Source organism: Bufo gargarizans, chromosome 2, assembly GCF_014858855.1.
Source record: "Bufo gargarizans isolate SCDJY-AF-19 chromosome 2, ASM1485885v1, whole genome shotgun sequence".
Taxonomy (NCBI): domain Eukaryota; kingdom Metazoa; phylum Chordata; class Amphibia; order Anura; family Bufonidae; genus Bufo; species Bufo gargarizans.
Window position 1 is genome coordinate 200,642,098 of NC_058081.1, and position 144,179 is coordinate 200,786,276.

General features: G+C 43.9%; 2 protein-coding genes across 2 annotated transcripts; one reads left to right on the forward strand and one right to left on the reverse strand.

Moving 5' to 3' along the window:
• The first annotated feature begins 36,327 nt into the window (after positions 1 to 36,327).
• Positions 36,328 to 59,864, forward strand: NRG4 (neuregulin 4). The gene is made up of 6 exons (XM_044283399.1): positions 36,328 to 36,629; positions 36,927 to 36,996; positions 52,380 to 52,470; positions 52,840 to 52,989; positions 53,363 to 53,443; positions 58,687 to 59,864. The coding sequence occupies exons 2-5, from the start codon at positions 36,987 to 36,989 to the stop codon at positions 53,397 to 53,399; spliced, it is 288 nt and encodes a 95-aa protein (XP_044139334.1). The 5' UTR covers positions 36,328 to 36,629; positions 36,927 to 36,986; the 3' UTR covers positions 53,400 to 53,443; positions 58,687 to 59,864.
• Positions 59,865 to 71,562: 11,698 nt separating this feature from the next.
• On the reverse strand, positions 71,563 to 114,414 carry FBXO22 (F-box protein 22). Its single transcript, XM_044279893.1, has 7 exons — positions 114,201 to 114,414; positions 113,636 to 113,774; positions 96,044 to 96,131; positions 90,482 to 90,577; positions 84,747 to 84,908; positions 78,135 to 78,300; positions 71,563 to 74,063 (listed from the first exon to the last, which is right to left on the reverse strand). The coding sequence occupies exons 1-7, from the start codon at positions 114,359 to 114,361 to the stop codon at positions 73,652 to 73,654; spliced, it is 1,224 nt and encodes a 407-aa protein (XP_044135828.1). The 5' UTR covers positions 114,362 to 114,414; the 3' UTR covers positions 71,563 to 73,651.
• Between the last annotated feature and the right edge of the window lie 29,765 nt (positions 114,415 to 144,179).

Sequence of the window (144,179 nt, forward strand, 5' to 3'; positions counted from 1 at the left end):
TTTGAAGATTCCCTCAGCCATTCCTTGGAGAGTCCTAATCCGAGCGGTGTGCGTGGGACCAGGACACGGTGCGGCTGTCCGGGACCACTTCACCGCATATTTTTTGTCACCACATGGGGCGTTACCCTGGCAATTGGAAGCCATCTAAGTTTATGTTAATTTATATTTTTCTTCTGAAAAGAGTGTTTCAAATTTGGTTGTTTATTACTAGGGCTAAATTACAACATTTGAAACTATCTTTTGTGCATTTTGTTTTTTTCACCTATATAGTGCCCCTTGAGGATGCCCCTATAGTGGCCATCAATAGTCGCCCATTAACAATGGTTAAAAATGTGGGCGAAATCATGTGTCCCATTTAAGTGCCCAATACTCGGCCAGTAGAATATAAGCCAAGGTGGGTGAAATAACGGATCCCATCAAGGTGCCCAATACTGGCACGTTAGAAACAGAAGCACATAAAATATGCCAGCCCACCCATAGCCCACAAACAGTCTAATTCGAAAAAGTACACAATATCAATAACAACTTAGGATTCAAATCCCTCAACCCAAAATTAGGCCTACATTTCAAAATGCCACGACATTTGCGGATTGAGAAAGAGCGCAGTCTGGCACAAGACAGTGGAACCACTGCAAATTGAACATACTGGGCCATTGCATTGTACCAGAATGTGGGGAGGGTGAACCAGGACAGTACTAAAAACTAAAGGGGTGAGGGGACACTATACAACATGTAATGTGCACATCATTCTTTGTAAACTAAGGCCACTGAGTGCCCATATACAAGAACAGGGATGGTGATGCTGCGTCCCTCTAGCTGTTGCTAAAATCCAAGTCCATGCATGCCTGCACAGGCTCCAGCAAGTAAAATACAGGCCAGCATTTGTGGAGGTGGCGTTTGACAACAGCTGGAGGGCTGCAGGTAGAGCTGGCCAGGGCTATTACATATAGTTGGTACACCACTGCACACAAGGAGTTTACTTTTCACATTAGAACACACATGGAAATACCTTTTCCCTGTTTCACTGTCTTGGTCAAACTTCTCCAATCTGGCCAGATGCTTTTGCCAATATCCTCCCAGGCCTGCTGCCTGCTCCTCCTGTTTTTGTAGTTGGCATCCTGCGCATCATACAGGCAGCATTTGCCTTGCACCAGCCTGATCAGGGTCTCGGTGTCACACAGAGACTCCTCCATGCTGGATTCTCTCCACAAAACTGTGCTTTGCACCTGGTGTTGTGCCTTTTCCTGCATGTTGCAAAATCCAAAACGCGCGTTCGAACGCGCGTTTTCTGTGTCAAAAACGCGCTAAATACAAGCGTTGTGCATTCCCATTGAAGTCTAAGGGCCAAAACGCACGACAAACGCACCAAAAAAAGCTCAAGAACTTGTTTATGCGTCGGGCGTTTTACAGCGCGTTCAAACGCGCTGTAAAACGCTCAAGTGTGAACCAGGGCCATAGGGAAGCATTGGTTTTCACGTGTTGAGCGTTTTACAGCGTGTTTGAAAGCGCTGTAAAATGCTCAGGTGTGAACTTAGGGTAAAAATCGGACTTTAGTGATATGTAAACTCACAGCCTGAGGTAAGAGTGGTATATATCGAATCTGTAAACATTAGCAAATATATATAAGTCAAAAACTGAAAATTGGTGTTTGGGGGGTGACAGAAGCCCTTTAAGTAATAAATATTTTATGAGGTATCACTTTCTGTTTTAAAAGCAGAGAAAATGCGGTAAAATTGACCGGTTAACTTTATTCTCCAGGCCAGTACGTTTCCAATGATCCCACACTTGTATAATTTTTCTTGCGTTTTAATACTGAAAATAAAAAATTAAAACCTTTGAGGAAATTTTTATTTTTTATCATAACCATATTCTGACCCCTATGAATTTTTGGTAGCTATGTGTACAGGCTGTGTGAGGGCTAATTTTTTGCGGGACGATCTGTTCTTTTCAGTGATACCAATTTTAAGTGTATGCGACTTTTTGATCACTTTTTATTAAAAAATTATTAGGTAGTTGAAGTGGCCAAAAATGGCAAATTGGCAGTTTATTTTTTTCCCCCCGCTACGTCATTTGCCATATGCCATTAATATTGTTATATTTTAATAGTATGGGCATTTTCGCATGCCGTGATGCCCATGATGTTTATTTTTTTTATTGGTTAAGTATTTTTATTTTAAGGAAAGGGGTCGATTTGAACTTTTAGTTATTTTTTTTTTCATATTTGTAAAAACTTTTTTTTAACTTTTTTTTTAAGTCACCTTGGGTGACAATAACTGGCAATCATTCGATTGCCCATAGTATTTGTTGATGGCTAAATAGCCATCATTGAAGACTTCATTTGCACTATATCAATACAAGGCTGCCACCTAGTGGCCTGTATTGATATATACATCTAATTGACTCTGAAGCCTGCTTGAGGCTTCGGTCAATTAGCGCAAGGTAACAGGTTCCCCGATCTCAGCCGGGGAACGCTGTTACCGGACCGGAAGCGCGCGACTTCCGGTTCCAGTCTGCGCAGATGCCGTGGTTACATTTGACCACGGCATCTGAAAGGTAAGATGTATGCGATCAGCCTTATGGCTGATTGCATACATGTGCCGTGGGTCTCTGCTATTCAAAATAGCAGAAACCCCGCGGCCAAGGCGCCCGCTGCACGTGCGAGTGGGCGCCATCTTTAGGGATCGGACCCATGACGTACAGCTATGTCATGGGTCCTTAAAGAGTTAACGGCTGTCCATCTCAAAGGCAAGGAAAACATATTAGCGGACTATCTCAGCAGAGAGAATTTAAAAAGATGGAGAATGGTCACTAGACCCCAGTATGTTCGATCAGATATAAAAAAAAAGAGGTGTACCCCGGTCATAGACCTGTTTGTGAATCAAAAGAACAAACAAGTAAAAAAAATCTGCTCCCTCTCCTTAACAACTACAGGACCGCCATATGCAGGATTGCGTCTTTGCGGCAGCCCTGTTATTCCGATTGGACGCGCCGGGGCATCATCTCGCGAGACGCAGGTAAACTAGCTGATCTACAGCCTGCCAGCAGCGATCGTTCGCTGGCAGGCTGTAGATGCGATTTTTTTAACCCCTAAAAAGTATATTAGACGCTGTTTTGATAACAGCGTCTAATATACCTGCTACCTGGTCCTCTGGTGGTCCCTTTTGCTTGGATCGACCACCAGAGGACACAGGCAGCTCTGTAATAAGTAGCACCAAGCACCACACTACACTACACCCCCCCCTGTCACTTATTAACCCCTTATTAAACCCTGATCACCCCATATAGACTCCCTGATCACCCCCCTGTCATTGATCACCCCCCTGTCATTGATAACCCCCCTGTAAGGCTCCATTCAGATGTCCGTGTGTGTTTTACGGATCCATGGATCGGATCCGCAAAACACATACGGACGTCTGAATGGAGCCTTACAGGGGGGTGATCAATGACAGGGGGGTGATCACCCCATATAGACTGCCTGATCACCCCCTGTCATTGATCACCCCCCTGTTAGGCTCCATTCAGACGTCCGTATGTGTTTTATGGATCGGATCCGCAAAACACATACGGACGTCTGAATGGAGCCTTACAGGGGGTGATCAGGGAGTCTATATGGGATGATCACCCCCCTGTAAGGCTCCATTCAGACGTCCGTATGTGTTTTACGGATCCATGGATCGGATCCGCAAAACACATACTGACGTCTGAATGGAGCCTTGCAGGGGGGTGATCAGGGAGTCTATATGGGATGATCACCCCCCTGTAAGGCTCAATTCAGACATCAGTATGTGTTTTGCGGATCCATGGATCGGATACGCAAAACACATACGGACGTCTGAATGGAGCCTTACAGGGGGGTGATCAATGACAGGGGGGTGATCACCCCATATAGACTCCCTGATCACCCCCCTGTAAGGCTCCATTCAGACGTCCGTATGTGTTTTACGGATCCATGGATCGGATCCGCAAAACACATACGGACGTCTGAATGGAGCCTTGCAGGGGGGTGATCAGGGAGTCTATATGGGATGATCACCCCCCTGTAAGGCTCCCATTCAGATGTCCGTATGTGTTTTGCGGATCCACAAAACACATACGGACGTCTGAATGGAGCCTTACAGGGGGGTGATCAGGGAGTCTATATGGGATGATCACCCCCCTGTAAGGCTCCATTCAGACGTCCGTATGTGTTTTGCGGATCCATGGATCGGATCCGCAAAACACATACGGACGTCTGAATGGAGCCTGACAGGGGGGTGATCAATGACAGGGGGGTGATCACCCCATATAGACTCCCTGATCACCCCCTGTAAGGCTCTATTCAGACGTCCGTATGTGTTTTGCGGATCCGATCCATGGATCCGTGGATCCGCAAAACATATACGGACCTCTGAATGGAGCCTTACAGGGGGGTGATCAATGACAGGGGGGTGATCACCCCCCTGTCATTGATCACCCCCCTGTAAGGCTCCATTCAGACGTCCGTATGTGTTTTGCGGATCCACGGATCGGATCCGCAAAACACATATGGACGTCTGAATGGAGCCTTACAGGGGGGTGATCAATGACAGGGGGGTGATCACCCCATATAGACTCCCTGATCACCCCCTGTAAGGCTCCATTCAGACGTCCGTATGTGTTTTGCGGATCCGATCCGTGGATCCGCAAAACATATACGGACCTCTGAATGGAGCCTTACAGGGGGGTGATCAATGACAGGGGGGTGATCAGGGAGTCTATATGGGGTGATCACCCCCCTGTCATTGATCACCCCCTGTAAGGCTCCATTCAGACGTCCGTATGTGTTTTGCGGATCCGTGGATCCGCAAAACACGAACACCGCGGATCCGCAAAACACATACGGACGTCTGAATAGAGCCTTACAGGGGGGGTGATCAATGACAGGGGGGTGATCACCCCATATAGACTCCCTGATCACCCCCCTGTCATTGATCACCCCCCTGTAAGGCTCCATTCAGACAAGTTAGCGGAAATTGATTTTTTTTTTTCTTACAAAGTCTCATATTCCACTAACTAACTAAAAAAAAAAAAAATCTCACATGAACTCACCATACCCCTCACGGATTTCAAATGCGTAAAATTTTTTAGACATTTATATTCCAGACTTCTTCTCACGCTTTAGGGCCCCTAAAATGCCAGGGCAATATAAATACCCCACATGTGACCCCATTTCGGAAAGAAGACACCCCAAGGTATTCCATGAGGGGCATATTGAGTCCATGAAAGATTGAAATTTTTGTCCCAAGTTAGCGGAAAGGGAGACTTTGTGAGAAAAAAAAAATCTATCTCCGCTAAGGTGCCAAATTATTTTTTTTCTATGAACTCGCCATGCCCCTCATTGAATACCTTGGGGTGTCTTCTTTCCAAAATGGGGTCACATGTGGGGTATTTATACTGCCCTGGCATTTATAGGGCCCTAAAGCGTGAGAAGAAGTCTGGGATCCAAATGTCTAAAAATGCCCTCCTAAAAGGAATTTGGGCCCCTTTGCCCACCTAGGCTGCAAAAAAGTGTCACACATGTGGTATCGCCGTACTCAGGAGAAGTTGGGCAATGTGTTTTGGGGTGTCATTTTACATATACCCATGCTGGGTGAAATAAATATCTTGGTCAAATGCCAACTTTGTATACAAAAAATGGGAAAAGTTGTCTTTTGCCTAGATATTTCTCTCACCCAGCATGGGTATATGTAAAATGACACCCCAAAACACATTGCCCAACTTCTCCTGAGTACGGCGATACCACATGTGTGACACTTTTTTGCAGCCTAGGTGGGCAAAGGTGCCCACATTCCAAAGAGCACCTTTCGGATTTCACAGGGCATTTTTTACACATTTTGATTTCAAACTACTTCTCACGCATTAGGGCCCCTAAAATGCCAGGGCACTATAATTACCCCACAAGTGACCCCATTTTGGAAAGAAGACACCCCAAGGTATTCCGTGAGGGGCATGGCGAGTTCCTAGAATTTTTTTATTTTTTGTCTGGATGTACTAACTTAGGGTCCATTCACATGTCCGTAAGTGTTTTGCGGATCTGCAAATTGCGGATCCGCAAGACACGGACACCGGCAATGTGCATTCCGCAATTTGCAGACCGCACATTGCTGGCACTATAATAAATTGCGGACAAGAATAGGACATGTTCTATTTTTTGGCGGAAACGGAAGCACACATGCGGAAGTGCGGATTCGCAAATGCGGATGCAGATCTGCGGATGCGGACAGCACATTCCGGTCCTATTGAAAATGATTGGGTCTGCACCCGTTTAGCAAAATTGCGGAACGGATGCGGACCCATTTTGCGGACGTGTGAATGGACCCTTAGTCTACTTTCACACTTGCGTTTTGGCTTTCCGTTTAAGAGATCCGTCCAGGGCTCTCACAAGCGGTCCAAAATGGATCAGTTTGCATTTTAATGCATTCTGAATAGAAAAGGATCCGCTCAGAAGGTATTAGTTTGCATCAGTTCAGTCTCCATTCTGCTTTGGAGACGGACACCAAAACCGTCTGATGAAACTGGCACACAATGTAAGTCAATGGGAACGGATCCATTTTCTCTGACACAATCTGGCACAATAGAAAACGTGGCTATGTTAAAGATAATACAAACGGATCCATTCTGAACAGATGCAGACGGTTGTACTATCTGAACGGATCCGTCCATGACGGATCCACACAAAACGCGAGTGTGAAAGTAGCCTTAGGCTACTTTCACACTGGCGTTTCTGGTTCCGCCTGTGAGATCCGTTTCAGGACTCACAAGCGGCCCAAAACGGATCAGTTTAGCCCCAATGCATTCTGAATGGATAAGAATCTGCTCAGAATGCATCAGTTTGCCTTCGTTCAGCCTCCATTCCACTCTGGAGGCGGACACCAAAACGCTGCTTGATGTCTGCCTGGCGGTGTGGAGCCAAACGGATCCGTCCTGATTTACAATGTAAGTCAATGGGGACGGATCCGTTTTCACTGACACAATGTGGTGCAATTGAAAACGGATCCATCCCCCATTGACTTTCAGTGTAAGTCAAAACGGATCTGTTTTCATTATCATGAACAAAAAAATATTATTTTCTTTTTCTACATGTTAATGCAAACGGATCCGTTCTGAACGGAGATAAGCGTTTGCATTATAGGTGCGGATCAGTCTGTGCAGATACCAGACGGATCCGCACCCTAACGCAGGTGTAAAAGTAGCCTATTTGTCACCAAAGAATTCAGAAACTCGGACCATCTCCTTCTGCAGTATCAGGGTCACCATCAAGCAAGACTACCATCGCAAGATGGATAAGAAATACTATTGAAATTGCTACATTCAGAAGGACTTGACTCCCCCTAAAGGGATAAAGGCACACATTCTACTAGGGCAGTTTCTGCATCGGTGGATCAAGTATGCAGGGCGGCCCCTTGGGCAAACCCTAGTACCTTTTTCAGACATTACAAATTGGATATTCTCCATAACTATGATTTATCTTTTGGCAGAAAAGTATTATCTGCGGTAGTTCTACCCTGAAAAATTGTTTTTTTCTCTGTTATTCCTCCTGTGAGTGCCGTTGTGGAGGCGCCGGGGGAAAGAGTTAAAGGGAGTCTGTCACCTCCATTTGGCCATATACAGTGCTTACATGGCTCTGTAGCACACCTACACAGGATTGTAACGGTACCTTTGTCTTTGTCTTTAGACTTGCACCACCAGGAAAAACGAAGTTTAATTCATATGCAAATGAGCACTCGCAAGTGCCCAGGGGAGGCGTTCAGTGTGTAAGGGTGCCCCCCGCTGATTCCCCCAGGTGAATACTAATGAGCGCTTCCATTATGCAGGCGGCATCCGTCCAGGAGCAGGAGAGGTAAGTGTTTTTTTAATTTTATAAAATCTGGGGAATCTGGGGAATGTTTTATGGCATTCTCTGGCCTACTCATTCATGTGGAAGGCACTCTCAACCGATTTGGGTATGAATCCATCTTTGCAGGTCGCTTACACCCATACATGGTGATTGTCTTCCCTGGGGCAGATTGGATGTTCCAACAAGACAATGCGACATGTCATATGGTTAGAAATGTCCGACATTGTTTGGAAGAGCATCACCAAGACTTCCGAGTATCTCCCTGACCTAATTTTCAGGACTTGGACCCAATTGAGCATCTGTGGGACCACCTCGATCATCATGCTTGCTCTATGGATCCTCCCCCATACTCCCTCCATTATCTGTAGGATACCCTGCAGTAATACCTGACAACCTACCAGGACCTTACTGAGTCTGCCCCAGCCCATCTAGCTGCTGTCCGCGCTGTACATGGCGGTTACTCTGGATGTTGGCTGATGGCCATAATAATGTGGCTCCACTGTGTAACTCCAGTTTACCCATTAGATCATGGTCAGTGTCTTTTTCTGTGTTCTATAGTGGAGGGGTACACTTCTTACCTATATTGACTCAGTACATAGTTTAGCAGGGTGTTTGGCTTTATTGCAGCTGCAATGAATGGGAGTTATCTGACAGTTACATCTTCTACCAGGGGTGGGCAACCTGTGGCTCTCCAGCTGTTATTAAACTACAATTCCCAGCATGCTCCATTTATTTCTAGGAGAGTTCTGAGCAGAGCAGAGCAAGTATGCATGCTGTGAGTTGTAGTTTCACAACAGCTGGAGTGCCGCAGGTTGCCCACCCCTGGACAGTCTCTAGGAAGTGATAGCGAATAGCCCCTTCCCTCAGAAAGCAAAAAGCAACATGGCCTATGGATACGGAGCCTTATCCATGTGTGTATGGTGCTACTATTGGCCTTATTGAGATTTGATTATTTTCCATTCCCTGCATGCTCCAGTCTTGGTCTGTAGAATGTGTCAGCCTATTGTGTCTGCTCTAGAGGACTATGTGAAAGCTGAAATATTTCAAGATTTTTTTTATATGAACAGTCACATAAAAAGTAAACAAAAAAAACTACTTGAAATGAATTACAAAAATGTTTGTAATAAAGTAAGATTAAAGTATTATGACCAAATATCCTCTGGCGTCTGATGTTGCAGAAAACAAATATTGGGTATGTTAGAGTCTGATCCTTTGCTTTCCCGGAGTGGCTGTTGCCAGAGTTGTCGGGAAGATTTCCCCTCTCTCTATTGCAGTAAACATGCAGTTTTGGCCAAATAAAGTGCACACTTTTATCGGAAGTCTGAGGTGCAAGATAAATGAGTGCTTAGTCGACCATTACCTTATGTGTTTTTCTAGTATCAATTCAAAGTCCCTAATATTGTCCTGGGAATCCACAAGTGAAATGAAGCTGTTGTTTGTTCCAACACACCACACCAAAGCCGTTTACAACCTTTTCTAAAAGTCTACCTGGCCTTAAAGGGGTTGTCTGTCTTTTTATTTTTTTATTTTTATGATGGCCTATCTCCATGATAGGCCATCAGTACCTGATTGGTGGGGGTTTGACATCACGCAACCCCGCCGATCAGCTATTATGTGTAGCTCCATCGCTGAAAATTGGCTCTGGGACTACACAGCATGTGAACATTGTAGTGGACAGCGCTCATAACTGCAGCACAGGTCCGACTGTAGTGAATGGGAGCAGCACTGCAGTTACAATGTTGACAGTGCTGTGTAGTTCTGTGAAAGGTGGTACTCCCATTTGAAAGAGGCTTAATCTGGAGGAGGTACGCTACCATATCTAACTACTTTCTAGCTGTTTTGTAAAGATTACAACACTTTGAATGATTCGTGTCCTCTTGGGACAGATTAAAGGGAGCAGTGCCACTGATACTTCTTGGGGGGGGGGGGGGGGGGGGGGAGTGCCCGGGCTGCTGCAGAGTTTGTCCAAGCCTTGTTGCTAACCTGGCATGCACAGCATGTGCACTATCCAGCCACTTCCATGCATGCCAGAGAAATCACTAACGTCACTAACAAAATAACTGTTCATTAAATGTAATTGAGGTAAAATGTTCCGATTTAGGTTACTAAGCCCTAACTGCAAGGTATTTTATGGCATTCATACAGATTATTTCAAATGCACCAAATTAGGAAAAGTACACTAAATTATGTACTTTTTAAATTAGACAAAGTAAAACCGAACACAATGCAACAGCACTCTGCAAACAATGAATAAATGAAACATTATATTCACCATATAACTGAAGATGAGGTACTTAGCAAATATAGTATATCCTAATCAAAATCACCTGTGCCAGTATACCATGGCAAGGTGACCTCTTTCAGATGGGACCTAGCTCTATAATGACTTCTCTCATAGTGCAAACTAGCCTCAAATGAATTCAGAGAGCAGGCTCCAGCTGTATATTGCACTAATTAAAATCATCCCGTGGGGGAGATGAGTTTGTTAAGGGTGCAAGACCAAGATGGGGCAGCCACACTTCCATATTAACCCCTTTGCTACCAGTGCCATACATGTACGGCGTTGGAGTGATGGGCAAACATGGTGCCCACTCTCACGTGCAGCGAGTGTCATGGCCGGCGGATCTCCGCTGTTTCAAACAGCAGAGACCCGCGGCAAATGACCGTGACCAGCAATAATGCTGATCACGGTCATTAAAGCCTGGCGGGTGGTGATCGGAAGCCGGTGCCTGCTCAAATCATTGCGGTGGTGGCGGGGGGCGGTGCCATCGGGTCCCCATGCGGCTGTAGGGGGACCTGATGGCATGGAAGGCAGCGCGATGCCTAAGGAAGGCATTGCGCTGCCTTCCAGTGAAGAGCCTGTGAGATCCAGCCCCCTGGATCTCACAGGCCGGAAGCTGTATGAGTAATACACACAGTATTACTCATACAGCCAATGCATTTGAATACCGAAGTATTGAAATGCATTGTAAAGGATCAGACCCCCAAAAGTTCAAGTCCCAAAATGGGACAAAAAATAAAGTGAAAAAAAGTTGAAAAAATAAAGTTTCCCCCCAAAAATTAAAAGTTTCAAGTAAAAATAAACAAAAACTTAATTTTCACCAAATAAAGTTAAAAAATAGGGGAAAAAAATAGACAAATTAGGTATTGCTGCGTGCGTATCGACCGGCTCTATAAACATATCACATGACCTAACTCCTCAGAAGAACACCGTAAAAAATAAAAATAAAAAACTGTGCTAAATAAACCATTTTTTTGTCACCTTACATCACAAAAAGTACAACAGCAAGCGATCAAAAAGGCGTACCCCTACCAAAATAGTACCAATATAACCATCACCTCATCCCGCAAAAAATGAGCCCCTACCTGTTACAATCGCCCAAAAAATAAATAAAAATATGGCTCAGAATATGGAGACACTAAAACATCATTTTTTTTTGTTTTAAAATAGCTGTTGTGTAAAACTTACATAAATAAAAAAAAGTATACATATTAGGTATCGCCGCGTCCGTATCGACCAGCTCTATAAAGATATCACATGACCTAACCCTCAGATGTAAAAAATAAAAACTGTGCTAAATAAACCATTTTTTGTCACCTTACATCATAAAAAGTGTAATAGCAAGCGATCAAAAAGTCATATGCACCCCAAAATAGTGCCAATCAAACCGTCATCTCATCCCGCAAAAAATGAGACCCTACCTAAGATAATCGCCCAAAAACTGAAAAAACTATGGCTCTCAGAATATGGAGCAACTAAAACATGATTTTTTTTTTTTCAAAAATGATATTATTGTGTAAAACTTACATAAATAAATAAAAAAGTATACATATAAGGGTACTTTCACACTTGCGGCAGGACGGATCTGACAGGCTGTTCACCATGTTGGATCCGTCCTTCCGCTATTTCGCCGGACCGCCGCTCCGTCCCCATTGACTATAATGGGGACGGGGGCGGAGCTCCGGCACAGTACGGCGGTGCACGGCGAAAGCAGCCGGACTAAAAAGTCGGACATGCAGGACTTTTTAGTCCGGCGGCTTTCGCCGTGCTGCGCCGGAGCTCCGCCCCCGTCCCCACTATAGTCAATGGACGGAGCGGCGGTCCAGTGGCACGGCGAAATAGCGGCAGGACAGATCCGACATGGTGAACAGCCTGTCGGATCCGTCCTGCCACAAGTGTGAAAGTAGCCTTAGGTATCGCCGCGTCCGTTTCGACCGGCTCTATAAAAATATCACATGACCTAACCCCTCAGATGAACACCATAAAAAATAAAAACTGTGCTAAAAAAAACATTTTTTTGTCACCTTACATCAAAAAAAGTGTAATAGAAAGTGATTTAAAAAGTCATATGCACCCCCAAAATAGTGCCAATCAAACCGTCATCTCATCCCGCAAACATCATACCCTACCCAAGATAATCGGCCAAAAATTGAAAAAACTATGGATCTCAGACTATGGAAACACTAAAACATGATTTTTTTTTGTTTACAAAAATGAAATCATTGTGTAAAACTTACATAAATAAAAAAAATGCATATTAGGTATCGCCGCGTCCGTAATAAGTTAATTTATAAAAATATCACATGACCTAACCCCTCAGGTGAACACCGTAAAAAAATTAATTTAAAAACGGTGTAAAAAAAGCCATTTTTTGTCATCCTACATCACAAAAAGTGTAATAACAAGTGATCAAAAAAGTCACATGCACCCCAGAATATTGCCAATCAAACCGTCATCTCATCTCGCAAAAAATGAGACCCTACCTAAGATAATCACCTAAAAAACTGAAAAAACTATGGCTCTCAGACTATGGAGACACTAAAACATGATTTTTTTTTTGTTTCAAAAATGAAATCATTGTGTAAAACTTACATAAATAAAAAAATTGTATACATATTAGGTATCACCGCGTCCGTGACAACCTGCCACACGATCTAACCTGTCAGATCAATGTTGTAAATAACAAAAAAAAATGTGCCAAAACAGCTATTTCTTGTTACCTTGCCTCACAAAAAGTGTAATATAGAGCAACCAAAAATCATATGTACCCTAAACTAGTACCAACAAAACTTCCACCCTATCCCGTAGTTTCTAAAATGGGGTCACTTTTATGGAGTTTCTACTCTAGGGGTGCATCAGGGGGGGTTCAAATGAGACATGGTGTAAAAAAAAACAGTCTAGCAAAATCTGCCTTCCAAAAACCGTATGACATTCCTTTCCTTCTGTGCCCTTACAGCGGTTTACGACCAGATATAGGGTGTTTTTGTAAATTACAAAATCAGGGCCATAAATATTGAGTTTTGTTTGGCTGTTAACCCTTGCTTTGTAATTGGAAAAAAAATATTAAAATGGAAAATCTGCCAAAAAAGTGACATTTTGAAATTGTATCTCTATTTTCCATTAATTCTTGTGGAACACCTAAAGGGTTAACGACGTTTGTAAAATCAGTTTTGAATACCTTGAGGGGTGTAGTTTCTTAGATGGGTTCACTTTTATGGAGTTTCTACTCTAGGGGTGCATCAGGGGGCTTCAAATGGGACATTGTGTCAAAAAAAACATGTCTAGCAAAATCTACGTAAAAAACCGTATGGCATTCCTTTCCTTCTGCGACCTGCCGTGTGCCCGTACAGTGGTTTACGACCAGATATGGGGTGTTTTTGTAAACTACAGAATCAGGGCCATAAATATTAAGTTTTGTTCGGCTGTTAACCCTTGCTTTGTAACTGGAAAAAAAATATAAAAATGGAAAATCTGCCAAAAAAGTGAAATTTTGAAATTGTATCTCTATTTTCCATTAATTCTTGTGGAACAGGGTTAACAATGTTTGTAAAATCTGTTTTGAATACCTTGAGGGGTGTAGTCTCTAGAATGGGGTCATTTTTGGGTGGTTTCTATTATGTAAGCCTCACAAAGTGACTTCAGACCAGAACTGGTCCTTAAAAAGTTGGTTTTTGAAAATTTCTGAGACATTTCAAGATTTACTTCTAAACTTCTAAGCTTTGTAAGTTCCCCCAAATAAAATGTCATTCCCAAAATGATCCTAACATGAAGTAGACATATGGGGAATGTAAAGTAATAACTATTTTTGTAGGTATTACTATGTATGATAGAAGTAGAGAAATTGAAACTTGGAAATTTGCTAATTTTTCCCATTTTTTTTGGCACATTTGGTATTTTTTTATAAATAAAATGATTTTTTTTTACTCCATTTTACCAGTGTCATGGAGTACAATATGTGACGAAAAAACTATCTCAGAATGGCCTGGATAAGTCAAAGCGTTTTAAAGTTATCACCACTTAAAGGGACACTGGTCAGATTTGCAAAAAATGACCTAGTCCTTAAAGGGTTTCTACCACTTCGCTGCACATATTTAGCTGTCAGACACTAGCGATCCGCTAGTGTCTGCTCTGCCCAACCATCCTAATATAATTGCTTTTGGGCAGCCGTTTTGCTAAAAAAAGAACTTTTATTAATATGCTAATGAGCCTCTAGGTGCTATGGGGGCGTCATTAGCACCTAGAGGCTCCGTCTACCTTCAGAAACTGCCGCCGCCCAGCGCGTCCCTCCAGCCCGCCCATCTCCTCCTGAATGCGATCCTCCTTGTGAGCGCCTGTATTCTGCGCATGCGCAGTGAATGTCTGACAGCTTCCCTGCTCAGACATCTCCACTGCGCCTGTTCCTCGGAGCACTATGGCGTCATCGCGCAGGCGCAGTGGAGATGTCTGAGCAAGGAAGCGGTCAGACATTCACTGCGCATGCGCAGAATACATACGCTCACAAGGAGGATCGCATTCAGGAGGAGATGGGCGGGCTGGAGGGACGTGCTGGGCGGCGGCAGTTTCTGAAGGTAGACGGAGCCTCTAGGTGCTAATGACGCCCCCATAGCACCTAGAGGCTCATTAGCATATTAATAAAAGTTCTTTTTTTAGCAAAACGGCTGCCCCAAAAGCAATTATATTAGGATGGTTGGGCAGAGCAGACACTAGCGGATCGCTAGTGTCTGACAGCTAAATATGTGCAGCGAAGTGATAGAAACCCTTTAAGGTGAAATAAGGCTGTGTCCTTAAGGAGTGGAGGAATTGCGTGTTTTTTTTTCTAACTTCACCCCATTTGGAATTTTTTCCCACTACAGTGTGTGCCATATTAAATAGTGGCATTTGAAAATACAACTTGTCCCCCAAAAAATAAGCCCTCATACAGCTATATGAACGGAAAAATAAAAAAGTTATGGCTCAAGGTACAGAAGAGAAATGAAAACGCAAAAACGAACAAACCTCCAGTATCCTAAGGGTTAAAGGCTAATTTTAATTAGTGCAGTAGATAGCTGGGTCCCATCTTAAAGAGGTCACCTTGTCGTGGTAGATAGGCGCATGTGATTTTGATCAGAATATGAGGTAAGTATCAATTTATATGATAAATATAGCATATAGCAGATATTCAATGTTTTCAGAGTGCTGTTGCATTGTATTTGATTTTGTACTTTCAGCCATGATGACGCGCCCCTGCACACTTATCTCATTTTACCGGATATGATAACTCACTTTGTGTTTTAAATTAGACAGATATCATGTAACACGGTAGCATGTTGCCAAGGTATAGCTACTCTTAATAAAAGATGCCAGTGGCTGACTCCTCATAATCACATGGGGATATTATTAAACACATTCAGCTAGAGGGCCTCGTGTTGGAAAATGCATCAGATCCAGAACTATTCCGAGAAGTGCTGAGTCACATCTGTCTCCTTGAACTTATTTTTCTTATGCACTTTGTAGTGGTAGCAATGCTTAGAACCAGGTTGTAATGGATAAAAAATTAACACCTAAATGTTAAATTGTAATAGAAATGAGAGTGATCCCTGGAGCGAAAATACAAAAGGTCAATTAGAAATTCCTGTGCTTTTCTGAATTTTTTTTACAATATGTCATATGTGCATACCTCTCAACCCTCCCAGATCCGGTGGGACAATCCCATATTTCAGTGGCTCTCTCTCCATCCTAGGATGGCTGAGGTATGTCCAGATGAACTGTATTTGGGGGCACTACGGTGGAATAATTGGGGGGTCACTAAGGGGACTGGGCAGAGTTGAGTGTGTATAGATCGGTATTGGGCAGAGTTAGAGGCATGGCTTAGGGTAAAACATTTCTTTGACAAGGTGCCACTACTTTTGTCCCTACTTTCAAAAGTTGGGAGGTATGTATGTGTGCATTTCCACCAGATTTGTTTGATCTATGTATACTATGTATGACTGGTTTAAGGTGAATTTACAGGGCCTGAATATCAGGGCGATTATAGGTAACAAACGCTCGTTCCCAATAATCTGCCTGTCCTGGCACTCTTCTGCCCAGGAACAATGATTTTGTATGGGGACGAGTGATAGCAATAGCGACAGTTTGTCCTCATGCAGTGTAGGTGATCTCTGCATGTAAAAGTAGTGCTTCACCTCAACTTAACGAGCAGCTGACTGTCGGGAAGAAACACTTCCTTTCCGACAATCGGCTTCTCCTTGGAGCGTGTAAATGCACCTTTACACTGTTTCCCTTTTTTTCTAATCCACTTACAGTCAAATGAAGTCCCACAGTCACGATTACCTAGGAATTAGGGTTGTTGCGGGTATCGAAATTTTGATACCCAATCAATACTTTTGTCCCGGTGTCGATACGATACTGGGATTTCCATTTTTTTGATACTGGGCTGCGCTGCTGTGCAGTCTAGTATCACAAAACATGAGCATGCTGCTGTCAGCGCGCTCACGTTCGTTCCCTCAGCAGCACAGGGAAAAAGGAGTCACTCTCTCCCTCCCCCCTGTGCCGCGCTGCCAATAAAGAGAGAGGTGCAGAGGAGGGGCGAGCGCACTGCGCCACCAATGATAGGAGGACTTTTCATTGGTCCGAACTTTAAGTAGCAGGCTACATAGAGCGGCGCCCAGGGATCTCCCTGCACTTACTATTATTCCTGGGTACCGCTCCGTTCGCCCGCTGTGGCCCAGTTACTGTCTCCTGCGCCGTATGCTAATTACTACTATCGAAGCAATGGGCAGGAGACATCAGCTTCTCTCCTCAGCTTTGTCCAGAAGAGAAGCTGATGTCTCCTCCCCATTGCTCCGATAGTAGTAATTAGTATACAAAGCAGGAGACGGTAATGGGGGCACAGCGGGCGAATGTAGCCTCCTACTTAACAAAGTCAGAACCCATGAAAGGTTGTCTTTAACTTTTAATACAGGAGGCAGGTGCCGGCAGCAGAATCACATAGCCAGCACCCTGCCTCTGACAGGGAGCTGCGATCAGCGGCAGTTAACCCCTCAGGTGTGGCACCTGAGGGGTTAACAGCCGCTGATCTGCTGCCGACACCCGCCTCCTGTATTAAAGTTTAATTATCATTGGTGGCGCAGTGCGCCCGCCCTCCTCAACCCCCAGTATTAAAATCATTGGTGGCAGTGGCCACAGAGTCCCCTCTCCCCTCCTCATTGGTGGTGCAGTGGCAGCTTCTGATCAGAGCCCCAACAGTGTAATCGTGGGGCTCCGATTGGTTACTGTGGCAGCCAGGACGCTACTGAAGCCCTGGCTGCCATGGTAACCTCCCTGCTGCTGTGTGCACTATTCACAGGGCAGCAGGAAGAGTGTGAAGTCCTATTCACCCTAATAGAGCTCTATCAGGGTGAATAGGACAAGGGATTAGAAGATCCCAGGTTCTAGCCCCTAAGGGGGGAAATAGTTATTAAATAAAACGTTTTTTTATAAAAAACACACCGAAATATTAAGTATAAATCACCTGCTTTCCCAATTTTACATATAAAATAAATAAACAATAAATAAATAAACATATCACATATCGCCACATCCGAAAAGTACAAACTATTAAAATAGAAAAAAAATCTATGCGGTGAACGCCGAAACAGGGGATAAAAAAAACAAAAAAAAAAACTGATTCGCCATTTTTTAAAATGTGGAATGCACGTGGATTTTTGGGTGTTTTATTTTTTCACGTGGTATCGAATGGTATCAAGTATCGCAATACCTTTTTATGGTATCGAAATTGAATAAAAAATTTGGTATCGCAACAATTCTACAAATAGTCACATTACCTAAGAATAGTCAAGAGCTAGTAAGCCATAACATGTGATTAGCAGCTTGTAATGGTTCACTGTAATGATACCAGTATACGTCAGTGTTTAGTTTTATTGAGGTACTGCATGGTCACGCCACTAAAGTTGTCTTACACAAACATTGCACTCTTGCATTCCCCAACCCCTGTCTTTCGAAATATTAACCTGTTCCTGACCACCGTACGCATATATACAGTGGATATAAAAAATTGACACACCCCTGTAAAAATGTCAGGTTTCTGGACTCCGGCCCGGCCACCACCAAGCACTCTCCCCATAGAATTGAATGGACGCGCACCGCGCATGACCGGCCACCAGTGCTCGACTATTTTCGGCGGCCCCACAGAAAATGAATGGAGGGCAGCTGCTCTTGCGCAGTGCACCCTCTTTAATTTTCAGGGCTCCGTTCTCGATATAGGTGCGGGTACCACCACTATCAGACAATGGGGACATATCCTAGCAATATGCCCCCATCGTCTGTGATGAGAAAACCCCTTTAATTATAGGATAAGTATAGTACACGTAAATAATTTGATAATAGTGAGAAGTTCAGAGGAAAAACTGTAGAAATATCTGCAGCAATGGTGATTACAGATTTGAAGTTACACAATATCAAAAAACTTTCTAACTAATCCATAAATTGACCTTAATGAAAAAGATTAGATAACACAATCCGAGCTTAGTAGCATTCATAATTAATACAACATGCATTCTTTGATAAGAGAGACAACATAATAGCACTAATAGGAGAGTATATTTCAGGGAGGAATGCTGAGATATGATGCATTGCTAGGACAGAGACAAGGTTCCAGGAAATTCAGATTTAAAGGGGTTTTCCAGAACTTAAAATACTGATGGCCTATCATCATTGCCTGAATATGAGGTTGTATACAGACACTGGCCCTAGTGTGGTATACAAGTGAAACTCGAAAAATTAAAAGATCGTGCAAAGTTCATTTATTTCAGTGATGCAGGGGGAGAGAAAGAAAAGTCCTGGGCGGCACTACTCGGTACTGTTACTGCCGAACAAACGTCCAGCGGACCTTATATATGCAGTGTGTGTGGTGCTCAGCTCAGTGAAACTTAATTGCAGGTGCAAGAAATGACAGGCGGCACTCACCACTGCAGATAAAATGCTTCTTCATTCATCCAACACACATGGACACAAAATAAGTAATGCAACTTAAAGGTGAAACTAACATATGACATAGACCCATTACATGCAAAGCGAGATATTTCAAGCCTTTATTTGTTATAATTTGGCTGATTATGGCTTATAGTTTATGAAAACCCCAAAGTCTCAATCTCAGGTACCCTTTGCTCAGGGGATATGGATTAATTAGCTGACTAGGGTGACACTTTGAGCCTAGAATATTGAACCTTTTCACAAAATTCTAATTTTAAGCTGCATTACTGCAATTCCTTTCAATTTGCATTACTGAAATAAATGGACTTTTGCACGATATTCTAATTTTTGGAGTTTTACTTGTACATCTGTACTGACTGCCAAAGTTTGAACCTGCACTTCCCTGGATTTTGCCCTTTAGATTGTTGTTGTTCCATGTATTTCCTGGCCTGAACGCTGACCCTTCATTTGTTTGCTCCTTCTGAACTGTCGCACTCAGTTCACCTTCTGTTTCTGATCCACAGCTCCATCTGGCTACTGTCTTGTTCTGTCATCTCTGCTGTATTTTGCTGACATCCAGTGACTAGTCTGAGGATCGCATTCGCAACCTAGGGATCCGACTAGTTACGTTCAGACTTCCTTATGGGGTACCTGGAGAAAAACTGGAAGATTTCTCTGACAGGACCCTCCAACTGCTTCTACTTGCAACTTTTAGTGCAACTAACCACTATCTTTTTGTATATCACTTTGTGCCTCCATTTCTTAAGCCAGGTTCACATATGCCCTCACACTCCAGTATTCCAGTTGCACCATAGTTACAGAATCACCGATCTGGAGTATGCTGAAAATTGCCGCTGCCTACTGGATCCCATTGACTATGATGAGATCCGTTGGGTTTCTGTCATGAATACTGGTATTCTGCCAGACATGCAGTGGTATTTTGTCCTTTTTTTCCCCTGAATCTCTATCTCCTAATAGAAACCGCACTACAGATGTGAACCTAGCCTTAGTCAGAAGATAAATATTGTAGAAGCTTAATCCTAAAATAAATCGCTTGCTCCATAGGTTGGACCCCACCAAACTTTTTTTAAATTATTATTATGCTTTTATTAAGTCAGTCAGTTTTATATTAATCTTCTCCATCCCCCCAATAGGGAGGAGATAGTGAACCCCTAATAATCTTAATCTTTTTGAACACCCTAGCAATATGCTATAACATTAGACAATGTTAATACCCCTAGCAATGTTTGGGGGCTATGGTGTTCACTTATGTTGTTTACTGCAGTTTTCCTCAACTCCAGTCCTCAGGGCCCACCTGCTGGTCACTTTTTGAGGATTTCCTGAACAGGTGATATAATTAGTGCATCAGGACTTACCCCAGGTATTTATTCTGTGGGATATTCTCAAATCAAGTCCAACAGGTGGGCCCTGAGATCTGGAGTTGAAGAACACAGGTTTACTGATACTGCCTGATTCATATGGCCAACATACAGGGTTCAGTTTGGGCCAAATAATAATCTTGGAAGTTCCAGTTGGAAGGTTATTCAAACCAGAATATAATGCAGTGCTGATATGCCTAAGGCCTCATCACGTGTGCAGGTCACCATTTTTATTTAAACCCATGTAGAAATGTCCTATCCTTGTCCGCAAAATGGACAAGAATAGGACATTTTTGCGGGGCCTTGGAATGGAAGTTTGGTGTCACGACCATGATCATGGTCGTTACTCCTGTAACCGCATGCGGTTGCCTGCGGTCTAGGTCTGGTTGTCAATCACAGGTGAGGGCTGTAGTATGTTGCCTCACCTGTGGTTGCCCCTGGCAACATTGTTTATGTGGCAGCATAGCACCCCGAGATGTTGCGTGGCAGCTTGCTATGTTGTGCATGCGGTTGCACCTGGCAACCTGTCTATTTAGGTTTGCCTTGTTTCTGTTTCTGTGCACGAGGTTTATTTATGGGTGCACGTCCCCTTTAAGTGGCTTTCTTCCCTTCCCTGGTGTTGGAAGGGTTAACTTCCTTCCTAGTGTGTGTGCACTGGGTGTGTCTAATTGTGGGTGTGGCTACATGGGCTATAAAGCCTCAGTTAAGACCTGATGTCTGGGGGGTACTCCAGCCTTGTAGTAAGCTGGAGGCACTCTCCTGGTCCCATGTACCATCTGCCAGTGAGGGCCACCCTTGTGGTCATAAATTGTTATACAATATGTTTATGTGATGTTAAGTTTATACCTATGTGGTGTCTGTTATTATTGCAGCTATGGTTCTGGGTCCCTGTGTGTTTATGTGTGCTGTGTCCTTTTATGTTTGTGTGTGGACAGTCAGCACTTGTGTCCAGGGATCCAGTCAGTGTGTCTGTGGCAGGTAGAGGTGGAAGTCTTTCACTCTCCTGCCATATCCATAGTCTGTTTATGTTTATATCCCATTGCAGCTCGGCCAGTTTAGACTCCTGTTTTTCCGCATCCAGGAGGAACAGGTGGTCTACCCAGCTCCTAGTTCAGGGATCGGCGGAGGGTGAGTAGGTATCCGAGGTTCCTAAGCATGGGCCCTCCTACCTTCAAGGTCGGCTCATGCAGCTAGGAGTCAGGGTCGGATTAGGGATGCGTTAGGAGGTGACCTGCTCTCTAACTCTGTTGTCCTGGCCAAGCAGCGACTAACATCTCATGGCATCACACGGCTGAGGGTTTTCCCCATCCTCAGCTGTGACATTTGGATGCAGACAGCACACGGTGTGCTGTCTGCATCTTTTGCGGCCCCATTGCAATGAACAGGTCCACATACGGTTGTGTGCGTGAGACCTTAGGAAGTGGTCACACCTTGATGACGAATTATCTTTTAAACGTTTTGCTACTAGGAGTTTTTGGACATTCTTGTAACTAGGACAATTTTCAGTTCTCACATGTACAAATAAAACCTAAATTACAAATAAAAAAAGGATATAGAAATCATGCAGTCCACGCATTGCCACAATGCATATGATTTTGTATCAAATTGTAATTTTTCCTAACAATTGCAAAAAAGTTGTTACTATTGGGTAAAATTGTGACCCAAGCAGAAAGTTATACATACCACCCCTCCTAAAACTAAAAGTGCAACATGTGCAGAATTCATACATACAATTTAGTGCTCGTTCCCATCACCACTATTTTCCATTCTTCTCTGTTATAAGAGAAAACGAACAGAAATAGCATAAGTGCCAGATTCTGCACACAATATGAATGGAACTTAACAGATCCCATTGACTATAATGGGATCCATTTGGTTTCCGTTCTGGAGAACGTTTTTTTTAGCGGACAAAAAAATCCCCTGTGCATTTTTCAATATTTTCAATGGAGCCTGCTTCAAAAAGAGTTGTGATCATACCCTTAGGCCCCTTTCACACGGGCGAGTATTCCGCGCGGATGCGATGCGTGAGTTAAACGCATTGCACCCGCAATGAATACCGACCGATTCATTTCTATGGGGCTGTTCACATGAGCGGTGATTTTCACGCATCACTTATGCGTGAAAATCGCAGCATGCTCTATTTTGTGCGTTTTTCACGTAACGCAGGCCTCATAGAAATGAATGGGGTTGCGTGAAAATCGCAAGCATCCGCAAGCAAGTGCGGATGCGGTGCGATTTTCACTCACAGTTGCTAGGAGACGTCGGGATGGGGATAAGGGAAAATATGGCATTCTGAATATAGAATGCATAGTAAAATAGCGCTGGAGGGGAAAAAAATAAATAAAAAATAATTTAACTCACCTTAGTCCACTTGATCGCGCTGCCCGGCATCTCGTCTGTCTCCTTTGCTGAACAGGACCTGTGGTGACGTCACTCCGGTCATCACATGTTCCATCACATGATCTTTTACCATGGTGATGGATCATGTGATGGATCATGTGATGACCAGAGTGATGTCACCACAGGTCCTGTTCCTGAAATGAATGCTCACTACAGGTCCTGTTCAGCAAAGGAGACAGAAGAGATGCCGGGCTACGCGATCAAGAGGACTAAGGTGAGTTAAATTTATTATTATTTTTTTTAACCCCTCCAGCGCTATTTTACTATGCATTCTGTATTCAGAATGCTATTATTTTCCCTTATAACCATGTTATAAGGGAAAATAATACAATCTATAGGACACCGATCCCAGACCCGAACTTCTGTGAAGAAGTTCGGGTTTGGGTACCAAACATGTGCGATTTTTCTCACGCGAGTGCAAAACGCATTACAATGTTTTGCACTTGCGCGGAAAAATCGCGGGTGTTCCCGCAACGCACCCGCACATTTTCCCTCAACGCCCGTCTGAAATAGGCCTTAGTCACATGCCTATCTTCATAAAATCACCAGAACTGGAAAGACCCCAAATATTTTTTTATTTGAATATTAAAAAAAATAAAAATCTTTAAAATATAGGGATTACACTCCTTGAAAATGTACCGCCAAAACCTATATACACCACTCACACAAAAGTTAGGGATATTAAGGTTTGTGGGTGAATAAACTGCACTCTAACCTTTACAGGTAAACTTAATGTGACCTTCTCTAAACATCAGTACTTTTTGTTCAACTTGCTGTTATCTAACCAGGAGCTGAACGGCAAAATTCACAACAGATGTTTGATCCATGAATCGCCCAATACATTTCCTGGTTCAAATAGAATTGGTATTTAAACAGTCCTCCTCATCATGCTGTTCACATTTTGACATCATAAGACCAAGACGACACCTAACAATTGATCAACAGTATATCGCCATTGTAAGGCTTCAAGCAAGATGTTCTCGAACGGAAGTGGCCACTGAGCTTAGACTGTCAGAGTGTCATCAGCAGGTTGCAACAAAAGGTACAGAGAAACTGGAAGAGTCACAGAGTCCTTTGGCCACATCCCACACTGATGACCGCTTCTTTGTGAACAATGCCCTGCGGATGATGAATGCCACACAACTCCAGGCACATTTAAAGGAGGTGAGATGCACCCAAGAGTCAGACCATTCAAAACCGTTTACATCCGTGTGGTCTGTGTGCTAGACGCTCTGTAAGGGTATCTGACCACAGGCGTCATCATCTTGCATGGGCCAGGGAGCATCTACACTGGACAAGGGACTAGTGGGCCTCAGTGCTATTCACCGATGAAAGTTGATTCACTCTTAGCAGAAATGATGGCCGCCAACGATGTTGGAAACGTCAAGGAGAGCGCTGTGCATCAGCCACTGTTGTCACCAGACGAGCCTTTGGTGGTAGTGGTGTTACAGTGTGGGCACATGTGTCTAGTCAATACAGAACTGCCCTACACTTTGTGAATGGTACAGTGACAAGCCCATACTACTTCAATAACATCATTTATCCAGTCATTGTGCTTCTGCATGAACAACACAGGCATAATTTCATCTACATGGACGACAATGCACAAGCTCATCGAGGTCACATCATTAGGGAACGGCTGCTGGAGACTGGGGTACCTGAAATGGAGTGGCCTGCACTTTCTTCTGACCTAAATCCCATTGAAAGCCTATGGGATCAGCTGAGTCGCCATATAGAGGCTTGTAACTCTGTACCCCAGAACCTAAATTACCTGAGGGCCGCCCTTCAAGAAGAGTGGGATGCCATGCCTGAGCAGACAATAAGTCGACTTGTGAACAGCATTAGACGTCATTGTCAAGCTGTAATTGATGCTCAAGGCCACATGACAAGTAATTGAGACACTGACATTTTTGTGGGGGTATACCCACCACTGGTGTTGGCTTTTGCTTCAATAAATAGTTTGAGATGAGGAAATCACCATTGCATGCTTCTACTTAAATGACCTACTTTCATGATATAATATCACTGTAGCGTCTATAATGGGAAATCAAGCTCCCAAATGGAGCATATTTTCTGCACTAAGCACACTCCATCTGAAAGAAGCCAAAGTCAGCATTTAATCCATATGCAAATGTGGTATTGAGTACACTGAGGAGGGGCACAGCTGCTCCTTTTTTTCATCCCAACCACTCAGACTGCTGTTCCTGAGTAGAGCTTAAAGGGACTCTGTCACCAGTCTCTAACCCCCTCTATTAAAAATATTGTTCTGTCCATGGAGCCCTTGTGATTACTAAGGTGTTGTTATAAGCTAAATCTGCTGGCTCGTTTTGATAAAAAAACGTTTTATCTAACCTGTCAGTCATGTAGTTAAGGTGCCCAGGGCGTTTCTCATGGTCTGAAGATGCCGCCCGCCGCCGTTGGTGCCCAGCTCCTCCTCCGCTCTCGTCAGCGCCGCCTGAAAATCAAGAAATACGCCTCCGGCTCTCCCTCACTCCCCCCTCCTTCTTTTCTAAGATCCCGCGCGTGCGGCAGTGTTCGCGTTATCGGAAGGTTGAGCGAAGTGCTCGCGCATGCGCACTTCGCTCAATGAGGCTGAACCGAAAAGTCCGCACGGGCGCATCAGGCACAGGCCTGTGCGCACGCGCGGGATCTTAGAAAAGAAGGAGGGGGGAGTGAGGGAGAGCCGGAGGCGTATTTCTTGATTTTCAGGCGGCGCTGACGAGAGCGGAGGAGGAGCTGGGCACCAACGGCGGCGGCGGGCGGCATCTTCAGACCATGAGAAACGCCCTGGGCACCTTAACTGTACATGACTGCCTTAACTGTACATGACTGACAGGTTAGATAAAACGTTTTTTTTTTATCAAAACGAGCCAGCAGATTTAGCTTATAACAACACCTTAGTAATCACAAGGGCTCCATGGACAGAACAATATTTTTAATAGAGGGGGTTAGAAACTGGTGACAGAGTCCCTTTAAGTTCTTATTAACCCCTTCGGTACCAAGCACATTTTAGATTTGTTTTCTCTCTACTTTCTAAGAGCCCTAATTTTCTTACTTTTCCTTTTACATTGCAGTAAAAAAACTACTGCCACCGTTTACCATATCTTGTATTGAAAAACGGGGGAAAAAAAAAATAATGCAATTCCAGCATTGTGTCACGAACCAGCGGGTGTGAACCCACTGAGCCATGTGTCCTACCTCCTCTAAGGGCGTTGTCTAAGTGAACCCCTCGATTCTTCACAGTACCCCTGATTGCAGTAAAAAAGTTACTGCCACTGTTTACCATATCTTGTATTGAAAAACGGATAAAAAAAAACCAAAAACCTGCAATTCCAGCATTGTGTCACGAACCAGCGGGTGTGAACCCACTGTGCCACGTGTCCTACCTCCTCTAAGGGCGTTGTCTAAGTGGACCCCTCGACTCTTCACAGAACTAATGATGGTGAGGATAGACTTTCCCGAGGGGAACACCAGGTCGCTACTTCTTGAGTAGCAGTGATGGCCAGTTTGCCATGTTCGCCCGCGAACACATGCAGGCTGCCATCTTAACTCACAAGTCCAGCGATGCACAGGTAAGTCCTTGCCTGTGCGCAAGCCGGTCTGAAACAAATGCGGTCACCGGGAGCAGGCAGTTCCGAGAACAGCCGCCGGGGGCCTTCATCGGGCTGTTCTTGGAACTGCCTGCTCCCGGTGACCGCATTTGTTTCAGACCGGCTCCAGGCATCGCCAGACTTGTGAGTTAAGATGGCAGCCCGCATGTGTTCGCGGGCGAACACGGCGAACTGGCCATTACTGTGGAGGAGGATAGGCACACGAGGCAGCTGGTCCAAGCAGACCAGGAGGTACCAAGGAAAGGTACCAGAAGTACAGGTGGAATCAGGCAGGAGCAACAGTGCAGGACCAAAGAATAAGGCAGAGATGTATTCAGATAAGCAAAAGGTCAGGTCAGGCGACACAGGTACAGGTCAGGCAATCCGGGTTGGCAACAGGAAAGTCAAGGCAAGCAGACAGGGATGAGACAGGTAGCAGAATCCAGGAACACAAGTACAAGTCAGGAATACAGGAACCTTAGCAGAGCACAAGGACCTTGACACTGAGGCATCTGGGAAGGGGGCTGAACCGCTTATATATGTGCAGGAGGGATAGGATTGGTCAGCGAGGTCACATGACCTAACCCATAAAGCCCAGGAAGTGACGCACGCTGGCCCTTAATTCACTAAGGACCGGGCTCATTTTCACCTTAAGGACCAGGCCATTTTTTGCAAATCTGACCAGTGTCACTTTATGTGGTGATAACTTTAAAACGCTTCGACTTATCCAGGCCATTCTGAGATTGTTTTTTCCTCACATATTGTACTTAATGACACTGGTAAAATGGAGTAAAACAAAATCATTTTTATTTATAAAAAAATACAAAATTTGCCAAAAATTTGGGAAAATTAGCAAATTTCCAAGTTTCAATTTCTCTACTTCTATAATACATAGTAATACCTACAAAAATAGTTATGAATTTACATTCCCCATATGTCTACTTCATGTTTGAATCATTTTGGGAATGACATTTTATTTTTGGGGGATGTTACAAGGCTTAGAAGTTTAGAAGCAAATCTTGAAATTTTTCAGAAATTTTCAAAAACCCACTTTTCAAGGACCAGTTCAGGTCTGAAGTCACTTTGTGAGGCTTACATAATAGAAACCACCCAAAAATTACCCCATTCTAGAAACTACACCCCTCAAGGTATTTAAAACTGATTTACAAACTTTGTTAACCCTTTAGGTGTTCCACAAGAATTAATGGAAAATAGAGATCCAATTTCAAAACGTCACTTTTTTGGCAGATTTTCCATTTTAATATTTTTTTTCCAGTTACAAAGTAAGGCTTAGCAGCCAAACCAAACCCCATATGTGGTCGTAAACCGCTGTACGGGCACACGGCAGGGCGCAGAAGGAAAGGAAATGCCATACGGTTTTTGGAAGGTAGATTTTGCTGGACTGGTTTTTTGACACCATGTCCCATTTGAAGCCCCCCTGATGCACCCCTAGAGTAGAAACTCCCAAAAAGTTATCCCATTTTAGAAACTACGGGATAGGGTGGCAGTTTTGTTAGTACTATTTTAGGGTACATTTGATTTTGGGTTGCTCTATATTACACTTTTTGTGAGGCAAGGTAACAAAAAATAGCTGTTTTGGCACCGTTTTTATTTTTTGTTATTTACAACATTCATCTGACAGGTTAGATCATGTGGTATTTTTATAGACCAGGTTGTCACGGACGCGGCGATACCTAATATGTATACTTTTTTATGTAAGTTTTACACAATTATTTCTTTTTTGAAACTAAAAATATCATGTTTTAGTGTTTCCATAGTCTGAGAGACATAATTTTTTTAGTTTTTGGGCTATTATCTTGGGTAGGGTATGATTTTTGCAGGATGAGATGATGGTTTGATTGGCACTATTTTGGGTGCGTGTGGCTTTTTGATCGCTTTCTATTACAAATGGCTTTTTTTACACCATTTTGAGTTTTATTTTTTACGGTATTCACCTGAGGGGTTAGGTCATGTGATATTTTTATAGAGCAAGTTATTACGGACACTGCGATACCTAATATGTATACTTTTTATTTATTTATGAAAGTTTTACACAATGATTTCATTTTTGAAGCAAAAAAAATCATGTTTTAGTGTTTTGATAGTCTGAGAGCCATAATTTTTTCAGTTTTTGTGCGATTATCTTGGGTAGGGTATGATTTTTGCGGGATGAAATAATGGTTTGATTGGCACTATTTTGTGGTGCATATGACTTTTTGATCGCTTGCTATTACACTTTTTGTGATGTAAGGTGACAAAAAATTGTTTATTTAGCACAGTTTTTATTTTTACAGTGTTCATCTGAGGGGTTAGGTCATGTGATATTTTTATAGAGCCGGTCAATACGGACACGGCGATACCTAATATGTATACTTTTTTTATTTATGTAAGTTTTACACAATAACAGCTTTTTTAAAACATAAAAATTATATTTTAGTGCAGTGATGGTGAACCTTTTACAGACCGAGTGCCCAAAGTGCAATCCAAAAAACACTTGTTTATCGCAAGGTGCCAATACTACAATTAAACCTAAATACCAATATAGTATACCCTCCATGTACTTTATCATTTAGCTATAATAACCTCCCTAAATGCAATGCACTTTCTGTGCTGTTCATAGTGTGCTGATGAATGGCAGGAAAAGTCTAAGGCATATTGGTACACCAGGGTGCGGGTGCCCACAGTGAGGGCTCCGAGTGCCGCCTCTGGCACCCATGCCATAGGTTTGCCACCACTGTTTTAGTGTCTCCATATTCTGAGCCATATTTTTTTTATTTTTTGGGAGATTGTCTTAGGTAGGGGCTCATTTTTTGCGGGATGAGGTGATGGTTAGATTGGTACTATTTTGGTGGGCAAACGCCTTTTTGATCGCTTGCTGTTGTACTTTTTGTGATGTAAGATGACAAAAAAATGGTTTATTTAGCAGTTTTATTTTTTTACGGTGTTGATCTGAGGGGTTAGGTCATGTTAGGTCAGGGGGCTGGATCTCACAGGCTCGTCACCGGAAGGCCTCAGGAAGGTATAGCGCTGTCTTCCATGCCATCGGGTCCCCCCTACAGCCTCATGGGGACCCGATGGCACCGCCATCCGCAACCGCCACCGCATGTAAAAGCCGCAAACCGCAGGTCTGAATTGACCTGCGTTTTACGGCGATTGCCGACACGGGGGGGACCCGCACATTTAGCCAAGGTTGCCTGCTCAATGATTTCAGCAGGCACCTTGTTCCAATCACCGCCCGCCGGCCGGCCGGCGGTGATCGTAAATACACATGAGGTACCGGTACGTCATGTGTTCTTAAGTAACGGGACAACATGCCGTACCGGTACGTCATGTGTCCGGAACAGGTTAAATAAGTGCTGCAAGAAACAATCAGCAAGCATGCTGTGGCCAGGGTTGAGAGGAAACAGTGGAGCGGATCCCAGAACAACAGTACCTATACAGACAGAACCCAGGACAGCAGCGGTGAATGGGAAGCACTGGCCACAGGTCACCGCTGAGAACAGCGCCCGGGACCACGGTGGTAAGCAGAGGAACAGAGGCGCACTGCAGCCGCTGTTACACATTGTTCTTTGAGGATTTGTTTTACAAGCTTGTGAGCATGCTGCATACACTCCTCGCACACCTTGGATGTACAGTTACATTCGGGTGTGTGAAAGAGTAAATATTTGCTGTGTGCTACATTTTGGAAACATTAATTTTATTCTCAAAATCAGGCCACAGTTAATATCTCTGCCAATTAAATGTCACATGTTTGGCTGGAGATGAGTAGTCTTAAAAAAAGAATGTTAAAAGAGAACCATTGTGAATTCTGAATATCAGACAGGTGATTACATCTTTTGTTAGCGATATTAAACTACGTCAACCGTCCACAAACTGGAGCCAAAGCTCATTGACCCACACCAAATCATTGTAATTATTAATCGTGCTTCTGTTAAACTTCTTTCAAAGTCTTTTAGAAATAACTATTCTTTTCCACGTATTTTGTTTGTATACTAGCAAAAACAATTTATACTATTAATGTGTGGTTTTACAATGCAGATGCAAAATTCATGCTCAGTACTTAGTTTAAGGGGTCATGCGCACACGTTTTTTTTTTCCCTTGTCCGTTTGCGGCCCGTATGCGGAACCATTCACTTCAATGGGGCCCAAAAAAATGGAAATGACTCCATGAGCATCCCGTTTCCATAAGCTACAGCTAAGGAAAGGACAGCAAGATGCATTAGCTGTTCTTCTTCCTCCTCCTTCATTGCCACCTATTACATGAGGGTCAGTGTCTATTCAAAAATACATATGAGGGGGATGAGGGACAACTGCAGTATGAATGGCATGAGCTGCCGCTACCTGGCCTGGAAACAACACATGCTCCCTGCTGAGGTGGTCTGGTGCATGACCAGATTGTTCACAGCTTTCTGCTGCTTGTACAGACACTTGGGCATGTGCACTGTACAATTCCAGCGAGTTAGAACGTTGTGGCTTAAACAGGTGTAGCTGCAGACCATTCTGATGCTGCAAGTCCAGAGAGAGCGTTCCTCACCACGTGAGAATGGCTGAAAAGAGGGACAGTCTCCTGGACATTGCCTGCACCTTGCGCAAGCCAATGCTTCTTTTTAAAAAGGCCATGCAAGAAGCATGTGTTATTTCCCTTGGGTTCAGGGCGGCCAGGATGTTGTGCCCATTTGTTGCTGACCATCTTGCTCAGTTAGAGTCGGCGGGGTGACAGCCAGTGGGATTTTAGCTGCTTCATGTATTTTAGCAATTGCTTGCTGGTGTGGCTACTGTCGCTCATGCTGATCAGCTCCAACACAACATGGCAATGCGTGACTTGACACATCATAGTAAGGAGGGGTAGTGTGAGCAACGCCATACCCTGCTGCTGTTGGGGACGGGACCATGTCCATGGAGGAGGAGGTGGATAAATGCTTACTGTAGAAGCCAGGCTGATAAAGTCTTGGTGGGTGGGGGTCAAAAGGAACTGGCCATGTTGACCTAGTGGGCCGTGAAAGACATGTACTGTCCCTGACCATAACAACTGCTGCAGGTGGCCTCCATGAAGTGCAACTTGCTGCACAGGAAGAATTGCAAGGAGTGGCCAGCATTCTCTGCCACATGTGTGTAAAGGGCACTTTTACTATACGGGAGTGCATCGCCAGCAACATGGCCAAGTGGGGGTTCAGCTTGTAGACAGGCTAATTGCTGGTGGGGAAAAGTTTTTCATAGCCAAGCATTCCATTATAGATGTCTCACAATGGAGCAGAGGAGAAGGAGGAGTCTTAGCAGGAGAAGAAGAACCTCTGGTACCTATAATTGTGTTTGAACGGCCACGGCTTATTTTAATCCTGCAGATCTTGCACACTGTGCTGTTTTTTTGTGCCCGCCTTGTTGAGAAAAAGCATCACACGGGAGTTGCTCATGCAGAGCTTTAGGCATCCAAGGCTTGGGCTTAGATCTGGCACTAACCCACCCAGTGTCAGCGGCATCACCAGATTCCGAAGCAGACGTGGTTCCGGCCATTCTTTGGGAGGTACATGGCATTTGTTTTTTATTGCTGCCGCCACTGCCCTTCACTAATGTTGCCTGCTCCTCAGCACCCTAATCCGGCTGCCAGGTCCTGTCCAGCACACAATCATCATCCCTCCCTGCCACTTTTATCAGACTGTGAGATATCATGGTAGGCTCCTGCCCCCCTCCCCCCCGCTCCTCATTTTCCCCGACTGCCACTGTCGCTGCCTCCACCCCCAATGGCATGGATACAGGTGCCACTCTTACCACCACCATCAACACAGCTATGCATGGAGTCTCCAGCCTCCTCCCCAACTTCTTCCTCAGGGCAGCCCAAACGGTGACAGTTCTCACACAAGTCGTCTGCTGTAGTTTTTTTCCCCACTTCTTAGGAAAATGAAGGTGCCCCACAATGAAGGGGCAGTGAAGACTGAGAGGGCACCACTGAAAAGACTGAGCCATCCAATCCACAATCTCATCCTCTTTCTCCTCAATGATAATGTTGCGCCTTTCCGAAGCCAGCAGGGACAACTGCGGCCTACTACTACTACTACTTATGGCCATATAGATGGTACTGCTACTACCCATATTCTGGCTCTGGGTCTTTTGTTTGGAACCCTTCTGTAGCACTGACATATTTGGGCCTCTCAGATTATTTTGTGCGATACCCTGTGTATTGGTATAGTAATTATGTATATGCTGGTTTGAATATATTCAACAACCCCCCCCCCCCCCCCCCCCAAAAAAAAAAATGGAAATGTGTGGAGACAGAAATAAACATAGGTGGATTTAGCCCTAAATTCGTTATTGCTCAAAGATAATTTTGTGCGATACCCAGTGTTCTGTTGTAATTATCACCTATGTGCTGGTTTAATTTAATTGAACAACCCCCAAAAAATACAATTCCAACCATGTGGGTATAAAATAAGCGAAAACAGATGATTAAGGGCCAGGCCTGATACTTAATTTCACGTTATCACTCACAGGTAAATTGTTGCCCAACCCTGTGTATTGGTGTACTACTGATCACCTATATGCAGTTTAAATGCAATAATATATACTATGCTAGATTGATGATAGAACACACTTTGAACAGTTTTCACATATTCCACCCCCTACTTCCCCCCCCCAAAAAAATAAAAATAGCAGGCACATCAGGCCTCAGCTCTTTTCTTCTCACTCCCTGGCTGACAGATTTCCTATTTGTCCCTATCCTACACACACAATTCTTCATAGGAATTCTAGCCTTTCCTTTCACTGTCCCTGGCAGTAGAATACAAGCTTGATTTATTTCTGACTGTCCCTGGCTCCCTAAGATCGTTTTCTTGGCAGACAATGTTACAACCGCCGACATGTGCACTAAAATGGCGCTGCATGCCGTTTTAGTGGATTTATCAACCAAAAAAAATATTCTGGTTCGTCTGCCGTCCGAAAAATAGCGAGCCGAACTCGGTCATTTTTCTCCTTTGTCCAGTTAAGACATTTCTGATGTCTCTGGGTCATCAGTGGCTTGACAAAAGGAAAGCGACATTTGTAACCCATGTCCTGGATACGTCTGTGTGTGGTGGCTCTTGAAGCACTGACTCCAGCTGCAGTCCACTGCTTGTGAATCTCCTCCAAATTCTTCAGTCGCCCTTTCTTGACAATCCTTTCAAAGCTGCGGTTATCCCTGTTCCTTGTGCACCTTTTTCTACCACGTTTTTTCCTTCCACTTAACTTACCATTAATATGTTTGGATACAGCACTCAGTGAACAGCCAGCTTCTTTTGTGGCACACCTTCCTTGTGGAGGGTGTCAGTGACTGCCTTCTCGACAACTGTGAAGTCACCAGTCTTCCCCATGATTGTGTATTCTACTGAACCAGACTGAGGGACCATTTAAAAGCTTAGGAAACCTTTGCAGGTATTCTGTCTCACCCCATCCCACTATGATGGGGGACACCGGAGATCCAACTGCAACCCAGCAAATATGCCGAAGAGCAGCCGGACAAATACCGCTACTTATATTAGGACTATTATTCACTGAACCACTACTACTCCCATTTTTGCCTTCACCAACCCTTTCCTCCTTCCTTGCTGTGCGTGCAGTTGCATGGCTGCTTCTAACTGTAAATCAGCTTCTGCTATAAATGGACTGCTTTCTTACTCTTTGCCTAAGGTTAGAATCCTAGTTTACTACTTTACCAGTGAAGGTGTGCTATTCTGATTATCTGCTTGTGTACAGAACTTCTGCCTGTTAACCGACTCTGGTACTCTGCTGGCTGCCCTGACCCTATTTACACACACATATGGGCAGTGTAAGGGATCGCCTCTTATTCGGGGGTCATTCTCACAATGATCTTCATCGACCACAGGGTTAGGGGCCAAACATTGCTTTTATTTGGCACCTCAGCAAAACCAAAACAAACAATACAAATAAAACACCTGCCCGGCTAGGCTCTAACTAAACATGAGGACTCCCTACCTCACTGAAAGCCCCGTTCACACACGGGAAGAACATGTGGCTTTTCCCAGCCTAACAATCCAGCACTTCCAGGCTGTAACAAAGTCCATTACCTTTTGGTGGATTGTGGCCCAGAAGTCCTCCTGACTCTGGCCTAGCGACCGTTGATTCCAAGACCTTGCAGAGTCCCCCAAAGTTCAGGCTAACACCTAGCCCCGTGGCCCCTCAGCCAGCCCGGCTGAGCCCACTTGTACAGAGCCTTCCCAGGCCTCTGCTGCACACAGACTCTCCAGAGTGAGACACACCCAAGATCCAGTAGCAGGATTAAATAGGATCCCTGGACATGAGCCCTAAGTCCCGGACTGGAACCTGGGGAAACAACACCTCAATGTTCACATTGCCACAGCAGTCACTAGCGGTTTAAACAGCATTAACAGTTCTTCATATGAAATGGGTCTTCTTGAAAAATCAACCCATAAAAGTTTCCTAATAGTAAATTATTCTTTTTTTTTTGTAGAATATTATTCACTACTTGAGAATTAAATTTGTGAGTTTAAAATGAAAATCAGACATAAAATATTAGATGACATTTTCTTTCTAAGAAAACTAGAACCAACCCTGAACCTCATATGGGTTCAGTGGTCTCCCTATTCCTTTCTACAATTGCCCTGCTAGGTTAAGTTCAAGCTGACTGTTTGTATAATAGACTGAACAAGGTCACATACCATTCCATCCCTTGAATTCATTGCTTCGGTTGTGTAAATCTATTCAGCAATTTCATAAGGTTTCCCAATCTCCCAAACACTATGTAATTAGGTAGGGTAAGTAGATGTAGCTCAGCCAATCAGTGACCTACTGTAAGTTGTCATCCTCAACTAGCTGCACAGATTATTTAAGCAACTCCAAGCAACATTAGGCACCAAGGACTGATCCTCTGCAGCCAGGTATCCAGATATGTTCTGCCTCTACCTTTTATGCCTTATGTTATATGTAGTATAAATAAAATAGGTTTTGTAGTTAGAGTTTTTTTTTTTAAAGGGACACTTTCATCAGAAAGGTATATATATATATATATATATATATATATATTTATTTTTATTTTTTAATCAATACAAATAGAGAGTTTTTAAAAGGAATTGTTGGATGTCTTTTTAATTTCAGGAATACTGCACATTTGAAAATTAATTACAAAATATTGTTCTTCTGTAGCAGTAAGCACATAGAGAAATAGAGCTAAAACTCCTATATAGATGGGAAAACCCAGTTTATTGCTGTTGTGATATGAAGATATTATCGGAAGGATAATCCTCATGATAATTATAGGTGTAGAATTGGTTAAACAGTATGAAGTCTCAATTGTTCTCTTGATAGGCCTAGATAACGATATCCACAGAAGACTATTGCACTGATCAGTGTAATGTGCGATACTCTGAGTCAATATGGGAAGGACTTTCTCTGGTCGAAATGAATGGTCTGATTGAGAAAGTCAGTGCTAAATGTCTAAACAAAGAATGAGGATAAAGAGCCAGGACAAGAAGTAGAATACATAGAAAATATAACATCCACATAGAATACTCACATATAAGCTGTTAATATGTGATATAATTTTTGATGTTAGCGTTTCTTTATATGCTAGTGTGCATACGCATTTATACTGTTGCAGAATTACAATTGACAGTACTTGAGTTAAACACAAATCTTGCAACAGATAGCTTCCTTTAGTAAATTGTCATAAAGTAAGTACACCTTAAATATGGTTAATGGAACTTATTCCTAAATGCGTTTATTGTTGATTAACAGTCAGACAGGATGCTTAGTTATAGAAAAACTCTCTTCCGGACAAACTGTGCCAAAATGATAGCCACCGGTTTTATAGCAGCCATAGACAAAACCATGCCTCTACGCTAAAAATATCACACGCACCATTATGCAATGAGCAGCATTCCAAAGATGTGATAGCTATTAAAGTGCTGAAAGGGTGGCAGAAGGGGTACGACAAGACTTCAGGTCTGTAGCATTAAGGCCACTATTAGTAATCTACTGGAAACTGGAAAAAAAGAAGTGATAGTAGAAAAACAAGAGGAAAAGGGAGAGATCAGCCCAGGGGAGGGGCAGCTGTGTGGAGCTCAGGAAGCTTCTTATCCACAGTAGGACTGCATGGGGTGGCACAGACAGTGCACAGATCAGTGACATGCAACAAGCTCTGCTATCTCTCCCGTAGATGCCAGGATACTGTAAGTAACAGAACACACCAGCACAGTCCACTCGTATGTGTCAGCACTATATGATTGTGTGCAGTAATGTAATCCACGTGTGCGTGTGAAGAAGTTACACACTGTGTGTGGGCCTAATCTGTGTGACAGATCTGCCCGTCCAGAGGCGCTGACTGGGTTACTACATTGCTACCCATGTCCTAGAGCAGTGCACAGACTTTTCACTGAATGTATCACCACTAGCAGTGAGATTTGTTGATCACCATAATCACATGTTTGTAAATGAATTATATCTCTTTTTTTTTTTTATCATTCCAGACTTGATTCTCCAATATATTATTGTCTCTGAACCCGGACCAAGTTATCTGTCTGCATAATATGACAACAGGTAATTTTATATGTTATACTAAATAGATAATTCTACCGATCATTGGCTAGTCAGAGTACAATGGTTAAGCTAAATGGGACGTATTTTCTGCATAAAAAAAAGGATTGACAATTGATTTCCACAAGGCAGAGCATATTTCTGCATGAGTTACCTTCTGGAAACTTACATAAAGCTTTATAATAGGAAAAAGCAAAAGCTGTTTCCCCGAATGTTGCGTCCTTGATTAACTGTAACTTCCCATTTTTAAGTATGGATGGATTTAGAACAGCTTCTATTTGCCTTGTGAATACATGTATGACTATGTGAGCAGCCGCTTGTCATCTAAACATGGTGTTAATACATATTAGACAGACATAGGCTGAATCTGCTGACTTCAGTGAAACTGGCCAACCATCTAATGCAGAACTACCGGAGCTCCAGCTGCTGTAAAACTACAGCTCCCATCATGCTGACTTGCTCAGCTGTTCTCTGAAGTCCTGCAGAAATGAATGAAGCATGCTGAAGTGCCAGAGGTTGCTAACGCCCTGATCTACTGTGCATGAGGCGTACTGTCTCTCCCATGATGGCAGTTGTGCAGTGATGGAAGGATTGAGCTGTTGAAATAGAACATGTCTTATCCCTTTGTTTTCAAGAGAGATAAGCTGTCGCTAGCGCTGTCTGTCAGCTGCTTATTCCCATCTCACTATTGATTACATGCACGGTCAGCCAAGCTGACCGTGCATGTTTATAGAGGAATAGCTGTCGTGTTGTGGCCAAGATTTAATACCTTTCCATAACTGGATGCTGTGGCAATCATTAAATAGCGTTCTATTCTAAAATAGTAATCCAAAAACAGCACAGAACAAAACAGTGGTGCTGCTTATGGTGATCAGAGAGATTCATTCTTACATTCTCTAACATTCAGTTTTAAAATAATTGAAATCTAACTGGATGCAATAAGCTATAACATTGCTGTGGTGAATCTGCCATGTATAACATGTTTCCCTTCGATATAAATAAAGTGATAACTAGATAACTAGATCAGACCCCCTAAATCATATAGCAAAATTGGAGGATGATCAATTTAAAACGTAACCTTTATTGATATGCAATTAGAAAAATAGGTCCCAATATTAAAGATACTAAGATACTAAATCAAAATACATCTATGGAGCGTCAGTAGGAAGGCCCTTGATAAGTAATAACACTCGGTGGCCAAGAGTACTCAAGATGCAATAATACAGTGCTCGGCGACACCTAAAAGTGTAACCATTGGTCCTACCGCTCCAGTAGATACGTTCCTTGTTCAGCAGTGGCCTCGCCGTTAGTAGATAATAGCAGTCGTCCGAGGCTAAAAAGGATGACAAGGAAGGGTTAGGTAAACTAGCTACCTTGCCCTGCGATTCCCTGCAAGGTCCTACACTAACCCTGATCACCTAGTCACAAACCCCCACGACCAGGTGCTACAGGAACCTAACCCTAGAATTAGTGCGCCCTAATAAAGTCCTGCCTTATCCCCTAGTAAGGCAGGAGTGGGCTTATTAGGGCGCACTAATTCCAGGGTTAGGTTCCTGTAGAACCTGGTCGCGGGGGTCCGAAAACAGTGTGAAAACAGCCTTACATATGGCTGTCCATTCTGGTGTTTGCCATAACAGTAGACAGAATGAGACCACTGAAACCAGTAATTTCCTCTCTCTGCTTATCAGACATTGTAAGTAGCAGCTACGTAAGTCCTTTATATGGCCACTCCATTAAATAGATGTTGCTTGGTATTTGTACAGTGCCAGATGTATACCTACTAGTGCAATTACACTGATGAGCAAAAGGGTAACAATGTTTTGAACTTTTGACTTTCAGGCTCCATATCTCACGATCATTGGTACCATCATTTTATAGACTATCATCTTGGCTATGTCATACATAAATTGGACTTGCAACTATGTAGCATATGATTAGTTATGCAGATTCTTGTCACGTAACTGCATTGTTACTGTTTTGCTCCTAAAATTCTAAATTCAATTTTTTATTATTTTGTTAGTATTTTGTAAATCCACCTTTGGCTTTCAGCATTGCCTGAATCCTTCTGGGCATGCTCTCGATCAGATTCAAGAATGTCTCGAACGAAATCTGTTCCCAGGTCTCTTCTACACATTCACAATGTTGGTGCATACTGGTAGACTCACTTGAGTACGAATACAGCTTTTTCTTCAACTCTACCCACAAGTGTTCAATTGGGTTGAGGTCTGGGGACTGTGGGGGGCCAATCCAGTACCTCTACTTTATTGTCATTGAACCATTTCTTTGGGTCGTTATCCTGGTGGAACACTATGTCGTCCTTTGCATACCCGTAGTACTCGAGTGTATGAACTAAGTTCTTTAGCTCACCATCGATTCTGGTCTAGTATCCAACGCTTTTGGCTGTGAAATAACCCCATAACATCAGGCTTCCTCCACCGAACTTGACAGTTCTTTCAATTTCTCGATCCATTAGCCCCTTTTTCCCTTGTTTGTTTCAAACCCATTTGCACCCATCAAAGCCAAGTCTATTGACTTTCATCTCATCGCTCCAAAATCACCCGTTTCCAATCTGCTACTGTCCACTGATAGTACTTTTTTGCAAACTCGAGCCAACACTTCCTATGACGATATTGAAATCGCCTCGACTTCAATATCGTCATAAGAAGTGTTGGCTCGAGTTTGCAAAAAAGGTACTGTCAGTGGACATCTTTTTTCAGGCAACCATTCCAGACTTCCAGTATAATGTGCGTCACATGGTGCTTGCATGGACGTCTGTGATCTCACTATTACAAAGTATAGAAGCCAACTCCACTGCTGTGAGAACTGATAGACCTTGTGATGAGCCAGATTTGAACCAATGACCTTTCAATGGGAATCAACCTAATAACACACTGAGCTATTAGTGAATGTGAGAACAGGTTGTAATTTGTAGTAGACAAGAAGAAAAAGATTGTTCCACCACCAGGTGCAAAACAGTAACAATGCAGTTACATGACAAGAATCTGCATAACTAATCATATGCTATATAGTTGCAAGTCCAATTTATGTATGAGATAGCCAAGATAATTGTCTATAAAATGATGGCAGTCTCACGTTCGCAGCTGTAGTGGATGATTAGATATGGAGCCTGAAAGTCAAAAGTTCAAATACATTGATATCCATTTCTCATCAGTGTATTTGTGCCCTGTACACTGTATGATATTGCTCCACTATCTTTCTGCGCAACATTGTGGGAATTGGTGATCCTCTACCCATCTTGGCTTCTGAGAGACACTGCCACTCTGAGAAGCTCTTTTTATACCCAATCATGTTGCCGATTGACCTAATTAATGTTAATTGGTCTTCCAGCTCTTCGTTATGCTCAAATTTACTTTTTCCAGCCTCTTATTGCTACTTGTCCCAACTTTTTTGGGATTTGTTGACACTGTCAAAATTTGAATCAACGTATTTTTCCTTTAAAATTATACATTTACTCGGATTAAAGGTTTGATCTGTCATCTACGTTCTATTACAAATAAAATATTGACATTTGCCATCTCCACATCATTGCATTCAGTTTTTATTCACAATTTGTTTAGTGTCCCAACCTTTTGGGAATCCGGTTTATATTTTATTTGTATTAACATGTCTAATTATATCTAAAGTTACAACAAAAGATTACATAATTTCATCGGATAAAGGATAAACAGAGAGTTCTTAATGTAAACTGTAGTTTATATTGCTCAGCCGTAGCATTCCTGGTCACCATGGCTGAGATCTACTACAGCTCTCTTACATGGGTTATCACAGTGACTTGTGCCAGTCTCCTATAAATATATGCAGTCCACACCCACATTTTCCACCCCAGTTTGCAAATTATTGCAACATTTTACATAGTGTCTCAGCTTTTTGGGAATTGGGGTTGTTCATATGATGTAACTGGGAAGCCTCTTGCACTCACGTTTAATAGTGTTGCAACAACTAAGTTTGAAAATCTGATACGGTCGCAAGAATTACCTTCAGGTGTCTTACCACACTTCCTGTATGATGCAACAGGAAGTAAAGGAGGAAATACAGAGAACCTGTCACCATAAGCTCTGGAGTATTTACACTTCTCCCTCTCTTCTGATATTTATAATAAGGGCATGTCTAACTGGGCAGACTGGAAAAAGAATGGTGCTCACCGTAATTAAACTGATTCACAGCTGATCCAGAACTATAGCACTCAGACATCTCTTAAAGCCAAGACCAGGCAAGGTTGGGAGTCTTGGGTCTCAATGTTACAGCCATATTTTTCTAATAGGTACTACAATAATAGTACTGTGTGGGTAAACTGTCAGTAGTCAGCCTGAAAAGACAGATAAATATAAGCAGTTTGAGTATCTCCAATTGAGATACTGCCGTCATGCAGGTGAGGGGGAGCTGGGGGCATTTCTGTTATATCAGTGGTGGAGGTCCCAGCAGTGAGTGTCATGCTTCGGTGTGGGAGGGATACACCACACCAAGCATAAGAGGGAAGGGGGAAACAGGGAATCAGGCCTGAGAACTAGGGAAGGAAGAAGGACACCTCCTAGTAAAACCCTAGCCAAGACCCTGACTGACTACCAGTATGAACGGACCCCAGAGGTACATGTGTTCATACAAAGGAATAACTAGAGTCCTATCTAGCCCTATAGGACCCTGGTACTAATGGCATGGACGAGACTACCTGTTCCTCCAAATGGAAGGACTAACAGGATATCACGACCGGCGTGCCTATCACATACGTGACACAAAGGGAGGGAAAAGGGAAGGCTCTGTCCAAGGGAGAGGGAAAGGTGGTGACCCCTTTCTCACCTTGAGGCTGGCACCTGACTGCCCTGACGTCCCTAGACGGGTTCCTCACCCGTACGCCGATCGCGTGCCTAAAACCCTGGCTTTCCCTAAGATGAGCCCTAGATAGTGAATAGGGCGGTGGGAACACTAGTCCGCACCACTAACTCTAAAGGAAAACACCAAGGGGAGGACAGACAATACAGACAACATATAATCCCAGGTGGGCGACAACAGAAGACAACAAAAAGCCCAACAGGGATCCGGAGGGTAACACTCTGGAACAACAACCAGGATTCACAGCTCCAGTGGGTCAGTATAGAAGTCCAGGCAGGAAGCTCTATATCTGGCAACCAGAGAAGTGAGAGAGGAGAATATAAGGAGATTGGGAGTGACAGACAAGAAACAGCTGAGGAGGAGAAGCTACGGATCCCTGAGTGAGACAAAAAGGATAGTAAGGCAAACACAGAAAACTATCATTAAAGGGGACCTGGCACCGGGATTTTGGGTATAGAGCTGAGGACATGGGTTGCTAGATTGCCGCTGGCACATCTGCAATATCCAGTCCCCATAGCTCTGTGTGCTTTTATTGTGTAAAAAAACCGATTTGATACATATGCAAATTAACCTGAGATGAGTCCTGTACATGAGATGAGTCAGGGACAGGACTCATCTCAGGTTAATTTGCATATGTATCAAATCGGTTTTTTTACGCAATAAAAGCACACAGAGCTATGGGGACTGGATATTGCAGATGTGCTAGCGGCCATCTAGCAACCCATGTCCTCAGCTCTATACCCCAAATCCCAGTGACAGGTTCCCTTTAAGAAACAGCGTGATCTTTAGACATAGAGCGCGCAGCCACCCGCTGCGACTTCCTGACCGCGGGTATAACGGAGTCAGACGTGGCTCTTTTATTTACAATTGGTCACTAGGACCATAGATGTCCCTGATTGACACGTGTTACTAAGTCTAAAGTTTAACATTTATTACTTGTCCTTAAAATGTTTCGAACACTACAATTAAAATAATCAGCTATGCATGCTAGATACATACATCAATAGTGCCAGTGACTCTGTTTACTGAGTGATTCCACTAGAGGGCGCTTGTAACTATTAGCTGTTTGAGGCTCTCCTGCCTATTATTACGATGCCCCAGTGCTATGTTACTGCGCTCTGTTTTTGGCACAGTGCGCTACTTTAAACAGCAATCGCCCTCATGAAGTGCACTCTCTCTCTTTATGTTTTTATCAGATCACTTCCTAGCCATGCATACACTGGCTAAAACACGCTACCTGCCCCCCGACATGTTTCGCCAAACACTTGGCGTCTTCAGGGGTTTGGGCAGTGAAGTGTGTGTTGGGGGCGGATCCCGATTTATAAGACCTCCCTATAAGCGTAGCGATTCTGTTATCCAATGCGTGTCTCTCTTTCTCTTAGTCAGACCGCTCAACCACTCTTAGTGTGTCTACCACTTATCGTTCTTTGATGTCTCCTCCTAGTGTCTCCCCAGCCAATGACCGTTCTCCTGCGCCATCTAGGTTGCGCTAATCCTTGGTCTGAATTGCCGATCCTTTTGGTCAAATGCGCATGTCTGACCAAGTGCCCAGACATGCGCATTTGACCAAAAGGATCGGCAATTCAGACCAAGGATTAGCGCAACCTAGATGGCGCAGGAGAACGGTCATTGGCTGGGGAGACACTAGGAGGAGACATCAAAGAACGATAAGTGGTAGACACACTAAGAGTGGTTGAGCGGTCTGACTAAGAGAAAGAGAGACCCGCATTGGATAACAGAATCGCTACGCTTATAGGGAGGTCTTATAAATCGGGATCCGCCCCCAACACACACTTCACTGCCCAAACCCCTGAAGACGCCAAGTGTTTGGCGAAACATGTCGGGGGGCAGATAGCGTGTTTTAGCCAGTGTATGCATGGCTAGGAAGTGATCTGATAAAAACATAAAGAGAGAGAGTGCACTTCATGAGGGCGATTGCTGTTTAAAGTAGCGCACTGTGCCAAAAACAGAGTGCAGTAACATAGCACTGGGGCATCGTAATAATAGGCAGGAGAGCCTCAAACAGCTAATAGTTACAAGCGCCCTCTAGTGGAATCACTCAGTAAACAGAGTCACTGGCACTATTGATGTATGTATCTAGCATGCATAGCTGATTATTTTAATTGTAGTGTTCGAAACATTTTAAGGACAAGTAATAAATGTTAAATTTTAGACTTAGTAACACGTGTCAATCAGGGACATCTATGGTCTAGTGACCAATTGTAAATACATTTTTGTATAGTCCCAACATGTGTTAGGGAGAGATATGTAAAGGTGGTCAGACGTGGCTCTTGACACCCTCGTGACACAGGAGTCTCCTTCAGGCCGAATACAAACAATAGGGAAAAGCAACACAAAGAACCCAAACAAAATACAAAAAGGGAAAGGAAAGACCTAACTTCAAAGGATCTATGGAAGCACTAGGAACTCCATGGAGATCCACACACTAGCAATCCACAACTGAAACTGAAGCTATAAACTGCACAGCATTGTGGGAGAAGCAACTATAAATAAGGAAGGTTAAATGACCACATTAGCAACACCTGAGGCAAGGGGTGTGGCCATTACCAGAAAGAACACAGACGCCTATTGATCCACAGGGAAAACCTGTCAGATCAAACCACCTGTTCCCAGTCTCACCGATCTCCTGCCACCTGTCGCGGGAACGTCCGTCTGTCTTTCTATCAGTAATTAACAGGAATTTAGATCTCATTTTTTGAGGTTATATATGTGATATACACTTCCATTAATCTATTTATCCTCACATCTTTGTATGAAAAAACTAGTATCATGACATTGAGCAATGACTATCTAGAATTTCCAGTATTTAGCAATGGCAAGGTTATTCACCTTTGCTGCTAAAGAAGGACAAGGACTGTAATCCAGAGGGGCAGATGGGGTGCAGTGATTTAATAATGGTGACTTAAGTAATAATACAAGTAATAATATCAAAACATGTATAAAGTATATGCAAAAACATATTAAGTTACTAAAAGCAAGAATAACACAGATATAACCCAGCCTCACCACAGCAGTTATCCTTGCGGTAACCCATCTCTTCAACCTATCACTGACCGCTAGTGTCTTTGTATCCTGTTTTAAACATGCAACCATCACACCCAACCTCTTTGTATAGCTATTGCCCCTTTAACTACTCCCATATGCCTAAAAGGTACTTGAAAAACATGTGCACCTTGAATTGTCCTCTCACCTCTGTTCCTGCTCCCTCTTTAACCAGCTACAATCTTGACACTGTCCTCTGCCTTTGACACCGTCGACCACTCCCTTCTGTTGCAAACTCTTTCATCTCCTGTCGTCACAGACTTGGCCCTCTCCTGGATCACCTCATACCTCACAGACCAGACATTTAATGTCTCCTACTCGCACACCATCCCCTCATCTCATCCCCTTTCTGTTGATGTCCCTCAAAACTCTGTCCTAGGACCCCTGATCTACACCCTGACGACACGCTAATTTACCTTTCTGGTACAGATATCACCTCTTTACTATCCAGAATCCCACAATGCCTATCTGCCATATTATCCTTCTTTTCCTCTCGCTTTCTAAAACTGAAAAGGGTTTTCTGAGATTTTATTATCAGATTAGTGGGGGTCCGACACCCAGAACGTGCCGATCAGCTGTTTTGAGAAGGCAGTGGTGCTCCTGTGAGCGCTGCGGCCTTTTCACACCTCACCAAGCACAGTGCCGTACATTATATAGCAGTTGAGATTGGAATAGGGCTGAGCTGCTCCTAGGCCACGTTACACATTAATGCGTCGTCACTCGGCCTAGGAAAAGCGTAGAGAAGGCCGCAGCGTTTACAGGAGTTACACTGCCTTCTCAAACAGCTGATCACTGGGGATAACCATGTGTCGAACCCCAATGATCAGATACGGATGACCTATCCAGAGGATCGGTCATCAGTATAAAAATCTCAGAAAACTCCTTAAACATGGAGAAAACAGAATTTATCTCCTTTTCCCCATCTCACTCAGCCCACCCAACAGACCTATCTTTCACAGTCAATAGCTGCACACTCTCCCCGGTCCCACAAGTCTGCTGCCTTGGGATAACTTTTGATTCTGCTCTGCCCTTCAAACTGCACATCCAGGTCTTTTCCACCTCCTGCCTCCATCAACTCAAAAATATCTATCAGATATTCACATTCCTCAACCAGGGGTCTGCAAAAATTCTTGTACATGCACTCATCATCTCCTGCCTAGACTACTGTAACATGCACCTCTGTGGCCTCCTATCTAGCACCCTTGCAATCTATCCCCAACTCTGCTGCCTGACTAATCCACCTCTCCCCCCGTTACTCCTCTGTTTATTCTCTCTGCCAGTCCCTTCACTGGCTCTCCATTGCCCAGAGAATCCAGTATAAAACACTATGACATTGGGTAGCACCGATTTATCGAGTAAATAGCACAAACTGTTATAGGACAATATCAATACTCAATAACCCCATAGGTACATAAGTGACCCAATACAGCGCTATCTGCATATAATTCATTTGTTATATGAACAGTAGCCATATTGGCGAGGGCTCCACTTTGGCTGCTGCTGGGCCAGGATTGTGATTACCGTATATATTTATATTAATTATATTAATGTATTTTTATTTGTAATATTTCTTTTTTTATTGTGTTATCTATGAATAACTCTACTACTAACTATTAGCTAGATTATCCTTTTATATTGTGCAATATTTGTGTTATTCATACTTTTGGTAACGTAATGAATTTTTGTATATACTTTATACACTTTTTGATATATTTACAGTACTTGCAGAACCAGTCCTATTTATTGATTGGGATCCTTTTTTGCTGTTTGGTTAGACAGCTGACTTGGCAATCGTGAGGCGACTGATTACAATATATAACACACTCAAGCCTTTATTATACCAGGTCATTGTTGGGCCGATCATCGCTAACATGCATTTTTAGTAAGGCTCGTTAGCGATGATCTGCCTGTATAATACTGCTGCCAATTAACCGATGAACGAGCAAACTCTCGTTCATCGGCCAATCGCAATCTTTCAGCAGGTTTAAAAATCATTGCTTGCCGGCGGCAGATCGTGCTGTCTAATAACAATCTGCTGCCGGCAAACAATGAGCCAGTATGGGGACGAGCGATTGCATTAGAGATCACTCCTTCCCATACTGTGGGAAGGTTTGTAGTGATAAAGACATAGATTGTATGTGATAAAGTTCTCTTCAGAATGGGGTTTCCTCCATTGCTACTCTGCTACCCTAGAAGCTTGTTTCAGCTATTTAGTCAGACTAATGTGCCATGGTTGCCTATTGATTTTTGGGGTTATGCATTAGGGGACGACTGAGTCAAGAGCTCTAGTTATTGTGGTGTTATACAAAGTGGTGGCAGCATTTGCATCATGGAAGGAACATATAGTAGAGGGAGGCTGAAGAGAGAAAGCAAGGGAAAATCAAGATATTTAAAGGTTGCTATGGGAATGTGTCGATTTGTGGATTGGAGGGCAGCTGAAGAGACAAGTGAAGAGAATGTAACTAGATTGTGGTTAGATAGAGGGAGAGGTGAGTTCTTTTGCTAGGGAACAGATGTGGGTAAAGATAAGATCCAGTGGGTGACCATCTTTGTGGGTGGTTGTGGAGGACTACTGTGAGAGACCAAAGGAAGAAGTAAGTGCCAGAAGTTTAGAAACAGCTGGGTCGAAAATGTCAATGGGGATGTTCAACTCAACTATGATGATAGTGGGGATGTCAGTGGAAAGAAAGTGTAGGAGCCAGTAGTAGAAGTGGTTAAAAAAGATTGTGGCTGGGCCTGGAGGGCGGTAGATAAAGTGGATAAAGTGCAATCCAGTTTGAAGAGTAACCAAGAGCTTAATAATAGAGTCTAATACCTAGAAGAGGAAGAGGAGGTAATTACAACTGCTGAAATGGAACGAGGTTAAAAGGTTTTTCCGGTTTTATGTTAGTAAGGATTAATAATTGTGTTATGTTTATGTACTGACTATTGGCTGCAGTCATGATGCTCAAGTACGGTTCATTTGCAGAATGTAGCACTGCCTTGTAGTTCTTCCATGTGTGAACACCTGGCTAGTTATCCATCCTGGCTTGGTTTTACACTGAACTATCAAGGTCTAATATGAATTAAAACTGCCTGTTTTGGTGCAGATTTATAGTTCACAGACCTTGTTCCCACCCAGTGAGTTTTTGTGAACCCAGCCTTACACTTAGCTTTTTGGATGTAATCAATACTGCATATGTGCAGTTGAAAAGCTGCAACAGGGGCGCCATACAATAAAATTGTTAAAGAAAACACTTAAGAGCCCTTTACACTGGCTGAGCATTGGCCAGATAATCGCTAACAACGAAAACGTTTGTACGAAAACTCGTAAGCAATTATCTGCTTGTGTAAAGGTGCTTCCGATTAATTGATGAACAAGTGAAGTGTTCGTTCATTGGGTAATATTATGATCGTTTGTGTGGTCACCTATGTGATCATGCCAGTGGCGACTCTAGGAACAATATATAGGGGAAACACAAAGATACCACAGTCAAAAATGCAGGGGCACTAATAATTTTCACCACTTAATCATACTACTGAAAAAAACAAAATAAGTATATATACCGTAAATAAGATTACAAACTACGAGAGAATAGCGGTATGCAGGGATACATTTATAATAAAACAATTTACTTACAAACAAAGCTATCCAGTCGTCTGCTGTGCCGTCCTCTGATTGCTTCTGCGGATTCTTTCCCCTCCCTTTCTGTCTCTCCTCAGTGTGCAGGCGCTCTGTTAAGGGTGATCTGTGGATGACACACTGTTATGGGGGATCTGTGGATGACACTGTTATTATGCTTCTCATTAGCCCCCATTATGCCTCTCATTAGCTCCCATTATGCCTCTCATTAGCCCCCATATCAGCCCTTATGCCTCATTAGCCCCATTATAAGCCCTTATGCCTCATTAGCCCCCATTATAAGCCCTTATGCCTCATCAACCCCCATTATGCCTCTTATTAGCCCCCATTATGCCTCTCATTAGCCCCCATTATCCGCCCTTATGCCTCATTAACCCCCATTATCAGCCCTTATGCCTTATTAGCCCCCATATGCCTCATTAGCTCCCATATGCTTCTCATTAGCCCCCATATCAGCCCTTATGCCTCATTAATCCCCATTATCAGCCCTTATGCCTCATTAACCCCCAATATCAGCCCTTATGCCTCATTAGCCCCCATATGCCTCATTAGCTTTCATATGCTTCATTAGCCCCCATTATGCCTCCCATTAGCCCCATATCAGCCCTTATGCCTCATTAACCCCCATTATCAGCCCTTATGCCTCATTAGCCCCATATGCCTCATTAGCTCCCATATGCCTCATTAGCTCCCATTATGCCTCATTAGCCCCCATATGCCTCATTAGCTCGCATATGCCTCATTAGCCCCCATATGCCTCATTAGCCCCCATTATGTCCCCAGCAGCCTAATTTTTTATAAAATAAAAAACACTTACCTCTCCTGCTTCTGGACTCTGCCGCTCCTCGCCGCCCGCGATTTTCTTCCTCCTCCGTCGGCTGTGCTCTGAACTGGCACGCACAGCGTGAAGTCACAGTGCGCCCTCACGCTGTGACCAGCCCTGCACAGCCGACAGCCGAGGATCAGGAAGCTGTAAGTACAGAGCGTTCACCGCTTCCTGGTCCTTCGGTACTAATGAGCGCTTCCATAATGGCCGGCCATTGGGGCTCAAGAGGCAGCGCAGCTGCCTTGGGAAATCAGTGTGGGGGGGGGGGGGCACAAGGAATAACCCCCCTTACACCCCTGTAGCGATGCCACTGGATTATGCACTCTGCTGCCGGTAAACAATGATTCTGTATGGGGATGACATTAGAGATTGCTCCTCCCCATACTGTGAAGATCGCTGCATGTAAATACAACGGTCTCCCTCACTGACAAGCAGTCGCTTTCCAGGAAGGAAGGCTTTCCTCCCTCCAATCATCTGCTGAATCTGTCAGTGTAAGGGGAACTAGACAGACTTCAGTGGTGACGTGTCTCTTCTGGACATGTCACCGCTGAAGCCAGTTGTTGGTTACAGTTGATCAGGGGATCATGCTTAGAAAGAAGTAAACAAGCTGCAGACCAGAATATGGACATGCAGGAGTCAGTACTCAGGACTGGAGTCGCAGGCTGCGAACATCACTTAAAAGTTAAAGGAGTTATCCCATGATTAATGTAAAACATAAGAACCAGACATCATATAGTACATAACAATCTATTTCTAACAAAGCTAAAACCAGCCCTGTACCTCACATGGATCCAGGGATCTCCCCATTCATTGCTCCAATTGTTCTGCTAGATTTACAGTGGATATAAAAAGTCTACACACCCCTGTTAAAATGTCAGGTTTCTGTGATGTAAAAAAATGAGACAAAGATAAATCATTTCAGAACTTTTTCCACTTTTTTTTATGTGACCTAAAAAACTGTATCACTCAATTGAAAAACAAACTGAAATCTTTTAGGTGGAGGGAAGAACTAAAATAATGTGGTTGCATAAGTGTGCACACCCTCTTATAACTGGAGATGTAGCTGTGTTCAGAATTAAGCAATCACATTCAAAATCATGTTAAATAGGAGTCGGCATACACCTGCCATCATTTTAAAGCGCCTCTGATTAACCCCAAAAAAAGTTCAGCTGCTCTAGTTGGTCTTTCCTGAAATTTTCTTAGTCACATCCCACAGCAAAAGCCATGGTCCACAGAGAGCTTCCAAAGCATCGGAGGGATCTCACTATTAAAAGGTATCAGTCAGGAGAAGGGTATAAAAGAATTTCCAAAGCATTAGATATACCATGGAACACAGTGAAGACATCAAGTGGAGAAAATATGGCACCACAATGACATTACCAAGAACTGGACGTCCCTCCAAAATTGATGAAAAGACGAGAAGAAAACTGGTCTGGGAGGCTACCAAGAGGCCTACAGCAACATTAAAGAAGCTGCAGTAAGATCTGGCAAGTACTGGCTGTGTGGTACATGTGACAACAATCTCCCGTATTCTTCATATGTCTGGGCTATGGGGTAGAGTGGCAAGACCAAAGCCTTTTCTTACGAAGAAAAACATCCAAGCCAGGCTACATTTTGCAAAAACACATCTGAAGTCTTCCAAAAGCATGTGGGAACAGGTGTCATGGTCTGATGAAACCAAAGTTGAACTTTTTGGCCATAATTTCAAAAGATATGTTTGGCGCAAAAACAACACTGCACATCACCAAAAGATCACCATACCCACAGTGAAGCGTGGTGGTGGCAACATCATGCCAAGGGGCTGTTTTTCTTCAGCTGGAACTGGGGCCTTAGTTAAGCTAGAGGGAATTATGAACAGTTCCAAATACCAGTCAATATTGGCACAAAACCTTCAGGCTTCTGCTAGAAAGCTGAACATGAAGAGGAACTTCATCTTTCAGCATGACAACGACCCAAAGCATACATCCAAATCAACAAAGGAATGGCTTCCCCACAAGAAGATTAAAGTTTTGGAATGGCCCAGCCAGAGCCCAGACCTGAATCCGATTGAGAATCTGTGGAGTAATCTGAAGAGGGCTGTGCACAGGAGATGCCCTCGCAATCTGACAGATTTGGAATGTTTTTGCAAAAAAGAGTGGGCAAATCTTTCCAAGTCAAAATGTGCCATGCTGATAGACTCATACCCAAAAAGACTGAGTGCTGTAATAAAATAAAAAGGTGCTTCAACAAAGTATTAGTTTTTGCACACTTATGCACTTATGCAACCATATTATTTTATTTTTATATTTTTTCTTCCCTTCACCTAATAGATTTCAGTTTGTTTTTCAATTGAGTTGTACAGTTTATAGGTCACATTAAAGGTGGAAAAAGTTCTGAAATGATTTATCTTTGTCTCATTTTTTTTTACATCACAGAAACCTGACATTTTAACAGGGGTGTGTAGACTTTTTATATCCACTGTATATCAAGCTGGCAACTCAAGGGAAGTGTCTTTCTCAGGGGGCGTATCTTTCTTCTGTCGCTCCCTATCTCAGCTGAGGAGGCAGTTCAAGGAGGAAACTGAGAATGTGTGGCCTTCTCAGTGAGCAGGACAAACAAATAAGAAATACAGATACATTATATTGAATAACTTAGTAGCTATAATACATTTTTAATTACATGCAATTACAAAAGTATTCAGATCCAGGAGCAGGTTTGAAAACAGTAGAAAATGTATGTGGGACAGCCCCTTAAAGCAACATCCCTTTTCACATAAAACATGCCCCCTTAGCAGGCAAGGTGCAGTGGATACTTTCATCATAGATATGTCTAAAATGAAATGCACCACATTTTGGCTCATATTACACCAGAAATCAGATGCAGCCACAATGCGAGCCATGTGATTTGGGAATGTTAGATAACTTAGAGACCAGCAAGGCAGTTACTCCCTGTTTGTATCTGTGCTGTAGATGTTGCCACATTTGATAAAAGAAGTAGCGCGGCATGTGATTCTAGCTTTGTTTACACTGGATCCACCTTGTGTTTCAGGTCATGGAGAACCCTGTGCAGCGAAAGGGCAGAAAAGTTTCTGTATGAATGGAGGTATATGTTACAGCATAGGTCCTAAGCAACTCTGCAGGTAAGTGGCATGATATATGTTCCTTAACTTGCTATACTGTATTTCACCATTTAGTGCTTCAATACCATAGATGTGTTTGTGGTGGTGGTTGTATATATGGTTTATTAGGAAACAGAGGTAGAATGTGCTGACTGTGCTTGTATAATACATATGATAACCCATATAATTAGGTTCCACCAAATCACAGCATCCACCTCCTTGTTAAATTAAATGTAAACAGCTCTTGGCTTTCCGTAACTCCCACATGCTGCAAATGGAGAAAGCTGTGTGCAAGTGTGACCACCTATCTAGTAAATTCAGTAGAGAAGCAACTGATATGGGTTGATGGGCCTCACAGCTAATTACTTGAATTGCTTTTATATTCTGCAGATGTATTGACAACTACACAGGCGAGCGGTGTGAAGAAATCCTCTTATCTAGTGTGGACACAGAACCCCGAAGCAACTTTTTGATTAACTTCCTGGTTTTAGGCACTTTCTTGGGCCTGATATTTTTGGGATTAGTTGTCTATTGTAGCAGGTAAGCCAATTTACCAATTAGGCTAGGGCTACAATTCGGCAAACATGTGAATTTACAGTAAAGACTCAATCACACTGGTTACAATATCTGTGAGGGATGTCATGTAAGGTAGATAATGACTTTCCTTCCAATAACAAAAATGAAGTTACTCCAAACACAGGATGCATGACATTTAAAGGCATATCAGCATCTCGATCCACTAAAAACATTTTTCTTTAAAAATTAAATAACATACTCAATGACTGGATCTTAACACTAGTCATCACTGTGTGGTTTCAGTTACAACTTCATAAAAATTTGATCTTGTCCCCAAGTTGTTACATTTTATGTTGGCAAAGTTTATTTCTAATATCTACATTTTATAACTTTACAGGAGAAAATTAAAGAATCGTAGAGAAGACGGACCATAAATATGACAGCTGTGTGGATCCAGTGGAAATCCAGATAAGCTGAGGTAGTTGTAAATCTTAATATTTTCTAGTGATGATCTTCAACCAGTCAGGACCTAAAAATTATATGTAAGCTAGTGGTGTATAGCTGCATTTTAGGCTCAGCTTCATCTAGTAATAAAACTTAGCTACAGTATCTTTAAAGATCCTGAAGTAGTCTAAGACACACCTCCTGATGCATCATTGGTTAAAGCTGCTGTAGCCTCCTCTGATTGGTTGTTGTGTATTATTATTATTATTATAGCGTCATTATTTTCATAGGGCAGTACATATGAAAAGGGGTGCAAATACATAATATAAAGCAAGTACAATAATCATAAACAAGACAGGTTAGAAACTGGTACAGAATGAGAGAGGGCCGTGCCCGTGAGAGCTTACAATCTACAATGGATGAGGGAAATATACAGTAGGTGAGGGTAGAGGCTGGTCATACATTGGTATAAGAGCAGCAGGGTTTCTGTAGGTTGTAGGCTTGTTTGAAGATGTAGATTTTTAGGTTTCTTTTTAAGGTTTCCACGGTAGGTGGGAGTCTGATGTGTTGAGGTAGAGAGTTCCAGAGTATGGGGGATGCACAGGAGAAATCTTGGAGGCGATTGTGGGAAGAGCAGATTAGAGAAGAGTAGAGAAGGAGGTCTTGTGAGGATCGAAGATTGCTTGTGGGAAGGTTCTAGTAGTTCATGTCACAGATGTATGGAGGGGACAGGTTGTGGACGTCCTTTTTATGTCATTTTTAGTGTTTTGTACTGGATTCTCTGGGCAATGGAGAGCCAGTGATGGGATTGGCAGAGAGAAGAGTCAGAAGAGTAAAGTCCCTTGCAGACGAGCATTTGTCATGCTGTGAGTCCGCAGCGCAGCTCCCGGCCTGACCTCCCAGCACTGACGGGGTCACATAGCATTATATTGATTTATGATGCCATGTAACGCTTACAGTTCTGGAATGTATTGGATAACACTGGCAGCATTATGTCAGTGTTATCCAATACATTCCAGAACTGTAAGGGTTACATAGCATCATAAATCAATATAATGCTATGTGACCCCGTCAGTGCTGGGAGGTCAGGCCGGGAGCTGCGCTGCGGACTCACAGCATGACAAATGCTCGTCTGCAAGGGGCCTAGGGGTGAAGAGGTGAATTAGAAGGGGCGTGAGATCAAAGGCAACAGAGGAGGATGTTACAGTAGTCTAGGTACAAGATGATGAGGGCATATAAAGGCATTTTTGCAGACTCCTAGTTAAGGAATGGGCAGATCTGAAAGATAATTTGGAGTTGGAGGTGACAGGAGGTAGAAAGGGCTAGGATATACAGGTTTGAAGGACAGAATAGAATCAAAGGTTACGTCAAGGCAGCATACTTGGTTGACTGGGGAGAGTGTGCAGCCATTGACTGTGATAGATAGGTCTGTTAGCAGGGCTGAGTGAGGTAGCAAAAAGATGATAAATTTATTCTTTTCCATGTTAAGTTTTAGAAAGTGAGAGGAGAAGGAGGAGGATATACAGTGGGATGCGAAAGTTTGGGCAACCTTGTTAATCGTCATGATTTTCCTGTATAGATCGTTGGTTGTTACGATAAAAAATGTCAGTTTAATATATCATATAGGAGACACACACAGTGATATTTGAGAAGTGAAATGAAGTTTATTGGATTTACAGAAAGTGTGCTATAATTGTTTAAAAAAAATTAGGCAGGTGCATAAATTTTGGGCACCACAAAAAAAAATTAAATCAATATTTAGTAGATCCTCCTTTTGCAGAAATTACAGCCTCTAAACGCTTCCTGTAGGTTCCAATGAGAGTCTGGATTCTGGTTGAAGGTATTTTGGACCATTCCTCTTTACAAAACATCTTTAGTTCATTCAGGTTTGATGGCTTCCGAGCATGGACAGCTCTCTTTAAGTCACACCACAGATTTTCAATTATATTCAGGTCTGGGGACTGAGATGGCCATTCCAGAACGTTGTACTTGTTCCTCTGCATAAAAGCCTTAGTGGATTTTGAGCAGTGTTTAGGGTCGTTGTCTTGTTGAAAGATCCGGCCCCGGCGCAGCTTCAGCTTTGTCACCGATTCCTGGACATTGGTCTCCAGAATCTGCTGATACTGAGTGGAATCCATGCGTCCCTCAACTTTGACAAGATTCCCAGTCCCTGCACTGGCCACACAGCCCCACAGCATGATGGAACCACCACCACATTTTACTGTAGGTAGCAGGTGTTTTTCTTGGAATGCTGTGTTCTTTTTCCTCCATGCATAACGCCCCTTGTTATGGCCAAATAACTCAATTTTAGTTTCATCAGTCCACAGCACCTTATTCCAAAATGAAGCTGGCTTGTCCAAATGTGCTTTAGCCCACCTCAAGCGGCACTTTTTGTGCTGTTGGTGGAGAAAAGGCTTCCTCTGCATCACTCTCGCATACAGCATCTCCTTTTGTAAAGTGCGCCGAATGGTTGAACGATGCACAGTGACTCCATCTGCAGCAAGATGATGTTGTAGGTCTTTGGTGCTGGTCTGTGGGTTGACTTTGACTGTTCTCACTATTCGTCGCTTCTGTCTATCCGAGATTTTTCTTGGTCTGCCACTTCGAGCCTTAACTTGAACTGAGCCTGTGGTCTTCCATTTCCTCAATATGTTCCTAACTGTGGAAACAGACAGCTGAAATCTCTGAGACAGCTTTCTGTATCCTTCCCCTAAACCATGATGGTGAACAATCTTTGTCTTCAGGTCATTTGAGAGTTGTTTTGAGACCCCCATGTTGCTACTCTTCAGAGAAAATTAAAAGAGGAGAGAAACTTACAACTGACCCCCTTAAATACTCTTTCTCATAATTGGATTCAACTGTGTATGTAGGTCAGCGGTCACTGAGCTTACCAAGCCAATTTGAGTTCCAATAATTAGTTCTAAAGGTTTTGGAATCAATAAAATGACAACAGTGCCCAAATTTATGCACCTGCCTAATTTTGTTTAAACAATTATAGCACACTTTCTGTAAATCCAATAAACTTCATTTCACTTCTCAAATATCAGTGTGTGTGTCTCCTATATGATATATTTAACTGATATTTTTTATCGTAACAACCAACGATTTGTACAGGAAAATCATGAGGATTAACAAGGTTGCCCAAACTTTAGCATTCCACTGTTGAAGATAGGCATTGTAGGATTCTGGATATTAGGGAGGTGACATCTGGATCAGTGAGGTAAATTTGTGTCATCAGCATAAAAGTGATACTAGGACAGAGCCTTGAGGGACTCCAACAGAGAGGGGATGAGACAAGAAGGCGGTGTGTGAATGGGCCACATTTATCAAACTAGTATAAATTAGACCTGGCTTAGTTGCCCATAGCAACCAATCAGATTCCTCCTTTCATTTTCCAAAGGAGCTTTCCAAAATAAAAGAAGGAATGATTGGTTGCTATAGGCAACTAAGCCAGTTCTACTTTGCACCAGTTTGATAAATGACCCCCTAAATGTCACTAAATCTGTGAAATATGAGGTGATCCAGAAGAGGGCCAAGTCCGTGACACCAAGAGATGAGAGAATTTGTAACAGAAGGGAGTGGTCAACTATGTCAAAGGCAAAGGACAGGTCAAGGAGAAAGAGTACAGAGTAATATTATTTGGATTTGGCAGATAGCAGGTCGTTAGCGACTTTGGTAAGGGCAGGTTCAGTTGAGTGTTGAGGTCGGGAGCCAGATTATAGCCGGTCGAAGAGAGAACAAGAAGAGAGGTGGGAGGATAGTTCAAGGTAGACATGTTGTTCAAGTAGCTTTAAGACACATGGGAGAAGTGATATGGGGCCATAGCTAAACAAAGAAGATGGGTAAAAGGAAAGCTTTGTGAGAATGGGTGTAATAGTAGCATGTTTAAAACATGAGGGGAAGACATCAGTGGTTAGTAGGATAGATTAAAGAGATGAGTTAGAGCAGGGATAAATACTGTGGTGAGGTTGGGGATGAGGTGGGATGGGATCAGGTCAAGCACACAGGTGGTGAGATGTGATCTGGAGAGTAGGGTGGAAAGTTTTTCTTCTGTTGGTGGAGAAAGTTTTTTTTTTTAGGAAGAGAACTGAATAGATGTGTAGACAGCTTTCTTTGATATTCTCAATCTTTTGTTTCAAGTAGCAGTGTTGCAGTGGCAAAGTCTTTTGCTGAGATGAGTACTGCTTGACAGAGGAGAGAGTTAAATGTGTTAAATAGTAGGCCTGTTTTGCAACAGCAAGTGCAGACTTAAAATTGACAAGGGATAGTTTGTATGTGATAAAGTTCTCCTTAGAATATGTTTTCCTCCATTGCTACTCTGCTATTAAGATATTTAAGGTTGCTGCAGAGATTTTCCAAATTGTGGATTGGAAGGCAGCTGAAAAGACAAGTGAAGATAATGTAAGTAGATTGTGGTTGGATAGAGATAGAGGTGATTTAGATAGTTTTTTAGCTAGGGAACAGATGTGGGTAACGATAAGATTCAGTGGGTGACTATCTTTGTGGGTGGCTAAGGACCACTGTGAGAGTCCAATGGAGGAAGTGCTAGAAGACAGCGGAGTTGAAAATATTAATGGGGATGTTCAAGGCAACCATGATGATAGTGGGGATATCAGCAGAAAGAAAGTGTAGGAGTGGCTGGGCCTGGATGGCGGTAGATGGCAGCCACTTGAAGGTTAGAGGGAGAGTAGATGCAGACATAGTGTACTTTAAATGAAGGAAGCATAATAGAGGGTAGCCATGGAGTTGGGCTAAAGGAGCTGTTGTCCGATAGGATAGGAAAAGACCAACTTCTCCACCATGTTTATTGGAGATGAAAATGTTGTGAATGTAGGAAAGTTTATTGCAGACAGAGGGTGCATTCCATAGTGCTCCTGGAAGAGGGGAAAGGGGAATATATAAGGGAATACATATGTGTAAACAGCAGTCTATCAGAGACTCATCAGGAAGTCAGTATATGGAGAACTGATTTCTCTTACAGCAAGGACAGAATGACTATGAAGTAGAGATTACTAAATTACTAGTTAAAAGAAGCTGGACATCAGGTAACTGCCACAAATACTGAAGAGAATGAACTTTATTCAGGGATTCTGGAGGATCGCTTTAAACTAGTTTTGGGTCAGTGGAACTGCAGGAGTGGAGGATTGCAGTCCTGCAGCCATAATATGGATATAAAAATGTGGTGATATTGTAGCCATCTGAAACTGACGTTGATCTTTATTTCTATAGACTTTGCATTACACCATACATTCCTGAAACTATATGTCTTTTGGATAGGTATAAGAAGACATGTGCTGCCTTATGGAAGACTGGACCTTTGAAATGAAGTTCATTAAAAGTAGTATGATGATTTGCTTTACAAGAAGCTCCTTTGTGGCTCCCACAGATTTAGGATCCGGAGTAGAACATAGTTTCTACTGTTACGCTCTCTGGGAATCCTCCCTGAAACAGTTATTGCACATCCTGGATCTGATCACATGAATCTACATAGATAATTGGTCATATGTTGCAGGACAGAATCTGCATAAAACACAAATATTCGAGCTACACCTTAAGGAAAGTCCTCTAATGGGCAGATATGTGAGCTGGAGACAGACAAGTTGAGGGAATGTCATTGCTGTCCATTTATAGTATAACATTAACTTATAGGCTAGCAAGACCCATGAAATCAGCACTGAATCAGAAATAAAGGATGGATTACCTGGGACCAGTGACTCTGAAAATACAAACAAATATCATTTAGTTTATGGCTAATGTGATACTGATCCGGGGGAAATATGTGATTTATGTTTTTTGCATTTACAAAGAGGGTCAGTAAGCTGGCTTTAGACAGTCTTCATATGTGATTATGGCTTGGGGGTTTACGGATATAAAGCTTAGTAGAATATATATGTACAAGTACTTCTTCGATTGAATGAACTAGATGTGAGAAAGGAAATGCTGTATTCCCTTGTAGTAACCAACTCTGTGTTGTATGTACAGTTTATGTCTACATACATTTTCTTTGACATTAACCATTTTATCACTGAAAGACAGTACTATGTATCAAGATGTGTCATTTTTGTCTAAATTATTTTATCTACTATGACCTGGAGCATTGTATTAAGTAAAATGTGTTATAAAGAGTGCATAGCCCAGAATTTATTGATGGCAGTACTGAAGATTAGTTATGTTCATGCTATTCTGTTGTGCTGCAAGTCAACAAGAGAACATAAAGTTGTATATACACAATGGGGATGATTTACTACCCTACAATTACAAGTTCTAGCTTATGTTTTAGGCCAGGGATGCCCAACCTGCGGCCCTCCAGCTGTTGCAAAACTACAACTCCCAGCATGCCTGGACAGCCTACAGCAGGGAATGGTGGGAGTTGTAGTTTTACAACAGCTGGAAGGCCGCAGTTTCAGCATCCCTGTTTTAGACCTTTTCACTTCTCGCTAGACTAGGAGAAGTTGCGTAGAGGAAAAGGTGCTTGGTTTAAAATGTGACCACATCTGCCAATATGGTGCCAGAATTTTGATTCCAGATAAGCTAGGTGATGTAAAGCTAGACGAATGTAACTTCTAGCATCAAATTTATCAGCCAGCATGAATCATTGTAATAAATTTTGTATATCTCTAGACTAAGTTTGCACTGTTATATATATATATATATATATATATATATATATGAATATTTTCCAGTTGTTTTTTCCCCTGAAATCAAGCCTCCACTTTAACAAAAATTGCAAAAGACGGTGTGAACAGAGTTTTAAAGAGGACCTGATACCACTCCTGACTTGTCTGTTTAAGTAACTACTTATATTCTCTATAACATCAATTCTGGAGCATCTTTTCTGAGAATACTTCATTGTGCTGTTCCTGGTTAGGGTACGGCCACACAGCACAGCCAGGAAATACGCGGCCAACTAGGCCACAGCTGCCTTTTATTTAACAAAAGATGACGGCACTCTATTACTGGTCTTCATTGTTAATGGCCATGCGGCACCTTCAATACCGCGTGGCAATTAACAATGAAGACTGAAAATACAGTGTGGTCATCTTTTGTTAAATAAAAGGCAGCTGTGGCCTAATTGGCTGAGCAGTGCTTGACGGTCACGTTTGTCACAACCGTGCCATGTGGCCGTATCCTTATTCCTCCTACAAGTATGAATAAATTACTAGCAGGGTGTTACTAGTTGGGAGTGTTCCTCTATCAGCCCCGATTAGAGTATCAGACTGTTATGTTGCTCCAAAATTGTTACTGCTTGGGGACTGCAAGTATTTACTAAGACAGACATGTCCATAGTATTGTTAAATCTTTTTTTTTTTGGGTGAACCTTTTATTTAAAAAATAAATAAAAATAAATTAGGGCATTTTACAAGGAGTTGTGAAGCACAGTCAACCCATGATATCTTGTTTGATACAGGGAAGTACAGGCAAATAATCTTTGTAGTAAAAGCATATATACATACATACACACACACATATACACCACTGTATATAGGGCATTTTTAGGGTTGAGAATCCAAAAGGTAATTTATTTTTAACAGAGGGAGTATCTATATGATGGAGACAGAAAGAATATAACAGTGATCCCTCAAGATACAATGGCCTCAGGATACAATATTTGTAAGATACAATGGGTCAGAAAAGACCTTTGCAAGTTGAAACCAGCCTCAACATACAATGCGTCAGACTCCGATCCAACCAATCAAGTCCACTTCTCTGGTAAAATAGCTGGATTAGTTGCTAGTTAGCAGTTGTTCCTGACTGTTTTTTGTTTTATGTCTTAGGCTACTTTCACACTCGCGTTTGGTGCGGATCAGTCATGGATCTGCACAAACGCATCTATTCAGATAATACAACTGCATGCATCCGTTCAGAACTGATCCGTTTGTATTATCTTTAACATAGCCAAAACGGATCCGTCTTGAACACCACTGAAAGTCAATAGGGGACGGATCCGTGTTCTATTGTGCCAGTGAAAACTGATCCGTCGCCATTGACTTACATTCTGTGTCAGGACGGATCCGTTTTGCTCAGTTTTGTCAGCCGGACACAAAACGCTGCAGGCGGAACGGAGCCAAACTGATGCATTCTGAGCCAAACCTTTTCCATTCAGAATGCATTAAGGGCAAAACTGATCTGTTTTGCACCACTTGTGAGATCCCTGAACGGATCTCACAAACTGAAACCAAAACGCCAGTGTGAAAGTAATCTTAGTTATCTGCGTATTTTTCTTAAATCGTCATTTTCTCTCATCTTGGATGACATTTTGGGGCTTTAGAACCAATTACTTGACTTACAATAGTTTCAACTTACAATGGTTGTCCTAGAACCAATTAATATTGTAACTTGAGGGACCACTGTACTTGTACTAGATCATGTGCTTTAAAGGCTGGACAACATTGGGGGTAATTTTCTTTCAATGCATTTTACTCATTTTGAGCTAAAAACGTTTTAAAGGGATTCTCTCACCTACTTTTAGCATTTTAAGCTGGCACCATCGCTATGTTGACTAAAGTACCTTATTTCAAGCAGTCTTCTTTTTACTTATTTTCGTTTGGTAGTTTTGATATAAAAGCGATTTTTAGGTTATGCTAATTAGGGTCCAAGGTGCCCAGAGGGGCGTTTTTTTCACTCTCCGGTGCCCAGCCCCTGCAGTGCCCAAGACAGCCTCCTGATCATCAAAACACCTCCCACAGCTCAGCAAACGGTTCCTCCCCCTCCCCACGTCATAATCTACCTTATAGATATGCCCCGTCCTTCTTCCTGTCTGCGGCCAGAAAACTCGCGCAGGCGCAGTACCGCCTGCGCGATCATAAACCTCCTGAGGGCAACAGCCTCAAAAGTCTCACTGGGCATGCGCCGAGCCCAGTGATGTGACCTGAGCGCTCTTGCCCTCAGGACGTTGATGATCGCGCAGGCCGCAGGCGGTACTGCGCCTGCACGAGTTTTCTGGCCGCAGACAGGAAGAAGGACGGGGCATATCTATAAGGTAGATTATGACGTGGGGAGGGGGCGGAACCGTTTGCCGGGCTGTGGGAGGTGTTTTGATGATCAGGAGGCTATCTTAGGCACTGCAGGGGGGCGTCACTGGGCACCGGAGAGTGAAAAAAATGCCCCTCTGGGCACCTTGGACCCTAATTAGCATAACATAAAAATCGCTTTTATATCAAAACTACCAAACGAAAATAAGTAAAAAGAAGACTGCTGGAAATAAGGTACTTTAGTCAACATAGCGATGGTGCCAGCTTAAAATGCTAAAAGCAGGTGACAGAATCCCTTTAAACTGGTATTTTCAATGATTTTTCCTTTACAGCTTTTAGGTTCCCTATATCTATAGACTTGCTCTCTGTCTCTGACGGCTGGATCTGCCCTTTTCTCTGAACTGCTGACAGCTCATAAACACTCATTTAATCCATATTCTTATGAGCGGTCAGGAGTTCAGAAAAACGAGCTACAGATCCAACAGCAAGAGCAGCTCACTGATGGATTCAGTGCGCAATAGTCGATGTGTAGATGTAATGAAAGTTATAGGAGGAAAACTGTTTAACCACTTCAACCCCGCTAGCTGAAACCCCCTTAATGACCAGGCCACTTTTTACACTTCTGCACTACACTACTTTCACCGTTTATCGCTCGGTCATGCAACTTACCACCCAAATGAATTTTACCTCCTTCTCACTAATAGAGCTTTCATTTGGTGGTATTTCATTGCTGCTGAAATTTTTTATGTTATTAATCGAAATTTAACGATTTTTTTGCAAAAAAATTTCATTTTTCACTTTCATCTGTAAAATTTTGCAAAAAAAAAGACATCCATATATAAATTTTTCGCTAAATTTATTGTTCTACATGTCTTTGATAAAAAAAAATGTTTGGGCAAAAAAAAAATGGTTTGGGTAAAAGTTATAGCGTTTACAAACTATGGTACAAAAATGTGAATTTCCGCTTTTTGAAGCAGCTCTGACTTTCTGAGCATGTTTCCTGAGGTTCTACAATGCCCAGACAGTAGAAACCCCCCACAAATGACCCCATTTCGGAAAGTAGACACCCTAAGGTATTCGCTGATGGGCATAGTGAGTTCATAGAACTTTTTATTTTTTGTCACAAGTTAGCGGAAAATGATGATTATTATTATTTTTTTCTTACAAAGTCTCATATTCCACTAACTTGTGACAAAAAATTAAAACTTCCATGAACTCAGTATGCCCATCACAAAATACCTTGGGGTGTCTTCTTTCCAAAATGGGGTCACTTGTGGGGTAGTTATACTGCCCTGGCAATTTAGGGGCCCAAATGTGTGAGAAGTACTTTGCAATCAAAATGTGTAAAAAATGGCCTGCGAAATCCGAAAAGTGCTCTTTGGAATGTGTGCCCCTTTAAAGGCCCACCTAGGCTGCAATAAAGTGTCACACATCTGGTATCGCCGTACTCAGGAGAAGTTGGGGAATGTGTTATGGGGTGTCCTTTTACATATACCCATGTTGGGTGAGAGAAATATCTTGGCAAAAGACAACTTTTCCCATTTTTTTATACAAAGTTGGCATTTGACCAAGATATTTATCTCACCCAGCATGGGTATATGTAAAATGACACCCTAAAACACATTCCCCAACTTCTCCTGAGTACGGCGATACCACATGTGTAACACTTTTTTGCAGCCTAGATGCGCAAAGGTGCCCAAATTCCTTTTAGGAGGGCATTTTTAGACATTTGGATCCCAGACTTCTTCTCACGCTTTAGGGCCCCTAAAAAGCCAGGGCAGTATAAATACCCCACATGTGACCCCACTTTGGAAAGAAGACACCCCAAGGTATTCAATGAGTGGCCTGGCGAGTTCATAGAATTTTTTATTTTTTTGGCATAAGTTAGCGGAAATAGATTTTTGGGGTTTTTTTCTCACAAAGTCTCACTTTCCGCTAACTTGGGACAAAAATTTTAATCTTCCATGGACTCAATATGCCCCTCAGCGAATACCTTGGGGTGTCTTCTTTCCAAAATGGGGTCAGTTGTGGGGTGTTTGTACTGCCCTGGCATTTGAGGGTCTCCGCAATCATTACATGTATGGCCAGCATTAGGAGTTTCTGCTATTCTCCTTATATTGAGCATACAGGTAATGAGATTTTTTTTTTTCCGTTTAGCCTCTGGGCTGAAAAAAAAAAAAATGAACGGCACAGATTTCTTTATTCGCATCGATCAATGTGTATGAAAAAATCTCTGCCCAAAAAAAAAAAAGGAGGGGAAAGGCGTCTGCCAGGACATAGGAGCTCCGCCCAACATCCATACCCACTTAGCTCGTATGCCCTGGCAAACCAGATTTCTCCATTCACATCAATCGATGTGGATGAATAAATCATTGCCGGGATTTTATTTATTTTTTTATATACAAAGTGTTTGCCAAAGCATAGGAACACCGCCTCCTCCTCAGCTCGTATGCCTTGGCAAACATATCTTTTACTGCAGAGGAGAAATCTCGTCTTGCAGCGCCGATCGGTTGGTCCACCTGGAAGGTAAAAAAAAAAAAAAAAAAAAAAACAGGCCGCAACGCAATAATTTAATTAACTTTGGAACAGAACATATAAACTTTTACTTTTTGAACAGAACATTAACCTTTTTGCTTACTGGTGTTTTTTTTTACCTTTATAGAACAAACCTCTCCTTCCCCATGGGTCAATGTGCAAAGCGCAAATCGCCCAAAGATGTGGCGAAGTGCGTTATGCACTTTGTCCCAGGTGAAAGGAGACGTTTGCAGCAGCTGTGAGTGAATGGGCCCTAATAGCCCTGTGTGCCTGTCCTGGTGAGATGTGATCCCTATGCTAGGTGTACCTGTGTGTGGTACTTCCGGAAACACTCCCCTAAGCATAGGGCAGGGTGGTCAGGACAGAAATAGCGGGTGTCACGCCTTATTCCACTCCTGCTACAGACACGACATCTTTTTCGGGGTGACGGTTGGGTTGAGGTACCGGCAACGACATTGGGGAAATGTCGCTCGTGTAGACGGCTAACTACACTGGTGGATGGGGCCACGGAACCTCCTGGGTACAGGAGGTTCTCGATGATCTCTTCCTGAAATTTGAGGAAGGATCGTGTTCTCCCAGCCTTACTGTAGAGAACAAAACTATTATACAGAGCCAATTGAATCAAATATACAGACACCTTCTTATACCAGCGTCTGGTTCTGCGGGAAACTAAATACGGAGACAACATCTGGTCATTGAAGTCCACCCCTCCCATGTGAAGGTTATAGTCGTGGACTGAGAGGGGCTTTTCAATGACACGGGTTGCTCGCTCAATTTGTATTGTCGTGTCTGCGTGAATGGAGGAGAGCATGTAAACGTCACGCTTGTCTCTCCATTTCACCGCGAGCAGTTCTTCGTTACACAATGCAGCCCTCTCCCCCTTTGCAAGACGGGTGGTAACGAGCCATTGGGGGAAGCCCGCGCGACTAGTTTGCGCGGTGCCACAGGCGCCAATCTGTTCTAAAAACAAATGCCTAAAGAGGGCCACACTTGTGTAGAAATTGTCCACATAAAGATGGTACCCCTTGCCGAATAAGGGTGACACCAAGTCCCAGACTGTCTTCCCACTGCTCCCCAGGTAGTCAGGGCAACCGATCGGCTCCAGCGTCTGATCTTTTCCCTCATAGACATGAAATTTGTGGGTATAGCCTGTGGCCCTTTCACAGAGCTTATACAATTTGACCCCATACCGGGCGCGCTTGCTTGGGATGTATTGTTTGAAGCCAAGGCGCCCGGTAAAATGTATTAGGGACTCGTCTACGCAGATGTTTTGCTCTGGGGTATACAAATCTGCAAATTTCTGGTTGAAATGGTCTATGAGGGGCCTAATTTTGTGGAGCCGGTCAAAAGCTGGGTGGCCTCTGGGACGGGAGGTGCTATTGTCACTAAAGTGCAAGAAACGCAGGATGGCCTCAAAACGTGCCCTGGACATAGCAGCAGAGAACATGGGCATGTGATGAATTGGGTTCGTGGACCAATATGACCGCAATTCATGCTTTTTAGTTAGACCCATGTTGAGGAGAAGGCCCAGAAAAGTTTTAAATTCGGAAACTTGGACTGGTTTCCACCGGAAAGGCTGGGCATAAAAGCTTCCCGGGTTGGCGGTTATAAATTGTGTGACATACCGATTTTTTTCGGCCACGACTAAGTCCAAGAGCTCCGCAGTCAAGAACAGTTCAAAAAATCCCAGGGCCAAACCGATCTGAGCTGTCTCAACCCGAACTCCAGACTGGGCGGAACTACACGTGCGGCTGAAGTTGGGGACTGCCAATCAGGGTTTGCCAGCACCTCAGGGATTCTAGGGGGTCTACGGGCCCGTCTTTGCGGTGGCTGCGACGGGGTAACTACTGCTCGTGCCACCGTACCAGCTTCAACTGCCCTTCTGGTGTTCGCCACTTCACCATGTTCTACGGCAGTGCTGGTACTAGGTCCAGGATGGGCTGCGCTGCTGGTGTATGCCTCACCACGTAATCCGACAGCGCCAGCCCCACTCTGCTGCCCTTGAAGCGGATCCTGCGCAACCTGTGGTCTAGCAACACGGGGCCGGGTACGCCTGGTGCCATCAGGGACCTCAGCCTCCTCGTCTGAACTTTGGGTCAGAGTGCCACTGCTTTCTACAGGTTCATATTCTGACCCGCTAGATTCGTCAGATCAGAGTTCCCATTCCTCATCCGACTGGGTCAGAAGCCTGTAGGCCTCTTCAGAAGAATACCCCGTTTGACATTTGGGTAACTAAATTTAGGGGTATTCCCTGAGACTACCCAAGAAAAAAAGCAAGCCTGTCTTACAAATGGGAGGCTAGCGAAGTACCGGAGGCTGCTGCGGTTGATAAAAAATATCAAAACTGATTTTTTTATCGCCGCAGCGCGTGTAAAGTGAATGTGCAGTGATCAAAAAAAATATATTTTTTGTCACTGCGGTGGGGCGGGTGTGGGCAAACGATCAGGCCTGATCGGGCAAACACTGCGTTTTGGGTGGAGGGCGAACTAAGGTGACACTAATACTATTATAGATCTGACTGTGATCAGTTTTGATCACTTCCAGATACTATAAAAGTAAATGCTGATTAGCGATACGCTAATCAGCGAATAAGTGACTGCGGTGCGGTGGGCTGGGCGCTAACTGATCCCTAAACTACCTAACCAAGGGGCCTAAACTATCCCTAAAACCTAACAGTCAATACCAGTGAGAAAAAAAAAAGTGACAGTTTACACTGATCACTTTTTTCCTTTCACTAGTGATTGACAGGGGCGATCAAAGGGTTAATTGGGGTGCAGGGGGTGATCTGGGGCTAGTGTGTGGTGTTTGGTGTACTCACTGTGAAGCCTGCTCCTCTGCTGGATCCAACCGACGAAAAGGACCAGCAGAGGAGCAGGGCAGCCATATAACACATCATATTTACTAATATGATCTGATATATGGCTTCTGATTGGATTTTTTAAAAATCATCAGCTTGCCAGCCGCGATCATTGGCTGGCAAGCTGATGACGTGACCCCCCTTGACGAAATGCCGGCCCGCACTGCGCATGCGCGGGCCGGCTAAGCGCGTCATCTCGTGTCTCGCGAGATGACGTGCCAATGCGTGATTGTGCGCAGCGCTGCCGCCTCCGGACCGCAGATCTGTGTTAGACGGTTAAAAAAAAAAAAAAAAAAAAAAAAAAAAAAAAGGATCAACTGAAATTTTTTTTTTTTTAAGCCCAAAAAGTAAAATGCAAAAAATAAATAAAATGCCCTCAAAAGTGTCTATAGCCTTACATTAATGTTATCAGCAGCAATACATTGTCAGTGTTGCCATTGCATTGTCTTATTGTAAACTTATCACATCAAACTATTAATTCAGAAGTTTGCTCTTCAATATTTGATAATCATCACCATGATTATATTTATGTCATCCATTAATCAGGAGGTGTTTGTCATTGCTCAGCTATGAACTAATGTCTGTGGCCAGTTTTCCTACTATCAGTATAGGATAATGCTCTACTGGTCTGATTTTTGTAACATTCACAACAGTAGTTACAGAAACATTCCAACACGATGTGCAGAGGTGGAGTGTGGCCCTGGTACCCTCTCTGCATCTATGTCTCATGCAGCACCCCTCGTGCACCAGGCCTAACAGTGCGTAAGGAGCACCCTGAGGAAGTCCTTTACGCACTACATAAATCATAAGCACTATGCCAGATTGTCCATTACCAGATATACATTCAGCATAAGTAATTATTCCCAAACTATCCAAATATGGCACACAGTTTAGTTTTTGCCAATAGCACAAATAATTTCTGGATCTGCTATAGGTGGAAGCAGGAGTGACCTTTGGCTTACATCAATGGGTAGGACCGTACATGAAATGAGACAATGAGCAGCCTCAGTGCCAACATCCCTCTGGCAACAAGGGAACCTATGATGATGCCAGAGTGAACAATCAGATTTGGATTTGTTCCAGATTTGACGTGTAGATAAAGATTCAGTATCTAATAGCTGAAGTTCCATTGTACCCCTCCAACATGGAGCAGCTACTAAATATCATTATGTCCTGGAGATCTTGTTCATTGGCTGGCAGATATTTGGCAGCTGGAAATGTAAAATATTCTTGATCTCGAATTTAAAGGCATATTACTGTTAAACCATATATATTATATATATATATATACATATATACATACACATACATACACACACACACCAAGGTATCATCTTTTCATGTGCATTAAAGGGTTTAACATTTTTTCCTAGTTATACTTTAAGCTACTGGAGTAAATGAAATATAGATTTTGATTAAAAGATAAACTCTTATAAATCCAGAGTTGATATATTCAAAGGGAGGCGATCCATTGGTAACATGACTAAAGTGCAGCACAATGCACAGTATGTAGCTTCATGTTTGTAAATGCAACTACCCACAGTTGTGTTCAAAATAATAGCAGTCAGACATCACTAACCTATTTACTAGCAGGTGTAGTAGAGTAATAGAAATCCAACAGACCCAATAGTCATGACATGCATGCTGCGGATTCTGTGTAATTGAATCACTAGTTGAAAGGGGCATGTTCAAAATAATCGCAGTGTGGAGTTCAATGAGTGAGGTAATTCATTCTTTGAAAAACAGGTGGCAATTATTGCCCTTATTTAAGGTAGGAAGGCAGTGCATTTCTCTCTGAAATTCTAAGGAAAAAGGGTCATTCCAGACATTGTTCAGAAGAACAGCGTACCTCATTTAAAAAGTTGATTGGAGAGGGGAAAACATATAAAGAAGTGCAGAAAATGATAAGCTGCTCAGCTAAAATTATCGCAAATGCTTTAAAATGGCAACCAAAACCTAAAAGACGTGGAAGAAAGCGAAAAACTACCATTCGAATGGATAGAAGAATAGCCTAAATGGCAAGGATTTTTTAGCGGGGCCACGGAACGGAGCAATGGATGCGGACAGCTGTTCGCCATTTTGCGGCCCCATTGAAGTGAATGGGTCCGCATCCGAGCCGCCAAAACAACGGCCGTGTGCATGAGGCCAAAGAGACATTTTGTGGACTGATGAAAGTAAGATTGTTCTTTTTGGGTCTAGTGGCCGGAGACAGTTTGTCAGACGACCCCCAAACACTGAATTTAAGCCACAGTACACTGTGAAGCATGGTGGCGCAAGCATCATGATATGGGGATGTTTCTCATACTACGGTGTTGGGCCTATTTATCACATACCAGGGATCATGGATCAGTTTGAAGACATCAGAATACTTGAAGAGGTCATGCTGCCTTATGCTGAAGAGGAAATGCCATTGCAATGGGTGCTCCAACAAGACAACAAACCCAAACACACCAGTAAATGTGCAACATCTTGGTTCCAGACCAACAAGATTGATGTTATGGAGTGGTCAGCCCAATCCCTGCATATTATTTCAATAGAAAACTTGTGAAAAAAAATGCAGTTTGAGGCAAAACCAAGAAACAGAGAAGAACTGTGGAATGTAGTCCAATCATCCTGGGCTGGAATACCTGTTCACAGGTGCCAGAAGTTGGTTGACTCCATGCAACACAGATGTCCAGCAGTTCTCAGAAACAGTGGTTATACAACTAAATATTAGTTAAGTGATTCAAAGGAAACGCAAAATCTTCAAACATTTTTTAGTTTATATAGTGAATGCTTGAGTTTGTAAAGAAGAATACAAACACTGCTATTCTTTTTGAACAGTCTAATATTCACTTTTCTGCAATTTTTTTTTTAGAGAAACAACACAAATTTGATATATTTATCTTCATGTTTTGATGAATGTGTAGTGTTCCCAATGCATTTGTGTGCATGGAAATAAAAGCGATTAGAAGGATTTTGAGCTTTATTCACTTTTTTAAACACACCGCTATAATTTTCAACACAACTGTATATCCTCCATTATCAATCTAGGCACAACCAATCCCATGAAGGCACTTATTAAATCATACGTAAACATCTTTTGAGCGGCTCTGTAGGTATAGATCCTTGAATAAGGGATCTAATTTCTTCATCTACTCCATGGTGAATTCCACTCTCTACCTGGCAAATTACCTTTATGTATGGCTGGGAACTGTATTTAGGGGAAATCCCTTACCTTGGAACTCTGGCATGACTGTTGTACGGTGACTAGCAAAGGAAGTTGGCAGATAACGCTGATGGAGACATCACTGAAAGTACTTTATAGAGTCTATATGGTACCTTCTAGGTTACGGTTTATCTACCCAACAGTCTTCCCTCTATGTTTTAGAGGAGGCCAAAAGACTAGTAAGGCTACTTTCACACTACTTTCACTCACACGCGTTCAGGGTATCGCTTGTGAGTTCCGTTTGAAGGCTCTCACAAGTGGCCCCGAACGGATCCGTACAGCCCCAATGCATTCTGAGTGGATAAGGATCCGCTCAGAATGCATCAGTCTGGCTCCGTTTCGCCTCCGTTCCGCTCAGCAGGCGGACACCTGAAAGCTGCTTGCAGCGTTCGGGTGTCCGCCTAGCCGTGCAGAGGCAAACGGATCCGTCCAGACTTACAATGTAAGTCAATGGGGACGGATCCGTTTGTCGTTGACACAATATGGTGCAATTTCAAACGGATCCGTCCCCCATTGACTTTCAATGCAAAGTCAGGACGGATCCGTCTGACTAACAATTAGACTTAGATTTTTTTCTGAAATATAATGCAAACGGATCCGTTCTGAACGGATACCATCGTTTGCATTATAGGTGCGGATCCGTCTGTGCAGAGACCAGATGGATCCGCTCCAAACGCAAGTGTGAAAGTAGCCTAACACTCTCTACATATGGGCGGACCTGCCCTATAGGTTGGCAATTTGGGGCTAACATCCAGAAGGGTCTATTTGAAGCATTTACTAAACGCAGAGTAACATAAGCTTTTACAATATATACTAATGGCCGCAAGGATACATATCACAATAGCTGAATGGCTGGCTACTGCTGGCCAAATAGTGTGGGACACCGTGCTTTCCTAGTGCGGTCACTCTTGACCAACTGGACATCGATGGCATAGCCTACCACTAGAACATCAATATCATGTCATTTTTTTAATGTGTAGTAGCATTTGCTCCTTTTTTTTTTATCCCAGGAGTTCAATAGCCAGACTATCGTGCTACTTCCGATCTGGAATGCAGTCGCTTATATGTCCAGTACAGCACACAGATTTTGCCACGTCAGGCTTCCACTGATATCTGACCTAGTCACCTACCTGTCTGTATCCCAAAAGTACAATTAAACATAAACAAAAATTCCTAAAGCACATATTAACACATGACAGTGTTTGTCCTGTACCTGTATGGACTAAGAAAGGATGAAAGCATAGCTCTTAAAAGGGTAACTTTCCAACGTGTGCTACATAAACACAGACTATCACCCATGTGCCAGTGGATGTACCTTGGAACGACAATGCATTAGAATGATAGCAAAAAGTAGACTGGAGCCAGAAATGACATGCTGCAACACAGCAGTCTGTAACATCTCCTGAGACATGTGCGATCCTGTCACCGAATGTTCCACAGTTACAGAGACAGAATGTGCTCCTTCCTAATTATTTCAGCACACGCACCAGATACCACCAGCAGCAGGCATTTACCTGCAAAATCACCCAACCCTCGTGTGCGCATTATTATCAGATCTACAAATTAATGTCTTCATTAACTGCTGCGTTAAAGAAAATGTGTTTGCTATATTATACAGCTTTTCTATACAAGTGTTATATAATATACAGCAGTGGTCTCCAACGCAGCCAGATATATGGGCCACACATCGAATTCCAGTTGATGGGCAGCTCGCATTCCAAATATAATACAATACACACGCGTGTCACACAGATTGTCCTTGAGCTTCACGCAAAGAGCTCCCCTAGTGGTCGGAATAGTGGGATGCGAGGGGTATAATGATTTTATTTTGTCGAATTCAAATCAGTTTTCCAAATTCATACAGAGCTTAGCTCAGCCCTCAAATTCATACACAGCCCAGATTAAACACCAAATCAGCCCCCAAATGCATACAGACCCCTGATTAAACCCTAAGTTAGCCTTCAAGTTCATTAGACCCCAGATCAGCCCCCAAATTTACACAAACCTCCAGATCAGACCCCAAAGTCATACAGAACCCAGATCAGCCCCCAAATGCATACAGACCCCTGATTAAACCCTAAAATTAGCCTTCAAATTCATTACAGACCCCAGATCAGCCCCCAAATTTACACAAACCTCCAGATCAGACCCCAAAGTCATACAGAATCCAGATCAGCCCACAAAATTATACAGACTACAGATTAATCGGCCCCAAAATCAGACTGATGCTGCCCCTTATGACCACCACCAAACCCTTCCGTCCACTAAGTGCAGACGTCCTCACCTCCTTCGGGCGCTGCCATCACTTTTTGTGCATTGCAGCACTGAATCCTGGCACCAGCGGTGCACCGTGACGTAATGTCGCACACTGTGAGGCGATTCTGCGAGCCTACGTGCACTAAGTCCTGAACCTGTACACTTTCAGGACATACACACCCTGAGTGGTGGTAGCATAATTATATGATATTAGAAGACGCAATATGTTTATTAAAGCCAGGTAAAAGAAGGGTGTTGACATTTTGTAACGCAGTTTCCCCCCCCCCCCATTTTGAGGCAATATCACATAATAAGACAGGAAACCACTAGTCTAAGGTTTGCGGCAGGAATGGTACTGAACGCCGACACGTTTGGTACAGTTATAATATATATGAGCACTCAATGCGGGAAGCATTACTTGGAGTGTCCGAAATGAATAATGGTCATCACTGTGCAATATTCATGTAAAAGATTGTCCTCTTCAGCGTTACACTCGCGCAGTGTAAAACTCCCACTAACTACCCGATCACAACCAATCTCCCCATTGCCAAAAAAGCCAAACAAAGGCACATTGGGGAAGTGTTTCCGAAAAGAGTCAGCCTCGACATTCTTCTTCTTGTAGTGCTGCTCTCCTCGGCCAACGCAGGCAAACATGAGCCCCACGCTATTCTCCTCTGGGATGTTTGCTGCTTTTAGGCGCTGCATGGCAGAGTCTGTAGTCTTTTCATCACAAACATCCTCGTCTAGAAGAATGGTGGCTCCCTGGATCTGTGGTCCACTCAGTGCCAGTCCAACAACACCAATGCAATCTCTGCGTCGGGTCTTTCTGCAAGGTAAAAACAGCAGATCAAATGCCACATAATGAGTCTTTTCACAAGGAATTACTGAGAAATGGAACTGACTGCAAAGAAAAACATTGTAAAAGAGGACTTATGTGATCTGAATACATCAACTCCACACACGTCACTGCTAGTTTGCTACAATGTATCAGTCTGAAGTCCAGGCTGTTCATCTTACAGAGACGGGGAACATTTTTGTAATATACTTTATTTAGGGAAAATGTTTATTTATGGTAGAAAACTGGGGCTTAAGTGTCCCTTGTTAAGGGACATCAGTCTTCTACCAGCATAGTACTAGAGAGACGGGCTGTGCGGGAGCTGTGGTCCTCTGCCTGCCCTGCTCCCTCACAGCCTGGTGGGGACAGGAGCTGTACGTGTTAAAATTAAATCTACATTACCCATTTTTATTAAATATGAACTTCTACCATATGTTTATACTCCCTGACCATTGTGGCCAGCACTGTGAGCCTTCCCCCTGCACTCCCAGTGTGCTGACTAACGAACCAGCCGCCAGGAGCGATGCCTGACTGTGCGCTAAGCGCTCACTACAGGCAGGCAGGGGGAAGCTGCTATACAGTATATAAGGACAGTTATGTCCCTATATACTGTATAAGAGCTTCCCCCTGCCTGTAGTGAGGGCTTACCGCTCAGTCAGGCATCGCTCCCAGCAGCTGGTTCATTAGTTAGCACGTCGGGAGTGCAGCTGGTCAGCGAGCATCTAGATAGTGTAGAGTTCATATTTTATAAAAAGAGAGAAGGTATATTTACTTTATAAACACATAAGGCTCCGGTGCCCACCAGGATGTGAGGGAGCAGCTCCCGCACAGCCCATATCTCCTAAGCTGATAGAAGAGAGCGCTGCTAAGGGACATTTCAGCCCAAGTTTTCTACCACAGATAAACGTTCTCCCTAAATAAAGTAAAAATGTTCCCTGTCACTGTCCCTACACATTAGCAAAAAATAAATAAAAAAAATTACTCCTGTGTGACATCCTGAATCACAGTCCTCAGAATGGTGATAGGGCAGTATTTTATGCTGCACTGTGATATTTGGTTCTGCTGGGGCGGTATTTTGTGCTGCACTATAGTACTGCTAGCCCTGCACACTTGTTTTGCCCCGTTTCCTGTCAATTTGTACCAGCCTACAACATGGGGCCACTTTTTGTTTCTTTTGCCAGGGCCAGTTTAAAGGGGTTCTGCAGTTTTTCTTTCTGATGATCTATCCTCTGAATGCAAGCAAGGATGTTCTTGTTCTCATTCACTGACAGCAAATTAATGTCTTGAAAATGTTAAAAGGGGTATTCTAGCTGTTATTCCCTATTCACAGCATAGGGGATAAATATTAGATCAGTGTGGGTCCTACCGCTGGGACCCTCATAGATCAGGAAAAGGGGAACCTTGTAGCCCTTGAAATACTCAAAATGAACAGACCAGCAGGTTGGGCATGCACGCTGCCGCTTCATTCATCTCTATCGGAAGACAGTCATGTACAGCACTCAAGTAGTCTCGGAACTCCCAGAGAGATGAATAGATCGGCATGCCCAACCTGCCGCTTCATTCATTTTCGGGGTCTCCAAGGGGTATAGGGTCACTGTTGTCATCACTAATGGGGGTACTACCCCCACCGATATATACATACACATATATATCTGCCAGGACTGGAGAACTGGATGTTCATGCAGGACTCTCCCATTTCCCGACAGGATGAGATGGGGCCCTGTTCTCAGGTCCCAGAGTGCAATCAGTACATATCACACATTTATGGCATATCCTGCACATATGTCAGAAATATTCCATCAGACTTTTTTATTCTCATTTTGGGGAAAGGGGAAGATTTTAATTTTTATATATATATTTTTTTTTATTATTTATAAAAACTTTATAAAAAAAATTTTGACACTTTTTTTTATAGTTCCCATAGGGGACTATAACAAGCAATCATTAAATTGCTATCGTCTTAGACTAGTCTATGAGAAATAGTAGTAGTTTCCTATGGAGCCCTGCTACAGACAGGGGGCTCCATAGGAAACACTATGCAGCAGCCTCCTGTCATTCTCTATGACTTATTATCTAGGGCTTATTTTTCTTGCAGGATGAGTTGCCATAAATATTACTTCTATTTTGCAGTACATACGACTTTTTGATGATGTTATATTTCGCCTTTGGGAAGCAGGATAAAGAAAAGGCAGCAACTCCTCCATTGCTTTTTTTGGTTTCACCCCTACACTGTGTGGGAAAAATGATGTTACCTTTATTCTGCTGGTCAGTACTATTACAGAGATACCAATTTTATATAGTTTTTAATTATACTTTACTACAAATAATTTTTGAAAAAATAAATCATGTTTTTGTGTTGCCATTTTCTAAAAGCCATATTTTAAAAATTCTAAAAAAGTGAGGTGACATCTTCATTGGTTGCTCGATATTATGCTTTTTGTAAGGTGAGGTGATCAAAACATAAAACTGTACTGGCATCATTTTTATTTATTATTTTTTTACGGCGTCCACCTGACAGGGTCCATCATGAGATGTTTTTATAAAGCAGTTCTTTATGCAGGCAGCGTTACCCAATATGTATTTTTTTTTATTTTACACAATAAAATAATTTTTGAAAGAAAAATCCTGTTTTTGTGTCGCCATTTTCTGAGAGCCATATTCTTTTTTATTTTTCTGCTGATGGTTTTGTGTTTTTTGCATGATGAGTTGACGTTTTCATTGGTACCATAGTACTTTCTGATAGTTTGCCATCACACATTTTGTGAGGCAAGGTGACCCAAAATAAATAGCTGTTTTGAAACGTTTTTATTTTCTACGACATTCATCTGATGGGTAAGAAAATTTTGATAGAACAGGTCGTTATGGTCATTTTTATTTTACATGATGAGGGGAAAGGCTGCTTTTATTTTTATATTTTTCACTTTTCTTGACTTTAGTCCCACTATCAGACTTGAACTTTTCTCTCCACCGGCTCACATAACGAGGGGCCGATGGACAAACAAAGGGAGCCCCCTCTTTCGGAAAACCCCTTAGATGAGGTGGTATGCATTGACTGCGGCATCTGAGACGTTAATCCACTGGCATCAATGGCGGCGGATACAGCAGGGTCGGGCCCCTGCCCTGATCAAGAGAGGGCAGCTTCTGAGACTCACTCCCGGCGTATGCCAGGAAGGTGTTAATAAAGGTTCATGCACACGACCGTATCCATTTTGTAGTCCGCAAAAGTCAGTGTGCATTCCGTATTTTGCGGAACGGAAAAGCTGGCCCATAATAGAACAGTACTATCCTTGTCTGTAATGCGGACAATAATAGGACATGTTCTATTTTTTTGCAGAACGGAAATGCGGACATACAGAAACTGAATGCACACTAAGTAACTTCCGATTTTTGTTTTTTTGCGGACCCATTGAAATGAATGGTTCTGCAAATGGTCCACACAAAAAAAAACAAAAAAAAAAAACATACCGAACAAGGAAAGAAAATACGTCCGTGTGCATGAGCCCTAAAAGGTGTAACTCAGGATCCGTACAAAAAAAAGTTACCCAAAGCCTTATATATTATAGATTTACTCAGTGTAAACTGGAGGTGAAGGTGAAGCTCTAAGGCTACTTTCACACTAGCGTTTTGCTGGATCCAGCAGGGCTCAGCAAAAACACTTCCATTACTGATAATACAACCGTCAGCAACCGTTATGAACGGATCCGCTTGTATTATCTTTAACATACCCAAGACGGATCCGTCATGAACTCAGTTTTCTATTGTGTCAGGTCGTGTCAGAGTTAAATTGATCCGTCCCCATTGACTTGCATTGTGGGTCATGACGGATCCATCTTGCTCAGCATCCCCTGACGGAAAGAAAACCACAGCTTGCTGCGGTTTGCTCTCCGGTATGAGAGCGCAACCAAACGGAACGCATTTTGGAGCATTCCGTTCTGTTCAGTTACTTTTTGTCCCCATTGACAATGAATGGGGACAAAACGGAAGCGTCATGATGGATCTCAATACTGGAAAATTGAAACTCTAGTGTGAAAGTAGCCCAAGATAAATGAAAGTTACACTTACGGTTGGGAGGAGAATGATGCCAGGCATTCCGCTAGCCCGCCAGCAATTATAATACTTTTCTTATTGAGAGGATTAAGGACTTTGTGTAGGAACCATATTGCTCCATGCTTCCAAGTGTTGTATCCAAAGATCAGAACCACACGCAGATCTGGGTTATTTTTAAGGCCTGCAAACAGATAAAATAAAAAAAATCTGTTATGTTCAGTTTGCATCTTCTGTCAGAGATCAGTTATTTTTGATGGTCTTTTTTTTTCCTGTTAACCTGATGGATCAGAAGGATGGAAAGCTAAAAACAGTGAAGTGAAGGCGGCCTTACTCTGATGGACCGTTGCTTGGTACAACCAGTGTGCCATTCTAAGGTAACAGGCAGCTGACACATGTAAGGAACTGTGGAGCAGCTAATGAACACACCAGAAAATTGGAAGTGAACTGCTGCTTGGAAGCCCCAGCAGAATGGTAATATGAACATATTAGCAATATTTACTGTGAAGTATAAAATCATGCTAATTACAATCACAATAACCTGCAAAAGTTATTCCAATTTTAAAATAGTTACTGGCACATCATCACATCATTTTTTTATATTTTTTATATTAAGGATTCCATAATTTCTTACAGACTCAACCCTATTAAACCAGACACTACCTGGTACCTAAAAAGGGGTATTAGGCTGGCTCACATTAGCGATGTGCTAATGTCAGCTGAAGATAACTATACTCGTGGTCGTGGCTGAAATTGGACCCGGGCAGGCGTGCCCGTCTTGACACCTAACCGGCTGAGTTGTGCCTGGAGCCGGGTACGAGGGCAGCCTATAAGGGGGCTGCCCTAGGGGAGAAGATTAGAAAAGGGGAATGGGAGGGAGGGTCGACGACAGGATCGCTTGCCGGGTAGCGGTGAGTTGGGCTGATAAAAGGCTCAAGCCCCTCCAACAAATGCAGGCTGAGGCTTCAGCCTTCCTAACTTGTGGTCGTGGCTGAAATTGGACCCGGGCAGGCATGCCCGTCTTGACACCTACCCGGCTGAGTTGTGCCTGGAGCCGGGTACGAGGGCAGCCTATAACGGGGCAAAAAGTAAACCAAGGCAGTTAATGCAAGGACTTTATTGAATCACAATACCAGAGAACGAAAAGCTTGCAAAATTTCTATCTGAGGGTTTGGTATGTACCTGGCAAAGCATGACGAGCGCCAGCGTCCCATACTCCGGATAACATGTGCAGGGATCCTGTTCTTGGAGGCTGCGGATGCTGCTCCGATACGGAAGGAATGGCCAGAAATTGTGCTAGGGTCAACGCCTAAACCTGATGCTAGTGTACGGATGTGGAATATGAATTGTGCAGAGGTAAGAGGGCCATTGAGATGAGGTAGCAGTGGGCTGTCAGGAGGGGCTTCACGAATAGCGTACATGAGCTGCCTGAGGACTTGTACCGGGCACCAGTTATTGCTAGTTTCGAAGAATTTCACCTCGACTGGGGGACCAGACTGGCTTGTCTTAGTGGACAATAACCTGAGCGTATAGTGGTCTTGGCACCACACTAGTTGTTCCTTTAACAGGCCGCCGCACCCGGCTGAGTGGCAAGTGAATTCACCTGGCCTAAGGAACCCGTAGAAGCCCAGGTACATGGCCGCTTTAATGACCAAGCTGAAAAAGGGCCCAAAAGGGTTGCCATCAAGGACTGATAAAATCCTTTGAAACATCTCACCCGTGACCACCTGTCTGCGGGAAGGGGGTTTGACCCTGCTTTTCTGGACCCCACGCAAGGTGGCCCTAACTGCATGTGCTGAAAAAATGGAGCCCCCTCCCGGGTTATGGAGCATGGCGTGGTGTTGGATGCCCGCAAGGTACAACTTGATAGTGTTGCGTGAGAGATTTAGGTGATGATGACAATGAGCGATGAAGGCCATGATGTACGAGATATCAGCTAGATCGCCCTGTGGGTTGAGCCTGGAAAAATTCTGGTAGGTTCTTAGGCCAGATTGGTAGTTCCTGGCCGTATTTGGGGCGAGGGACTGCAGCGCCAGACCCCTTGCTGAGGAGACAAGAGCACTCAGAATGGTCAGGGAACTGAATGCCGGGGTGGGACATCTGAGAGGATCAGCTTCGGGCATGACCTGGAAAAAGAGGGGAAAATTAAAAATCGGGGCAATGCATCTGCCGCGATGTTTTGCTGGCCCGGAACGTGCATGTAGTGTAAGTGGAAATTGTGAGAAAGGGAAAAAGCTAGACAAGCCGGTGTAAAAGTGACATTATTTTTTGGCCCTACCTTTGGTTATGATGTCCACTAGGGCCTGATTGTCAGTGACGAACATCACCGGCGAGTTGGCCCACTGATGACCCCAGGCCTGTGCAGCTGCGACAATGGAGTACAATTCCAACAGGGAGGAGGTGCTGATGGATTCGGCATCCCTCAGGACGTATGTGGGCCAATTGTCAACCAGCCAATGGCAACCGCAAATGGCTGTGTAACCACAGGAAGCGGCAGCATCCGATAAGATAGTAGGGCGACCATGGAGGAACAAAGAGGGAGATGCCGTTCCATCAGGAGAGATACAACTCCCACATGGCCAGGTCTGCCATGGCTTGGCTGTCCAATCGGATGACACTGTCCTGGTCGGGCGCCGAGGGAAGAAGCTGGAGTAGCCTTGATACGAACGTCCTGCCCTGGGGCATGATCCTAGAGGCGAAATTGAGCTGGCCCAGAAGAGATTGTAACTCGATTTTGGTGAGGCACCCGGAGGAGGCAGCGTGGGCAATAACCTCTCGGCATTGGGCGAGCTTCTCTTCTGGGAGGCTGGCTTCCATTCTGACGGAATCTAGAAGGATGCCCAGGAATGTGACCCTAGTGGTGGGACCTTCAGTCTTGGCCTGGGCAACCAGAACCTCTAGACTGGTGAATATCTCTAGTAGGGTGGCGAGATTGCCTGGTCTGTCCTGTGGGCCCTCAATGATCAGAAAATCATACAGGTAATGGATGACCGTCTGCAGTCCGCCGTGATAGACCAGGATCCAGTGGAGTGCCTTGGCGAACTGGTCAAACAACCAAGGGCTGCTTTTAGAGACGAAAGTGAGCCTGTTGGTGAAGTAATAAATCGGCCAGCCCACTTAATGCCATAGTACTGCCACAACTGAGGTTGGATGGGGATGAGCTTGAATGCATCCGCGATGTCCGCTTTTGCCAACCAAGCGCCTCTACCATACAACAGAATGGCTCGTATGGCCTCGTCTATGGAGAAATATTTCATGGAGAACTCCTCCGAAAGAATGAGTGAATTAAGGCTAGGAATTGCAGAAGCATGAGGAGCGGACAAGTCGTAGATCAACCTTTTTTTATTAGTGTTTTTCTTAGAGACCAGGCCGATAGGGTTGATGCGCCACGAATGAAAGGGTATGGATGGAAAGGGACCTATAAAAAAAAGCCTGCCAACAGGAACGCCACAAAGTTCTCGCCATGGTGGCCCCGGAGGAGGGCTGCCAGGAGGTCCACGTTAATGTCAGCTAGTCAGGATTGTTTAGCCGCCCTCTTGGGACAGGAGGAACGAGGGTGGGCCCTAAAGCACAAGGAGCATACGTGGAGGGCTCTGCAACTGCAATAGGAGCAACCACCTGTGTTGAAATTATTACAAACTTGGCTCCTACCCAGGTAGACGATGGGGCGACCGAGCTTGTCGGTTAAAAGGTTGGCCTGCTGGGTCCCGGAGGTCCCCGGAGGACACCACTCGGAGGTATGAAAAATGGACTGACACACCGCGCAGGTGGGTGCCCTGAGCCCCGCGAAGTGACGGCAGAATAGTTTGGTAGCAATGCTAGCCGAACGGGTGACATACTGAAATTGAGCCAAAGCTGCTCCCGCTTTTGCCGAGAAAGATCGATGGTAATTGTAGAAGGCTGAACCCCCATACTTGTGGCCCAGGTCAGTGACCAGGTACAAATAGGTGTCCAGTTCTTCCCTTCTCTCAGGTTGTGTGGTGCAGACAATGTCCCTAAAAAGGCTGAACGCCAGGACAAACTCTGGAATGGATAACTTGCGGTTGAGCCGGGAGTCCTTGGCCCTAAGGACCACGGACACATCTCCACGATTGATCACCCTGTTTTCGGGTACATCTTGGGCGGCAATGAGAACTGATGCAAGATTAAAGTCTTCCCTGCCAGGATGTCTCGTTTGAGATTTTCTGGGATAAAATGCGAGGGGGCCACTTGGGAAATAGGGCTGGGTGTACCTGGCGTCAGACAAATGGAAGTGGAGGGGGTGGCCGGTGGGGTGGTTGCCGGGGGCGCCACGGAGGCCCGTGATTCCAGTTCCGTTACTCTAGCTTGGACGTCAGCCACCGAGTCGACCAGTGTGTTCAAGGTGGACTGTAGCAGAACCAGCGAGAGCTGAATGGATGACGTGCCCGGCTGATCCCTGGAAGAGTTAGGGCTGGTCATGAGCAGCTTAAACAGTTCTGCCTTTCTGGCAGAGGCAGGGTGCGGAATGCCCCTCTTGTTAAGTTCCGCAAGTAATTTTGGAATGGTCTAATTCCTTAGGGACGAAGGACCAGCTTGGCCTGAAACAAACGTTTCAGGGACAGAAAGGCTGTCATCTATATCAGAGGCTCGAGACATGCTTGACCTGTGAAAAAAAAGAGAAGCCAGGAGGGGTGATAGAGTAAAGATCCGAGGAGGTGAGAGAAAACGGAGATATGAACGTACCCGAATACAGGACACCGTAACACAGAATAGCAGGAGAGAAAAAAAAAAAAAAAAAAAAAAAAAAAAAAAGACCTGCCCGGGTAGATGAAGAATCTGATTAACCGAGAAACATTGACCCGCTGGGGTCGCCGAGGATGTCAGTGAGCACTTACCTGGACAGATCTGACTGGAACCTGGAAATAAGCTAGAACCTGAAAGAAAAAGGAAAAAAAGAAAAGAAACAAGCGAAAACCAGAGAGTGCTGTATGAGGAATGCCCCCAGACCTGTTGAGCCAGGCGTACTGGCCAGGATGGGGCGTACCCCTGGAGCCAAATAAACGATCTGAGCGTATCAGATTGGCTATTGACGGAAGAAGGCAACCTGAGCGTACCAGGCGGTCGGAAAGAGAAAGACAGTGTGTTGTCATATGACGAGGCTGTGCGTAGCAGCGGCCTGTGGAGGGCCGGACGACATTACATAACGGACCTATGAGCCAGACGGACAAAGAGCGTGGAAGAACCTGAGGACCAGGCGGGAAAGTGGCCCCGTGGGCTGTGCCAGACAAGAAAGCACAACTGCCAGCTAGCGGGAAGGTGGGGGAGCGCAAGGAGACCCAAGTACCAATTGAAGGTGAGTAGAGAAGGAGGACCTGGGCGTACCAGGAACGGAAACTGTGCCCTGGGCGAACCAGGGGACGACAATGAGACAAAGACAAGACAAGTGACCGTGCCTAGGTGAACAATCCGGGGCTCAAGAAGTGGCTGAGGACAGACGACGACAGGCCTGGCCGTGACCAGGAGGAGAGAAAAGACGTAGAAAACAAGGCGCCTGGGCGACCCAGACAAGAGAGAGCGTATCAGGGAGTTTTTTTTTCTCTCTGGAGCCAGCACCGGTAAGGCTGCATGGCTTACATGGCCTGCAGCTGCTATTGCTCCTAGGAGCGTACTAGCTTGTACCCGCTGCCCCTGACCCATGATGGGTTGTCAGCAGGCAAGACAGCAGGGTGAAAAGCGTAATGACATGCCCAATGCTGCCACCTGCTGACAAGATACGTGCAGCAGATGCCTGAAAGCGGCAACCCGGAACCCAAAGGCAAAGAGTCCCACCAGCCACCGTGAGAAGAGCGGCTGCTCAAAAAGGTGGCGCACGGGACCTTAAAAGGGGTTATCCCATGATTAATGTAAAAAATGAAAATCTGAAATCATCTAGTACATGACAATTTCTAACAAAACTAGAACCAGCCCTGTACCTCACATGGATCCAGAGATCGCCCCATTCATTGCTCTGCTAGATTTATATCAAGCTGACACCTCAAGGGGCGTGTCTTTTCTGCTGCAGCTCAGGAGGCGTGTCCATGCTCTCCCTATCACAGCTCAGGAGGCGTGTCTCAGCTCTCCCCATCACAGCTCAGGAGGGGTGTCTCAGCTCTCCCCATCACAGCTCAGGAGGGGTGTCTCAGCTCTCCCTATCACAGCTCAGGAGGGGTGTCTCAGCTCTCCCTATCACAGCTCAGGAGGGGTGTCTCAGCTCTCCCTATCACAGCTCAGGAGGGGTGTCTCAGCTCTCCCTATCACAGCTCAGGAGGGGTGTCTCAGCTCTCCCCATCACAGCTCAGGAGGCAGCTGAAGGGTGAAACTGAGCATGTGTGGCCTTCTCAGTAAGCCGGACAAAGAAATAAGTAAAATAACAGCAGGTGGCGCTATACAGATACATTTTATTGAATAACTCAGTGGCTATACCAAATTTTTAAATTACATGCAATTACAAAAGTATTCAGATCCAGGTGATGGTTTGAAACTGCAGAACACGGGACAACGCCTTTAATGTGTATGTACAGTCGGAGGGAAGTGACGGTACCAGCCTCTGCATTCAATGACTCCATTAAAGCACAATATATAGCATCACATATATTAGCGTTTTACTAGTATATTCATAGTGAAACTTACCGGCCTCTTCGAGTTTATACTCATCAAACATTACAGTCTTTGAGTCCCTGAAGTGAAAATGTTGGATTTTTACCCCATTGATTTTTGGAAACAGCAATGCAAAGCCAGACTCCCCGTCTTCCAATTCCACAGGTTGGTTACTTGCTGACCCTCCGGGAGTTACTATTGTAAAAGGCAAGTATATACATATTTGTAAGTAAACTATGTAAATACCATTAGTTGCAATGCAGTTAATAATCTATTAAAAAAAGCTTTAAAACTTAAAATTGGAAGTGAGATCACCAGCAGAGGACAGAAAGATTATGGAAAGCAAGTACATGGCCTCGTTCCTAAAAGGAGCTCCTTGACACACACTTCTTTTTAGCTTTTTTGTTAAACGTTAAAAAAAAAAAAAAAAAAAAGGAGGATTCATCTTCCCCATAAACCCAATTTTCTAGCATAAAAAAGTGGCAAACCCCAGATTTGCAACTTTTTACATGGCACTTGTGCAAAAAGACCTGCAAAAAGACCCACCCCTGCCTCTTTCTATAAAGGGGGCCACTGGCCCTAGCAGATCCATTATTTACACTGGTTTTCTGGCTATCAGCTGGTTTGCATTTAATTTTGGGGTCACAGACCTCCACAGGATACACAGGGGATAAATCTTCCCCACAGAGTTCCAAGTGTTTTTCCCATTGAGGTTTTTGGTGGCATTTTTCATTTTGTATATGTGATTTTTCAAGTCCTACAGAGAAACCTATGGGCAAAAAAATGCAAGAAAGCAAAAACACCATGTAGTGCGTTTTAGATTTCAGTATAATGCAATTTTATTATAACATTTGGCTCAGTATTTGTGGCAAATTACCCACAAAAACTCCATCTGATGTGCCACAGTTTTCTTTGTAATGTTTCATGGATTGGTGCCTCCCTCAAGCAGAGCGCCTGCAACAGCGGTGTGCGGTACCAACAAATATTCAGTGTGATGGAAGCCATAGAAGCATATGGAAATGCAACAGTCTACCCAGTGCTGTACCAATAAGATGGGACCCCTTCTCAAACCCGCCACAAGACAAAACTAAAAAATCCTGATCGATAGGAATCCCATTGTTCTGTCACATTTTTTCTGCATTATTTGTTACTTTTGAATTGCATGTGCTTTTCACAAGTGTTTTAGCTGGCATTTCACTGTGTGTTAGACCACTCTAAAAGGTGCTGCCACACCACATTTTTTGGGCTTTAAAAATAAAGAAATTCATGTATTTTTACAAGCGTTTTTTGGGGTAGCGTTTTTAAACACTTTTTTGTTTGATTTTTTATTTTATTCCTATAGAGAAGTCAATAAGAAAATATGTGAAAAAACTGCCACGGCCAGAGATTGCTGCAATTTCAAGAAGTCACCAAGCAAACATGAAAGGAAACTGTCAGAACACTACTACAAAAAAGTAGTCTTTGTATGGCGTTTTCAAAATGTTTTTGCTGCAGTTTTTTAGGCAAACACACCAGTTCCAGACATTGCATGGAAGTCTATGGAAAATCTTAAACACAGGGCTAATAAGTGCTTCTTCACCCTTGCAATGCATTTAAAGGGAACCTGTCATCAATGTTATGTTGCCCATAATAATGGCAGTATAAAGTAAAGTAGAGACAGGTGAGTTGATTTCAGAGATCTGTCATTTATAAATTAAAAGTAAGTGGTTGCCGAGAACCAACATCACAATCATTGGAGACTGGGCCTGGAAAAGAGTCCCGGCCACCTGAGAAGAGTCCTGGTTACTCATGAATTCCTGCTCTCCTGCCACCTGCTGATGACTGACAGTCTTCTACCTAGTTTTCTCCCTTTCTCTCTAGGAGAGAACTGCCAATCATCAGCAGACGGGTGAGAGAGCAGGAGATTAGGAATAACCAGGACTCTTCTCAGGTAGATTTGACTCTTCTCAAGGCCTGGGCTGCAATGATTATGATGCTGGTTCTCAGCAACTGCTTACTTTAAGAGCATGAGTGACACACCGCTGAAACCAGCATTTCTGACACTATTTTATCCTGCCCTGAGTGAGATCAGCATAAAGTTGATGACAGGTTCCCTTTAAAATCTGGGGCGGATTGGCCATAGACCTTACAGGGAAATTTCCCAGTGGGGCGATGCCCAGGGGGCCACCTGAGCCCTTCTCACGGCCAGCCAGTGGATGTATTTTGTGCTGCTGGCAGTATTTTGTGATGGACTGTGGTATTTGGCTCTGTTGGGGCGGTATATTGTGCCACAATATGGTATTGCTGGCCCTGCCTTCCTTCAATTTGGACCCAGCTACAAAACTTTCAATATTTTTTCCTGAACCACTTTAAATTTCTGATTTAAATGATTTTTTATTATTGTTTTTTTCAAACTGCATTCTCTGGGTCTATTTTCCTTCATTGCCTGCCGTTTTTTTCCCATAGAGCTCAACTGTCATTGGCTTAAAAACACATGTGCAATGTCCATTTAAAATTTTCTATGATGTTTTAGTATGGTGCCCCCCCCTCCCCTCCTCCCACACACACACACACGGCATGTAAAAATTTCATGAAAAAAAAAAACACTACAAAAAAGGAGTTTCTTGGGTGTTTGTTATTTTTTTTTCCCCCCAAAAACACCACAAGCAGAAGTGTGTATAAAGGAGTCCTAACTGCAAAATCTGAATGCAGGGCATTGCTTATATGGGGCTTACAAGGGAAGTCAACAAAAGGTCCAAAGGAACAGAAGCACCAGCATCTCTGTGCTGTGTGTCAGGGTGGTGTAGGAGCCGAGCCGCGCATCCTTTATCTATAGAACACCACATCTTCTCTGTGATGGATACTGCTGCAGCCTCTCTCATTTATTCATGCAGAAATTCATAAATGCAGAAACGTAGCGGCATTTTTCCATTGAAGTTTCAGAGCTGGAGAAACCGCATTTCCTTCTTCTCCACCCACAGAACAAATCAAATCACCTGAATGCAAACCTCCGTCCCATACAAATAGGATGGAAAGAAAAAAAAAAAGAAAAAAAAAAAGTCAGCCGTACACATAAGGGGGCATTTGCACGCTTGTATTTTTCAGTCCACATCTGATACACTTTTTTTTTTTGCAGATTAGATATGAACCCATTCATTTCAATGGAGTGAAAAAAAAAAGGATATGATCTTTACGTGTCCATTTTGTGGAGAAGAATAGGCATTTGTTACATAGTGTGGGACCTACGGAAGGGGAAAACGTGGGATGCATACAGCCAATATCAGTGTTTTGCGGATACGGCTGTGTGAATGCTCCCTAAGGAGCATATTTTGCGGTCCGAAAAAAATACTGACGGCATCCGTGTAATGTCAGTGTTGCATCCGTTTTTTTTTTTCAGATCCATTGAAACAATGCCTATCCTAGTCTGCATCTTTTTTGTGGGGCTACAGAACGGATATACGGATGCGGACAGCACATGGTGTGCTGTCCACATATTTTGCGGACCCATTGAACTTAATGGGTTGGCATCTTATCCGGAAAAAAAAAAGCGGATCGGATGTGGACCAAAAATACAGTTGTGTGATTGGGGCCTTAGTGAGATAGCTGTAAAAGTCATCTCTCTCCCGATCTCCACTTACACATACATGCTCAGCATGTGCTGTAAATGGAAGAGGGAAGAAAGGCCCTACCGGGCAGTTTATCTTCTCAACAACAAAAATATCCAACATGACCAACCCTTCTCTTACATGACATCTGCCATAAAAAAAAAAAAAGAGTCTATAAAAGAGCCCATAAACATTAGATGATTAGTCGATCCCTCTGAACTCGGCAGGTTCTTCTGACATACATATACTGTATGGCCAGCTTAAAGGGGTTGTCCAAGTTATATTTATTGATGGCCTATCCTCAGGATAGGTCATCAATATCAGATCGGCTGGAGTCCGACACCCGGCACCCCCTCCGATCAGCTGTTTGAAGAGAAGGCGTGCGCGGTGTCAGCGCCGCCTCCTCTTCGCTGTTTACCTTCTAGCCGTTGCATCTGCAGTGGTGAGCAGGTGTCATTTCAATAGGAAGGCTTGGGTGTAATTACACCTGCTCACCACTGCAGATGCAACGGCGAGAAGGTAAACAGTGAAGAGGAGGCGGCGCTGACACCGCGCACGCCTTCTCTTCAAACAGCTGATTGGAGGGGGTGCCGGGTGTCGGACCCCCGCCGATCTGATATTGATGACCTATCCTGAGGATAGGTCATCAATAAATGTAACTTGGACAACCCCTTTAAGGGTAGGGCCAGACATGGCAGATTTGCAGTGTGGATTCTGCTATGCAGATCTGCAGCAGTTTACAGTACAACACAAGTAGACAGGGTTCTCAAAACCACATCCTCCTATAGCAGAAAGAATCTGCACAAAAATCAGAACATGCTCATTTAGGCCTCATGCACACGACCGTGCTGTTTTTTGCGGTCCGCAAACCGCGGATCCGCAAAAAACGGAAGCCGCCCGTGTTGCCTTCTGCAATTTGCGGAACGGAGGCCAGCAATATAAATGCCTATTCTTGTCCGCAAAGAGCGGACAAGAATAGAACATGTTATATTTTTTTAGCAGGAACGGAACCACGGATGCGGACAGCACACGGAGTGCTGTCCGCATCTTTTGCAGCCCCATTGAAGTAAATGAGTCCGCATCCGACCTGCCAAAACTGCGGCTCGTATGTGGACCCAAACAACGGTCGTGTGCATGAGGCCTAAGCCTCATTCACACGTCAGTGTTTTGGTCAGCAATTTCCATCAGTGATTGTGAGCCAAAACCAGGATTGGAGCCTCAACAGATATAAGGTATAGGGGAAAGATCTGCACCTGTTCTGTGCTTACAGCCGCACCTGTTTTGGCTCACAATCACTGATGGAAATAACTGACCGAACACTGATGTGTGACTGAGGCCGAATGCACACGGCCGTTTTTCACGGCCGTGAGCGGTCCGTGGAACCACGGGCTGGATTCCTGCTGAGAGCAGGAGCGCACGGCGTCATTGGTTGCTATGACGCCGTGCGCTCCCTGCTGCCGCCACAGTACAGTAATACACTGGTATAGATTGTGAAAAACGGCTGTGTGCATTCAACCTGAGGCATATTGTGCAGAAAAAAAGGCTTTGCCCTGCAGCATGGTAAAATCCATGGTGAATCCGCAGCAAAACGTGCATGTAATATAAGGGCTGACTCACACGACTTCTCTAAGTCTGGGAAACATGGTCCGTTTGTCGCCCGCATCTCCCGGACCCGAACTTAGTGAATTGTGGTGTTCTGTGATGCAGTCAGTTTCTGTCTGATCGTGGGTATAGGCTAGGTCTACACGACGACATTTGTCACGCGACAATTTTTATAATGATGATAGTCTACAGTGTCGCACTGCAATATGCGACATGCTACGACTGCAACCCGACAGTCGCAAAAAATCCATTCGAGATGGATTTTTCTGCGACTGTAGCATCATAGCATGTCGCATTGCGACACCATAGACTAACATTAGACAAATGTCGCGGTGTAGACCTAGCCGTACTGTAGTGTAATCATCATGTCAGTACAGTACATTAGACCTATGATCATATAGGAACCGACTGCATCACAATGTTCTATCATGCAGTCACATCAGGTCAAGAGAGCCACGGTCGATCTGGATGACACACGGACCAGGTTTCCTGGACTGATCACTGTTGTGTCAATCATCCCTAAATATATCAACCCAGCCTAAGTGTACTCATTGCAGCTCTGCTACATTTACGGTGTATTACCTACAATTCCTGGTGTTGAAAGTCCCACAATTTTACAGTCTTTTGGCAGAAGATTCTCCAGGGAAGCTGTAGTTTCTAAACCGTGTTTCTTTTTTGCTATAAAAGAAGAACTAGCATGATTGACAAAAAGTTACCGAGGCCTCATGCACACCAGTGTGCACATTTTGGTCCTAATAAAGTGTAAAAAATGGAAATATATTTTGCCTAGTTTTAGTAGCCACTTAATTTGGAGTGAGGTACCTTTCCATGGATCAAGTTTTCAGAAGCAAAGAATTCATGAAGTGTGTTGACTTTGCAGGTGGTCTGTACTACCCCACTGACATGCAGTAATATGACTACATATTGGGGGGCCTGTGTGATATGGGCCACAAATACGTTCAAAAGCATGAGCCTAGGGGTGGGCGATATGGCCTAAAATCTATATTGCGATATAATTTTAAGCACGTGCGATATATATCGCGGGGGGGGGGGGGGGGTTTAAACTTTTTTTTTTTTTTACTTTTTATTTATTAGCCTCCTTAAGGGCTAGAACCCTTGTCATATTCACCCTAATAGAGCTCTATTAGGGTGAATAGGACTTTACACTCTCCCTGTTGCCCTGTGCTTTGTGCACACAACAGCAGGGAGCAGAGTCCCCTCCCCTAATCAGTGCCACCCACAGATCCCATTCCCCTAATCAGTGCCACCCACAGATCCCATTCCCCTAATCAGTGCCACCCACAGATCCCATTCCCCTAATCAGTGCCACCCACAGATCCCATTCCCCTAATCAGTGCCACCCACAGATCCCATTCCCCTAATCAGTGCCACCCACAGATCCCATTCCCCTAATCAGTGCCACCCACAGATCCCCCTGCCCTAATCAGTGCCACCCACAGATCCCCCTCCCCTAATCAGTGCCATCCACAGATCCCCCTCCCCTAATCAGTGCCATCCACAGATCCCCCTGCCCTAATCAGTGCCATCCACAGATCCCCCTGCCCTAATCAGTGCCATCCACAGAACCCCCTGCCCTAATCAGTGCCATCCACAGATCCCCCTGCCCTAATCAGTGCCATCCACAGATCCCCCTGCCCTAATCAGTGCCATCCACAGATCCCCCTGCCCTAATCAGTGCCATCCACAGATCCCCCTGCCCTAATCAGTGACACCCACAGATCCCCCTCCCCTAATCAGTGACACCCACAGATCCCCCTCCCCTAATCGGTGACACCCACAGATCCCCTTCCCCTAATCAGTGACACCCACAGATCCCCCTCCCCTAATCAGTGACACCCACAGATCCCCCTCCCCTAATCAGTGACACCCACAGATCCCCCTCCCCTAATCAGTGACACCCACAGATCCCCCTCCCCTAATCAGTGACACAGACAGATCCCCCTCCCCGACCCTCACAGGAACACATTTATAAACTAAACAGTAATTTAAACGTTAATCAGCGACTCTTTACTTGTATACCGTACTCTGTCTTAGCTCCGGTAACAGCAGGCAGTGCGGGTGGGCGGCGCTCACACACTGACGTCACGCGCCTGCGCCGCCTAGTGGGAGGAGCAGGCGCGTGACGTCAGTGAGTGAGCGCCGCCCACCCGCACTGCCTGCTGTTATCGGAGCGAAGACAGTACGGTATACAAGTAAAGAGTCGCTGATTAAAGTTACTGTTTAGTTTATAAATGTGTTCCTGTGAGCGGCGTGGCCCTGTATATTCTAACCCCCAGGCAAGCGTCCCTGTCACCATGGGAACGCCTGGGGGTTAGAATATACCATCGGATTTGAGTTTTCACGTGCACACAGAGATCGTGAAAACTCAATGATTTACTGTCAGTCCCTTCCCTCCTCCTCCTACTCTTTTCTCATTGGTGGTCAGCGGCAGCTGCGCACAGTGGGGAGGGAGGGACTCCCTCCTTCTCCACTGTGCCGGCTTAGGAGAACATGGGAGCGCGCAGATCGCGCGATCATATCGCGGTCCGGCGATATGCTCAAAATCCATATTGTGGCACAAATCTATATCGCATATCGCCTATATCGCCCACCCCTACATGAGCCTATTGTTCAGATTTAAATCTGAACACATAAATGGAAGAGTGGCAAGATTAAAGCTATTTTTGAAAGCAAGCCATAAGAAGTCCCGTTTGCAGTTTGTCACAAGCCATGTAGGGGACACAGTAAAAATGTGGAAGAAGGTACTCTGGTGAGATGAGACCAAAGTTGAGCTTTTTAGCCTAAATGAAAAACGTTATGTGTGGCAAAAAACGAACACTGCACATCACCCTGAACACACCATGGCAAAGACGAATGGGCAAAAATTTCAGCTTCTAGATGATAGCTGTCAGTCACCGATAGCTGTACATAGGGGAGGTGTTATCAGTGATTGATAGTATTCTCTGTGTAAGGCCTCATGCACACGACCGTTGTGTGTTTTCGCAAACACGGACAAGAATAGGACAGGTTATTTTTTTTTTTTTGCGGACCACGGAACGGAGCAACAGATGCGGACAGCACACGGAGTGCTGTCTGCATCTTTTGCGGCCCCATTGAAGTGAAAACTGCGGCTCGGATGGAGACCAAAACAACGGCCGTGTGCATGAGGCCTAAGTGTGTATACAGAGATAGCTGTTAGTCACTGATAGCTGTACATGGGGGGGGAGGGGTTATCAATGATTGATAGCATTCTCTATGTAAGAGTGTATACATTCACTGATAACACCTCCCCTGTGTACAGCTATCAGTCAGTCGCTCATAGTTGTACACGGGGGAGGTGTTATCAGGGATTGATAGCATTCCCTGTGTAAGTGTGTATACAGAAATAGTTGTTAGTCAAATATATATATATATATATATAGAGCAAGGGTTTAAATGTATAAATTACAAGTTTACTTAACCTTTTCCCCAAAAACTATATAGACACACATTGAAAAAAAAAAATTTAGGTACCCTCCCATTAAGGAAAGAAAAACCCACAATGGTGACTGAAATAACTTGAAAATGACAAAAATAATAAATGCTAAATTTACTGAAAAGCAACTGAAAAAAAATAAAATCTGAAATTTCTTTTAAGATCCGTTTTCTACTGGCATTGTGGATTATGCCGAATCCGTATGCGGTGACGTACCTGGGATCTCCATGGGGCTGCCAGGAAGCCCGGTGAGGTCACCGGCACTGATGGGCGGGATTTAGTGCTGCCCTAGCCAGTAAAACGGATAGGGCAGTGCTAAAGCCCGTCCATCAGAGACGGTGACGTCACCGAACACACTGCCGGGCGGAAGTTTCCGCCCGGCAGTGTGTTATGATGAACAAAAGAGCCCGTGCCCTGCGCGATAAGATGCTCCGAAGCTAGCCTTTAAGGCTACCATCATTTTTGTCTAGGCCAGTTTCATTAGTTTGTTTTATAAAATATTCTGTTGAACTACAATTCAAAGGAATATCTGAGTTTCAGTAAATTTTTATTTATTATTACTTTTGTAATTTTCACGTTATTTCAGTGACCATTGTGGGTTTTAATTTCTTTAATGGAGCGGTACATATGAATTAAATACAGATTTTACATATCATGTTGATGCTGTCTAGGTGAGGTAGTAGCTCTCCTTAAAGAGGCTCTGTCACCAGGATCAAGCCCATTATACCAGACATACTGGCTGGTAGGGCTCATCATGCTGATTAAAACAATACCTGCATATGTAATTGTGAAGTTAGAGAACCAAGAGGCGAGTCAGAATAGTCTGAACCCTGCCTTGTAACACCCCCTGTGCTCTGCACACTCCCCCACCCCCCTCCCCTTGATTGACAGAGGCTACCCAGCAGGCTGAAGGAAGAGCTGTGTGCTAGCATCTACATATCATATCACTATGTACTATAGCTTCACCACACTGAGATCTGCTCAGAAAGCTAATCTACATATCACTTCTTTATTCACAAGCACAATATAGGATCATACAGACACCAGTAATGTGTGTTAGCTTATAAGTATAGAAAAACCATGCACCTCTATGTGGTAATGCTATAGTTTAGAGGTTAAGCTATTGGTTTTGCATGTAGAGATCCCTGAGAGACTTAAGTTTTTTCCTTCAGATATTTTATTTTCCCACATTATCCTTCTCATATTGAGAATAATATTTTATTTATTTTTTATTTGAAAGCTAATACATATTACTGGTTTCTTTATAATCATATATTGTGTCAGTGAATAAACAGGTAACATGTTTTAGCAAAAACACCCAAACACTATTCTCAATATAGTACGGCCTTATTATAGGATTATAAATTTATTTAAAGGGGTTCTACAGTTTGTTTTAACTGATGATCTATCAGGCCAGTTGATACTAGTCGTGTTGTCACTGAGCCAGCGGTAAACAGTGAGAAGGCCGCGGCGCTGCTGGAGCGCCGCTGCCTTCTCAAACAGCTGATCGGTCCGAGGATAGATCATCAGTTAAAACAAACTGTAGAAACCATTTAAGTATAGCCTTTAATATAGTTTTAAAGAATAAAAAAAAAAAAAAAAAAAAAAAAAAAAAGGGAAAAAACATATGCCTCTCCTGGGACGTCTACATATAGGGTAGACCACTATACCACTAAGCTATAGCATTACGACAGATATGTGTTATCTTTATAAGCATAGAAAAACATGTATTACTGGTGTCCATCTAATCCTATATTCTGCCTGTGAATAAAGCAGTATGTATATTAGCTTTCTGAGCAGATCTCAGTGTGGTGAAGCTATAGTACATAGTGATATGCTATTGCTAACACATAGCTCTAGGACACACCACTGACCTCAGTCTGATGTCTAGCCCTCTCAATCAAGGGAAGGGGGAGTATACATAGCAATGCTTAGACAATTCTGCCCCGCCTCTTGGTGCTCGAATTACTCATTTGCATACGAATGAAACAAAGGTATAGTTACAAGGTATAGTTTTAATCAGCATGATGAGCCCTGCCAGCCAGCATGTCTGGTTTAATTGGGTTCATCCTGGTGACAAAACCTCTTTAAAGTGGATGTTCAGGATTTTGGCAGCTTATCTTCAAAATACGCCATCGATATCAAATTGGCGAGTGTCTAACACCCCGCAAACCAACTGTCACCTTGCCTCACCAGTGCTGGAACTACACAGTTCCGTCCATTATGTACTGGACGGAGCTGGCAACTGCAGTGCTGCTCCCATTCACTTCAATGGGAGCAGCACAGCAGTTACCAGCTCTGTTCACTACAAAACGGATGGGGCTGTGTAGTTCTGGCACCAACTTCTGGAACCAGAGCTACAACTACACAGCTGATTGTCTGGCTTGGGGGTGTCTGATGCCCGCTGCTGAGATACTGATGACCTATGCTAAGGAAATATCATGGAAAACTCCTTAAGAGGGCATCTGCAATGCTCCATAGGAAAATAATATGCAAAGAGGTATCTCCTACAGTAAGAGAGATCTCTATTGGAAAGAGCTCCCTATGAGTCAATGTAGGAATAACAAGCCATATATCCATCCCCTATGGTCATAACCTTAGTTATCTACTACACTCACCCTAAAAGTTCAGGATCAGGTGGATAAACATTAGTGTCATGACTGCCTTACCTTTCTTTGGACCACTGCGTGGTCTGTGATCATTAAGTGACTTAAAGTCCGTGAAGTACAGGAACATCTCTGGTATTATATAGACTTTCTGCATGAGAGAGCAAATTCGACTTTCAGGTCATGTTCTCCATAAGTGGACTGTAATATGGCTGATGAAGGAATTGTCCATGTGAGACATGTACATATTTCAAGCATGTTACCTTTTATTAAATCTACACACCAAGGGGTCCTTGCTAGGCTGCTTAAGTAAAGTTTCTTAGAAAGAATATAGGTAATGCTGCAATTCTGTCCCTAATGGAGCTCATGAACCATAGCTCATATGTAATAATATAGGCCCCCCATCTCTTAGTTTATGGACTATCCACATGGACATATAATACGTCTGTATTACTTGTACGTGTCATGGCCCAGGTTTAATTGACCTGAACTTGCAGCACTATGTTCAGGTCAGTTATATCCGAGATTGGGCCGTGACATACAAGAGCAATATGGATATATAATACGTCCAAATAAAAAAAAAAGTTCAAATGTTTCCAATCAATCAATCTGCACCGAATATCCCATAATTACAAAGTGAAAATCTTTGCTAATTTATTGAAAAGGAAAAACTAAAATCTTGCATTGACATAAGTATTCAGACCCTTTACTCAGTACTTAGTTGAAGCCCATTTGCCTGTGATTACAGCCTCCATTCCTCTTAGGTATGATGTCACAAGGTTTTTACACCTGGATTTGGGCATTTCTGCCATTCTCTGCAGATACAGTGAGGAACAGAAGTACTTGAACACCCTGCGATTTTGCAAGTTCTCCCATTTAGAAATCATGGAGGGGTCTGAAATTCACATTGTAGGTGCATTCCCACTCTTGAGACGGAATTTAAAACAAAAAAAAAGGAAATCACATTGTATGATTTTTTTAATAATTTATTTGTCTTGCACTGCTGAACATAAGTATTTGAACACCTGAGAAAATCAGTGTTAATATTTAGTACAGAAGCCTATGTTTGCAATTACAGAGGTCAAACGTTTTCTGTAGTTCTTGACCAGGTTTGCACACACTGCAACAGGGATTTTGGCCCACTCCGCCACACAGATCTCCTCTAGATCTGTCAGGTTTCTGGGCTGTCGCTGAGCAACACGGAATTTCAGCTCCCTCCAAAGATGTTCTATTGGATTTAGGTCTGGAGACTGGCTAGGCCACTCCAGAACCTTGATATGCTTCTTACGGAGCCACTCCTTGGTTATCCTGGCTGTGTGCTTCGGGTTGTCGTCATGTTGGAAGACCCAGCCACGACCCATCTTCAATGCTCTGACTGAGGAAAGGAGGTTGTTGCTCAAAATCCCACAATAAATGACCCCATTCATCCTCTCCTTAATACAGTACAGTTGCCCTGTCCCGTTTGCAGAAAAGCACCCCCAAAGCATGATGTTACCACCCCAATGCTTCACAGTAGGGATGGTGTTCTTGGGATGCAACTCATCCTTCTTTTACCTCCAAACACGACGAGTGAAGTTTAGACCAAAAAGTTCTACTTTGGTCTCATCTGACCACATGACTTTCTCCCGTGCCTCCTCTGGATCATCCAGATGGTCATTGGCAAATTTCAGACGGGCCTGGATATGTGCTGACTTGAGCAGGGGTACCTTCCGTGTAATGCATGATTTGAAACCATGACGGCGTAGTGTTCTACCGACAGTGACCTTTGAAACTGTGGTCCCAGCTCTCTTCATGTCATTGACCAGATCCTCCCTTGTAGTTCTGGGTTGATTCCTCACCTTTCTTATCATCAGGGATACCCCACGAGGTGAGATCTTGCATGGAACCCCAATCCAAGGGAGACTGACAGTCGTCTTTAGCCTTTTCCATTTTCTACTGTGGGGTGGACAGGGGTCTTTAAATAGCTTAGACAGGTGGTGCTACTAAGTTAGATTAATGAGGAGAGGGAGAGGGAGAGGGAGAGAAAAAAAGAAAGAGATAGATTGGGGCAGGGGTTAACCAAGTTGATGGTCAGTTTTTCCGTATGCATGGTTTGACAAGTGCATTAGACAAAAATATTTTGGTGTTTGGAATTGATCTCGGTCGACTCACTCAAAAATGTTATCACAAATTGTGCAGGACATCAGTTTAAAAGTGGGCGATTTTCATTAAGAATCCATCTCGTGTTTTGTACTGGAGGGTTTGCCTGCTCCGTTGGTGCTAGGTTTACCATGGTAAGTAAACATAATCCTACCATCGATTGGCAAGCGAGACAGATTCTTGATTGGAGCAATTACTGCATAGACAACTGTCGTAGCACATCGCTTTCTGTTGTAACTACTAAAGTTGTACCTTCATTTATTTCTGATTTTGCTGATGTATTCTCTGAAAGTGAAGACCAGGAGTTTCCCCCACATCGAGAGTATGATTGTCCCATCAACCTTATTCCCGGAGCCAAGTTGCCAAAATCTCGGTTGTATAATCTTTCTGACCCGAAAGAGGGGCCATGCGAGAGTATATCACCAGAGTTTGGCTAAGGGACATATTAGACCGTCCAAATCCCCAGTGGCAGCAGGGTTTTTCAAAAGGACGGAACTCTTAGGCCATGTTTCGATTTCCGTGAGCTTAATCGATCCATCCGCAGTTTGGCACATTTTCTGGTACTGAGACTTCTGGTATACCTGAAGAGGAAAGATTTTCCTCTTTGTCATCTATTTGGCCGAAAATTCTAAATAATCTAAAAAAGATGGGCAAGAAGAATAAACGAATAGCTGACAAGAGACGTATGAGTGGTCCGGATCTAAGAGTGGGCGATTCTGTGTGGCTAGCCACAAGAAACATTAAGTGGAAAGTATCTTCGTGGAAGTTGGGCCCAAGGTTTATTGGTCCATATAAGATTTCTGCCATTATTAACCCGGTAGCCTTTCATCTTGACATTCCGCAGGCTTTAAAGATTCATAATGTTTTCCACAAATCATTACTGAAGAGATATGTCGAACCTGCTGAACCGTCCTCCCTGCCACCCCCTCCTGACATGGTGAACGGAAATCTTGAATTTAAAGATCGCCAGGATAGTGGATTCCAGAATTCTCCGTAGATCCCTCCAGTATCTGGAGGGGTTACAGTCCAGAGGAGATTATGTGGATTCCAGCGGCCGACGTTAATGCCAGTCACCTTGTAAAAGCCTTTCACAGGGCTAATCCAGATTAGGTCGGTCCTGGGTGTCCGGAGATCACCCGCCGTAGAAGGAAGGGGGGGGGGGGGGGGTACTGTCACTGTAAGAGATTGGCTGCACACAGAGTAAACTGACAGTCTCTTGATCTTCAGTGTTGTTGCTTGGTAATGACCATATCTCTTGTCTGGTGCAGCTGTAGACATTACTGCATTCCCTATTTAGTTTGGTCTCACACTTCATACCTAGCGTCGGCTAGGAAAGCAGTGATAAGGAATCTATTATTTCCTCCCTCTGTGTCTTGTTTTTTAAATGACTTACGAGCTCATTGAGCCACAAGTACATTGATCTCGCCACAGACGTCGCAGTAATGTTGGTCTTAACCCTGTACATAGCAGTTTCCCAGGACTTACGCAGGAGACCATCTGCGTAAGAGTCTTCAAATGGTAAAGATGTTTTTTTGTTTACCTTAGCTACCTGCACGTCTATCTTCGGTATATTATCGAATAGTTTAGATTCAGAGGGATCAAACAAGAGCAGATTTTTGAATTCTCTTGATATGCCAAGACGTTTTTCTGGATCAGACCACTCGTCAAGGATCATCTCTTTTATATTTTCATTTATGGGGAACACCTTTGACCTTTCGGTTCTTAAGCCCCCAAACATTTCTTCCTGTATGGACCGCGGCTTCTGGACTTCCTCAATGCCCATAGTAGCCCTGACCGCTTTTAATAGAAAACCTAGAATTTTTTTGCATCCTCCACTATTTCCCCTTCCGAAAGGTCGTCATCCTCCCATTGTCTAGAAGGCTCTGCGTCGTCCATTACGTCCTCGGAATCAGAGGAGGAAGGGATTGCAATTTTTTGTCTTTTAGGGGGAAGAGGACCTGGACTGGATTCTTTAAACGAAGTCAGGGAGGATCTAACTTAGTCACGGATTATTGTTTTTAACTCTTCCATCATAGATGGTTGCTCCTCTCCCACAATGCTTGAAATGCATTCTCTACACAATTTTTTTGTATATTGTTCAGGAAGCTTTTTAAAGCAAGAGATGCATTTATTTCTCTTTTTTGCACCTCTTTAGAAACCTATTAACAAGAGAGGAACAATCAGCATATATCCCCTCTTTTTTGGGCAGAATGTATACACATAATTACACCCAAGCCGTCCCATTCATTTCAATAGGACGGCTTGGGTGTAATTACACCTGCTCACCACTGCAGATGCAACGGCTAGAAGGTAAACAGTGAAGAGGAGGCAGTGCTGACACCCCGCACGCCTTCTCTTCAAACAGCTGATCGGAGGGGGTGTCGGACCCTCTCCGATCTGATATTGATGACCTATCCTGAGGATAGGTCATCAATAAATATATCTTGGACAACCCCTTTAAGTATAAATCACCCCCTTTCCCAATTTTACATATTAAATAAACATATCGCCATGTCTGAAAAATCCAAACTATTAGAAAATAACTCCTATGCGGTGAACGCCGTAACAGAAAAAAAAAAACAAAAAAAAAAAAAACTGCACGATGCGCCATTTTTAAGTCACCTTGTCCCCCCCCCCAAATTTTTTTTAAAAATAGGATAGGACTGTTCTACTATGGGCCGAACGTTCCATAAAATACGTAATGCACGCAGCTTTTTGGGCGTTTTATTTTTTTCCGTGTGGTATTGAATATCGCAATACTTTAGGGTATAGAAATCGAATAAAAAAAATGTTGGTATCGTGACAACCCTGTACTCAGACTCCTGTAACCTTGTCCCCAAAAAAAGGCAGCCATGGATTCTTCTAAGCAGCTGCGTAATACTCTGAAAACAAAACTGGTTGAAGCTCACAAAGCAGCAGGTGGCTATAAGATGATAGGGAAGCGTTTTCAGGTTGCAATTTCCTCAGTTGAAAATGAATCGGTAATTAAGAAATGGCAGTTAACAGGTACAGTGTAGGTCAACAGAAGGCGTGGAAGACTAAAGTTGTACCTTCATTTATTTCTGATTTTGCTGATGTATTCTCTGAAAGTGGAGACCAGGAGTTTCCCCCACATCGAGAGTATGATTGTCCCATCAACCTTATTCCCGGAGCCAAGTTGCCCAAATCTCAGTTGTATAATCTTTCTGACCCGAAAAGAGCGGCCATGCGAGAGTATATCACCAGAGTTTGGCTAAGGGACATATTAGACTGTCCAAATCCCCAGTGGCAGCAGGGTTTTTCGTTTTTCAAAAGGACGGAACTCCTAGGCCATGTTTGGATTTCCGTGAGCTTAATCGATCCATCCGCAGTTTGGCACATTTTCTGTTTGAGAGACAGCTGCTCAAAGGATTGCAAGAAAGGTAAATCAGAACCCGCTTGACAGCAAAAGACATTCAGGGAGATTTAGCAGACTCTGGAGCTGTGGTACATTGTTCTACTGTTCAGTGACACCTGTACAAATATGGCTTTCATGGAAGAGTCATCAGAAGAAAACCTCTCCTGCAGCCTCACCACAAAATTCAGCAGCAGAAGTTTGAAAAAGAACATCTAACAAGCCTGGTGCATTTTGGAAACAAGTCCTGTGGACCGATGTGGTTAAAATAGAACTCTTTGGCCACAATGAGCAAAGGTATGTTTGGAGAAAGAAAAGAACAGAATTTAATGAAAAGAACACCTCTCCAACCATTAAAGAGCTGAACCCGGACATATCCCCATTTTCACCCAGGCAGCCCCCCTGACTTGAGCATCGGAGCAGTTTATGCTCCGATGCTCTCCTTTGCCCTGCGCTAAATCGCACAGGGCAAAGGCATTTTCTGGAGTTCCAGTGACGTACCGGACTCGCCATAGGGCTGTCAGGCGGAGGCTTCTGCTTAGTAGTGCGCCCAGTGATTTTATCGGCAATGATGGGTGGGCTTTAGCGCTGCCCTAGCCTGTAAAAAGCCCGCCCATCAGAGCAGGGGATGTCACCGAACACACTGCTGAGCGGAAGCCTACATCCAGCAGTGTGTTATTGTAAATAAAAGAGGCCTTGCCCTGCGCGATCCAGCGAGGGGAAAAGGAGAGCATCGGAGCATAAAATGCTCCAATTCTAACATCAGGGGGGCTGCCTGGGTGAACAACCCCTTTAAGCATGGGGGTGGATAAATCATGCTTTGGGGTTGTGTTGCAGCCAATGGTACTGGGAACATTTCATGGGTAGGGGGAAAAACTGATTAAATGAAATAATAGCAAATTCTGGAAGCAAACATAACACCAACTGTAAAAAAGCTGAGGATAAAAAGATGGCTTCTACAAATGGATAACAATCCTAAACACACCTCAAAATCCACAAGAGACTAATTCAAAAGCTTAAGGTTTTACCATGGCGCTCACAGTCCCCTGATCTGATTATCATTACAAATCTGTGGATAGACCTCAAAAAAGCAGGGCATGCAAGAGAGCCCAGGAATCTCACAGAACTGGAAGACTTTTCCAAGGAAGAATGGATAAAAATCCCTCAAACAAGAATTGAAAGACTTTTGCTGGCTACAAAATGTTTGCAAGCTGTGATACTTGCTAAAGGCGGTGCTACTGGGTACTAACCATGCAGGGTGCCCAAAGTTTTGCTTCAGGCTGTCATGGTAGAATTTTTTATGATTTTATTTATTTTTTTAAACAAGGGATCTAACCATGTTGTCTGCAATGCTCCAGACCTTAAATTTTAGTTTAGGGTTAAAATAATAAGATGATATGACTCGATTTGATTCTTCCTCCAACTCCAAACGGCAGAAGATTGTCACTTTATTAGCCGAGCCCTGGGTGTCACCCATATAACCTAAAAATACAAATGAGCCAATAGGAATGTGTGGTGTATAGATCCTCATAGTATACATTTGGACGCAATTGGGATACTCCAAAGCAGGAAAATCAAAACAGAGGAATTCCTTTGTCCAGATACATGACCGCCTCTGTAGCATCTAGCTTTTATCCAAATATTGCAACCCAGGTATATCCAAGATTTAATTACCGTATTTTTCACCCATAAGACGCACCTAGGTTTTAGAGGACAATAATAATAAAAAAAAATGTTTCATTAGACCTCAGATCAGACTTCAGCTAACAACCCCAATCAGACCCCCAATGTTAATAAGACCCCAAAAATACCTCAGATCAGACCCCACTGCCTCTCATATTTGCCCCCAGCAGCCCCCATTGCCCTCTGTAGCCCCCATTGCCTCTCATATTGGCCCCCAGCAGCTCCCATTGCCTTATGTCAGCCCTCTGTAGCCCCATTGCCTTTCATTTTGGCCTGCAGCAGCCACCATTGCCTTATATTAGCCCTCTGTAGCCCCCATTGCCTCTCATTTGGGCCCCCAGCAGCCCCCATTGCCTCTCATTTCGGCCCAATCAGGCCCCGTTGCCTTATGGCAGCCCTCTGTAGCCCCCCCATTGCCTCCCATTTTGGCCCCCAGCAGTGATGTTAGCCCCCATTGTCTCAGATCAGCCCCCAGCCTCATGTTTAATAAAATAAAAAAAACACTTACCTCTCCTGCTCCTGGACGCCGCCGCTCCTCACCGCCCGCCATCTTCTTCCTCATGCTGTCGGCTGTGCTGTTAACTGGAGCGCAAAGCGCGAGGTCACAGAGCGCCCTCAAGCTGTGCGCAGCCGACCAGGAAGCGGTAAGTATAGAGCCTTTACCGCTTCCTGGTCCTCCGGTACTAATTAGCGCTTCCATAATGGAAGCGCTCATTAGTATTCGCCCCATAAGAAGCAGGGGCATTTTCCCCCCACTTTTGGGGCAAAAAATACGGTATGTTTAAAATAATCTTACCATATCAAAACTCATTTCCTTTTTTGTTATTTTGAAAATAAAAAATTGTTTTTGCTTAATACACAAAGGGAGTGTGTCATCTTTAACTTTATGCCTTTTGGGATCATTTCATCTTTAACTTGCTTAACTGTTCATAATTTTGACCAGGTGTGCCCAAACTTTTGCAGGCCACTGTATGTCAAACTTATCTATAGGCTCTAATTAACCTTTCAGAACACAAGAGAGTGTTCTTTTGGACTGGGATTTGTCAATATACCTTTTGTTAAGTGTATAGGAAAGCAACGTCTACTGCACTTTTCTATAGAGTGAACCTATGCAAAGAAAGTATTCCCACAAAAATCTTTATTCTCAAGTCCATTAGAAAGGTACATGATATAAAACTGTATTGACGATAATCTTCTTTCCAGTGACTGTATTTGTAAGTTATAGCATCCCTTCTGATCCTCAGCTGTGTTATGAGACCAGATCTCTTACCTTCCAAACGACTCAGGAAAGGAAGTCAGTTACTTCTCTACTCATTCCTATGAGACATGCATTGAGGCTCCCATAGGAATACACAGAGAAATTGGCTTCCTGTCTACACATAAGATGCTGTGTTATTTGGGGAGTCAGAGTGTTGGTCATATGACACAGTTGAGGTTTAGAAGGGAGGTTATAACTTACAAATACAGTCATTGGTAAGAAAATTCCCTTCACTACAGTTTACAACATGTCCCTTTCAAACGGGTCAGAGAATAAAAATTTTTGTGGGAGTGCTTCTTTACAAACTGGAACCTATAGGTAACATATGCCATTGTATGGCTATACAGCGGCATAAATCAGAGCATTCCACATGAGGTACATGTTGGGAATACGTCTGGTGGAGGACAGAGGCTATTATTTAAGCTGAAACTAGCACAAGCTCTTTGTCAGGTCTGAGTAGCTATAGATGTGTCACACTAGGCCAGCAGAAATCCCAGCTAGACCAAGAGAGATTTCTCAGTTGCCTGAGGTCACCAAAGGTTGTAATCACAGTGGATACAGCAATTCATCAGCCTGTATGCAGTTTTCCCTGATGAGTCTAGGAGGTATAAGCCAGACGAAACGCATTGGGACCTATTGACATAATGTCTTCCCTGCTGGGGCTACAGAACATCAAAGTAGGGACACACAAATCTACCTCTCTGGTCCAGACATCACCACCTTACTATCAAGAATCCCACAATGTCTATCTTCTATATCATCCTTCTTCGCCTCTAGCTTTCTAAAACTTAACATGGATAAGACAGAATTCATCATCTTTCCCCCCATCTTGTTCAAACCCCCCAACAGACCTATCTATCACGATCAATGGCTGCACACTCTCCCTGGTCACCCAAGTCAGCTGCCTTGGAGTGACCATGGATTTCCTTCCGGCCGCACAGCCAAGCCCTTTCCACCACCTGCCACCTCTAAAACATCTCCTGCATCCGTGCTTTACTTAAAGGGGTTGTCCGGGATCAAATTTCTTTTTTTTTTTTTTATGTACTCCCTATTAACAGCTGAATCAAGGTCCCCCCATATGTTTTTAAGTATTTTCACCATTTCTATATGGCTCATACGGTCCCCCCACGCTTTGTTTACACCTATGTTTATTTTTTCCTACCTTCCTGCCGCACTGCACTGTGGTTCCCAGCACAGCGCGGCAGCATGGTTTCATCTCCGCCGTGACTCCGCCCCCTAATTAATATTCAGTGCTCTGCCTCTTTCATTCATAATAAAGCGCCCTCCCCCGGTGACGTCACCGGACCGGATGGGCGTGGCTTAGCGCGGTTGGTTGCCGCCTTGTTACCGCCCATCCAGGCACTTTGAATAATTAATGTGGCTGAGGGTGACGTCACCGGGCTCCCTGGGAAGCGGAAGAAGAGGCTTCACTCGGCAGAAAGGGACCCGGTACGTCACCGAGTCTTGGAAACACAGCGCTTCCGGCTGAGAGTTGGAGATTTGAAAACTGGGCATTAGAAATGTCGGGTAAAGGTAGGACAGGCACGATTGTAACATTTAGGGCATTGTTGTACACATACTCCAATCTTCCCAATCCTGGACAACCCCTTTAACTTTGAATCTGCGAAAATGCTTGTACATGCCCTCATCTCCTGCCTAAGACTACTGCAACATTCTCCTCTGTTGCCTTCCATCTAGCACTCTCGCACCCCTCCAATCTATCCTCAACTCTGCTGCCCAACTAATCCAGCTCTTACCCTATTACCCCTCTGCCAATCCCTTCACTGGCTCCCCATTGCCCAACAAATTCACTTCAAAGTACTAACAACTACATACAAGGCTGTCCACAACCTGTCCCCTCCCTACATCTCTGAGCTACTTTCCCGATACATCCCCACACGTAATCTCCGATCCTCACAAGACCTCCTTCTCTCCTCTTATCGCCTCTTCCCACAATCGCCTCCAAGATTTCTCCCGTGCATCCCCCATACTCCGGAACTCTCTACCCCAACATATGAGACTCTCACCTACAGTGGAATCCTTCAAAAGAAACTGAAAACCCACCTCTTCAGACAAGCCTACAACCAGTGACCCTGCTGCCTCTATACCGCCATGACCAACTTCACCCGCACCTACTGTGTCCTTCTCCCATACCATGTAGATTGTAAGCCCTCACGGGCAGGGCTCTCTCGCCTTCTGTACCAGTTTGTAACTCATCTTGTTTATGATTAGTGCAATTGTCTGTATTATGTAGGTGCACCTCTTCTCATATGTACAGCGCTATGGAATGAATGGCGCTTTAATAATAAATAATAATAATACCTACAAGTCCCAGCTGTATAATGACACTGCTAAGGGAGTGAATACAAGTGCTGCCCTGAGTGACATGTCTGCCTGCTGGGAGACTCAGCAGCATGTTGTATGTATAGAACTACAAGTCCTAGTTGTATAATGACACTGCTAATACACACAGGATCTTCCCCCTACCTGCAATGCTCTGCAGAACGTCTCTTTCAGCTCCTGTTCCGAGCATTTGTCTCCTCACTGCCTGCAGCTACACAGTAAACACTTCAGACCTGAGTCTGTGCAGCTGAAGGGGTTAAGAATCCTGGGAGAGAGCAATAAGCAGCAGCAGTGCAGGGGGGCGTGGCCAGCACAGTGACTCCTGTACAGATCTCTCAGGCTTGTGCAGGAACATTATTAGAGCAGGGAGAGAAGCTGACATCACAGGTCATGTGACCCTCAGTGAAATCTGAGAAAACCAGCCACTGGAGATAGTGAGTTAATTGGAAAGCTGTTACATTTGCCTAGTTTGAAACATAGACAGAAAAAAACAAAAATAAAAAAATAAAAAATAAAATAAAAACAGAACTCGGACAACCCCTTTATGGCAGCCCCACCTGATCACTTATCTTCCATTCCACCTCCAGGGACGTTTTAGCATTTTATTACAAGCCTCCATTTATATACATCTGTGTTATACTATTCCTCAGGAGTGATTCGCACCACATCTTTTGATGTGCTTTTGTGTCTTTTGTCATATTTATGTATTTAATAAAATGACTGATTATTTTAGCCTGTTTAGTCTCAGTTTGCTTTTTTAGGATTACTTCATGATGCTGAGCTGGCTTCTTTAGGGTCAGACAATTTTGCCCAACATTTATGTGGGTTTTTCTCGTCGAGATAATGAAAGACACTTTCTAAACGTATGCAAATGAGCTTCCACAAGTGCCCAGGCAGTGCCTGCTGCAAGTGCCCAGAAAAACACACCTCTTTCCGCCCTTCTTTCCTATTATTGCCTCCTCCTCTGCCTATAGAAGTCACGAGCGGCACCAGAGGACGGCGGCCCGGCAAGTCTCCGAGCAGCTGTCTTTAGTTGCCCGGCGCATGCGCAATATGAAAAGATATTCCTCTGCCCATAATGGGCAGAGCAGTTTGCAGGTGTGGCCAACTGCGCTGAGACTTGCCGGTCCGCCGTCCTCTGGTGCCGCTCATGACTTCCGCCGGCTGGAGGCAGAGGAGGAGGTAATGGTAATAATAATATTATTATTATTATTATTAAGAAAGAAGGACGGGCCAGAGGGCTGAAAGAGGTGTGTTTTTCTGGGCACATCGCCGAGGGGCCTGGGCACTTGCGGCAGTAACGCCACCCCTGGGCACTTGCAGAAGCTCATTTGCATACGTTTAAAAAGTGTCTTTTTCATGATCTCGACGAGGGACACAGAAAAGAAAGGTACCATTATAATGAGGGTCAAACAGTCTAAACTGATCTGAAGGTCTAAAACGCTCAGATTAGGTGACAGACTACCTTTAACAGAAGGCACTTACTAATGTATCGTGATTGTCCATTAGGGTTGCAACGGGTATCGAACTTTCGATACCCATTCGATACTTTTACACCTGGATCGATGCGATACCAGGATTTGCTATTTTCTGATACTAGGCTTCGCTACTGCGCAGCCTAATATGTGTTATAGAACATGAGACGCGCCACAGTGGAGAAGGAGGAAGTCCCTAACTCCCCACTATGACACGGCCGCCACTGCCACCAATGAAAATAGCACTGAGGAGGAGGGGCTATGGCCACTGCACCACCAATGAATACAATTAACCCCTTAATACAAATGTAGGCTGCCTCAATGACAGGGCATGGCAATCTGTGATCCCCGTCGATTAATCCCTCAGGTTTGGCACCTGAGGGGTTAATAGACGGAGTTCGGCAGGATCCCTGTCACTGAGGCCGGATGCTGGCTGTGTGATATGGCTGGCACCCTCTGCCTACATTTGTATTTAGGGGTAATCTACATTCATTGTAGGCGCAGTGACCTCCCCCTCCCCTCAGTATTGTCTTAATTGGTGGCAGTAGCCACAGGGTCCCCTCTCGTCCTCCTCAGAATATTCATTGGTAGCTTCCGATCGGAGCCCCAGCAGTGAAATCGTAGGGCTCCGATCGGTTACCATGGCAGCCAGGACACTACTGAAGCCCTATTCACCCTAATAGAGCTCTATCAGGGTGAATAGGACAAGGGTTCTAGCCCCATAAGGGGGCTAATAGTTATTAAACCAAAATATTAAAAGTTTAAAATCACCCCATTTCCCAATTTTACATATAAAATAAACAATAAAAAACTAAAAATATATACATATTACATATCGCCACGTCCAAACTATTAAAATATTACAGAATATCTCCCATGTGGTAAATGCCGCAACAGAAAAAAAAAAAAACACGATTCGCCATTTTTTTTAACACCTTGTCCCCCAAAAAACAGGATAGGACTGTTCTATTATGGGCCGGACGTTCCATAAAATGCACGTGGCTTTTTGGCGTTTTATTTTTTCCACATGGTATTGAGTATCGCAATACTTTTTTATGGTATTGAAATTAATCAAAATTTGGGCATCATGACAACCCTATTGTCCATATTGTTTCCTTTAAAGACTAGATTTATTAATCACATTATACACTGCTCGTTTCCATGGTTACAACTACCCTGCACTCCAGCAGCAGAGGCCGTACTTGCTCACTATAAGAAAAGGCGCTTGGCCTCTCTGGTAACTGAGACAGTGGAAGTGCGTATAGGTTGGCACTTTTTCCTATAGTATTCAATCACGTCAACCACTGCTGGATTGCAGTGTGGTAGTAACCATGGAAACAAGCAGAGTATAATGTAATGGAAAAAGGAATTAATCCAGCAAAGAAAGCAATAGTGAGAATCACAATACATTAGTAAGTGCCTTGTATTAACCCCTTAAGGACAATGCCATTTTTTACCTTAAGGACCAGGGCATTTTTTGCAAATCTGACATGTGTCACTTTATGTGGTGATAACTTTAAAACGCTTTTACTTATCTAGGCCATTCTGAGATTGTTTTCTTGGCACATATTGTACTTCATGACAGTGATAAAATTGAGTCAAAATATTTCATTATTAATTTATAAAAAATAAATAAATACCAAAATTAACCAAAAATTTAGAAAAATTCGCAATTTTTAAAATTTCAATTTCTCTGCTTTTAAAACCTAGTTATACCCCCTAAAATAGTTATTACTTTACATTTCCCAAATGTCTACTTCATGTTTTTAAGGACCAGTTCAGGTCTGAAGTTACTTTGTGGGGCTTACATAATAGAAACCACCCATAAATGGCCCCATTTTAGAAACTACACCCCTCAAGGTATTCAAAACTGATCTTACAAACTTTCTTAGGCTACTTTCACACTAGCGTTCGGGCGGATCCGTTCTGAACGGATCCGCTCATAATAATGCAGACGGAGGCTCCGTTCAGAACGGATCCGTCTGCATTATATTAGCTAAAAAAAGCTAAGTGTGAAAATAGCCTCGGACGGATCCGTCCAGACTTTCAATGTAAAGTCAATGGGGGACGGATCCGCCTGAAGATTGAGCCACAGGGTGACATCTAAGACATTGTAAGTCTGGGCGGATCCGCACGCCTCCGCACGGCCAGGCGGACACCCGAACGCTGCAAGCAGCGTTCAGCTGTCCGCCTGTCCGTGCGGAGGCGAGCGGAGCGGAGGCTGAACGCCGCCAGACTGATGCAGTCTGAGCGGATCCGCTCCATTCAGACTGCATCAGGGCTGGACGGCTGCGTTCGGGTCCGCTCGTGAGCCCCTTCAAACGGAGCTCACGAACGGACCAGCGAACGCTAGTGTGAAAGCAGCCTTAACCCTACATTAAAGGAAAATGTAGATGAAATTTCAGAAATGCACTTTTTGGCAGATTTTTCCATTTGAATCCAATTTTCCAGTAACAAAGCAAGGGTTAACAGCAAAACAAAACTCAATATTTATTACCCTGATTCTGTGGTTTACAAAAACACCCCATATGTGATCGTAAACTGCTGTATGGGCACACGGCAGGGCACAGATGGAAAGGAACGCCATATGGTTTTTGGAGGGCAGATTTCACTGGGATAATTTTAAGCTGCCATATCACATTTGAAGACCCCCTGATGCATCCCTAGAGTAGAATCTCCCCCAAAAATGACCCCATTTTGGAAACTACGTGATAAGGTGGCAGTTTTGTTGGTACTATTTTAGGGTACATATGATTTTTGGTTGCTCTATATTACACTTTTTGTGAGGCAAGGTAACACAAAATAGCTGTTTAGGCACAATTTTTTGTTATTTACAATGTTCATCTGACAGGTTAGATCATGTGCAATTTTTTACAGAGCAGGTTGTTATGGACGCGACAATACCAAATTTGACAACTTTTTTTGGTTGTTTGTTGCAGTTTTACATAATAAAGCATTTTTTTGGTGTTTTATTATTCTGAAAGCCATCTTCTTTTTTTTTAAGGGGGCTACTGTCTTATGTAGGGGCTAATTTTATTCGGTATGAGATGACGGTTTGATTGGTACTATTTTAGGGTGCATATGACTTTTTGATCGCTTGGTATTATACTTTTTGTGATGTAAGGTATCAAAAAAATTGCTTTTTTGACAGTTTTTATTTTCACGATGTTCAACTGAGGGGTTAGGTCATGTGATACTTTTGTCAAGTTTTACAGTGAAATAATTTTTATTTCCGAAGCGCGGCCCCGATCTTCCAGTCCACCGAAGAAAAAATAGAACATGTCCTATTCTTGTCCGCAATTGCTATCAGTGACTGCCGGACTCCTGCCTCTGATCAGCCCGCCGTACATGTATGGCGCTGGTCCTTAAGGGGTTAAAGGGGTTGCCTGCCTTTTTTCTTACTGATGATCTATTCTTTGAAAAAGATAGTGATACCCCCTAAAATAGGCAGAATAACAGAAGAAAAAGGAGCCAAGAAATGCCAAAAAGTAGAGAATAAATAAATATTTATTAGCGGTAATTTAACATGACAATAAGTAAAAATGCAATACAATGCATGTGATGCCAGGAGACAGGGAACAAAAGGGAACAGGGAAGGAAAAAACGGCGCCACCCTGGGAGGGACACACTGGTCAATAATGCATCAGTATAAAAGATCACTCAGAACATATAAAGTATAATAACCTATCCTAGGATCACTGCATATACAAAATCATAGTGGAAGGTGAGTCACTACTCAACTGCAAAGAACCAATATATATCAGAAAAATGATACTATGAACGTAAGTGGATAGCCGCACTGGACGCAAGCCTGGGAAATCAGAAAGCATCCAAGTGAAAAGGGACAACAGAGTAGACAAGCAGGAGGGACTCACCTAAAAAGGACCAGAAGTGTAACAACCAGGATGGCGCTACCCCAACGCGCGTTTCGACGTGCCTGACGAAGGCACGCCGAAACGCGCGTTGGGGTAGCGCCATCCTGGTTGTTACACTTCTGGTCCTTTTTAGGCGAGTCCCTCCTGCTTGTCTACCCTGTTGTCCCTTTTCACTTGGATGCTTTCTGATTTCCCAGGCTTGCGTCCAGTGCGGCTATCCACTTACGTTCATAGTATCATTTTTCTGATATATATTGGTTCTTTGCAGTTGAGTAGTGACTCACCTTCCACTATGATTTTGTATATGCAGTGATCCTAGGATAGGTTATTATACTTTATATGTTCTGAGTGATCTTTTATACTGATGCATTATTGACCAGTGTGTCCCTCCCAGGGTGGCGCCGTTTTTTCCTTCCCTGTTCCCTTTTGTTCCCTGTCTCCTGGCATCACATGCATTGTATTGCATTTTTACTTATTGTCATGTTAAATTACCGCTAATAAATATTTATTTATTCTCTACTTTTTGGCATTTCTTGGCTCCTTTTCTTCTGTTATTCTGCCATTTGTACTCGGGAGCTTGTGCCGAGTTATTCTTCAGGGGTGGTATTATTGGATACACTAGGTGGGCACTGTCCCCCTTTCTTCTTTTTCCCAACCCCTGGGGTCCTTTCTTTTTGTTTTTCTGATTACCCTCTAAAATAGTTATTACTTTACATTTCCCAAATGTCTACTTCATGTTTTTAAGGACCAGTAGAGATGAAATTTGTTTGCTGGTAAAAGCAGAATTGCATTATAGATTCCGTTACCACGGACCATAACGCAATTCCATGACAGAATGCATAAAGGAACGCCTTTAGAGGCATTCTGTTATTCATTCCGTCATAATAGAAGTCTATGGGCTGCATAACTGATCCGTCCAGTTTCCGTTATGCAGGGGAGTCCTTTCCTGCATATTGCCTCTAAGGCATTCAGTTATACATTCCATCATAGAATTCCCTTATGCTCCGTGGTAACGGAGTCCATAACGCAATTCTGCTTTTGCCAGTAAACGACTCGCAAACGAATTTCTAAATATGAAATTCGCTCATCTATAATCAGGTGTCGGACCCCTGCTGATCAGCTGTTTGAGAAAATAGTGGCGCTTGCAGTAACGCCGTGGCCTTCTCGCTGCTTCCCACAGGCCAGTGATGTCATGACTATAGGTCACGTCACGTGGCCTGGTCACAGCTCAGCCCTATTGAAGTGAATGGGGTTGAGCTGCGCCCAGGCCATGTGCCTTCTTAAACAGCTAATCGGCGGGAGTCCCGTGTGTCGGACCCCCACTGATCAGATGCTGATGACCTATCCAGAGGATAAATCATTAGTAGTATCAACCCCTTTAACTTTCTCTACGTAATAAATTGCTTAAGTGAGACAACCCCTTTAAGGATGGAATTGAAATAAATGACATCATAGAAGGTTTATTCAGGATCCTAGAGTTAGAAAATGAGCGAAAAATGTCTCACTTACCTCTAATTCTTCTTGGACAACTTGAACCAAAGAGTGGCCACCCAAATCCAGATCCCCTGCCCCCACAGCGGATATCCACGTCACTCTCTGCCTCTCCTTCCGTTTACGCCATGCACAATCCCTCCATAACCTACAGACACTGAAACAATAAAAACAAAAATTGTAAGCAATAACGGGCACTCAGCGAGCTCGCCCGCAGCCCTGGCACTGGTATACATTATGGCCGTACAGGTGTCATATTAAAAGGGCTGCAGCCAAGTCCCAGGCTGTAGTAATACAACACAACATCGGGCCCTACGAATGTAGATTATAGGTAGTGGTCCATTAGAGGCACCAGGATGCAGCAGAGCTCAGTATGTGATGTTCCACTGTGCGCTGTTATAGATCACAACATCAACCTGTCATGATGCACACTGGAGACACTGACATGACAAAGTCAGCTCTGCTACACCTTGTACTCCTAAGGCACCAGAGAAAAGATCTAGCGCATAATGCAAATATAGACTGCCAGTGCATGCTGGGCTTTGTAGTTCTCTGGCAGTACAGTAAGCAGACATAGACACACCAGGCTGCCTGCAGCAGAGCCTTGCCCGGTAGAAAGCTCATCACTCTCTCCACCACTTCAGGCAGGGTGCTGAGCACGTAGTGGTCCACGCTCTCCGGGCTGCTGGGGACTTGAGGGCCATTATTCTCCAGCACTTCCCCATACGAGTCCATGTCCCCCATTCGCTCCTCTGTAGAACACAGTCGCTCCTGGCAGCTATGTTGTCACCGGAAGAGGCGGGTTCTCCTGGTCTAACGGAAGAAACCTCAATGGTAGCACCTAAACTCCATGCAGAAAAGGGACCTCCCCCTGACGTCAGTGGGTCACGTGACTCAGAATCGGCGGCGCAGCTGCAGCTTGGGTCGGAAGCCGGAGAACTCGGGCTGTTTGCAGAGCAGCTCAAGGATGACTGCTCTTACCTCATATAGTGTCTTTCACATGTGTGTGCTCGGGGGGGGGCCATGTAATATGGGGGGCAGCGTGTAATATTGTATGCGGGGGACCATGTGTAATATTGTATGCGGGGGGGGGGGGGCGTGTAATATTGTATGCGGGGGGGGCGGCGTGTAATATTGTATGCGGGGGGGGCGGCGTGTAATATTGTATGCGGGGGACCATGTGTATTATTGTATGCGGGGGGGGGGCGGCGTGTAATATTGTATGCGGGGGGCGGCGTGTAATATTGTATGCGGGGGACCATGTGTAATATTGTATGCGGGGGGGGGGGGCGGCGTGTAATATTGTATGCGGGGGGCGGCGTGTAATATTGTATGCGGGGGACCATGTGTAATATTGTATGCGGGGGGGGCGGCGTGTAATATTGTATGCGGGGGGGGCGGCGTGTAATATTGTATGCGGGGGACCATGTGTAATATTGTATGCGGGGGGGGGCGGCGTGTAATATTGTATGCGGGGGACCATGTGTATTATTGTATGCGGGGGGGGGCGGCGTGTAATATTGTATGCGGGGGGCGGCGTGTAATATTGTATGCGGGGGACCATGTGTAATATTGTATGCGGGGGGGGCGGCGTGTAATATTGTATGCGGGGGACCATGTGTAATATTGTATGCGGGGGGGCGGCGTGTAATATTGTATGCGGGGGACCATGTGTAATATTGTATGCGGGGGGGGCGGCGTGTAATATTGTATGCGGGGGACCATGTGTAATATTGTATGCGGGGGGGGCGGCGTGTAATATTGTATGCGGGGGACCATGTGTAATATTGTATGCGGGGGGGGGCGGCGTGTAATATTGTATGCGGGGGGGGCGGCGTGTAATATTGTATGCGGGGGACCATGTGTAATATTGTATGCGGGGGGGGCGGCGTGTAATATTGTATGCGGGGGACCATGTGTAATATTGTATGCGGGGGGGGCGGCGTGTAATATTGTATGCGGGGGGGGCGGCGTGTAATATTGTATGCGGGGGGGGGCGGCGTGTAATATTGTATGCGGGGGGGGCGGCGTGTAATATTGTATGCGGGGGGGGGCGTGTAATATTGTATGCGGGGGGGGCAGCGTGTAATATTGTATGCGGGGGACCATGTGTAATATTGTATGCGGGGGGGGGCGGCGTGTAATATTGTATGCGGGGGGGGGGGGGCGTGTAATATTGTATGCGGGGGGGGGGGGCGTGTAATATTGTATGCGGGGGGGCCGGCGTGTAATATTGTATGCGGGGGGGCCGGCGTGTAATATTGTATGCGGGGGGGCCGGCGTGTAATATTGTATGCGGGGGGGCCGGCGTGTAATATTGTATGCGGGGGGGCCGGCGTGTAATATTGTATGCGGGGGGGCCGGCGTGTAATATTGTATGCGGGGGGGCCGGCGTGTAATATTGTATGCGGGGGGGGGGGGCGTGTAATATTGTATGCGGGGGGGGGCGGCGTGTAATATTGTATGCGGCGGGGGGACCATGTGTAATGTATGCGGGGGGGGGGCAGCGTGTAATATTGTATGCGGGGGGGGGGCGGCGTGTAATATTGTATGCGGGGGGGGCGGCGTGTAATATTGTGTGGGGGGGGGCGTGTAATATTGTATGCGGGGGGGCCGGCGTGTAATATTGTATGCGGGGGGCGGGCGTGTAATATTGTATGCGGGGGGGGCGGGCGTGTAATATTGTATGCGGGGGGGGCGGCGTGTAATATTGTATGCGGGGGGGGGGGGGGCGGCGTGTAATATTGTATGCGGGGGGGGCGGCATGTAATATTGTATGCGGCGGGGGGACCATGTGTAATGTATGCGGGGGGGGCGGCATGTAATATTGTATGCGGCGGGGGGACCATGTGTAATGTATGCGGGGGGGGGCAGCGTGTAATATTGTATGCGGGGGACCATGTGTAATATTGTATGCGGGGGGGGGCGGCGTGTAATATTGTATGCGGGGGGGGGGCGGCGTGTAATATTGTATGCGGGGGGGGGGCGGCGTGTAATATTGTATGCGGGGGGGGGGGCGGCGTGTAATATTGTATGCGGGGGGGGGGCGGCGTGTAATATTGTATGCGGGGGGGGGGGCGGCGTGTAATATTGTATGCGGGGGGGGGGGGCGGCGTGTAATATTGTATGCGGGGGGGGGCGGCGTGTAATATTGTATGCGGGGGGGGGGCGGCGTGTAATATTGTATGCGGGGGGGGGGCGGCGTGTAATATTGTATGCGGGGGGGGCGTGTAATATTGTATGCGGGGGGGGGGCGGCGTGTAATATTGTATGCGGGGGGGGGACCATGTGTAATGTATGCGGGGGGGGGCAGCGTGTAATATTGTATGCGGGGGACCATGTGTAATATTGTATGCGGGGGGGGGGGCGGCGTGTAATATTGTATGCGGGGGGGGGGCGGCGTGTAATATTGTATGCGGGGGGGGGCGGCGTGTAATATTGTATGCGGGGGGGGGGCGGCGTGTAATATTGTATGCGGGGGGGGGCGGCGTGTAATATTGTATGCGGGGGGGGGGGCGGCGTGTAATATTGTATGCGGGGGGGGGCGTGTAATATTGTATGCGGGGGGGGGCGTGTAATATTGTATGCGGGGGGGGGCGGCGTGTAATATTGTATGCGGGGGGGGGGGCGGCGTTGTAATATTGTATGCGGGGGGGGCGTGTAATATTGTATGCGGGGGGGGGCGTGTAATATTGTATGCGGGGGGGGGGCGTGTAATATTGTATGCGGGGGGGGGGCGTGTAATATTGTATGCGGGGGGGGGCGTGTAATATTGTATGCGGGGGGGGCCGGCGTGTAATATTGTATGCGGGGGGGGGGCCGGCGTGTAATATTGTATGCGGGGGGGGGGGGGGCGGCGTGTAATATTGTATGCGGGGGGGGGGGGCGGCGTGTAATATTGTATGCGGGGGGGGGCGGCGTGTAATATTGTATGCGGGGGGGGCGGCGTGTAATATTGTATGCGGGGGGGGGCGGCGTGTAATATTGTATGCGGGGGGGGCCGCGTGTAGTATTGTAGGCGGGGGGAGCGTGTAATATTGTAGGCGGGGGGGGGAGCGTGTAATATTGTATGCAGGGGGGGGGGGCCATGTAATATTGTGTGCATGGGTGGGGCATTGTAGTACTGTATGCAGAGGGGTCCCCATTTAAGGGTACTTTCACACTTGCGTCAAAGTTTTCCGGTATTGAGTTCCGTCCTAGGGGCTCTATACCGGAAAATAACTGATCGGTTTTAGGCCTCATGCACACAACCGTAGTTATGGTCCGCATCTGAGCAGCAGTTTTTGCGCTTGGATGCAGACCTATTCACTTCAATGGGGCCGCAAAAGATGCAGACAGCACTCCGTGTGCTGTCCGCATCTTTAGCTCCGTTCCGTGGCCCCACCAAAAAAATATAGCATGTCCTATTCTTGTCCGTTTTGCGGACAAGAATAGGCATTTCTACAATGGGCCGCCTGTTCCATTCCGCAAATTGCGGAAGGCACACGGGCGGCTTCCGTTTGTTGCGGATCCGCAGTTTGCGGACCACAAAAAACTGAACGGTCGTGTGCATGTAGCCTTATCCTAATGCATTCTGAATGGAGAGCAATCTGTTCAGGATGCATCAGTTCAGTCCCTCTTACGGTATTTGGATGGAGAAATTACCGCAGCATTCTGCATTTTTCTCTCCTGAACACATGCCGGATCCGGCATTTTTTTCCATTGGAATGTATTAGTGCCGCATTGACTGATCCGGTGTTCATGTCATTTAAAAAATGTATAAAAAAAAAATTATATATATATATATATATATATATATATATACAGACGTGGACAAAATTGTTGGTACCCTTTGGTCAATGAAAGAAAAAGTCACAATGGTCACAGAAATAACTTTAATCTGACAAAAGTAATAATAAATTAAAATTCTATAAATGTTAACCAATGAAAGTCAGACATTGTTTTTCAACCATGCTTCAACAGAATTATGTAAAAAAATAAACTCATGAAACAGGCATGGACAAAAATGATGGTACCCCTAGAAAACACAGAACATAATGTGACCAAAGGGACATGTTAATTCAAGGTGTGTCCACTAATTAGCATCACAGGTGTCTACAACCTTGTAATCAGCCATTGGGCCTATATATATGGCTCCAGGTAATCACTGTGTTGTTTGGTGATATGGTGTGTACCACACTCGACATGGACCAGAGGAAGCAAAGGAAAGAGCTGTCTCAAGAGATCAGAAAGAAAATTATAGACAAGCATGTTAAAGGTAAAGGCTATAAGACCATCTCCAAGCAACTAGATGTTCCTGTGAGTACAGTTGCACATATTATTCATAAGTTTAAGATCCATGGGACTGTAGCCAACCTCCCTGGACGTGGCCGCAGGAGGAAAATTGATGACAAATCTAAGAGACGGATAATCCGAATGGTAACAAAAGAGCCTAGAAAGACTTCTAAAGAGATTCAAGGTGAACTTCATGCTCAAGGAACATCAGTGTCAGATCGCACCATCCGTCGTTGTTTGAGCCAAAGTGGACTACATGGGAGACGACCAAGGAGGACACCATTGTTGAAAACGAATCATAAAAAAGCAAGACTGGAATATGCCAAACTACATGTTGACAAGCCACAAAGCTTCTGGGAGAATGTCCTGTGGACAGATGAGACAAAAATCGAAGTTTTTGCCAAGGCACATCAGCTGTATGTTCACAGACGAAAAAATGAAGCATATCAAGAAAAGAACACTGTCCCTACTGTGAAACATGGAGGAGGCTCTGTTATGTTCTGGGGCTGCTTTGCTGCGTCTGGCACAGGGTGTCTTGAATCTGTGCAGGGTACAATGAAATCTCAAGACTATCAAGGAATTCTAGAGAGAAATGTACTAGCCAGTGTCAGAAAGCTTGGTCTCAGTCGCAGGTCATGGGTCTTGCAACAGGACAATGACCCAAAACACACCGCTAAAAACACCCAAGAATGGCTAAGAGGAAAAAATTGGACTATTCTAAAGTGGCCTTCTATGAGCCCTGACCTCAATCCTATTGAGCATCTTTGGAAGGAGCTGAAACATGCAGTCTGGAAAAGGCACCCTTCAAACCGGACACAACTGGAGCAGTTTGCTCATGAGGAGTGGGCCAAAATACCTGCTGAGAGGTGCAGATGTCTCATTGACAGTTACAGGAAGCGTTTGATTGCAGTGATTGCCTCAAAAGGTTGCGCAACAAAATATTAAGTTAGGGGTACCATCATTTTTGTCCATGCCTGTTTCATGAGTTTATTTTTTTACATAATTCTGTTGAAGCATGGTTGAAAAACAATGTCTGACTTTCATTGGTTAACATTTATAGAATTTTAATTTATTATTACTTTTGTCAGATTAAAGTTATTTCTGTGACCATTGTGACTTTTTCTTTCATTGACCAAAGGGTACCAACAATTTTGTCCACGTCTGTGTATATATATATATATATATATATATATATATATATATATATATATATATATATATATATATATATATATATATATATATATATATATATATATATATATATATATATAATCTCGGATCAGTTTTTCCGGATGACAGCGGAGAGACAGATCCGGTATTGCAATGAATTTGTGAGACAGATCCGCATCCAGATCTATCTACAAATGCTTTCTGTTTGCATGCAGATTGCCAGATCCGGCGACGGAACTACCTGCCGGAATCCAGCAACGCAAGTGTGAAAGTACCCTAATATTGTATGTGGGTGGGGGGCATTGTAATATTGTGCAGAGGGGGTCTGAGTAATATTGTATGCAGGGGTGGGTGGGGGCATGTATTATTGTATGTAGAATGGGAGGCCATTTAATATTGTATGCAGATTGGGGGGCTTTTAATATTTTATGGAGGGGGGTGTAATCTATGCAGAGGGGGAAGGTGTAATATTCTTTGCAGGGGGTGGCGTATAGTTTTGCTGTGTAATTTTCCATAGAGGGGGTGCAGTGTAATTTTGTATGGGGGGGGGGGGGGGGGGGCGGTGTGTTTGTGACGCTGCCGTGTGATTTTGTGTGCAGAGGGGGTGCAGTGTAATTCTGTGTGTATATTTTCTACTGTACAAGTCTAAGTGAAATTTTTTTGTCCATTTTATACTGCAGGCAATCATCACACACTATTTTGGTTAGTATTTGAGAAAACTTACATTTCAAAATTGTATTTTCAGTGGTAATTCAATGTCTTGCCTCAGGCTGTGTACAAACACCATTTATGTGTGTATTTAAAAAAAAAAAAAAGGTACACTTGCATCACAGACTGAGATTTGGTGTGTGGTAGAAGACAGAGGTAGATTTGGTTAGGAAATGTTTGGCAAACGTGTCCGCTCCTGCAAACCCACCACAGCCAGACATCTCTTGCACTTTGTCCGTCATGTTCCATACAGTACTGCCACTGCTGCCACCAACTGCTACCACCGCACAGCCAGACATCTCCTGCACTTTGTCCGTCATGTTCCATACCGTACTGCCACTGCTGCCGCCAACTGCTACCACCGCACAGCCAGACATCTCCTGCACTTTGTCCGTCATGTTCCATACCGTACTGCCACTGCTGCCACCAACTGCTACCACCGCACAGCCAGACATCTCCTGCACCTTGTCCGTCATGTTCCATACTGTACTGCTGCCAGCAACACCGCACAGCCAGACATCTCCTGCACCTTGTCCGTCATGTTCCATACTGTACTGCCACTGCTGCCGCCAACTGCTACCACCGCACAGCCAGACATCTCCTGCACCTTGTCCGTCATGTTCCATACTGTACTGCCACTGCTGCCGCCAACTGCTACCACCGCACAGCCAGACATCTCCTGCACCTTGTCCGTCATGTTCCATACCGTACTGCCACTGCTGCCGCCAACTGCTACCACCGCACAGCCAGACATCTCCTGCACCTTGTCCGTCATGTTCCATACCGTACTGCCACTGCTGCCGCCAACTGCTACCACCGCACAGCCAGACATCTCCTGCACCTTGTCCGTCATGTTCCATACCGTACTGCCACTGCTGCCAACTGCTACCACCGCACAGCCAGACATCTCCTGCACCTTGTCCGTCATGTTCCATACCGTACTGCCACTGCTGCCGCCAACTGCTACCACCGCACAGCCAGACATCTCCTGTACCTTGTCCGTCATGTTCCATACCGTACTGCCACTGCTGCTACCACCGCACAGCCAGACATCTCCTGCACCTTGTCCGTCATGTTCCATACCGTACTGCCACTGCTGCCAGCAACACCGCACAGACAGACATCTCCTGCACCTTGTCCGTCTTGTTCCATACTGTGCTGCCTCCAGTTACTACTACCACTAGTGCCTCTACCATACTCACTACACAGCCAGACATTATTTGATATTCAAATCTAGCCTTGTCCATGATGTTCCATACTGTACAGCCATTTATGTTGACACGCCACTGCTGCTTCCACCACTACACAGCGAGGCATCTGCTGCTTTGCCCGCATCATGTTCCAAACTGTATTGCCGCTGATGATAACTCACCACTGCCGCTATCACCATCACACAGCCAGTTATCTGTCGCCATTATGTCCGCCCTGATCTCTTCTGTATTTTTTTTTCAATATTTAATTAGAAAAAAACTAATACAATTAAATTTTTAATACAAAAATTCTATATTATTATACTTTTCTTTCCCCATCGACCACCAACCCTTGTGATGCGTCTCAAATCTCACTATCACTCAAAAGAGAACGGGAGAGAGGAAGAGGCAAAAAAAGGGAAGCTACAACGAGAGAAAGTCAAGACAAATATACCGTTGAGGTTTAAAACCTCCAGGCCTCCCATACCTTGGTCCACTTCTCTTGAGCAGTTCTTTGCTTATATAGAATATTCTCATAATTTTCAACTTTTTTAACCAAGTTTATCCATGTATTCACGTCTGGGGTATATCGTGTAAACCAGACCCGGGTAACCAAGAGTCTGGCCAAAATTAATATTCCAACAAAAAATTTTTGGGGGGGATTTATGACTGCTTAACTTATAAAGATCAATATAAAACATTCTACCTTAAAGGGAATCTGTAGGTTCGATTTATAATTAAGAAAATTATTAATACCATTCCAATATTCTTTTAATCCTGAACAAGATCAAAACATGTGTAAGTGATCCACAGCTAGTAGATCACACCGTGGACACCTAGAACTGTTTCTTAACCCACATTTACTAAGCCATAGGGGCGTGACATATAATCTATGAAAAATATTAAATTGTACCAAAATGTGATTGAAATTATGAGATAGTAAACTTAAGTTCGAAAATATATTTCCCCACCCCTCTAGTTGAATACTTGGACAATCAACCCCCCAGGCCCTTTGTCCTGGTCATTGTATTTTAGTAAATCATGCCTTAATAAAGAATTTATAAATATGTACAATCTTCAGACTCTGATCTAAATTCCCTATCAACTCATTAAAAAAAGTAGTGCCTATCTCTAACAGTGATTTATCCTTTAGTTTAAACCAGGGGTGCACAACGTTTCCTGGTTGGGGGCACATTGCCAGAATGAACCAATGACGAGGGCCGAAATTTAAATTTAAATGTGTATTAACAACTGAAATATTGTACTTAGGCATATTGAACACACATTATATACCATTAATGTCTAGTTACACTTCCAGGACTCCCATCTAATGGCAGAAATACATGTAAGCAGCCACAAGACATAAGCATACATGTCTGTTACCAGATGGTTGGGGGCCGCACAGAATGGTATCAAGGGCCGCATGTGGCCCCCGGGCCGCAGGTTGTGCACCCCTGGTTTAAACTAAGAAGTGCTGATCGTAACTGAAAATATCTAAACCACGACTAATTATCAACCCTTTGTGCTAGATCCAAAAACTACAATATTTCTCTATTCACCACCTGTGTAACATATAAAACACTATTCTTTTGCCAGTACTGCTCCCCAGCTATTCCACCTAAAACATGCAAATAAGAATTATACCAGAGAGGAGTGCATTGAAGTGATCCTTTTACCCCTAACCATAATCTAATAGAGCCCCAAGACTTAGATAATAACTTTGTAGCCTCTTTATAGTCCTGCTGCCGATTAGTCAATATAATATTATACGAGGATCTTCTCAGCAGAGTCGTAAGCAATGCACTTTTGTGCCATTCACGATACAACCATAGCTGGATAGCAATAAAATAACCCTTGAAGCAGGGGAGATTCAATCCCCCCTGCTCCAATGGTTTATACAAATATTCCAATTTACAGGAAACCTGTCACCGGGATTTTGTGTATAGAGCTGAGGACATGGGTTGCTAGATGGCTGCTAGCACATCCGCAATACCCAGTCCCCATAGCTCTGTGTGCTTTTATTGTGTAAGAAAAACGATTTGATCCGTATGCAAATTACCTGAGATGTGTCCTGTCCCTGAGATGAGTCAGGTACAGGACTCATCTCAGGTTAGGCTACTTTCACACTTGCGTTCAGTGTGGATCCGTCTGGTATCTGCACAGACGGATCCGCACCTATAATGCAAACACTTGCATCCGTTCAGAACGGATCCGTCTGCATTAGACAACTTTTTCAGATCTGAGTTTTCACATCGTGAAAACTCAGATCCGACAGTATACACTAACACAGAGGTGTTCCCATGGTGATGGGGACGCTTCAAGTTAGAATACACTAAGAACTGTGTACATAACTGCCCCCTGCTGCCTGGCAGCACCCGATCTCTTACAGGGGGCTGTGATCCGCAGAATTAACCCCTTTAACATTAATTGTGCGTATCATAGCCCCCTGTAAGAGATCAGGTGCTGCCAGGCAGCAGGGGGCAGACCCCCCTCCCTCCCCAGTATTAAATTTATTGGTGGCCAGTGCGGCCCCCCCTCCCTCCCCAGTATTAAAATCATTTGTGGCCAGTGCGGCCCTCCCTCCCCAGTATTAAATTCATTGGTGGCCAGTGCGGCCCCCCCTCTCCCCCCCCCCCCCCCATCATTGGTGGCAGCGGAGAGTTCCAATCGGAGTCCCAGTTTAATCGCTGGGGCTCCAATCGGTTACCATGGTAGCCAGGACGCTACTGCAGTCCTGGCTGCCATGGTTACTTAGCAATTTTAGAAGCATTATAGTTACCTGCGCTGTCTGTGGCCCGCTCCTCTTACTGGTAAGTGAAAGGTCTGTGCGGCGCATTGCTTATAAAATATACTGAACGGATCCACACCCCAAACACAAGTGTGAAAGTAGCCTTAATTTGCATATGTATAAAATCGTTTTTTTTTACACAATAAAAGCACACAGAGCTATGGGGACTGGGTATTGTGGATGTGCTAGCGGCCATCTAGCAACCCATGTCCTCAGCTCTATACACAAAATCCTGGTGACAGGTTCCCTTTAACCACTTCAACCCCGCTAGCTGAAACCCCCTTAATGACCAGGCCACTTTTTACACTTCTGCACTACATTACTTTCACCGTTTATCGCTCGGTCATGCAACTTACCACCCAAATGAATTTTACCTCCTTTTCTTCTCAGTAATAGAGCTTTCATTTGGTGGTATTTCATTGCTGCTGACATTTTTACTTTTTTTGTTATTAATCGAAATGTAACGATTTTTTTGCAAAAAAATGACATTTTTCATTTTCAGCTGTAAAATTTTGCAAAAAAAACGACATCCATATATAAATTTTTCGCTAAATTTATTGTTCTACATGTCTTTGATAAAAAAAATGTTTGGGCAAAAAAAAAATGGTTTGGGTAAAAGTTATAGCGTTTACAAACTATGGTACAAAAATGTGAATTTCCGCTTTTTGAAGCAGCTCTGACTTTCTGAGCACCTGTCATGTTTCCTGAGGTTCTACAATGCCCAAACAGTAGAAAAACCCCACAAATGACCCCATTTCGGAAAGTAGACACCCTAAGGTATTCGCTGATGGGCATAGTGAGTTCATAGAACTTTTTATTTTTTGTCACAAGTTAGCGGAAAATGATGATTCCACTAATATATAGATAGTGTCTCTGTTAAAAATACTAGTTCCCTCAAGCGCTGCAAATCCAGAAGACAATGTGGGAAAAAGTCCATACAAATCAAGAAAATATAAAAAAAGATTGCGCTGCAAGTAAGAAATCTTCTCTGGGTAATAAGGTTCTTTTTATGTAATCTTCAGCTAATGGGACCGCATGCAAACTTCACAATCCAACACTGGTAGGAAACCTGTAGTGTGATGAGAAAGCGCACTATGGTGTAGTAAGCCCCAAACACCTAACGCCCCATGTGAATGGGCTATACTCACAGAACTCCGCTAGTGAAGGCGTGTAGGTATCTGAATAGTGTCCTTCTTCGGAATCTGTTACAAAGAAGAACACTATAGTGTAGTATGTAGCAACACTTTGCACTCCTGCAAACAGATTGTACTCACAGTGAGTTCCTAGAATTTTTTATTTTTTGTCACAAGTTAGCGGAAAATAATGATTTTTTTTTCTTTTTTCCTTACAAAGTCTCATATTCCACTAACTTGCGACAAAAAATAAAAAATTCTAGGAACTCGCCATGCCCCTCACGGAATACCTTGGGGTGTCTTCTTTCCAAAATGGGGTCACTTGTGGGGTAGTTATACTGCCCTGGCATTCTAGGGGCCCTAATGTGTGGTAAGTAGTTTGAAATCAAAATGTGTAAAAAATGACCTGTGAAATCCTAAAGGTGCTCTTTGGAATGTGTGCCCCTTTGCCCACCTAGGCGGCAAAAAAGTGTCACACATGTGGTATCGCCATACTCAGGAGAAGTTAGAGAATGTGTTTTGGGGTGTCATTTTACATATACCCATGCTGGGTGAGAGAAATATCTTGGCAAAAGACAACTTTTCATATTTTTTTTATACAAAGTTGGCATTTAACCAAGATATTTATCTCACCCAGCATGGGTATATGTAAAATGACACCCCAAAACACATTGCCCAACTTCTCCTGAGTACAGCGATACCAGATGTGTGACACTTTTCTGCAGCCTAGATGCGCAAAGCGGCCCAAATTCCTTTTAGGAGGGCATTTTTAGACATTTGGATCCCAGACTTCTTCTCACGCTTTCGGGCCCCTAAAAAGCCAGGGCAGTACAAATACCCCACATGTGACCCCATTTTGGAAAGAAGACATCCCAAGGTATTCAATGAGGGGCATGGCGAATTCATAGAATTTTTTTTTTTTTGGCACAAGTTAGCGGAAATAATTTTTTTTTTTCTCACAAAGTCTCCCTTTCCGCTAACTTGGGACAAAAATGTCAATCTTTCATGGACTCAATATGCCCCTCACGGAATACCTTGGGGTGTCTTATTTCCGAAATAGGGTCACATGTGGGGTATTTATACTGCCCTGGCATTTTAGGGGCCCTAAAGCGTGAGAAGAAGTCTGGAATATAAATGTCTAAAAAAATTTACGCATTTGGATTCCGTGAGGGGTATGGTGAGTTCATGTGAGATTTTATTTTTTGACACAAGTTAGTGGAATATGAGACTTAGTAAGAAAAAAAATAAATAATAATTTCCGCTAACTTGGGCCAAAAAAAATGTCTGAATGGAGCCTTACAGGGGGGTGATCAATGACAGGATGGTGATCAGGGAGTCTATATGGGGTGATCACCACCCTGTCATTGATCACCCCCCTGTAAGGCTCCATTCAGATGTCTGTATGATTTTTACAGATCCACGGATACATGGATCGGATCCGCAAAACGCATACGGACGTCTGAATGGAGCCTTACAGGGGGGTGATCAATGACAGGGGGGTGATCAAAAGGGAATCTATATGGGTGATCACCCGCCTGTCATTGATCACCCCCCTGTAAGGCTCCATTCAGACGTCCGTATGTGTTTTGCGGATCCGATCCATGTATCCGTGGATCTGTAAAAATCATACGGACATCTGAATTGAGCCTTACAGGGGGGTGATCAATGACAGGGGGTGATCAGGGAATCTATATGGGTGATCACCCCCCTGTCATTGATCACCCCCCTGTAAGGCTCCATTCAGACGTCCGTATGTGTTTTGCGGATCCGATCCATGTATCCGTGGATCCGTAAAAATCATACGGACGTCTGAACGGAGCCTGACGGGGGGTGATCAATGACAGGGGGGTGATCAGGGAGTCTATATGGGGTGATCAGGGGTTCATAAGGGGTTAATAAGTGACAGGGGGGGGTGTAGTGTAGTGTTTTGTGGTACTTTACACAGCTACCTGTGTCCTCTGGTGGTCGATCCAAACAAAAGGGACCACCAGAGGACCAGGTAGCAGGTATATTAGACGCTGTTATCAAAACAGCGTCTAATATACCTGTTAGGGGTTAAAAAAATCACATCTCCAGCCTGCCAGCGAGCGATCGCCGCTGGCAGGCTGGAGATCCACTCGCTTACCTTCAGTTCCTGTGAACGCGCGCGCCTGTGTGCGCGCGTTCACAGGAAATCTCGGCCCTCGCGAGATGACGCGTATATGCGTCACTCTGCGCAGGGCTGCCGCCTCCGGACCGCACATCTGCGTTAGGCGGTCCGGAGGCGGTTAAAGAGGACCTTTCACTAATATAGAAACTAAAAACTAACTATACCTGTGGGCAGAGCGGCGCCCAGGGGTCCCCCTGCACTTACTAGTATGCCTGGGCGCCGCTCCATTCGCCCGGTATATGCTCCGGTGTCTCAGCTCCGTCTGTTGTATTGGACTGATTTTTTTGTAGGAGGCGTGTCCCTTGCTGCAGTGCTGGCCAATCGCAGCGCACAGCTCATAGCCAGGCCTGGAGGAGAGAAGGAGATGTGCAGTGATGTAGCTAGAACTGACTGGGCCCCACAGCAAATTTTAGTACGCCCCCCTCCTCCCCAATGTGTGTTCACATCACGTTTTTCCTATCGGTTTGATGTTTACAAATGTGCAGCACTCCACGTTTTTGTATGCTGCAGAGTCAAGTAAAAAATGCATACGTTAACGTATATGTTTTTTTACAATGGAACTGTATGGTGAACGGACGCCACTGTACGGCATAAGTCTGAGGCATCTGTTAATGTACGCATTTTTGGTATACATTAAATGACCCCTGGTTTGTCTGTGGGTGAATCACCGGCCGGACAACCACTGAAGACCAATACACGTTGATAGGTTTAAAATGGTTGCTCCTTTATTTTGACATCATAGAAAATTTATAGCTACAAACCACAAAATTACCATATACCTCCCCTAAGCGTAATCCAATCAGGTAACGAATTTATCAAGTTCACCTTTATACAAACAAAGTAAAAAAGTAATGATAATTTCCTAGAAACAAGGTACATATGTGACGCATTTATAATTCTTAGAATTCAGATATCTAACCACAACCTTGGTCAATTTTAGCTTTGTTCAAACATTTCGCGGAATTATCTTTGTTTATTTCGTACCAACATTTACCTGATAAAACGTCCTTCACTTATCTAAACCAAAGGTGAACGTCAATATACAAGATGCTTATATATATTGTATTGCGGTAAATGTAAAATATATGTCTAATGCACATGTTAGATATATGCGTAAAAGGTATATATGCATATATATGTTTCTGCAGCTATGATGTCATGCATTCAGCAATTCTCTCTCCAGGTACCTTCATCACAAATGTGGCATTCTTTTGCAAAGCATGCATATCTCTTTCTAGCCATGCGGTTTTGAGCTTCAGACAGCCATTTCCTGTTAGCTTGTGTTACTAGACTTGTTGTTATAAGAGTATAAAATATTTCCTTTAAAGAAGAACTCCGTATACTTTAATGCAAGCATATAAGGCTGAATTAATACATATATGTGAACGTGTGTGGATACAGACATAATTTCCTTACAATCCCCTCTTTGATCATATGGAATTCCCATTCCATATGATCACTACTTATACCACACACGATTTTTCGGTATCTTTCTCAGAGTACTTCCCTGAACATAAATTCTTCCTCATACAAGTCCTGCATAGTCTTTGGATCCTCTGGACAAAGTGGTTTCGGATAGCCTCTTAGCCATCGCTCATATCTATTTTGCAGGCTTGGGGGTATGATCAAAGTCATTTCCTTTGAAGGCATCTTGTCCGAAGGACTCATGCTTGTCCGGGGAATTCCTTGAGGACTCCTTCCGGTGTCTTCTTGAGTCGGCTGGCGTGTATCCACTGTGGACTCTGGTCAGTAAGGACAGCCGTTCGAGCAACTCTTAGAACCTCAAATGGACCTTGGTATATTGGACCAGTCTTGTGGCGGGCAGCCAGTTGTTTCACCAGAACTTTGTCTCCGGGCAAGAATGGATGAGTTGGGTCTGTGGAAAGAGGAGGAAAGGTGACAGCAACCTTATAATTTTCTGAGAGTATACCTACCAAGTGTTTCACGTACTGCTCCTGTAAGGCAAAAATATTACTGTCAATATCCGGTTCCTCACGGGTATTAGGGGGTCTAACGAATAACACTTCATAAGGTGACAACCCTGTCTGTTTATTTGGTGTCGTTCTTATTTGGTAGAGAATGGCGGGTAGAAATTTCAGCCAATCTTTAAATGTTCCTGAAGTAGCCTTTTTTAACCTATCCTTAATGGTTCTGTTCATTCTTTCCACTACTCCTACGCTTTGTGGGTGGTAGGCTATATTGAGCTTCCACTGGAAACCCAGAATCTTCGTCAGTTCTTGTATTAGTTTGGACTGGAAAGCAGGTCCCTGATCTGAATGAATTACCCGAGGGAGTCCATACAGTGAAATCCATTGATTTACCAATGCCCTAGCTGTCACACCAGCTGTTTCTCCTGAAGTAGGTATGGCTACACACCATCCGGAGAACCTACAGACTATTACAAGGAGATATCTTATATTCCCGGGTTGTTTTGGCATGTGTGTATAATCCATCTGCAAATCTTGCAGAGGGCCTGTAGGGGGTGGTAGATTCCCATGTCTTCCGTGTGCTTTTCCTTGAACATTATTCTGTGCACAAGTCATGCATGAGTCGACCAGATCGTCTATCAATCTTTGCAATTGGTGTGTACAGAACAGTGACTTGTAATGTTCTGATATGTATTGTTTTCCCAAATGTCCAGGACCATGAAGATAGGATATTAGGAGCGGTGCTGATGCCGTAGGAACCCCCAATATCCGATCTTTTGTCCACATACCTGTACCTGTCATCTGCAGTCCCTGAGATTTCCAGTACTTGATGTCTTCACTGGTAGACTGCTTCTGAAGTTGATATACTACTGACACCCAGTTTTCACTTTCAAAATCTGTCATGAATAATAACTTACTTTCCCTTCTCGTGTCTCTCTTGGCTGCCATTTTTGCTGCTCTGTCTGCTAGGTTGTTTCCCATAGCTTGATAATCTCCCTTTGCAGAATGTCCTTTCACTTTTATTACACTTATAGCTTCTGGCAACTGAATTGCACGTAGCAAGTGATCTATGTATTTCTGATTCGCTACCTTCTTCCCGTCTGCTGAGATATATCCCCTATTTTTCCATATTAATGCATAATCATGCACTGTTCCAAATGCATAGCTACTGTCAGTATAAATATTCACTTTGTGTCCTGCGAATATTTCACAGGCTCTTGTGAGCGCTACCAGCTCAGCTTGTTGTGCTGAAGTTGTGACAATTGGTTCAGCTTCTATCACTTGATTTGGGAGCACCACTGCGTAACCTGTTTGGTATGTCCTATCATCTGGTCTTGTGCATGATCCATCCACAAAAACATCTATACTGTCAGTCTGTGGTGTGTCCTTTAAATCTGCCCTAGGTGTTGTGCATGACAAGATCATTTCATCACATCTGTGTTCAGGTATTGGGTCTACTTGTTCGTCAGAACCTTCACGCTTAAGTCTCAAAAGTGTATGCAAAAATCTTATCACTGGTGAGGTGTCTGGACATGTCTTTATCAACAGGTTTGCCGTACTGAGTAATATGGTCTCATATCCGGACAGTCTCTGAGCTGTCATGTGTTGTGTGGTCATGTTTTGAAGGAGGGACAAGACTGTATGAGTGGTGAAAAGTTCCATTACATTTCCATGGACTATCTTAGTAGCATCCTTTACTGACATGGCCGCGGCTGCTAATGCTTGGAGACAGTGAGGCATTCCAAGAACTACAGGAGGTAATTTTCTCGATAGGTATGAAACTGGCCTGTTTCTTCCCCCATGTGTCTGTGTCAAAACCGCTGCATAGGTTTCTCCCGATACCACACAGTATAATTGGAATGGCTTTCCATAATCTGCCAGGGCCAAGGCTGGGGCTTGGGTCAGGGACCGAATCAATCTCTCAAAGGCTTCTACTCTGTCCACTCCACTACCTTTGGTGCTTCTGTGAGTGTAGTTTTTCTTAGGATTGAATCCCAATGGGAGCAATCGGGAATCCACTGCCTACAATACACTATTGACCCTAGAAAGGACAGCATTGTAGCTTTGTCCCTTGGCCTGCTTAGGGAGGTCACTGCCTTGACTCTAGCGGGTGAGATCTTTCTCTCTCCTGCCTCTATTATGCACCCCAGATACTCTACCTGGGTACTTGCATATTGGATTTTCTTCTTCGAGGCCAGGTGTCCTTTGCTTGCCAAGTGATCTAATAAACTCCGTGAATCTATTTCGCAGGCTTCTAACTCCGAATTGGAGAGTAAAAGGTCGTCTGTGTACTGTATTAAGGTGGATCCCCTCTTTGGTTCCCAATCTTCCAATGTAGCCTTTAACACAATAGAAAAGGCTGCTGGACTATCCCCAAAACCTTGTGGGAGACGGGTCCAAGTCACCTGACCATCATCAGCCCACTGAAAAGCAAAAAGATTTTGTACATCCCAAGCCACTGGTATGGAAAAGAACGCATTACTGAGGTCAACTACAGTGTAGTATTTGGATCCCGCAGGAATGGCCCCAAACACAGCTGTAAGATCTGCCACCAAGGGGGGAAGTGGGATAATTGCCTTGTTTACCTTCCTCAGATCCTGTACCAGCCTCCATGTGCCATTAGCCTTTTTTACAGGATTTATCGGGGTATTCCAGGGACTGACAATTTTCCTGAGAATTCCCATCTGCAAGTATTTCTCAATTTGTGGCCTTATACCCTCTAACTTTTCCTCACTCAATGGGTACTGTTTTTGAAAGGTTGGCATAACCCCCTCCTTCAAACAGGGCTGGTAGGGCTCACAGTTAATCGTTCCTACTGAGTCTTTACATTTTGCCCAAATTGGATGATTTTCCAGGGACATTGGTATGCTTAAAAAGAACCCATTCATGTCACGTCTCTTTGGGTTTGTCAGGTCACATTTCATTGAGGTTGCTGTCAGTCTTCCCTTTTTGTCAAAGACTAATGAAATCTGTAATGCTGCCATTAGATCCCTTCCTAATAGGCAAACGGGGCATTCTAGTAGGACTGCGAAAGACATGTGCGTCACTAGTTCCCCCGTAAGAGTACAAACCGGGAGCGGTGCTGTCAACTTATGTATCACTGTCGTCCCATTTATACCCATAGAACTTCCTTCGGTGCATTTATCATTAATGAAATCTATTTTGTTTACACTTGAAGTCGTTGCTCCGGTGTCAAGCAATAAATTAACTTTAATACCATCGATTTGCAGTATTACTTGTGGTAAGACTTGCCAATCAGTTGGAACAAAATGCATAATGAAGGACGGGACTCGTTCTGGGCACCCCTAATAGTGATTGTTCCCCCGTGGGGACGGGTACTGTTCGTGCTCAGACCACCTCCGTAAATCTGATTGCAGAGGTACTCCAGTACTCCTGTCTTAGTTTTTCTATCTCGGTCAGCAGCTGTTTTTTTTTTGTTAGTCACAGCTCTGGTTCTCCCACACTCTCCTCCCAAAATTCCCCTCAATTCATCCATCTGTTCCTCACTAGGAAGGTCAGTATTATCTGTGTTCTCGCGATTATACACGATGGGAAGGACACCCTGAAGGGGAAGTTGTTTAATGTAGACTATGTCTGTCTTTAGTTTATCCCTCAGTTGGGTCAGCTCCTGTACATAAATGTTCATGCTTTTTCTATATTCATTTCTCCTTTCCTGAGCCTGTTTGACTTGTGGAGTCACATTTGCTTGTTCCATAAGTGCTGCTGCCACTATAACTGCAGTACTCAAAAGGGAATCTCTATCCCCCAAATCCGGGTACAGTCCGGTTCTCTTTTGGTTCTCACCAGAAAATAATAATTCTGGTGCGGTTGCTTGTTTTGGACAGGGGACCTTATCATAAGGGTCTTGTAGCATGTCCTCTGTAGAGACAGCTGGGAGTGTTGCCTTTTCTGATTCTAATACCGTCACGTCATATGCCGGTGGTTTTTCTGGTAAGGAGGGCAGAATTTCTGACCATGGAACTTCTTCCTTTTTACTCATTGTCCCCCTATCCTGTTTTAAGTATATGTGATGGGTTGGTGGAAATCTCTTTCTATACTCTTAATGCTTTCTCCCATTTCTTAAAACATGTTTTCATATAATTTTCATCCCAGGCACCGGCTGGATAGTTATATTTTGGGTGAAGCCCCACCATTTTTTTAACCTCCTCCCAGTCCCCTTCATTGCGAGGACCTACATCGCTGATCTGCGTAATACACAGTTGCTGACTGCGGCCACAGATATTTACCCAAAATGGATCAGTTACACTAATCCCACAGGTGCCTGATACAAAATGTAACGGTGTGGGTCTGGTCTCTGGCTCACCATCCAGATCCTTTCCCACGCCGTTACCCATAATGTTTAATGCAATCGACAATGAACTCTATATATATATATATATATATATATATATATATATATATATATATATATATATATATATATATATATATATATATATATATATATATATATATATATATTCAAGCAGCAAACAGTGAGGTGGAAATAGCAGCGTAGAAATAGCAGCAATTAATTGCGTTAGTACTGTTATGTTGAGGATCACTTAAGCCAGCACAATCAGATTTTCCACCAGTACAATATTCTTATAACACGTGTAAAATATCTAATATGGGCAACACCATTTATGGATTTAATACACTGCAGTAATCATTGTCACCTTCCAAGTTTTAACTGTACAGTTATGTTCTATAAACAATTCACTCCACAGACAATCCTAGTGAGTTAGAAACCAACATCTGCATTCAGACGTATGCGTTTCCCTCACTGTTTTTTCCTTATATGTATTCCTTTTCCTTATACATATATTCCGGGTACCTTGTTTCCTTGTTTCACATAAATCCAGAGTTATCCTTTAACTCAATAAACCGTCAAATGAGACTAATTCCCACTTGAAAAATCCCTGCCAACGTCCGAAGAGACTAGTTCTACATTCGGAAAATTCCCTGCCATCAATATGATGTATGTTCCTGGAACAACATCCCCTGCCGACCACTGTGCCTATAGGAGACGCCGCTCCTATCAGGATACGCAGAACACTGAGTGCTGCCTCGTGTCTGTCCCACAGTCTTATGAACACTAAACTAACCTGCCATCAACTAACCTGCCATCAAGTATACATCAGATATCCACCGTATCCAGGAGAGAAACATTCCAACCAACATAAATAGTGGCAGAAATTATTACTCACCTGGATAGTCAGTGAACCATCCTCTGCTACCAATTGAAAGGGCCCCTGGTTTGTCTGTGGGTGAATCACCGGCCGGACAACCACTGAAGACCAATACACGTTGATAGGTTTAAAATGGTTGCTCCTTTATTTTGACATCGTAGAAAATTTATAGCTACAAACCACAAAATTACCATATACCTCCCCTAAGCTTAATCCAATCAGGTAACGAATTTATCAAGTTCACCTTTATACAAAGTAAAAAAGTAATGATAATTTCCTAGAAACAAGGTACATATGTGACGCATTTATAATTCTTAGAATTCAGATATCTAACCACAACCTTGGTCAATTTTAGCTTTGTTCAAACATTTCGCGGAATTATCTTTGTTTATTTCGTACCAACATTTACCTGATAAAACGTCCTTCACTTATCTAAACCAAAGGTGAACGTCAATATACAAGATGCTTATATATATTGTATTGCGGTAAATGTAAAATATATGTCTAATGCACATGTTAGATATATGCGTAAAAGGTATATATGCATATATATGTTTCTGCAGCTATGATGTCATGCATTCAGCAATTCTCTCTCCAGGTACCTTCATCACAAATGTGGCATTCTTTTGCAAAGCATGCATATCTCTTTCTAGCCATGCGGTTTTGAGCTTCAGACAGCCATGTCCTGTTAGCTTGTGTTACTAGACTTGTTGTTATAAGAGTATAAAATATTTCCTTTAAAGAAGAACTCCGTATACTTTAATGCAAGCATATAAGGCTGAATTAATACATATATGTGAACGTGTGTGGATACAGACATAATTTCCTTACAGGATGTGAACCCAGCCCTAGTGTCAGAATAAGCACCAGTACACAGCGGAGCAGCGTGGCGGAGAGGGGAGGCCGCCATATACTGACAGAACGCTACCTGGTCCTGGTGGTCAGGGATTAGGACTGTGCTTCCCAAGGATCATTTTCTACTGGGAAATACAGGGCACAGTATAATACACTAGAATCTATATACTAAAGATATTAGCCCTACCCCCGAATAATAATACAATTAGGGGGTCATTTATTATTTAGAAATACGTCTTTATTAGGCGTATTTCTGACACAGATTGTGGCACAAAGGTCCTTAACACCGCAATCTGTATCTTTTCCTGCTCATGCCAGGTCTAAAAAAAGTGGTGTGGGCATGGAAGGGGATACAGTTATGGCCATGCAGTTATTGGATACCACCGCCATATAGTGATAACACCGCCATACAATGATAAAACCACCATACAGTGACCGGATAAAAGGGTATAAGAGGGCACAGTACAGGGAATGACTATGGTCACTGTACAGGGTGTGGTAAGAGGGCACAATGCAGGGTATAAAGGGGCACAGTACGGGGTGGGGGGCACAGTCACATGACCCTGTGACGTTAGAAGGTCCTTATGGTGAATGCTGTTCAGATGCCACCATAATGAGAGGCAGAGGAGTGAGACAGGGGCCCTAGATGGACAGAAGGGGTGGACACAGCAAGTAGGTTGAAGGGGCTCTGAGGGGGATTCATACAAGAAGTAGGGGCAGGAGGTCTGTGCAGGGCAGCAACAGGAGATAGGAGGGTGAAACAGGAGCTCTGGATACATGAGGGAGGAAAGGAGACAGCAGGGGCCCCATGAGGATGAGATAGGACAGGATATGTGGGGGGGGGGGGGAAGGTGTCATGGAGACAAACTGCTTAATGAAACAGTAACACAACTAAATAGGATGAAGCAGATTGGAGAGTCCCCCCCTTCTGTCCCACAGAGAAAAGACAGTCACAGTGCAGACTCACTCACAGACTGTCTTCACACTTCTCTGCTCCAGCCCTCCGGTCTCTCTCCTCAGGCAGCATGTCCTGTGTAGAGGGGGCGTGTCCTGTGTAGAGGGGGCGTGTCTGAGTCTCTGCAGCTCAGAGGGCCCACCAAAGGGGTACTGCGTAAGTGAAGTGACAGCAGTGAGAGCTCCCATCTGTATTGATGCAAGTGCTCATAGCAGCTCAGTGGGCCCCCCAAGAGCACTGGGCCCCGGCACTTGCCCGGGGATGCCGGGTTATGACGCCGGCCCTGTTAGGGGATATAGTCATGCCCAAATAATGAAAAGAGTCAGAAACATTCAACATAGTAAAAAAAAAACTTATTAGAGGGTACAAAATCCAGTAGCATAAGAGTAGTTTTTGACCAGTTTATATCTAAACCTGAAATCCTGCAAAAGGAATTAACCATTCGGATGAGTCTTGGAAGATTTGTATTTGCATGATCTATAAAAAATAAGACATCATCCACATATAAGGAGATACAATCTTCTATCCCTAATGTTCCAAACCCTTTAATTTTAATATCCTGTCTAATGGCCAAAGCCAAGGGCTTGATATAAATATTAAATAGCAGTGGAGATAGTGAGCAACCTTGACGAGTGCCCCTATTCAAGTCGAAGCTAAATGTCAAAATACCATTAACGTTCAGCCTTGCCGAAGGAGAGCTATATAATAATCCTATATAAACCTATTGTCACGATACTAGTGGAATACTGATGGAATCCAATGGCAGGGACAAGGCACCAGGAGGCATCAGAGTCTTGAACAGGAGGTAGCAGGAATGCAGATAAGGGCAGGGCTAATAAAAGCATCCAAACCTAAAGGAGCCTCTGCACGGTCAAGTTCATCTTTTAATGCGCTGCATAGTCCTTTCCTAAAAAAAGACATTTTCACTGCATCATTCCAATTAGTGTCGACAGCCCACCTCTTGAACTCCATTGCATACTCTGTGACAGGGCGTCTGCCCTGGCGCAATGCTAGTAATGCGGCTTCAGCTGTAGCACCTCGATTGGGATAGTCAAGCATTTGACGAATGGCATCAATAAAGTCCTTTAAGTTATTTAGCTGGGCATCTTGAGTCTCAATCAACGGACTAGCCCAGGCAATGGCTTTATGTGTCAGCAGCATAAAGATACATATAGGTACTTTCACACTTGCGGCAGAGTGATCCGGCAAGCAGTTTAGTCGCCGGAACTGCCTTCCGGATCCGGCAAAGGATCCTGATCAGTCTTAAAAATGCCTGATCAGTCAAAAAAGTGCATTGAAATGCCGGTTCCGTCTTTCCGGTGTCATCCGGCATTATTATTTTTTTCACCTTTTTTTCAGTCTGCACATGCGCAGACCAGAAGGACGGATCCGGCATTCCGGTATTTTCCTTTGGAAAAAAATGCCGGATCCGGCATCCAGGCAAGTCTTCAGTTCTTTTGGCCGGAGATAAAAGCGTAGCATGCTGCAGTTTTATCTTTTGCCTGATCAGTCAAAATGACTGAACGGAAGACATTCTGATGCATCCTGAACGGGTTGCTCTCCATTCAGAATGCATGGGGATATACCTGATCAGTTATTCTCCGGCATTTAGCCCTTTTGACGGAACTCAGTGCCGAAAAAGAAAAACGGCTAGTGTGAAAGTACCCTAAGACTTTAGATCAGTAGGAAACTGAGTTGAAGTCGCATCAAAGTATAACTTATACTGATTGAGGAATTCCCGGAATTTGTTGCGGTCTCCGCCAAATCTGAATGGTGGCAACTTAGGGGTCATTGCAGGCACTGTAGCGGGTGGTACAGAAACTTGATTCTCCAAGTGGACTATCCGGTCAGATAATGTCTTCAGGGTACCACGTAGCTCTGAACTCCCAGTCCAGACGGGCTCCATTTTAGGCTCGAGTATTCTGTCACGATACTAGTGGAATACTGCTGGAATCCAATGGCAGGGACAAGGCCCAAATAACAGGTTGCACCGGAGTCTTGAACAGGAGGTAGCAGGAATGCAGATGAAGGCAGGGATCCAGACGAGAGGTCGGGGAAACCCAGTGAGTGGTCGGCAGGTGTCCAGGAGTAGCAGGGTAAACCACAAGGAGAAGGAACAAACCAGAGAGCAAGTTCCAGGCGAGAGGACTGCACAAGCAGGAGCTAAAAAACAATACTCAAGCAATGAGTAACAGGCTTGAGAAGTTTATATATGAAGCAGGAAGTAAGATAGCACCCAGCTGAGACACTATCCACCATCTTAACTGAGTGAAAACTTAAGGGCAAGACAGTCTGAACTAAACAGACATAACCGGATGATTCCTGACACCTATCTCCAAAACCCATCCTACCCAAAACCTTCCAGAGGAATCTCCACTCCACCCTGTCAAAGGCCTTAGAGGCATCTAAAGACAGGATGGAGCGAGAGGTCCCCTCTGGAGACTGAATATTCGTGAACAACCAATGGAGATTTGGGTACCCTTATTTGGAATAAAACCATTCTGGTCTGGATGAATAATAGAAGGGATGGCCTTGTACTTAGAATTATTTAAAGAAGCTTTACATCCGTATTTAAAAATGATATGGGTCTATATGACCCCAAATCTAAGGGGTCCTTATCTTTTTTCAGAATTAATATTATTACAGCTTCTGTCATTGATTCTGGTAGACTCCCATCATCCAACGATTCAGCAAATACCCTCAAAAGCCTAGGAAGAATAGTTTCCCTATATTGACAATAAAATTCATATGGGAATCCATCTAATCCAGGGGAAGAATTACCAGAACATGCTTTAATTGCCACTCCCAATTCCTGCATAGAGAAATCCACCTCAAATGCTTCCCTTTGAGCTTCAGTAATGACTGGGAAGGAGATGGCATCCAAATAGGAATCCATCATTTCAACTGTAATATTAATATCTGCTTTATATTTATATAAATCTGAAAAGTGATCCAAAAAAGTTCTCTCTATAAGATCCTGTCCATGACTATTTTACCATTGGTTAGGCGAATATTATCTATATGGTATTTTTTTTTGCTCCTGATTGGAAATCACTCTGGACAATAGTTTCCCCGGACGCCCTGACTCTATAAAATATTTTTGACCCTTAAAAAATAACCTCTGTTGAGCTTTTTCCAACAAAAAGTCAGAATAGGTTTGACTAGCTTTCTGCATAGCAGTTCTATTTTCTTCTATCTTATTCCTATAGAAAGATTGTGTAGCTAATACCGCTAGTTCTTTTAACTTTTTCTCATTGATGCCATACCCCTTCCTTAAATTAGCAATCTTGCTAACAAAAATTCCCCTCATGAACGCCTTAAAAGTATCGCACACTACCTGAATTTTGGCTGAATTAAAATTAATAAACCAAAAGCGCTCAATCTCATGTTGTATTATTTCATGATTCTCCATTACTAACATCCAAAAGGGGTTTAATCTAAATGGAGGTCTCGCTGTATTCGTATCCTAAGCCAAAGTTCAAGGGACAACGGCACATTGGTCCGAGAGAGACCTTGTCTCATATTTCATCAGTTTTACATAACTCATATATTTAATATTCATTAGGGCAAGATCTATCCTGAACATAGATTTACCAGATTTACTTATACATGAGTATGCTCTTCTTCCATGCCCTAAGCGTCCCCAAACATCTTCAAAACCAGCTTCTTGACAAAACCGTGCCAAGGGAGACCCTTGGACAGTATAACCATCTCACCCCATAGAAACCCTGTTTATAGTAGGATTGATGACACAATTAAAATCCCCAATAACTAATGAAGGACATTCAGGCCATTGATCCAGAAAAGATAGCAAAGAGTTAAGCACATAAAGGGAGAATGGAGGTGGAATATAAACAACGGCTAGGATACATAATCTTCCCGCAATTTTACAGTATAAAAAACCAAATCTCCAATCGCCCAGAGGACGCCTCGCAGACTAAATCAATCGCTCTATGAATAAAGACTTACTCCTTTGGAACAACTAGTAAAAGTAGAATGATAATTCTGCGAAGCCCATCCCCTGGTGATTCGGAGGGAAGTATCCTTAGACAAATAAGTTTCCACCACAAACAATCGCTGGTAGATGTCTCCGCACGAGGTCAAAGACCGCTTGTCCCTTTAATCCCCCCCTTTCCTGAACATTCCAAGTAAGAATTCTGACTGACATTAAATCAAAAAACAAAACTCCCTACCTATGGAGATTTTTAACAAGCCCTTGCTCCTTCCCCCTATCCTATGAGACGCATCACAAACCACCCCTACCCCAATCCACTTGATCTGCCACATTCTGCAACAGATCTATCAACTGTGACCCTCCCTCCCCCTCACTACTACCCGGCTCCACCATTACTACCAAACAAGAAGAGGAAAAACTACAACTTAGGCTCCATTCAAACATCCGCACTTTGGGTCCGAATCCGTTCCGCAATTATGTGGAACTGGTGCGGACCCATTCATTTTCAATGGGGACAGAAAAGATGCGGACAGCACACAGTGTGCTGTCCGCATTCGCATTTTTGGTCCACGGCCCCGAACTTCCGGTCTGCGGCTCTGCAAAAAAATAGAACATGTCCTATTCTTGTCCGCAGCTGCGGACCAGAATAAAGCATTTCTGTTAGGGTGTCAGCCCGGTGTTTTGCGGATCCGCAAAACACTGCGGACGTATGAATGGACTCATAATCAGATATTATTCCGAACAAAGCCAGTCCATAGCCAGATCCGAGGTATCAAAAAAATGAGTTCCATCCTTAAAGATGATCCGACGTTTAGCTGGATAAACAAATGAATACTTAATATCCTTTTCTTGTAAACTCTTTTTAACCGCAGAAAAGGAACATCTCCTTTCTTGGATCTCTTTGGAAAAGTGTAGAAAAAAATCCAATCTGTTCTCATTATATACTCTTAATACCATATCTCTGTCTTGCGAGACCAATATCTTAGCCAGAAGTGTCCGTGGCTGCCTCCCAGGGATTGGTTTACCTCCGGGGACTCGGTGAGCTCTTTCCACTAGACACAATGGGGAAAAATGATCTTTCCCAAACTTCTCCAAAATCATTATTTGTAAAAAATTAGTAGGATTTTTATCCTCAGCACCCTCGGGTAACCCCAAAATTCTCATGTTGCATCTCCTTGACCTGTCCTCCAGGTCCACCACTTTTTTTCTAAGGGTGTTAAGATCCATCTTTAGAGTAGAGATCTCAGTTTTTGATGTTTTAAATTCATTCTGCAGAACACCCAAGGAGTTCTCCACAATATTTAGGCTACTTTCACACTTGCGTTCACAGCGGATCCATCTGAGACGGATTCGCTCATATAATGCAGACGGTGGCTCCGTTCAGAACGGATCCGTCTGCATTATATTGTTTAAAAATTTCTAAGTGTGAAAGTAGCCTCAGACGGATCCGTCCAGACTTTACATTGAAAGTCAATGGGGGACGGATCCGTTTGAAAATTGAGCCATAGTGTGTCATATTCAAACGGATCCATCCCCATTGACTTACATTGTAAGTCTGGACGGATCCGCTTGCCTCCGCACGGCCAGGCGGACACCCGAATGCTGCAAGCAGCGTTCAGGTGTCCGCTTGCTGAGAGGAGCGGAGGCTGAACGCTGCCAGACTGATGCATTCTGAGCGGATCCGCATCCACTCAGAATGCATTAGGGCAGGACGGATCCGTTCGGGGCCGCTTGTGAGCCCCTTCAAACGGAGCTCACAAGCGGACACCCGAACGCTAGTGTGAAAGTAGTCTAACTCTGTCTCGAATCTTAGATACGTTCTCCCTTATCAGGACTACAAAAGTCTGAATTGATCCAAGCTGCATTGAGATGTCCTGTATTAATTCCCCATTTTGCTTTACTGCCAGCAATATTTCTTTTGTTTGTTTTAAAACTCTTTTTATTGTTTTATCAGCCAATAAAACGTACATATTGACAATTTGATATAAAAGATACATATCCGAGACACAGATACAAGATGATATAATGCGTATCAGGATATCTCTATGACATCGTCAATAGTCTGGTAACATATCCAAGTACGTGGAACGGATCACCACATACATTTAGACTAATAAGTAAATAACCACATACAAAACAAGTAGTAGACATACACGGGTAGGTGGGGTGTGGTAAGATAAAGGAAGAGTACAAGGGGGGGGTAAAGCAAATAATTGGTGCATAAGGTATTCTCATTAACCTTAGAACTTCACCATGTTAAGGACAGTCAGATGCTATAATTTTACTTTCTGTAAGTCTCATCCATATGAACTCAGATTTGCTCAACACCATGTAAGGGCCGTTGTTCAAGTATACTTAGTATTTGCTTATCCAAATGTAATCAATCTAAAGTAAATCGTCTATAAGATCTCCAGGGGTTCCAGATAGCCTCAAATTTAAGTGGGGATCCAGATTCCCAATGCACTATCTGTTCAAGTCTACATATCTGGTCACATTTGACAAACCATTTCTGGGTTGGAGGTATTTCCTGCTGTTTCCAGCATGTCGCAATGAGAAGTCTAGCTGAGGCCAGCAAAGCCGCACACAAAATTCTCATGTTCTTTGGACCTTTTATAGCATTATACAAACCAAACAGGCAAAGTTTCGGAGTCACAGGGATGTGCGTCCCACTCACTTTTGATAAAACTCCACACACTGCTTTCCAAAAGGGCGCTACTTTGTCACAAGTCCACCAAATGTGTGCATGAGTACTCAATTCTTTGTTACACCTCCAACACAAGGGGTTGGTAGTAGCAGGGAACATACGGTGGAGTCTTTGGGGTGTAAAATACCACCTAGTTAGGACTTTATAACTATTTTCTTGTACCTTGACACACCTGGACACCCTAGTCGGGGAGAGCAAAGCGAGTCTCTTCTCAACTGGTGAAAACTTGATTTGTAAATCTGATTCCCATTGTAGAAAGGTTGGACTGTCTATTTTAGATGCAGACATTAAAATCTCATATAGTTTGGAGACTTTCCCTCTTGGATCTTTAATCTGCATAACCAACTTTTCAAATGAGGAATGGACTACCAACGTAGGTAAACGTGTTAGGTATTGCCTTAAATGTCTGATGCCAGCAATATTTATTTTAACAAGGAAGAATCAGCATTAGATAATTCTCCTTCCTCCACCCTCTCTGTCCCCTGAGGTTGAGAGAGTTCTTTCAGTAGTTCCTCCTCCATAACCACAGAATTATTATTTCCTTTAGAGCTATTATCC

Coding starts and splice junctions, on each gene's coding strand:
- NRG4 (XM_044283399.1), top strand. Junction 52,471..52,839: donor GGTCCTAAGCAACTCTGCAG/GTAAGTGGCATG, acceptor TATATTCTGCAG/ATGTATTGACAACTACACAG. Junction 52,990..53,362: donor TTAGTTGTCTATTGTAGCAG/GTAAGCCAATTT, acceptor ATAACTTTACAG/GAGAAAATTAAAGAATCGTA.
- FBXO22 (XM_044279893.1), bottom strand. CDS start 114,361: ATGGGGGACATGGACTCGTATGGGGAAGTGCTGGAGAATAATGGCCCT. Junction 113,775..114,200: donor GCTCTGCTGCAGGCAGCCTG/GTGTGTCTATGT, acceptor TTATTGTTTCAG/TGTCTGTAGGTTATGGAGGG. Junction 90,578..96,043: donor ACGCAGTGGTCCAAAGAAAG/GTAAGGCAGTCA, acceptor CTTCTTTTATAG/CAAAAAAGAAACACGGTTTA.